Raw genomic sequence first — 144,179 nt, 5'->3', positions numbered from 1 at the left:
TTCCCTCCCCCTCCCAGCCGAAATCGATCGTTAAGACGATCGAGGACACGATTCACATCTCTAATATGTATATGAGTGACAAAAGTTTTTTGTTTCTGTGTTGTTCAGGATGTATGTGTGTGAAGAAGAAACTGTGAGATGTGTGAGTCCTCATTTGAAGAACAACTGGTTTAATGAATCTGTTCAAGAGATTGGCTGTAGTAGTAGCCATGCACTGCTGTAATGTGGACATGAACATGTTGAAAGATAATATTGATGGAAATTGCCGAAAGAGTGCATGGAAATGAGAGTTTAAGGGATAGATTTAAAAAACAAAACAAAAACAAACAACACGCACGCGTCCATGTGCTTGCGCTACCGGCACGCGCACATGGACGTGCAATTTATAACATGCGCACGCCTGTGCACCACTGTTATAAAATCGCAGGCGGCGCACAAGGGGAGGCAGACATATGTAAAAATCATGCGGCGATGCATCATCGTGCTTTCCCAGTTTCCTCCCCCTATCCTAACCTCCCTTCCCCATCCCCTGTCCTTTTTTACCCGCCCCTATTCCTACCCTAGGTACCCCTATTTATTTAAATTACCTTTTGCTCCTCCAAAGGAGCAGGAGGAAGTTTCACGTGCCAGCACTCTGTTAGAGCGTGATCCCCTGGCAAAGCAGAAAATGGTTCTGTACCGGGTGCCTCCAGCCCCGCTCTGCCCCCGGACCGCCCCTCCCCGCCCCCCGTATTGGATGAATCAGTATTATTTAGCCCAGCCATTTTATTCAGTTAGAGAGAAGTAAGGGGTATTTTTCCACACTCTGATGAGCCCTCCCAGCTTCACCCAAAGGAGTTTTTTTAGAAGTGACACCTCCCAGTGCAATCCCTGCCTGAAGGTCCTTCTCCTATTTTGCAGAGAGAGATACATTTTAAGCTTGATACCCCTTTGGGGAGAAGGGGCTCTCTACAAGGGATCAAAGACCTGTGAATCTACTCTAAACCCTAGGGAGACAAGCATCTTGATATGCCCCTGAATGCATGATTTTATCACATGTTAATACTGGTGATAATACAGTTTTTACAAACTACCGTATTTTCCGGCGTATAAGACGACTTTTTAACCCCTGAAAATCTTCTTAAAAGTCGGGGGTCGTCTTATACGCCGGGTATCGTCTTATAGGGCAGCTGTGGCATCCGCGGATGGCCTTTTCTTCTTCCTGCCCCCTGTCGCGTGCTCCCGGTTTCTCCCGCTGCTCTTCCTTTCCTGCTGCCGTTGCCGCCGGGCTATCGGCAAGTTCAAGCCCAGCGGGAACGGCAGCGGTGCAAAAAAAAAAAAAAAAAAAAGCTGTGGCGTCCGCGGCTGCCCTTTTCTTCCTCCCGCCCCCTGTCGCGTGCTCCCGGTTTCTCCCGCTGCTCTTCCTTTCCTGCTGCCGTTGCCGCCGGGCTATCAGCACGTTCAAGCCCAGTGGGAACGGCAGCGGTGCAAAAATAAAAAAAAATAAAAAAAGCTGTGGCGTCCGCGGCTGGCCTTTTCTTCTTCCCGCCCCCCGACCCGGAACAGGAAAGGATACACAGTGCGGTGCGCGGGAAGGAGAAAGCCGTGCCGCATGAAAAAATCGCAGCGGCGACAGCAGCATCGGCCCCCGAGCAATCGAAGCAGCTGATAATAGGGAAATGAGACAGCAGCGTGAGCCTCCCGCGCCGATGGGATTCTTCTTTCTTGGCCTGCGGGGGCTGGAGGAGGCGGCTGCCGCAGCTACTATTTGTTCTTGGGGGGCGGGGGAGGGGAGAGGAAGTGAGTGAGAGACAGAGAAGCAGCCAGCCAGCCTAGGTGTAAGTGAGAGAACGCATTTGATTGAGAGCATGTGTGTGAGTGAGAGAAACTGGTCAGAGAGCTCATGTGTGTGTATATGTGAGGACAATGAAAGTGACTGCTCAGAGAGATGACTGATGTGTATGTGAGTGTGAGAGAGAGAAAAAGCATGGAAGTGAGAAATCTGGGTATGTGAGAAAGCATGGGAGTAAGAGCCTGATTATGTGAGAGAGAGGATGGGGTGGGAGGCCTGTGTGTGCGCGCGCATGCATGAGAGAGAGACTGGTTGATAAGGTGACGGTGTGTGTGAGAGAAAGAGACTGGTGTGTGTGAATGTGAGAGAAAGAATGTGATTCAGGGAATGAGAAGCCTATGCACGTGGAGAGCGAGCATGGAAATGAGAGAGAGACTGGTGTGTGTGAGACAGAGAAAGTGATTATGAGAGTGAGAAGCCCGTATATGTATGGTAAGCAGAACACGGGAGTGGGAAGCCTGTGTGTGTGTATGACATGAGACAAACTGTTCAGGAAGGTGTCTGGTGTGTGTGTCAAAGACTGTTTGGGAGATGATTGTGTGTGAGAGACAGAAACTGGTCATGGGGGCATGACTGGTATGGTGTGTGGTGTGAGAGAGACATGGGCCCTAAGGAAGAGGACCATGAGTATAGAGCTTAACCACTACTGCTGCTTCTGATGTGTGCTACGGAGCTGCTGGAGGGCGTAAGTAAAGGTGGCTTTTTAAGTATATTTCTTGATTGACTGCCATTTTAATTATTTAATATTATGTGATGTGTCTGCTTTTTTGAAATATTTTATTGGTGTTTGGAGAATGTTTAATAGTTTTTATGAGTTTTTAATTGTTGGATGTTATTCTGTTCATAGCTGTTTTGAAACATTTATTCTGCTTATTAGTATAGTTTTACAATTATTTCTGTGTGGGGATCTATAGCTGCTTGCTAGTTCTGTTTTCCTAATAAGAGGTGTATTGGTTTTTAGGGCCTGATATACGGTATTTGTAGTGTTGCCTTTTCATAGATAGGGTTGCTCCTGTTTGAATGTAAAATTATTTTTTTTCTTAAAAATATGTATAAAAAAGGGGGGGTCGTCTTATACGCCCAGTCGTCTTATGTGCCGGAAAATACGGTAATTATAGCATACTATGTTAATTAATGCACATATTAATGCACATATTAATGCACATATTATACTATGTTAATTAATGCACATATTAATGTAAAAATGTAACTACACCCTCTTGAAGTGCAGTTGAATTTTTGGCATTAATGCATCAGTGTTAACATTTGCACTCATTATGTATTACCACAGGTAAATCAGACGTATCAAATAGTGCAAATGTTTTGAATTTTATCATTATGTATTACCACAGGTAAATCAGATGTGTATTGTTGCACTGCAGATGGAAGGGAACGCCGGGGACGTGCCCCATTGCGGGACAAGAGATGTGTGCCCTTGCGGTGAGATGTCCTTGACCCTCGACCGAACCTGCATGGTTCCTTGAGACCCCCTATGCAATGGTGGTCTCTGAATGGTCCTCCGACCATTCCAAGCCCTTTCGGGCTGCCGCTAGGGAGCGGCGAGAAGCAGCAGGTCGGACAGAGGACAACTGGAACAGGACAAGACTCAGACATACATAGACGAAGACATCAGGCATGACAAGGCAGACAAAGACATCAGGACATTGCAGGGCAGACGAAGACTCAAGGCTTGGCAAGGTAAGAACATAAGAACATGCCATACTGGGTCAGACCAAGGATCCATCAAGCCCAGCATCCTGTTTCCAACAGTGACCAATCCAGGCCATAAGAACCTGGCAAGTGCCCCAAAACTAAGTCTATTCCATGTTACCGTTGCTAGTAATAGCAGTGGCTATTTTCTAAGTCGACTCAATTAATAGCAGGTAAAGGACTTCTCCTCAAAGAACCTATCCACGCTTGAGCAGGTTGGGCCGTGCAGACCCCGATGTGAGAGGCGGAGCAGGTGGCTTTCCCTGCCACTGCGGAGCGGGCCAGGCAAGACCGGGGATGCAGGCCCTCTCCTGCAGAGGGACTGCAGGTAAGGTTGGCAACCTTCGGGTCGCATGAGAGCACTGTCGGTGGCCTCTTGGCTGCAGGGGATATGGAAACGCGGGCCTCCTGGCTGCATAGCAATGCTGTAGTGGCTCCTGCCACGAAAGGAAGGTTTCGGCGGCCTCCGGCCACTTGGTAGGTGGCAGCTGGCTTCAGCCAGGCGGGTGAGCTGACGGCGACCTCAGGACCACGCCGTGTGCAGGAGAAATAGAAGCGCGGCTCCTGCCATGAGGGAAACATGTTGGCGGCCTCACAGAGGAAAGAACCAGGAGAAAGGTGAAGAGGCAGTCTGTGGCTCCTGCCACAGGCCGAATCGTAACATGTATCAAATAGTGCAAATGTAACACTGATGCATTAATGCCAAAAACTGAACTGCACCTCAAGAGGTTGTAGTTACATTTTTACATTAATATGTGCATTAATTAGCATATTCCAGCAGGTTTTGCCAGGGGCAGAGTGTACGAAAATATCAGCCTGGGGATTTTTTTTTTAAACAAGCCCATATTATTCAATGAACTTCCAAAAGCACACAAAGCTGACCCTAGAGAGGGACATTATGTGACCTAGATCACTTATGCCTCCACTGTCAGACTTCAGTCAAAAAATCTCCAACACCAGGGCTGCTCTCCCCTTCCCCAATTTCACACTTACCTTCACCCAATCCTCAAATTCCTGCTTTAATCCCCCAATCCCCACCCCATTTTTTTTTTTTTTGGCAGTAACCTTAATTTACCCACAGGCTACAACTGGTGCATTCAGCTGCTGGGTTCTGCAGCACTTTGTTGTCCCGGTGATAGTGGGAGAGCTGCAATGTGATGGTCCCAGCCAGTCCCTCTCTCCTTCACAGCTTTTTTTTTTCTTTTTAAGCTTTACTGGCCTCGCTGAGGCCAAAAAAAAACTCAGTTTCTTGTCCCAGGGCCGTGCTGTTTTCAGTCACAGTGATGCCTAACAGTGCTTGCACAACCCTCATTTTCCCTTATTCCATCTCTGAGGCTACAGGCAGGCAGTTTCAACTGGATGGAAACAGCTCTGTTATTGTGGGACCGGCAATAGACTGCTTTTCTTTTTCTCCCTAGGAAGAGCCCTGGGACTGATGCTCATCCAGTTAGTTAAAAAAAAAAAAAAAAAGGTGGGAAAGACAGGAAGACGGGATGGGGTCAAGACACTGCAGCTCTGATTGGAGCATCAGAGAGAGGCAGGCCAAGGCACGCAGTGCTCTGACTGGAAAACAAAGCATTGCCATGGAACCAGCAACAGAGCAGTTTTCGGGTTTTTTTTTTTCAAATATATGCAGCAGGCAGGGGTCATCAAGGTGCTGGCTTACCTACAACAACTACCAGCCTGCCTTTGTTCCCTCCGAAATTGAAGCCCAGCATTTGTGCACACAAAGAAAAGGAGCTAACTGCTAGTTCAGTTGAGTGACAAGGAGAACAGAGGAGTCTGAGAGGAAATGACATGTGCCCAATCTGACCGGCCCTCAGGGCATGCCCAATCCCCCCAATAGCCAATCTGCCCCTTGGTTTTACTATAATTAGTTTGTGAAAACTGTATTATCACCAGTATAAACATCTGTTAAAATCATCCATTCAGGGGCATACCAAGATGGCAGATGTGCTGCTAAAGTGAGCTCCTAGAAAACTACTGGATTTGATTCAGTTCTTGCAGTTTTATAACCTGGTTAATGGTGACGAGGAAGGGTAGAGACCAGAATATTTTCTATTGACCCTGATTTAGCTCTGTTTTCTGGCCCAATAACCAGTTTGTGCACCAGGGAACAGTGGCACTTCAAGTCTTGAGTGAAAAGCCTTTGGGATTTGAAGCAAGGGAAGGAGAGTTGTAAATCTTGAGCTCTGAGTATAGGAGAATGTTGATGTGTCCAGTTGCAGAGGACTCAGGCTGAGTTTCCCAGGAATGGTGACTTACTGATGATATCAGAATCTCAGCAGGCACAAAGCAATGGTAGCTAGTTCTGGCAGGCTGTAGAGGCTAGCCGTCTCCTTGGTGAAGTCAGTGATCTATGCAAATAGGTTCTGAATTGGCTGGGATTAGAAGGCCTGGTGATGGATGAGCCAGTCCAGGATGTTTTCTTTAGCAAAAGCAAAGGTATTTACTTTAGAATCTACATGGAGAGCTAGGCAAGCCTCTCAATGGGCAATATGCTCAGTTTTCAACTCAACTATTATTTCTTATTTCTATAGTTGGGCAGCTATACTGTAAACAAAAGGCTGGACACTGTAGAAACTAAAGGGTGAAAAACTCAGCAGGATGATGTTTTTTGGTCAAGGATAATATTTGTCCTTACAATGAAAAGGGAAATGGAAAATGAAACAAAAACTGAATCAAAAAAAGTTTTTTCTATGCAGATACATATATAACACATGTATATAATTTTTTTTTTTTTGTGGTTTTAAAACATTGCGCAAAGGATAAATTTCTCAAAAAAATGATGAAAGGCTATTCTATAAGTAATTCCAAACTTGGTTAGAACAAATTTAATCTAGTAAAGTATCCTGTCTCTGACAGTAACTCACAACAGGTACCTAGAGGAATTATATAAGAAAGAGGGCATGTGCTGAATAGTTCATCTGCTATCATACCCATCTACTTTCAAGCAGTCATGGTTTACACAGTACCTCTCTAGAGAGTTAGAGCCTGTTGGTTCCAATTCAACTACCCAGTGATAGTGTTTTCACTAGGCTATGCTTCCTTTATCTGCCCTTTATTTTTCCTTTATCACCTTGCTGGCATTGGCCCAGTTGATTTCTGGGAAGACATGGATTTACACAGAGACCTAGCAAGCCTATACCTATTGGGTCTAAATTTTGGAGGCAGTAAAGTACCTGGATGCCTTCTTCTTTTCTACCCCTCTGTGAACCAGTATGGCATTTCTTATGTTCTTATACGGCTGAGGGGAATATGATAGAGATGTTTAAAATCATGAGAGGTCTAGAACGGGTGGATGTGAATCGGTTATTTACTCTTTCGTATAGTAGAAAGACTAGGGGGCATTCCATGAAGTTAGCATGGGGGCACATTTAAAACTAATCGGAGAAAGTTATTTTTTACTCAACGCACAATTAAATTCTGGAATTTGTTGCCAGAGGATGTGGTTAGTGCAGTTAGTATAGCTGTGTTTAAAAAAGGATTGGATAGGTTCTTGGAGGAGAAGTCTATTACCTGCTATTAAGTTCACTTAGGGGTAGATTTTAAATACTTGCGCGATCGTGTACTTTTGTTCACGCTGCGCGAACAAACGTATGCTGGATTTTATAAGATACGCGAGTAAGCCGCACGTATCTTATAAAATCCGGGGTCGGCGCGCGCAAGGGGGTGCACATTTGTGCAACCTGCGCGCGCCGAGCCCAGCGCGCGCTGCCTGTTCCCTCCGAGGCCGCTCCGATTTCGGAGCGGCCTCGGAGGGAACTTTCCTTCGCCCTCCCTTCCCCTACCTAACCCACCCCCCGGCCCTATCTAAACCCCCCCCTACATTTGTCGGCAAAGTTACGCCTGCTGAAAGCAGGCGTAACTTTGTGCGCGTCCGCCGGCAGCCCCGCTCCGTCCTCCGGTCCAGGGGGCTGGTCCGGAGGCCTCGACCATGCCCCCGGGCCGGCGCCACGCCCCCGGGCCCGCTCCCAAAATGCCGCGGCATGCCCCCGAAACACCGCGTCGTTTCGGGAATGCCCCCGGACACGCCCCCTCCCGCCCCTTTTCGAAAGTCCCGGGACTTACGCGCATCCCGGAGCTTTACGCGCGCCGGCGGCCTATGCAAAATAGGCGCGCCGGCGCACGAGGGCCCTGCGCGCGTAAATCCGGAAGGATTTACACGCGCAGGCCTTTTAAAATCCGCCCCTTAGAGAATAGCCACTGCCATTAGCAATGGTAACATGGAGTTGACTTAGTTTTTTGGTACTTGCCAGGTTCTTATGGCCTGGATTGGCCACTGTTGGAAACAGGATGCTGGACTTGATGGACCCTTGGTCTGACTCAGTATGGCATTTTCTTATGTTCTTAACCTCCAATCCCACTCATGCCCTGTCTTCTGAACTCTTCTCTCTCTTTAGGGATGCAATGAACATGGGGTGACATTTCTGACCATTATATTTAATAACATCATCATTGATTTATCTTCCATAAATGAGATTTCTCTGTATAGCTGGTAAACCCTATCCATTTGTTACTCTATGCTAAATATTTGTTTCATACTTAAACAACTGTTTTGAACAAGACTTAATTCACCACTCAACTGTCTTTTTTTTATAGTATCAGAGTAATAATTATATATTGAAAATGACATGTAGTGACAGCCTGTTTGGAAACAGTATCATTTCTAGGTTTTCATATTTAGTGATGGGAATATAATTGAATAAATACATTTCAGCAGCTATGCATGTAAGTCCATGATGGTCTAAAAATGAAGGGAGATGGCCTATTGATCTTGTTATGTACCACCTCTAAAATGCAGGTGGTATTACACCAGTTTACAATTTCAATGTCATGCAGAAGCTTAGGAATAGAAATCATTATCTAGAAACCTCTGAAACCAACAGAATTGTAATCAATTTTTTATCTGTGGTTAGACACTGGCAGTCAGTGGTGGATTTTCTGTTCTTGTTCTCTAGTTCTCTTGTTAAAATATTTAGGGAGTTTCCATAGGGAATTCTGTACTATGCCTTGGCTAAACCTGTTTACATTAGGAAGTGAAAATCTGCTTTTTGCATCCTGTTAGCCACAAACATATCCTAGTTTCATATTGCTACATCCCCGGGAGGCTTATTGGATGTCACTCTACTGCAATTCTTGAACATACAATACACAGTTACATTGAATGGCTACAGGGACTGCTTGTTTCACTGTTTTTCATCCTTGATTAAAGTTAGAATGCAGCAAACATTTTATATGGTATAACTTCTATTCAAGTGGGGAATTTAGAATTCAACAGCATGATACATTGATATTTCCAAGACCAAAGAAAATTAAAATAACCTTGGACTTGGAGCTTTAAACACAGTGGGATCTGGGAATACATCTTCTCTAACATGAACTTATATCTCAAAATTATTTGTGTATCATATATTTTAATACCTGTAACATATTAATTAAATTATATAGCTGCAGAATACCATTATGAATTAATACCTACAAATGTCAAAGAGCATTAATATGTGAAATAAATAAACATAATCATGCAAGCATATATAATGCTTTCATCAAAATAGGATCAGAATGCATGTGATCAACATGAATGCTTCAAGTGCTGACACTTTGTAAGTAGGCTCTAATGAATAGTTTTTCTTTTCACACAACATCAGGAACTTGGGTAAGAACATGTAAGTGGTGTGAGTCAGGGTTTAAGGTAAAACTCTGTCTTTCATATTACTGCAGGCCATAGGGGGAGAGTAAAAGAGGTAGGCATTCTGAAAGGACTGGGACATTTATGGAGACAGTCTGCATTTAATCTGAGTTAGGCTCATGTAGAACTGAAGCTCGAATTGACAAAGAAAACCTGATATACAGAAACTACTTGATTGAATAATTGTTGTTTCTATGGCCCATAATACTGAATATATATGGAGATAGAAGCACTTATAACTTCCCATTAAAGAGAAGTCCCTCCAGACCTCTCAGAGTTGAGGTTCATTAGCAAAGCAGTGTGTGTGTGTGTGTGTGTGTAGGGGGGGGGGGGGGGTCGGGGGGAATGTTGCTGCCATATTCATAGTCCTTAGATAGATAAACAGAGAAATCAATTCTTCAGTGACCCCTCTTTCTCTCTTAACTATCCAAAGAGTTCAGTTCATCCCAAAAACAAAAACAACAACAAAAAACCCAACAATAACAAATCCAGTGTGGCTAAGTTTACAAATTTTAGAGTAAAAAGTTTGAATGACAAACGGATTTGTCAAGCAAAGTGTAAGAGTAGTTCATAAGGCTATAAAGCAAAAATAAGTTCTGTATCTGCTTTTTTCTCCCACAGGATAACAAAAGTATCAAAACTTTGGGGACAAAAGGGAATTTATGGCATAATACAAACTTCTAAACCAGTTATCATCTATAGCACTCACTAAATTACTATAATATGGGTACAATTAAGGAGAGCACACCAAGATATAAGACATGTTAACTGCATCTAAAAGCATTCATTTACCTATAAGTCTTGCCACAGACTACAGTAGTTATGAACATCTAGTACTTGTCCTCTTCAGAGCATTCTAAATTCTAAATAATAGACATTCTACCTAAAATATTTTAGTCCAAGTGCATAGTCAGAACAGAAGCCTCCATAGGAAATATTATCCCAGCTATAGAAGCGGAAGCATGGACAGATCCATACTCACCCTCAAACCTACCTGTCAAAATCCTGCAAGAACTGTAGTTGAAAAGGAGCTAGAAAAAGGCCATCAAAACCCATTTGAGTTCGTATTCCTTTCAATACTTAGAACTAGCTTTTGTCATGCATCCCCAAACATTCACCACTATGTTGTGATGGAAAAGATGAGCAATTTCTCAAACTAACAAGGTGATCCTGCAACCGAGGAAGGAAAGCTAAAGGTATTGGATGTGATGGGTGAAAAACTCTAGAGCCACGAAAGTGGAAGATGGTGAGAGCAGCTGATGACTAGCCTAAATAGATTCCTATGTCACTGGTCTTCTCTTGAAATGACCTCCAGCACCATGACCACTGTCTCAACCACAAGTGGCAAGAAAACTTTTTGTTGCATTTGGCTGATTTTGAATTCCCGTTATAGGCTGAGAATTGTTGCATCCCAAATACAGAATATAATCAATAATTTAACCTAAGCTTAATTTTTATTCTCGTGATTGGAGAAATGGTGCCAATCTACCATTTTTAATCACAATTAAATTAGAACTTTAAAACTTAAAAAAAAGGCCAACCAGTATATTGTGTCTATTTTGTTTCTCTTTCATTCCTATAAATGGAGATATTGAAAGGTTTTAAAAATACCTTCTACATAACCATTGCAACTATTATCAACTGTTCTTTATTAGCTAGAACCTCAGTTATATTGTTATATCAGCCTCTACACAATAAAATTCCTAAACCGTCTAAATATCTGGAGTTATTCCATCTGCAACCTTAGTTCATATGAGGTAGATAATATATTTGGATTACCTGGATAATATTTGTTTTTGTGCCCAGAAAGATTTAGTCATGAACACAATTTTTTTCATACACATCTCAGAATTTTGAACATTAGAGACTATAGAGGATAAAGACCTGAGAGATTTCCATTCAAAAAGTCTCAAAGAACATAGGCACAGGAGGATAGACAGAAATATCATGAAAACCACAGTATTCAGAGAAAGCGGTTAGACAAATAAGACTGAAACAGAGTCTATCCGGGTCATTCATCAAACCACAATGTGCTGGTATCACAATGGTACTATGCAAATTAGGGGAAGGGGAGGAGTATGGGCAGGGTTTGGGTGGAGATATGTCCCGGCATTGTGGCGGGTGACAATGTTTTTTACTTTATCGCTGGCAGCACCATGGGAAATAACTACACCTTTTCCCGTGGCACTATGGGCGTGAAACTGTGAGACCTGGATGCAACTACGACAGGCAAAAACACCCCACCATGATGCGGTGGATGCACAATTTCGCCCCACCCCTTTTTTTTGTGCGGTTTATCATTCTGTTATAAATATAGCAGAATGAAGAATCTAGGCCTATAAAAGCAAATAACATTTTCTTTAGATATATATGTATACATATAGAAGAAATTAAAAATCAAAAAGGAAGAAGTATTTCTAAAGAGGAGAAACAGCAGATAGCAGAAATATTAAATATTAAATAAGTGGATAGTGATAAATTGCAGAAGGACCTTGCGAGACTACAAGATTGGGCATCCAAATGCTGATGAAATTTAATATGGATAAGTGCAAGGTGATGCATATAGGGAAATTTAGTCCATGCTGTATTTATTTATACATTGTTAGGTTTCATGCCAGGAGTTACCACCCAGGAAAAAGATCTAGACAATACATTTGAATCTTCAGCTCAGTGTGCTGTGGCATTCAAAAAAGGAAATAGAATGTTAAGGATTATTAGGAAGGGAATGGTGAATAAAACGGGGAATGTCATAATGTCTCTGTATCACTCCATGGTGAGATTGCATCTTGAATACTGCGTTCTATTCTGGTCACCGCATCTGAAAAAAGATATGCATGTACTAAAGAAGATACAAAGAAGGGAGAACAAAATGGTAAAGGGGATGGAATTGATCCCCTGAAAGGAATGGCAAAAGAGGTTAGTGTTGTTCAGCTTGGAGACAAGATGGCTGAGGGGGGATATGATGGAGGACTACAAAATCATGAGAGGATTAGAATGGGTGATGTGAATCAGTTGTTTACTCTTTCAGATAACAGAAGGACTAAGGGACACTCCATGAAGTTAATAATTAGGGCATTTAAAACAAATCAGAGAAAATTCTTTTTCACTCAATCACAATTAAGCTCTGGAATTCAGGGCCAGAGGATGTGGTTAAGTCAGTTAGCTTATATTTGGACAAGTTCCTGGAGGAGAAGTGCATAAACTACTATTAGTCAAGTTAACTTAGGGAATAGACAATAGTTATTACTGGCATTAGTAGCATGGGATCTATTTAAAGTTTGGGTACTTGCCAGGTATTTTTTTTCTGGATTGGCCACTGTTGGAAATAGGATGCTGGGATGACCCAGAACGGCAATTTCTTATGTTCTTTTGCTCAGAAATTACATACCAAGAAAGCAGTAACAGGATGCTGGGCTTGATGGACCCTTGGTCTGACCCAGTATGGCATTTTCTTATGTTCTTATGACCTATGGTAGGAAATTGCATTAATAAATGTGAAATGATTTGAAAACCTTCTACAGAGGAGAAGGTACTTGAAATATTTACACAAATAATAGTGGATAAGGCCATGAAATCTTGTGGGAGTTACCATGGGATACTAAAAGAAGTCATTCATTTGATTTGTAACATCCTGAAGGAGCTATACAATAAAGGGGGTGAAGTTCTTTTGTGCATGAAACAAGACCAGGATCTGGGGGTCATTGTATTTGATTTTAAGGTGGCAAACAAGTAGACAAGATGATGGCAAAATGAAGAAGGATGCTTGAATGTGTAGGGAAACACTAGCCAGCACAAAAAATGAAGCATGCCTCTGTATGTCTCTGGTGAGACCTCATTTGGAGTACTGTGTAATAATTCTAGAGTCTGCACCATCAAAAGGATAGAAACCGAATAGTCAGTCCAAAGGGCACTTACCAAAATGGTCAATGGTTTTCCTTATAAAGCACATGGGGAAAGACTTAAAGATCAAAACATATATCCTGAAGGAAAGAAGGGAAGGAGGAGAAGATACAGAGAAGGGTGGTCAAAATGATAAAGGGGATGTAACAGCTCCCCTATGAGGAAAAACTAAAGAGATTAGGACTGTTCAGCTTGGAGAAGAGATGACTGAGGGGGGATGTGATAGAGGTGTTTAAAATCTTGAGAGGTTTAGAATGGGTGAATGTGAATCGGTTATTTGCTCTTTTGGATAATAGAAGGACTAGGGGGCACTCCATGAAGTTAGCATGTAGCAAATTTAAAACTAATCAGAGAAAGTTCTTTTTCACTCAATGTACAATTAAACTCTGGAATTTGTTGCCAGAGGATGTGGTTAGTGCAGTTAGTGTAGCTGGTTTTAAAAAAGGTTTGGATAAGTTCTTGGAGGAGAAGTCTATTACCTGCTATTAATCAAGTTGACTTAGAAAATAGCCACTGCTATTACTAGCATTAGTAGCATGGGATAGACTTAGTTTTTGGGTATTTGCCAGGTTCTTATAGCCTGGATTGGCCACTGTTGGAAACAGGATGCTGGGCTTGATGGACCCCAGTATGGCATGTTCATATGTTCTTAAGTAACTATAAGAAATAAATGCACATGCGACAGGCCTCTTTCAATGGAGAGGAGGCAGTAGTAAGGGGGATCATAGGATTAGGGTGAAAGGGGGGAGGGGGAGAAACAGGAGTAATATAAGAACATATTTTCTCTTTGAAAGGGTGATGGATGTATGGAATAGCTCCATGATGGAGATGCTAGAGGAAAGGATAGTACTGTATCAGAACTCAAGAAACCATGAGACAAGGATAGAGAATCTCTGAGGAAGAGGAAGGACCATAAAGCTGAAGGGGAGATGTGGCTTGACAGACTGGATGGACTGGATGGTCCTTATTTGCAGTCACATTCTATGTTTCTATCTTCAGTAAAGCTTTTGACACTGGTCCACCCAGAAAAATTGTAAATAAGTTGGCCAGGCTTTTTGAAATAACTTCTCCAGGTCTGACCAACTGTAAGGTTCATCTTTGGTAATCCTGCCTATCCTCTATTATATTATTGCTCTTTTAGTAAATGGTCAGCTCTGTTTTTGGAATAGGGAAACAGCATATACAAATGCTATCCCTCATGGAAATATCTCGCCCATTAGCAGTACTGGAAATCACCAGCAGCCAGCCATCTCTTCCCAGTAAATGTCCTGGGTCTCTCTTTCTCTCTCTGTCTGTGTCCAGTTATGCTTTTGATACAGCCTGATGCTGCAGAACCTGCATGTCTGCTGCTGTTGTTACTGCCACAGGTGCTGGGAAGCTATTATTGCAGCTACTGTCTCTTAGCTGTTCATAGTGCTTCTAGCACAATCTAAGACAGTCTTGCCATGACATCACAGATGGCACTGTCCATGCGAAATACTGGAACTTTCCAATTCTGCAATGTTTACTTGCTATTGATCAGCTGGACCCTATTTCTTGACCCTATTAATTTACTAAATACTTAGTTCAGCACCTGCTTTGAAAGACCAACAGTTTTTGCAGTTTCTCATGTCTGTCCAGACTCTATCTTTGATTGACTATTTACCATTGATGTATTCATCTGTCATTTCCATGACCTCAAGCTAATTGCCTGGTTCAGCCTGCAGTTGCTTTATCACCTCCATCTGCCTCTGAACTTCTCTTCCCATCTCCCCCTGTATCACACAGAGCAAGTAACACAAACAACAAAGAGCACAAGAATACATTAAACTTCTAACTGTGGAAGAAGCCTTGGTTTTTGCTTAGAGACAGCAAAATTCAAAAATAAAAATGTTATCTAACCTACTTTTTAAAATTGATTATTAGCTTCAACAATAAATAAAGGAATGTTGGCCAATAAAAACAAAAGTTTTGCCCAAGAAATATACAGGTCCTTAACCCTACTAACTTACACCTTTATTGCTATAAGGTGAAGTGATCATGCATTAGTTCCCAATCAATTTAAAAGGGTATAAACTAGAAACTATTAAACAAGAAAGAGATCTAGTATTCTTCTCAGATTACCTGAAGGTAGTCAGTCAGTATTAGAAAGTAATTGCAAAGCTAACAGTGTGCTCAGTTGCATAAGTGGAGTATAATGAGGTCACCTTAAGTGAGCGTACATCTCTGGAGGCCATACCTTTTGTAAGGACATCGAAAAGGTAGAAGGAATTCATATAATGACTTAAATGATTCTGGACCTGCAATACAAACACTAAAAAGAAAGCTTTAGGGCACTCAAAATGTATTCAGTGGAGTAAAGAAGAGGAATAGAGGGTGGATGTGAAATTTTTGTTGTAAAGAAATTTCAGTGACAAGGCATCATGAGAAAGGTTCAGAAGAAATATGATAAAATATATTTTTACTAGTTTTATGCATAGATAATATTTCATTTTGTTTTAGTTACTAGTTCTATGTATAGATAATATTTCATTTTTCATTTTGATTTTATTTTAGTTACTTTAATTTTGTTATCTTTTTCTGATTTAGTGCATACTAGCTTTTGTGTGCACTAAACAGATTTAGTGTACACTATTACAATGAGCTTACACAGAATTGTTTTAAAGACACTAAATCCAATAAGTGTATGCTAATATAGAAAAAGAAAACCAAAATAAAATTTTACTTTTTTATTTCATCTCAATTTTAAAATTACATGAGATGAAACAACAAATGTCATTGATATTTTCATGTCTACTGAGTGGATGGTAGATGCCTGGAATAAACTATCTGGAGAGTGGTAGAAATCAGTACTGTGACAGAATCCAAGAATAGCTGGAACAGAAGTAGAGGGCCGTAGGAATATGATTGGGAGTTTGCCATATTGCAAGCAATCTACCATTTATTCCTTTCAGAGCATAGGTAAGGAGTGAGATAATAAAGCAAAGATTAGATAATAGAAACATAGTGACAACTCAACTCAGGGGCAACTGGATTAGAACCAGGATACAACTCCAAAGTTACCAACTTGGTTGATGCTGACAATTTGGTGGTGGCCAGGTACTATCAGGGGTGGTTCTATAATGAGGCAGGGTGAGGCAGCCGCTGCAGGTGGCAGAATGTTCATACGGCAAAAAATGCCCCTCTCAGAATGCCGCTGTGATGTCTGCCTCACAGTGGGGTACATTTAAAAAAAAAGCACGTTCGCGTACTTTTGTTTGCGCACCAGGCGCAAACAAAAGTACGCTGGATTTTATAAGATACACGCGTAGCCGTGCGTATCTTATAAAATCCTGGATCAGCGCGCGCAAGGCTGCCGATTTTGGGCAGCCGGTGCGTGCCGAGTCGCGCAGCCTGTCTCCGTTCCCTCCGAGGCCGCTCCGAAATCGGAGGGAACTCTCTTTCGCCATCCCCTCCCCTTCCCCTCCCTTCCTCTACCTAACCCACCCCCCCGGCCCTATCTAAACCCCCCTTACCTTTGTCCGTAGATTTACACCTGCGAGAAGCAGATGTAAATCTACGCACGCCAGCGGACTGCTGGCGCGCTGTGCTCCGACCCGGGGGCTGGTCCGAAAGCCTGGACCACGCCCCCAGTCCCGCCCCGAAATGCCACGCCCCGCCCCCGACACGCCACATCATCGGGTCACGCCCCCGACACGCCCCCTTCCGAAAACCCCGGGACCTACACGCGTCCCGGGGTTCTGCGTGCGCCGGCGGCCTATGGAAAATAGGCGTGCCGGCATGTAAGGCCCTGCTCGCGTAAATCCGGGCGGATTTACGCAAGCAGGGCTTTGAAAATCCGCCTGACTGCCTGCCCCTGCCGCATCTACCTCACACTCATAGCTGGGAACTCTGCAGATTTGGCCCAGAGACTCTTGAATTCTCACCGAATCGCTGGATCTCCAGGCCAACACCCGAAATCTCTGGGTGCCCTGCTGCAGAAGACCGGAAGAGAAATGCCCTGGAGCAGCAGGCGCTTGAAGAATGAGGAGCATCAGCACCCATGCCCCGGAAGAAAAAGTGAAGCCCAGAGCTGCGCGGCAAGAAAGACAAACAGGAAAACAGGAATTTCACTCTTCTCCATGGGAAACAAGAAATTGAAGACGCAGGAGGAGCAGCAACAGTGTCGGGCCACACTCAGAAAATAAAACAAGGGCAGAGCAGGCCAATGCTACTGGAGGAAGAGGAGGAGGAAGTGGAGCGCATGTCCCATGGGCCTCGGGGAGAGAGGAGGCTCATGTGGCTAATGCTACAGAAGCATTTAGGTACCTATAGTACATGAATGTAATCTGCTTTGATGTACACTTGTAAGTGCCGAAAGGCAGAATATAAAAATCTAAAGAAAAAAAAAAGAAAATCGAGGTGAGAAGAGACAATGAGCGTGCATGTGGGTATGGCAGAAGAAGAGAAGTGAATGAGTGTATATGTGTGTATACACGTACAGGTGTGTGTGGAAAACGGAGAAGGGGAGAGGAAGGCAGACGGGCGGGGTGGGGGTGGGGGGTGCCTTCTCATCCCTTGCCTCAGGCAGCAGATTGCCTTGAGCCGCCCTGGGTACTATCCAGTAATGCCATGAGAACAGAAGAGCAACAATCTTACTAGTATTAGGACAACAGCCTTATAAACATTTGTAGCTGTGCAAACTATTCCTAAGATTGTTGGTAAGGTACTGGGGGATGTGAGGTGTTGGATTAAGTATGGAATCTTGCATGCTCATCTACCAAGGAAGGTAGAGAGCCAAAGACAATACTAACTGATCTGGATAAAGCACAATATCTTAAAAAAAAAGTTCATGCTTCAAAGACTGGCAATTGGAATTTATTTTTAGGAGCATAGATTGGAACAACTGGGTGGGTCAATTGATCTTAATCTGTCAGTAACTGTGATGTTACTATCTTACTATAGATAAAAATTAACACAGCTTAAGATGACAGAAACTGAAAGTTTTGGGAAAATAAGTGCAGCTGGTTAAATATGTTCTGTAAACAGTTGCTCCTGAATATGAGTATACTATGACTTCTTGTAGTTTCTGTTTATTTCGTGTCTCTGTAAAACAGCTGATAATTTCTGATTCAGCCTAATGAAGGCCATCTTGTTAGAACTGGTAACCCTGTATAGAAACGAAAACAACATGCATTAAAGCTCCATGCATTAACCTTTGGAGGGGGCATTCTAAGCCAAGGTTTTCATTTCTCTCTCTGAGAGTCTAAACCATTTCTGATGATTGCAGCAACATACCAAGGCAACGGCCATTACATAAGACTCAGATGCCAAAATATATTTCAAAACAAAGCTAGAATATGGATCTAGGTTAAGGGAAAGGTTTGACAAAGAGGAAAGCAAACATATGAAAATATTGGGGCAATATTCAGCCGCGGAGTGGCTAATGGCGTTGGTAACTTTTAAACAGCTGCATGGGTGCACATGTTCGGGCGTATGCCGGCTCATTCTAATGGACGCATATATGCATGCATGATATAAAATAGTCTGTACGCGTGTTCATGTGTGTAATTTTAAATGGACGTGCGCATGTGAGCACAAACGCCACCTTTATCATGTAAGTGGGTGGATTTTGGTGGATATACACGCCTTTGGATTTTTGAATTCTCAGTTTCTCCAGTCCGTTCCCAGTGTGCCCAGTTAAAGGATAGGACTTCCTACCACCCCCCCCCCCCCCCCGCTTAATAAGCCTCCATTTTATCCTTTTAGTGTCAACGCTTAAAATCTTGATAACTAGCCTTGTTTTTTTATTTTATTAGTTACGCGGATAGGGATCCCAGTACATGTAAATTCTTATGTGCTGGTTTCATTCATATTCCCTTGCCAAGTCCAAGCCTCGCCCAGACCATGCCCAGAGAATGCCCATTTTTTGTAAAATAATTTTGTGCTGGTCCCAGGAGATACACACGTACTCGTGCACTTTTTAAAATCCATGCAATGCGCGCCAGCCCAACTTCTGCGTGTATCTCCTGGCTACAGCACGCAAAGGACTTTTAAAGTTAAGATAAGTATATCTGGCTAACTTTAGGACAACCTTATAGTGTGACCAGAGTTAGCCGCATAAGTTAAACAGCTAACTTCACTCCACCCAGAAATGCCTCCCGCCTGCCTCTGGCCCACTGCCAATTTATGTGGCTATATTCTAACTGCATAATAGGGATGTGAATCGTTTTTGAACGATTAAAATTATCGTCAGATAATTTTAAAATCGTCCAAAATCGTTAGAGTGCACGATACAATACAAATGCCCCCGATTTATCGTCAGGGGCATTTGTATTGTATCGTTAAATAGGGCGCAGGAAAACCGGCACACCAAAAAAACCCTAAAACCCACCCCGAACCTTTAAAACAAATCCCCCACCCTCCCGAACCCCCCCAAAATGTTTTAAATTACCTGAGGTCCAGTGGGGGGGTCCCGGCGCGATCTCCAGCTCTCTGGCCATGGCTGCGTTGAGAAATGGCGCCGGTGGCCCTTTGCCCTTATCATGTGACGGGGCAAAGGTAGCGCCGGCGCCATTTTGGTTCCTGGCTCCCGACGTCACGCGTGCAGGAGATCGCTCCCGGACCCCCGCTGGACCCCCAGGGACTTTTGGCCAGCTTGGGGGGGCCTCCTGACCCCCAAAAGACTTGCCAAAAGTCCAGCGGGGGTCCGGGAGCGACCTCCTGCACGCGGGCCGTATTGCCAATATTCAAAATGGCGCCGGCGCTACCTTTGCCCTCACAAAAGTCCCTGGGGGTCCAGCGGGGGTCCGGGAGCGATCTCCTGCACGCGTGACGTCGGGAGCCAGGAACCAAAATGGCGCCGGCGCTACCTTTGCCCCGTCACATGATAAGGGCAAAGGGCCACCGGCGCCATTTCTCAACGCAGCCATGGCCAGAGAGCTGGAGATCGCGCCGGGACCCCCCCACTGGACCCCAGGTAATTTAAAACATTTTGGGGGGGTTCGGGAGGGTGGGGGATTTGTTTTAAAGGTTCGGGGTGGGTTTTAATGTTGTTTTGGTGTGCTGGTTTTCCTGCCCTCCCCCGATTTACGATTTTTAACGATTTAAAAAAAAAAAAAAACACGACGATCAGATTTCCCTCCCCCCCCCAGCCAAAATCAATCGTTAAGACGATCGATCACATGATTCACACCCCTACTGCATAATGAGTTATATGGCTAGAGTGTAGCTGCATATGGCAATGAATATTGCCATTTTGCCATGGCTTTTGAATATTGACTTCAATATTTCTATTATAGATCTTGCAGATATTTTGAGATTTGTTTATTGCTTTTCTTTATGTTCTGTTTGATTTTTCTGCAAACATTCTTGTACAATGACAAAATGACCAATTTTATCTATAGGGGCATTCTCCCATGCAAACAAGTGTGCAGTGTGCACAGCTTATTAAGAGTTCAACTGCTTGGTCCTGCAGCTAGAAAACAAAACTCCAAATATCGCTATGGTGGACAGAGGGTAAGCGTGGGTTATTTCTGCTTTACATTGATCCCTAATGAGGTGCCACATATATTTAGTTTGGATACCGTTTATAGATTCTTATTTGAAAAAAAAGGGAAATATAATGGGACTAGCTTGACAGCAAGTGTGCTAAGTGTGAGACCTGATTTCAATGTATGCACCCTGCAGGGAAAAGGAATACCAAGGAAGTTTGTATTATTCTTTATTTTTCCTGGGAATTTATCAGGGTTTATTTAGATAAGAACAAAAAACAGGAGAAAATCAATTGATAAAAATGACTAATTTTTCCAAGTAATTATCGGAGTTTATTTTGATGGACAGAAGCCAGGATAATAAAAGATTATTGGATTCTCCCACCCACTCAGTCAGGAGCAATCCCATCTCTAGACCAACCCCTGCCTAACATGCTCTTCTCTCTCTCTTCCTAACCTCCTGAAAATCTCCCTTCCCCCCATTTTCTCCTTGCACACACTACAGCTTTATTCATCCTTACCAGTGATGGCTCCAGGCTTCTTCTTCTTCTTCTCTCTCTCGCTCTCTCTCAGTAGCATGCTTACTGAGGATCCCTCTCTCTGCAAGACTGGACTTCTGCTTTTATGCAGGGCCAAGGAGCCTGCTGGTAAAATGCTTCCGGTGGACAGGCCCTGCTTGAAATCATGGTACCAGAGAGCAGGCACTTTGGCTGCATAGAAAGGGAGAGTTTGGAACTTGAAAAATTGTATGGGTGGCACTGGAGGGTGAGCGCTTTCACTGGTGGAGGGTGGGACTTGAAACAAAGCATGCACTTTGACCCACACTGGCTTCCAGAAATGGCTGGAGGCCTTGAAACGCTGTATTTGCAGCTCTGGAGCAAATTTTCAATCAGCCTAAAATTAGGATGAATATTGGTTTAAACCGAATATCACCTTTGGAAAAATTTAGGAATTAATTTGTGAAAATCGGTTTAAACTGAAAATGAAGAACCCTACAGATATGACACAACACTGTCACCTACAAGGGGAGTGCTCATGTATCAGGTTCTAAATGAACTGTGATTTGCAGACTCCTAGTGAGGATTGTCTATGATGCATGGGTTATAAAGGGAGGGAGATCCTGAAATCCATAAATGAAAGATCACGGCATCTTAGATTTGAATCCTATACCTTCTGTCATAAACTGCAACTAGTGGAATTTAGTCAAGTTCAAAATGGTTGAAGAGGTTGACAAACCAGTTCAAAAACACAAATATTCTGTAAGTCTAAAAAATGTACATGGCCTTCAAAGCTCATATACAACATCTTTTGATGATTCTGATTTTTAATTTAAAAATGGCAGCCTACATAAAAGTTGTCCTTAAAAATAAAAACAACTTAAATTTCCCTGATGCCTGCAGGCAAACTGTTTTTGGTGCATCATTTGTCGATTGTCCTTAAAAGGCCTCTGTACACACTAGAAGAAAAAAAGCTGACTTTCTTGAAATAATTATGATGCAGATTGTTGTAAGAGAACTCTGGCATGGAACTGTTCATGGGTGACAATTTCTGAACTCCTCCACCCACACACAATTTCATGCTGTACATAATTGCCTGTTGCCTTTTGTACTATGTAATTATGCTCAATCTCAATGTGAATTGGGCCCTATGTGTACAATATTGTTATTCTGATTAGTGAGTGTCCTTTATAGTATTAGCAACAAGTGAGGATTCTGACTCAGAGAGAGACTCAGCTTCACATGCTCATCCAACAAATTCCAAAATCTTCACAAGTACCACTTTGACATTAAAGGGGTGACTAACCACCTAATGATAGGAATAAAACCCTCAAAGGTATTATTAGACAAAATATATATGCCCTATACCCATGCTGCCTTGTGCAATATTACTTTCTGTATATATAAAACAAATAGTAGTAAGCTAGGGGCACCTTCCTGATATTGTAGGAAATTTGCAGCACTATTAAACAAAGACAGTGGTACACAAAATTGCCCTAAATAGCACTTACCTTATATGAATACTTAATTAAAAGGATGTATACAGACATTTTATACCCAAACCCATTACTGCACATGCTGAATATCCCATCTAAGGGCTAGATTCATCAAACTATCGCATGTAAAAGGAAGACTGTATTTAAAGTTTAATTGGAAATATTGTTTATTACGTTACGCTCTGCTCTATTCACTTTGTTAACTGTAAACCAGGTTGATGTGATGCCAATCATGAAACTCGGTATAACAAAAATAATAAATAAATAAATAAATAAATAAATAAGACGGGCATGTTTTATGATAAAAGCCTATTTATTGCAATGTGCACTATCTCAGCACTTTGCATAGGTATTACTGGAGAGTGTGATAACTTTTTTGCACTTTGTGGTAATGCCACAATTATTGCAGTTCCTACCTGCAACCACAGGGGGGAAAGAGAGAGAGAGAGAGAGAGAGACAGACTATCTATAAGGCCCTTCTAGTAGTTAGCTATTTATATCTCTATAGGAGGCCCACCTAGTAACTTGAGATGAGGTTTAGGTAGTAGTGTAGGAGTTAGAGGCTACTTTGACAAAACAGTGAGGAAACTCACACAAAGATGAGATTTGTGCAAAGTTCTCTCAACCCAGCTTGATGGACTCTCTACCTGGGTAACATCAGGCTAGCCACAGTGATAAATCAATTCAGTATGAAAGAAGCATGCAGGACAATGCACTCAAGAAGCAAGTTGCACAGCTGGTAAAGGAGGTGGCGAGGTTTAGAAGCATCTGTGACAATGAAGTGTACATTAATGAAATACTTCTTGAAACATTTAAGATGGAAAATTCCAATGGAAGGGAAAGAGAAACTAAACCACAAGAGGATAGCTGGACACAGATTACCAAAGCCAGATGTATCCTCACCCTGAACACTTTCCCTTGGTATACAGCCCTGGAAATGGACTTAGAGAAACCATCCTTGGATGAGGAGGAACCAAAGCTCATGAAGTTGCAAGAAGTGAAAGGCAGTGGTGATTGGGCACTCTCTTCTTTGGAGCATGGAGGCATTCATTTGCCAACTAGACATGCTGGCCTGTGAGTTGTGCTGTATGCCAAGTTCCAAGATCCAATATATCATATCATGGAAAGATTTCTTAGAACCATCAAGCTTACTGTTATCTGATCCTGCTCATCCATGGTGGCAGAAATTAAACTGCAGGGGCAGAGAAAGGCAGACTCAGTAAAGGATGTCAGCAGCAGCAATGGGGGTGCATTAGGAGGGCATCAGTGAAAACCAGCACAACACTGCCTATTCTCTTCTTACCAGCATCTGCATCAGGTCTCTATAGACCCTACCAATTCAGATGAATCATGTGTGGGATTTGAAGAATTTGAAGAAGGAGATATTGACAGTCAAGTAGTTGAGGAAGGTTTCAAGAACTTAGTTACTAGCATGATATCCAGTGAGTAGCAATAGGGGTGGGAAGGGGAAAATTTTTGTTTCATTTTCTGTTTTATTTTTGGGGGAATTTTCCCCATGAATTTCATTTCATGTAATGTTTATTTCATTTCTTTAGTTTTTAAAAAAATGAAAACAACATTGAACCCCCCCCCCCAAAAAAAAAAAATGAAAAGAAAAAAGAAACAGGGCCTCCAAGGGCCTCCTGTGCCACCCATGAAGAGCAATTCTGGGGCTGGAATACTCCTCGATGCCCACTTACCTAGTCCAGGGGGGGGGGGATCTGCAGATGAGGCCTATGCCCTGGCCCAAACAGGGGCCTTGAGTGGGACCTTGATCAAGGTTGTGGTGACTTACCATAGCCTAACCCTATGCAAAGCTGAAGTTTCAGCCTAGGCCAAGGTGTTGGGGCCAGCTGGTAATGAAGCCTCAACCTTGATTAGGTCTGGACTAAACACCTGGGCCACAGTCTAAGCTAGGGCCTGGGCAGAGGCCCATGCTTGACACTGCATTCTGGTCCATAGGATGGGTCCTATTGCCTGGGCCTCAGCCTAGGCCAGGGCCCAGATCCAGGCACAATGCCATGGCCCAGCCTGGGGACTGGATTCTGAAAACAGATCCTCAGCCTGGACCTAGGATCCTGACGCCTGAGCCTCGGATCGAACCCATGCCTGCCATATATCAAATTGGTGTCCTCTGCTGGGGAGACTTCACCAGAGTTAATTAACTCCTGCACAAAGACCCCAGCAGACGGCATCAGTCAATGAAGAAGAGCCAAAGAAAGAAGGCAATGAAGATGAGTTCTTAGGCCTGGATTCTGAGTCTGGGCCTTACCCTGGGTTGAGGTCCTGGAACTGGAAACCAACCTCTGGGCCAGGTCCTAGCATCAGGCCTGGGTCTGGGCTGAGGCCCTGGTTTCAGGATCCAATCTTCAGGCTGGGCTTCAGTGTTGGGCCTAAGCTTGGGCCCTGGCCTAAGCCAAGGCCTCGGCATTGAGTCCTGGCCTCCAAGTCTGGTATGGTGACAGGCCTGGGTCTGGGTCAAGGCCCCAGTGTTAGGACAAGGCTAGGACAAGGTGAGAAATTTGGTTAGTATGAGGGGGTGTCATCTGGAAATTCCCTGGGCCTGGGCCTATGCTCAGGTTTTGGCCTAGGCCTAGGCATCAGGCCAGGGCCTAGTCTGAGACCCTGACATCATGCTTGATTGTAGGCTGCGGCCTCTTCTTTGGGTCACCATCTATGTCTAGGTGAGGCCAAGGCTTTGGGAGTAGGCCAAGGCGCTAGAGTTGACTCAAGCTGGGACCTCTGCTTTGTGTCTCAGCCTACTCCCTAGGTGAGGCCCCATCTTTGAGTATAGGCCTAGGCTTAAGCAATGACTTTTTTTTTTAATAGGTTTTTTAAATGAATTGAGATTCCGACAACATTTTGCAAGAGTTTAACTCATTCTATTTTGAAAATGACCTGAAACAAAATAAGAAATTTTATCTCATTTTCTATTTCATTTCTCTCAAATGCTTATCCCTAGATAGCATAGCTGTAGAGGCAGTAAATGATCCTGCTAGGGCCAAAATTACCTCCCCAGGAACAGCAGGCAGTTAAAAGCCTGAGAGATATCCCCGGCCATTTACCTCTTATTATACCTTAAACCCTTGTCCCAGCAGCAGCAGCAGCAGCATCCAAGAATTCAGAGAGAAGATCCCATAAGAGATCAGAGTGTGAATGCATTTTGTGATTGCATTCACTGTTTAAAAGCGTTAGTAGTTGTAAGATACTGGCAATCTTTTAAACAGCAGTGTACTCCATAATTTGCTAAAATACTAGAGTCCAGATTCTGACAGTCATATTCAAGGGGTACTGAGATATGAATTATTGACTTCTTGGCCATTTTGTAGGACAAATTTGACTACAATACTTTGGTGTGGTGACTCGGACTTGAAGAATTTCTCAGCTGCGTGGACACAATACCTCTGTCTGTTTTCTTACCACCTAGACATCCTACATTCTTTTCAGTGCATCCTGAAAGAGGGTAGATGCAGGTTTTTCTAGCATTAATGTACTTTTCAAAGTTCAAGGCTAGTAAACATGTTTAAACCCTTTTAAAACTTTTATTGTGCACATTTATTAGCATACTCATTGTACATATGCCTCATGGAGATGAAAATAAATGAGTTAATCAATGAAATAATTTGTATCTTCACAGTACAAATATATGGACAAAATTCAGCCAAGTAATCTGCAGCAATGGTCATGTTGAAGGAAAATAACATGGGCTGGTTCCGTGGCATGAAGAAGAAAATTAAAAACAAAATTAAAGCTGCCAAAAAAAAATCTGACTAAGCATGATATAGAGGGAGGAAATATTTTTAAAATCTCTTTCAAAGAGCCTGAAGAAAAAGCAACTTTCTGAGCTCTGTGAGGTCGCAGAAGGAACAACATGTCTTGTCATGGCAGATGAATATGATCTGAGAGGAGTATGGCAGCACAGAAACTACCACATGGGCAGCAAAAGACTTTTATGGTTTCCAGAATGCTCTGGAAAAATCAATCTATATGATATTGAGTATAGTTATGTGATCCATGTGCATGACTCATTGAGCTGCTTGTCTTGTATGAAAATAATGTAACTCTATAGAAGCAACAAAAAACCCCCACAAATCTAATATTTCTAGGAACACTGTTAAGAGTAGATCCAATACTTCATAACTTAGTCAAAAATGTTCTTATAAGTATTAGCAGTGATTCTCAACTGGTGTGTCGCGGCACACCAATGTGTCATAAAGTACTGGCAGGTGTGTTGCGTGCAACCCACAGCCAGTGAGGCTGAAGACCCAAAGACTGGAGCAGCTAGCCACTGCCAGAGACCAGGCTGGTGGGGCCGAAGACCTGAAGACTGGAGCTGCTGGTTGCTGCTGGAGACCAGGCCATTGGGGCCGAAGAAATGAAGACCGGTGCTGCTGGCCACCACCGGAGATCAGGTCGGCAGGGCCGAAGACCTGAAGATTGGAGCCGCTGGCCGTGGCTGCCCAAGACTAGGCCAGTGGGGCCAAAGATGAGCTGTTCAGCTGGGGGCCGGTGTGTATGAGTGTGTGTGGTTTGTTTGTGAGACAGGGAGGGTGCTTCTGTGTGTATGGTATGTATGTGAGAAAGGGAGGGTGCTTCTGTGTGTGTATGGTGTGTATGTGAGTCAGGGAGGGTGCTTCTGTGTGTGGTTGTATGTGAGACAAAGAGGGTGCTTCTTTGTGTATGTGGCGTGTATGTGAAATAGTGAGGGTGCTTCTGTGTGTGGGGGTGTGATTGTGAGACAGGGAGAGTGCTTGTGTGTGTGTGTGTGTGTGTGTGTGTGTGTGAGACAGGGAGGATGCTTTTGTCTGTGTGGTGTTATGTCAGAGAGGGAGGGTGCTTCTGTGTGTGTGTGGGGTGTATGTGAGAGGGAGAGTGCTTTTGTTTGTGTCATTGTGAGTGAGGGAGGGTGCTTCTGTGTGTGTGTGAGAGAGAGAGATGGAGCATGTTTCTGGCTGGCTATGGCAATGAGACAGAGAGGGGACATGTGTGTGATTGAGCCTATCTGTAAGTGAGATAGAGAGAACATGTAAGTGATTGAAAGCTTGTGTGTAAGTGAAATAAAGAGAGCATGTATGTGATTGAAAGCCTGTGTGTAAGTAAGAGAGAGAGTGAGAGCATTGTGTGATTGAGAGAGACTGGTCAGAGAGGTGATGTGTGTATGTGTGAGAAAGACTGATCAGGGAGATGACTGGTATATGTGTGTGTGTGAGTGTGTGTGTATGAGAGAGAGAGAGAGAGAGAAACTGGTCGGGGAGATGATTGGTGTTTGAGAGACAGAAACTGGTCCTGAGGGTGTGACTGGTGTGTGTATGAGAGAGAGAGAGAAGAGACTGGTTGTGGTCCCTAAGGAAGAGGACCGTGAGGACAGCTTCAGCAACTACTGCTGCTTCTGGTGTGGCCTCCAAGAGAAAGGAGTAGGAGAACTGCTGGAGAGAATAAGTAAAGTTGGCTTTTTAAGTTCAGTTTTCTTGATTTACTGCCATTCTAATTATTGAATATTATGTGATGTGTCTGCTTTTTTGAAATATTTTATTGGTATTTGAAGAATTTTTAATAATTTTTAATAATTTTTAATTGTTAGATGTTATTCTGTTCATCAGCTGTTTTGAAACATTTATTCATATAGTTTTACAATTATTTCTGTGTGGGGCTGTATAGCAGCTTGGCTTATTCTGTTATCCTAATAGGAAGTGTATTAGTGTTTAGGGCCTGGTTTAATATTTGTAGTGTTGTCTTTTCATAGATAGGGTTATTACTGTTTGAGTGTGTTCCATAATACAGGTGTAACTTTGTGTGGATTAGTTTGTGTGCATTATTGCAGATCCTGGTACTATGTTAGTTGCTAGATTTCTGTTTCCATTTCTCTAGTTTTGTACTGCTTGCAGAGTGGCTTTTTTGATTTTCCATGCAACACGTGGATTAGTGCCTCCACAACCTGCATCCAAGGTGTGGAGAAACTAATAGCGCTCATCACATGCAAATGCATGCTGATGAGGCTATTAGAGAATCACCCACAATGAAACATTTTTAAACTAAAAAATTAACGCTGCCTAGAGCTGGCGTTAATTGCTGAACACTCCCAAACATTGTACAGAAAAGCAGAAAATGCTGGTTTTCTGTACAACCTCCTACTTAATATCACAGCAATATTAAGTAGGAGGAAAAAAAACTTTAAAAAAGTAAAAAAAAAAAATGTTCTGGCGGTCAGGTTCGGGAAATGGATGCTCAGTTAACAAGCGCCCATTTCCCAAACCTCTGGCTGTGCACCGATTAGAAAAACAGTCAGCGTCCAATTTCTAAACTGACGGACAGCCGACCGCTCTCAGGGTCCTCCTTGACACTGCGACCCCTAATTTAAATATTGTATGCTGCCCCCAGGAGGGGTGCCTGGGGGCGCGTTAAGAAAGCAGCACTAAACAGTCAGTGCCCGCTTTCAGCACATTTGAATTGCATTGGCCCCCATATAGGCTAGTAAAATACCTCATCGTATTTGTTGTGTTTTCTCAATAGGACATGCATTGGTGGTGAACTGCTGTCTTTTTGTAAGTAGGGCTACTGCGCCTGCTAGTAGAGGGAGTTTGTGTTGCTGTTATTGAGATAACACCAGAATATATTTTTTGTATGGTGACTTGTATGGGGAATGTTCCAGTTCTGCTTTATACCCATTACTGAGGGTCGGGGGTGGAGGTGGGTTTAGCTTTGTGACTATCATGTGTTCAATGTTTCACACATGTGGGAACTATCTATCAGGGGTGTCCTGACAGAAAAAAGGTTGAGAATCACTGAGCTATAGGATCATTAAAAACAGAAATATGAAAAGGCATTTTTCAAGAAGCTAAATCAAAGTGGCATTTGCATTTTGTTTCACCAAGTGAAAAATGATATTAAAACATCATTGTCTTCTTTGTATGAATGACAAAGATAGTTTTTTCAAGCCTTGAGTAGTTTCCAAGATGAAAATGTGAAACTATGGATCATCAGAGCTTGCAAGTAAGGGTAGGAGTTCTTTTCTGGACTTGAATAGTGTGGTCTTTTCTTTAGCGCTGCTGAATCTAAAAATATTAAGTATTTTGTTGTCTGTACTCTATGAGCCAATTACCCTACTGTGCTTTGAAAACCAAAGTAAAAGAGTTATATTTAGATCCGCTTTACAGAATAAGAAATTTTGAAAGACAATGGGTCTGGCTTACTAGCTTGAATCTCCTGATGCTTTTAGGCAAGCATGTGGCGCATTGTAAGAAAAGACCCTAAAATCAGAGTGGCATGGTTGTTTATTAAATCGTGGTATTTAGCTGTTGGCTCTAACAATTTTTAGTGTCACCCACAGGGCTGGTGATGGCAGCCATCATTATTAGAATGTGGACTCTAAGCACCAGGTGAACATTTTGCCTCAACAGAGAAAAAAAGGTTAAAGGAAACAATTACCATACCCTTTCACTATTGAGCCAATGGAAGCAGCTGGATCCCTGACCAGCTTTGAGTGAGGGTGGGAGATGGGGGGCATTCTTACCACAGACATACTTTCCTCAAGCAGTAGCTGATAATGGAAAGACTATTATGAAGCTTCATATAAATGGTAAGAAGGGCTGAAGAAAAAAGTGCTTATTAAGAATTAGAAGAAAGGATTCCAGGCATTTCCACAAATGAAGAACAATTTTTGCTTGTACATGTTTGTGAGCATATGTTATTAAATCTATCACTCTAAATTAGCACCCAAAAATGACTAAGATGCAGTGTTTACTGACGTGGAAAATCTCTGTAATCTTAACAGATATGACCTTGAAAAGGATTTGCTGAACTTTTGGATGACTGGCTTTTTTCCAACCCTACTAGACTCTTGATTTTAAAATCTGTCTTACAAAAAGCTCTGCCAGCAAAGCTGTTATTGCAAAGATGTTTCTCAATAGGGAGAAGTAAGCTAATTACAAGCTTTCCAGTAAAATAAAAGAAGGTTTTGCAAACAATTACAAAATTGACAAAATCTGCTATGTGGGTTCTTTTAGTGGGAAAGCACAGAGGAAAAATAATAGGGATGTCAATGGTTTCTGGTCTAAATAAATGCTATAGTGAATAAAGGTCAAGTTCAAATATTTCATGTAAACTCACTCTTCATATGATCTTGCTTTTATTCATATATATTGTAATATATTAAATGGCTGGTCAAAAATTAGGGGGTGGTGTACATATTTCTAACAATGAAAAAGAAATAAGGAGGCCGATATTCAGCACCACTTAGCCAGATAACGGCCTGACTTTAACAGGGCCACGCATGTAAAAACCAGGGGTTTCGGTCGTCCCGACACGGACTGTGTTTCGACATATGGGCTGCGACGGGAGGGACAGAGGCCCAGAAAAATTGGAGCAGACTGGGAGGGAACTGGGGGAGGCCCGATTGCGTTGCCATGCGTATTTTTCTAAAATCACCCCCAGCGTGGAGAGCAGGCCACCCACCTGCACATGCATGTGCGGACATGAAAATCCGGAAGCACAAATGCGCGCGGGACCAGTATTTTATAACATACATGGGCCGACGTTTGCATGTTATAAAACAGCCGCGTCCATGTGCGCACGCCGGGAACCACGCATGTGCGTATTTTTTTAAACATACCTTTTGGTTCAAAATTATAAGGCTAAGTGGTACATTTTAAATATTCAGCCACATGGCTTGGATCGGATCCCCAGACCTTACCCCATCACATGAAAGGGGCAAAGTCTAGTTGGCACCATTTTGAAAAATAGTGTCGACTGGACATGGGGTGAAGGGGCACCCTGAGCCCTCCACTGAGGACAGATTTCTTTTCGAGGTACTTGAGGTTAGGTGTTAGGGGTGGGTTTACCTGTTCCCCACTAGACCACAAGGGTCAATTTTTGTTATGGGGCTGGGGGGCTACCCTAGATACCAGGGATTTACATATATTTGGAAGGGAGGGTTGGGATAGGCCAGGGAAAGTGCTATGATACAGGGGCCCATTTTTTGAGTTTTGGAGGAGGGGCGGGGAAGGGAGTGGGTTGTCGCCAAGCATGTGGCATTGATTTTTTTTTATTAATTTGAAGAGCCAGTCCTTCCTCATAGGTGGTTGGAGGGAGATAGGGGGGGGGGGGGGGGTCAAGCGGAGGTCACCATTGACTGCCAGGGTATTTTTCCTTTCTTGGGGGAAGGTCATTTTTTGGGCCACTGGCCCTTTTATTTTCATGCATAAACATTGGGGACTTGCATTCACATGCTAATGCTCCCTCAGAAAAATAACTACAGCTCTCTCAAACACAATAAGATAATGTGGTAGACTTTTTTAAAAGTCAGCCATATTATTTTATTACCATGGGATTGCCTTTTTTTTGCATGCAATAGACAATTCTTTGCATGCAAATGATTTGAAAGCAGATTATTTCCATAAGGGGAGGAAATATTTTGTTCTACTGCGCAGTATCTCTTGATAGTGCTGCAATATGGTGATATCATGTGATAAACAGCATTTAAAGTGCATTAAATACTGTTTAACTAATGATATTGCCTTATTGCAGCTTAGTGAATCTAGGCCTAAGTTAGCCCAATCTGTTTATCGGGCTACCTTGCCAAGCCTCACAGTGGCTGAATACGGAACTTCAAGATGTGTTTGTGTCCTACTGAAATATATGGGGTCCATATTCAGCCACTGAATGGCTAGATGTTAGCCAGATACACCAGCTAACTTTAGACCTGCTTGCAGCACGGCCAGAGTTGTCCAGTTAGGTTAACCAGCTAAATCCAAATACTAAATTTAGCTGATAATTCTAATCAGCTAAATCCATTCCTCCCTGGAACACCTACTACCCACCCTAGGAATGCCTCTGACATATCCAGTAAAATTCTACCTGGATAAAGAGTGATCTGGCTAAAATGTAGCCAGACAAATCACCAAATATTGCAGCTAAGCCAAGTTATCCATCTAAATGGCTTTTCAATATCTACAGCCAATAGGGAGTGGAGATGATGCGTGGTATACACTAGTGGTGAATAACCATATATGGAGAAGGTATAGCACTAGAAAGTTCACGGATCCTTGTAGTAAATTAATGAAGAAAAATAAATGAAGCCTTGAATCAAGCGTTTTCACATTTTATTCATAGATTCTTAATCAGCGGTTTCAGTCCCCCGACATGGACCATGTTTCGACACATGGGCTGCGTCAGGAGGGACAGAAGCCCAGAAAAACTGCTGTAAGTGTCAAAGGTGGTTAACTCATAAATCTATGATCATATCCAGGTATTCTATCAAGGGAAAATGCCAGAGTTGGAAAGGGACCTCGTGGAGAGTTGTCCAAAAGGTAAAAGCTTTCAGGTGCAAAAATTAGTACTCGCACAAGTTCCCAAAGCGGTTACTAAGACAAAATGGCTTACTGACCACAATTATTCATTGAAAGAAACTCCAAAATGTGAAAACAACTGAAATGGTGGAACAATGGCATCTCCACAGGGCCGTCAATATCTACCCCATAGCAATGAATGAAGCTTTAGGAGATAGACTTAAGAAAATGATAACACAAAATATAAGGATGTTCATGACTATCACATAAAGCTTTCTTATTGAATTTTCAATAGGATATTTTGTATGAGAAGATGTCACAATTCAACATGTCAGAAGGGAAGGAGTCATTTGGACCATTAGATGATCAAGAGGTAAAAAGGGCATTTATGGATGGCAAAACCATAGCAGAGAGACTAAATGAATTATTTGGTTCAGTCTTCACCGAAGAAGAGGTAAGAAAGGCACTCATGCCAGGAATAATATTCAAAGATGATGATTCAGCAGAACTGAATCAAATCAGTATACCTGGAGGATGTACTAGGGCAAATTGACAAACTAATGAGTGGCAAATCACCTGGACCAGATGCTACACATCCCAGAGTGCTGTAAGAACTGAAAAATGAAATTGAAGACCTGCTATTAGTAATTACTGATTTATAGACTATCATTAAAATTGTTTATGGTACTTGAAGGCTGGAAGGTTGCCAATTTAATGCCAATTTTTAAAAAGGGATCCATGGGTGATCCAGGAAATTACAGATCAGTGAGTCTGGCATCTGTCCCAAGCAAAATGGTAGAAAATATCTAAAAGAACAGAATTTCTGAACATATAGCTAAGCATAGTTTAATGAAGCAAAGCTAACATGGATTTAGTCAAGGGAAGTCTTGGCTTACCAATTTGCTACATTTTTTGATAGCATAAATAAAAATGTGGATAAAGGTGATCCAGTTGAAATAGTGTATCTGAATTTCTAGAAACCATTTCACAAAGTCCCTCATGAGAGACTTCTTAGGAAATTAAAAAAGTCATGGTATGGGAGCAGTGCCCTATTGTGACTGAGAATTGGTTAAATGATAGAAAACAAAGAATAGGGCTAAATGGTAAATTTTTCCAATGGAGAAAGTTGAAGACTTGAGTGCTCTAGGGATCTGTTCTAGGACCACTGCTTTTTAATATATTTATAATTGAACAGGAAATGGGATCAACAGGTGAGGTGATCAAATTTGTCAATGACACAAAATTATTCATAATTGTTAAATTATGTGAAGATTATGAGATATTGTAAGAAGACTGTGCAAAACCAGAAGACGGGGCATGCAAATGGAAAATTAAATTTAATGTGGACATGTGCAAAGTGATGGCCTTTGGGAAGAGTAACCCAAATTATAACTACACATTGCAAGGTTCCATATTTGATGTCACCAATCAGGAAATCTGTCTAGGTGTAATCGTCCATAATACATTGAAATCTTCTGCTCAGTGTACAGCAGCAGCAGCAGCAGCTAAGAAAGCAAATAGAATGCTTAGAATTATTAGGAAACGAATGGAGAATTAAACAGAGAATATCATAATGCCTCTGTAATGGTCCATGATGTGACCTCATCTTCAATATTGTGTGAATTTCTGGTCGCCACATCTCAAAAAAGATATAGCAGAATTAGAAAAGGTACAGAGAAGGGCAACCAAAATGATAAAGGGGATGGAATGAGTCCCATATGAAAAAATGCCAAAGAGGTTTGATAGGGATGCCATACGCTGCATTCGGGATTCATATTCGTCGGGGGGGGGGGGGACGACGACACAGATAAGTTGCATTCGGCAAGGGGGCCCCCCCAATACATTTATACGTCAATTCTTATTCATTTCTCAGCTAAAATTAAATTAACTACAACCCCCCACCCTCCTGACCCCCCCCCCCCCAAGACTTACCAAAACTCCCTAGTGGTCCAGCGGGGGGGTCTGGGAGCCATCTCCTACACTCAAGCCTTGGCTGCCGGTATTCAAAATGGCGCCAATAGCCTTTGACCTACTATGTCACAGGGGCTACCGGTGCCATTGGTCAGCCCCTGTCAGATGGTAGGAGCAATGGATGGCCGGCCAGTGCCATCCAATGGCACCGGTAGCCCCTGTGACATAGAAGGTCAAAGGCTATTGGTGCCATCTCCTGCACTCATCCGAGGGTTGAGTGCAGGAGATGGCTTCCGGACCCCCCGCTGGATCACCAGAGAGTTTTGGTAAGTCTTGGGGGGGTCAGGAGGGTGAGGGGTGGGGGGGTTGTTTAAATTCGCTCCTTTAGGCGGCCGAATAATTCGGTGAAGATTCATTGTATTCGTGGGGAATAGCGATATGTTTTGCTTCCCCACCAATACAACGAATATGGCCTATACTTTGTGGATTACCAATTCATAGGGAACGAATGCACACCCGTAAGGTTTGAACTCTTCAGTTTGGAGAAGAGACATCGAAGGAAAGATGTGATAGAGGTCTATAAAATAATGAGTGAACTGGAATGAGTAAATGTTAATTGGTTGCGTACTCTTTCAAAAACTATGAAGACTAGGGGGACACAAAATGAAGTTACTAGGTGATATATTTTTTTATTCAATGTATAATTAAGCTCTGGAATTCATTGCCAGAGGATGTGGTGAAAGCTATTAGTGTAGCTGTGTTTAAAAAAGGTTTCAACAAGTTCTTGGAGGAAAAGGCCATAAAACATTATTAAGGTGGAGTTGCAGAAATCTACTTTTTATTCCTGGGATAAGCAGCATGGTATCTATCTATCCCTTGGGATCCTGCCAGGTACTTGTGACTTGGATTGGCCATTATTGGATACAGGATACTGGGCTTGATGGACCTTTGGTCTGACCCAGTATCGAAAGTCTTATGTTCTTATGTCCTAAGTATAAAACTAGAAAATTGATTGACAGAAGCATAGGGATAAGTGAAATCTCACAAGCAACCATGGATAAAGCCCTGTTTTCTCCATGTTAGAGGCTACAATTTGCATATTTTCAGTAGTGTTAGGGAAAGAAAAAGGCTGCGGAGAAAACTATTTCTGATAACTAATCTACAAATAAAAATTACACAAAAATACCCATTTATTAGCTAATCTAATGTTATTCCATGCAGAAAAATATCCAAACTTTTCATATTTTTCTGAAAGTTCAATTTGCTCTTCCCTCTTGTTTCTCCTACTAAAATAAGATTGTTCTTTGATTTCAAATTATAAAATTATCTAGAGACATTAATTGCAATGTATATATTTTCATAACATTTCTAGCCATATAGAACTTGATTTATCCAGACCAAAATGTATAGCAAAAAATCTATATTCAATTAGAAAATGAAAAATGTATCATTCTATGTTATTATAACTCAGCTTGTGCATGATGGTTCAAGAAACAGCCTAAATATGTAGAGCAGTATTCCATCAGAAGAACAAATGAAGCTGCCAAGGAGAAATTACTCCTTAAGAGAATGGATGCTGGGAATGATAGTTCCAGGAAATTAGGATCTAAGAGAGTCAGAAGGTAATACAGCTTTTCAAAAAAGTCTTCTAGGAGGTGAAGTCCTAGGAGGCTTGAATGCTAGGACCAAGTGAAGTTAATTAGGATATGGTTAAAACAGAATGAAAAACTTTTTGGAATACAGTCAGGGAGAAGTTGGCAGAGGGTCAGGAGACTGTCAAGAAAGCAGGTGCCCGTAGGCTTTCCAGAGGCCAGCACAGGAGCAGAGAATGGTAGGAGCAGGACCTTGGTCATTGGAAGATGCCACTCTAGTTGGGAAGAAGCCCTGAAAATAAATTGGAGAGCTTGCTGCTAGAGACCTAGCAGAGTGACAGAATTCAGTCTGGAGTTGTTGCATGAAGTTATATGCCAGTCTGTAGGTAAAACATCTGGGGTATTTGACTGAGAAAGGATAGTATCTCAAGAAAAGGCTATGTTTAAACAGTGAAGTAAAATATCCTGTAAGAGAATAAAGACTGAACACACAATTTACTCTAAGGTTGCCTGGCCACGTCATGCTTTTGGAGTTGTCTGGAAATAGTCCAGAGGAGGTCACATGCAGTGCTCCATTACACTGTGTATCTATGAAAAATCACACAAGTCAGTCAAACTCCCACACACACACCTTTTTTTCTCAATGCGTGTGTTTCTCATTTTTATATTCTAATTCCTTTCCTTTTTTATTTTTTAGACAAAAAAGAACTAGAGTTAAGTAGTACTTTATCTTATAGCTGAGACAGAGAAAACTGGACGTGACTTATTACACCCACCAAATAATATTTATTATGTAACTGTTACAGTATTTTGATGGCACCTGTTTAATTGTTAGAATTCTAGACACTTTATACAACATATAGTTATGTACCCTATTGTGAACCATTGTGATGGCACCCACTCAACGACAGTATAGAAAAGATTTTAAATAAATCTATATAAATTAAATGTAAATGTTTGTTTGTTCAAAATCTTAAATCTCCAAAAGTTCTTCACCGATTGCTTTGAAATTTTGATACGTTGCATTTGAATACGCATGTGTTTTTATATACCTATATTATATAGATGTCACACTTGTGACAGTTAAAAACATGCTTTTTTGAAAACACAGCGCCATCTGTTGGACACAAAAGCAACACACGCTATCTACAATATAAATGGGCTCTGACCGACGGACCACAAATGCGCAGTAGAGAGCTGCTCTACCGCGCATGTGCGGACCATAGAGCTCTACGCTACGTGCTGGGTGTCACAGAGGGGAGGAGGAAAGGGCAGATGAGTCACCGCTCCAAGAAACGGCTCAGCCCGTTCCTCCGCCGCTGGGGAAGGGGGAGGGAGTAGGGATTGCCGGACACTTATACACAGGAGGAAGAAAGGGTAGAAGAGTCACCGAGCCAGTCCCTCCACTGCAGGGGAAGGGGGGGAGGGAGTTGGGACAGCCGGAGCAGAGCAAATGCAGTAGAAAGTGACTGAGAAGAGATCACAAGCAGCTGTAGCCTGCAGCAGCCAAAGCACAAAGAGCTGAACAGAGAACACCTCGCCCTCCTCCCCCACCCCCTGAGTCCCACAGATAAGAAGAAGCCAAGTAAATATCCCGCAACTGCAGGGGGGTGGAGGGGGAAGGCAGTGCTGTCAAGCCGCCCGTGGGTCTCAGCCACCATGGGAAGAGTTTACATGGGCATCGCTTCACCTCTACTCCCTGCAAAGCTAGAGTTGGCAAACCACACAATCTCTTTATTGGCACAGACAATGGAACAACAAAAAATATTGTATACCCACAAGGATTGTGAAATTAAACATTTTACAAACGTGCACTTTCTCTTTTCTTTCTTTTCCATTTAACCAGATTGAGCCACAGCAACGCATGGCCGGGTACAGCTAGTAAGAACATAAGAACATAAGAAAATGCCATACTGGGTCAGACCAAGGGTCCATCAAGCCCAGCATCCTGTTTCCAACAGTGGCCAATCCAGGCCATAAGAACCTGGCAAGTACCCAAAAACTAAGTCTATTCCATGTAACCATTGCTAATGGCAGTGGCTATTAGGGATGTGAATCGTTTTTTGACGATTTAAAATATCGTCCGATATATTTTAAATCGTCAAAAATCGTTAGGGCCACGATACAATACCAATTCCCCCCGATTTATCGTCAAAAAATCATAAATCGGGGGAAGGGGGAGGGCAGGAAAACTGGCACACTAAAACCCCCTAAAACCCACCCCCGACCCTTTAAATTAAATCCCCCACCCTCCCGAACCCCCCCAAATGCCTTAAATTACCCTGGGGTCCAGCAGCGGTCCATAGCTAAATCGGGGGAAGGGGGAGGGCAGGAAAACCGGCACACTAAATCCCCCTAAAACCCACCCCCGACTCTTTAAATGAAATCGGGGGAAGGGGGAGGGCAGGAAAACTGGCACACTAAATCCCCCTAAAACCCACCCCCGACCCTTTAAATTAAATCCCCCCAAATGCCTTAAAGTACCCTGGGGTCCAGCGGCGGTCCGAATCGGGCTCCTGCTGTTGAAGCGTGTTGTCTTCAGCTGGCGCCATTTTGCAAAATGGCCACCGCAAAATGGCGGCGGCCATAGACCAACACGAACGCTGAACGACCTCCTGCAGTCGATCTCCTGCCGGCACCATTTTCCGTACGAAAACGATTCGCGGCGGGAAATCGCTCCCTGACCCCCGCTGGACCTCCAGGAACTTTTGGCCAGCTTGGGGGGCCTCCTGACCCCCACAAGACTTGCCAAAAGTCCAGCGGGGGCCCGGAAGCGACCTCCTGCGGTCGAATCATGTTGGTCTATGGCCGCCGCCATTTTGAGGCGGCCATTTTGCAAAATGGTGCCGGCTGAAGACAACACGCTTCAACAGCAGGAGCCCGTTTCGGACCGCCGCTGGACCCCAGGGTACTTTAAGGCATTTGGGGGGGGGGGGGTTTGGTAGGGGGGGATTTAATTTAAAGGGTCGGGGGTGGGTTTTAGGGGGATTTAGTGTGCCGGTTTTCCTGCCCTCCCCCTTCCCCCGATTTAGCTATGGACCGCCGCTGGATCCCAGGGTAATTTAAGGCATTTGGGGGTGGGGGATTTAATTTAAAGGGTCGGGGGTGGGTTTTAGGGGGTTTTAGTGTGCCGGTTCACGATTTTAACGATTTTCACGATATTCTAAACACCCAAACGGCAACGATACGATTCCCTCCCCCTCCCAGCCGAAATCGATCGTGAAGACGATCGAGGACACGATTCACATCTCTAGTGGCTATTCTCTAAGTGAACTTAATAGCAGGTAATGGACTTCTCCTCCAACAACTTATCCAATCCTTTTTTAAACACAGCTATACTACCTGCACGAACCACATTCTCTGGCAACAAATTCCAGAGTTTAATTGTGCGTTGAGTAAAAAAGAACTTTCTCCAATTAGTTTTAAATGTGCCCCATGCTAACTTCATGGAGTGTCCCCTAGTCTTTCTACTATCCGAAAGAGTAAATAACCGATTCACATCTACCCGTTCTAGTGCTTTGAAGCTGTCCCAGCTCCAGATAGAACAGTATATAAACAACATTTCCTTTAAGAAGTACAAATGTTTACAAATGTACTGGCTGAAAAAGAAAGAGTGGATAAGGCAGAAATATTCAAATATTTGATAGGCTTCATTAAATCACAGGAAGGGGAAATTTTCCATAAGACAGGAATTTCAAGGACAAAGGGTTATGATAAGATGATGGAGGGAGAAAGGTTCAGAAGAAATGTGAGAAACATTACTTTATTCAGAGGGTGGAAAACATCTGAAGATCATAGAAACCAGCACTGCAACAAAATTCAAGTACATTTGAGATAGATACAAAAGACAGTGGAAGGCACATAGGAGGTTGCAGTAGTTTAAACAACTCATTCTTCAGCAGAGGAAAGGGGAGGTGATAAGGCAAAAACAAAGGGTGGAGAAAGGAAGCATGACCTAACAATGCTGCAGATCATGATTGCAGAACAGATTACAAAGAGCAAGCTCCAAATGCTCAGAAACCAACCAGGTCAAGGCTGGCATGTTGGCAATTGACAGCTGTAGTCCTGCAAGGTCATAGGGACGTAAGAAGCTAGACTTTTGGGCAAGAGTTATACTAGTTTTTGTAGCTGTTTAGATCAGTGTTTCTTAACCCAGTCCTTGGGATTTGGTTTAATTTTAAGACATCGCTAATTTGTACATGGGGAAGTTCGAGACATTTGTTCTTGAACAGTCACCGCTTAGACAACAGATAAGATACTGTTGTGGAGATGTTATATAGATGACATCTTGTTGTGGGCTGGCTCCCGAGATTCCCTTGAAGGTTTTTTGAGTTGGTTAAACAAGCAAAATCCTCTTTTGCAGTTTTCCTCGGAAGTGAGTGCTTCTAAAGTACATTTTTTGGATATCGCGATCTCCCACGACACGGAGGGTTTTCAGTTTTCCATATATAGGAAACAAATGGACCATAACACTCTGTTACATTTTCAGAGTTGTCATCTGTTGAAATTAAAACAGTATATCCCTGTTGGACAGTTTCTGCGATTGAAAAAATTGTGTTCTAATATTGAAGAGTATAGAGAGAGGTCACAGGAGATGATAAAGAGAGGGGTTATCCAGGGAGGGTGATGAAGCAGTCATGGAAGAGGGGTCATTGGGCAAACCAGGTGTTGCATCCATCGGTCACAGACGGCTGCGACTACTCTGTCTCACCTCTCTTTTACCTTTCTCCTCCTCCTTTGGGAAGATGGCTGCCTCCGCTGCTGTTTGCCGAACCCCTCGGCGTCTCCGAGCCAGCATGTGCATCCCCGTCTGCCATGCCTCTTCCTGAGGCCTGCTAGGGCACACGCGCGTGCACGCTGCCCACGTTCTTAAACACGTCATGGCGGGAACTTCGGGGATGGCCCCACCGCATGATGCCACTACCTCAGGGTATTTTAACCTCTGCTCCAATACAATGAGTTAGCAAGGACTTCGGTTTTGCTACTCTAACCACTTCTGAGCTGCTCGCTTCGATTCTTCACTACCCTCTGGGGTATTTCACTACCTATTGAAGCTCTGGGTACCTGTTCCTCGGGGGCCCCCTCGCTTCTACTCACCCTCCGAGGTTATTCAGCCTAACCTTCAGGACACCCATCCCTCGGGGGTCTTGTCTGCTTTATTCCAGGTACCCTCGGCAATCCTAGGTACTCACTTCTTGAGGGCCTATCCTGCTCTGGGTATCCTGCACCTTGGACCACGGGTCCTTCTCTTCACTAGACTACCAAAGGAAGCTATCATCACTGCTACCCTGTGAGTACTATTATGCTCCAAGCTCTCCTCATCCCATCCTTCAGGTTCACGGCCTATCCCGCGCTGCAGAACACTACCGGACCTTTGCTACATCTGGGTGAGATCATCAACTACAGTACTACTGAGACTATCTGGTTCCTTACTGTGATATTGCAGGATTACAGCACTATCCATCTTGGAGGAGTATCATCTTCATCACAGCAGTATAATAAAGCTTCCTTTCCTCTGTGTCCGCTTGCTATTGAGTCTAGCCTATCGTTATGGTTTCCCATGGAGCCCCTCCCCATGGGAGGAGTCATTGCCACTTCGACCAAGAGCCAAATATAACAGTCAAAGTTGGTCGAGACTTGGCTTGTGAGGAGGAGTATTTTAAAACATTGGGGTGTTCTTCAGTTACATCCCCTCTTCCATCTCAATCCTTTGTTTGCATTTTCCCGGGTACCGAATCTTAGGGATAAGTTGGTGCATGTGGTGATGGGTGGTAATGAAGGTGTAACAAGACAAGGGGGTCATTTTCCCCATGGAAAGTGTAATGTCTGTCCGTTCTCCTTTGAAGGCAATAGGTTGTGTTTACCCAACAGGCGACTGTTTAGGTTATTTTCCAACACTACCTGTGAATCAAGTGAAGTGATATATCTAGTGTGGTGCCTGTGTGGTTTAGGGTAGGGATGTGAATCGTTTTTTGATGATTTAAAATATTGTCCGATATTTTTTAAATCGTCATTAATCATTAAAGAGTGCGATACAATAGAAATTCCACCGATTTATCATGAAAAAAATTGTTAATCGGGTTAGTGCACACTAATGGGAGTTAGGACACAACCTAAAAACCCACCCGACCCTTTAAAACTGCTCCCTTAGCCGCCACCACCCTCCCGACCCCCCAAAAAAACGTTTTAAAATTACCTGGTGGTCTAGCGGGGGTCCCGGGAGCGTTCTCTCGCGCTCAGGCTGTCGGCCGATAAACAAAAAACCCATCCCGACCCGCCAGTGCCATTTTAAAGATGGATGGCCCGCGCCATTTTTAAAGATGGCGCCGGCCATCCAGTGCTCCTACCATGTGACAGGGGCCAGTCAATGGCATGGTTATCCTTTCACATGGTAAGGGCAAAGGGCCATCTGCGCCATTTTAATTAGTGGCAGCTGAAGGCCCGAGAGCGGGAGATCGCTCCTGGAGCCCACTGGACCACCAGGTAATTTTAAAATGTTTTGGGGGGGGGGTTGGGAGGGTGGTGGAGGCTAAGGGAGCGGTTTTAAAGGGTCGGGGTGGGTTTTTTGTTTATTGGATTGGGCGCAGCCGATAAAAAAAAACCAATCGGGCCGGACGAAAAAAAATGAACAATTTGAATTGGAACCAGAACCGAACTGAATCCAGTTCCAATTCACATCTCTAGTTTAGGGTATATAGGCAAAACATCAAATAAATTGAAAACGCTGATTCAAGAACATATTAGTTGCAGTAGGTGCAGTAGTCAGGAGGCCCCATTGGTCGCACATTGAGAAATGAAAGGTCATCTGATTACAGATTTAACCTTCGCAGCTTTAGAGCAGGTAATCCCATGGAGAAGAGGGGGGGACTTTGATAGACTTTTGATTTTTAAAGAACAACGATCCATCTATCAATGGAAGACAGTGGGACCATTGGGGCTGAATAAAGAGATAGAGTGGAAAGCTCTTTTGTAAAGACAGAGGGTGGGTGATTGGTCTTGGAGGGTAGCTAATAAAGTGGGAGTGTAAAACAGGGAGTGTTGAAGCACAAAGACATTGGTCCATATGCCGGAGAAGAAAGAGAACCCTTGGAATCTGATATTTTGGAAAGAGTGTTGAAACCAGATAAAACCCCAAGAGGGGTTGCCCTGGGTAGTTTAGTGTTAGATAGGGCTGTTTGGGTAGGAAGGAATTGGAACAAGCATGGGCTTTATTGATCCTCACTGGGAGAGAGCTAATATTTTTGAGTGAAGTGGGAGCCTTTAGCACTGTGTTGTGCATCTGTAATCAAGTGGGGGGAGGGGGGAGTGGTGATGTAGGAACCTGGGTGGAGAGGAGGTAGGATGTATGGTTGGGGAGGCGGGATTTGTGTCTTTTGTAGTGAGCATGTGCAGCTGTGCACTTTTGAACAGAAGTAGGCAATGACACAGGTTAGAGCAGCTGCAAATGGAGGTAAGAGTGCAGGATTAAAGACAATTTTTATTCAGATAGTTTGAATGGATGGGATGTGAGGGTTATTTCTGTGTTATGTTTATATTTAAAACAGTTTTAGTGATCCCCTGATGCAGGCAGCTGTGGGCTGCCGAAACGCTGCAGCGTCGGGTTAGTAGGAGCAGTTTCAACAATGCAGAAGAACACAGGCAAACACAAGCATTGGGTTATTAAGAGCGGTCTCAACAAAGTAGAAAAATACAAGCGAACACAAGTATTGCATTTGGGCCCATACTGAGGTACTTTAAGAGGATACGGTGTGTCAGGGAGTTTGAATTGCAGTCTCGTTGATTTGTGCAGCAGTAAAAAGTCGGAGCAGTGAAGGGATTGAAAGATCAAAATGGCGGTCAACAATGAATGTGTTTGAGAATGAGCAAACATTCATATAATAAAGAAAATCAAGTTTGAGCTGTGTCAATGTGGAATTGGAACAGTGCAAGTGATCGTATACGGGACAGAGAACAAGAAAGGTGGCTCAGCATTAAAAATTCTCCTTGGGCTGAGAAAGAACATAAATTGTGCAATTGACAACGAACAGGATATTGAAAGAGATAACATTAGCAGAACAAGGAAAACAAGTTTTGAGCCGCATGGATAAAGATTTTGAATAGTGGGAACTTTGTTCAATTTTGTGGGTGTCAACAGCTTTACTTCTAATACTGCTTGGGTTTCTACAGGAGGGGTGAGAGAGGGTATGATAATATCTGCATGGTTAATACTGTTATATACATTGCATATTGCCTTTGTGGTTTGGTGTAAGCATTGAGAGCGTGTCTGGCAGTTATTAGTGTGAGATGAGTATGAAAGGGGAGGTGAGTGGTTTTTAAGTAGAATGCATGAAAAATATTGGGAGAGTGTGAGTGAATATTTAAGGTTGGGTTTGGGTGTATAACAAGTGGGGAATAAGGTTCTATAAAAGGAAAATGTTTCAGTGATAATGTGAAGTAAAAATTGTGAAATGGAATAAGCAATGTAGAAATAGTGAAGTGTAACAAAGACAAAATTTAAACAAGAAGGTTAATGTTTTGGGTACATTTATAGTGACTGTGTTCCTAAAAGGAAATTAGGTGTCTCTTGAATTTTAAGAATAACTACAATACATATGAATGAGATAGATTTGCAAATGCTCCCTCCATGGTGTGCCAATCTATGCTGGGCATACTAATTTTGGATATTCTGAAAGGTATGTGCATTATATCAGTGAAAGGAACTGAAAGGCGGAACATTTCTATATTTATTTGCAGCGACAGAGAGCCTCAGAAGCCTGTAACTGAACTGAAGTAGCATGACTGAAATTGCTCTAGCAAAGTGAAAAAGAAAAGTTTGTGTACTTGCAGAAACTATTATAAATGCCTGCAGTCAAGCTTTACATTCATGGGCTAGACAGCTGTCAATCAGTAAAGGAGAACAAAGATTACTTAAGGAGGGTTTTTACACATTTTGACACATGGTGACCTTGCATGCCAGATGTTGTTAATGCTTTGTAGCACGATATGGGTAAAGTAGCATGGTGTCCATTTTAGTCTATCTGAACGTATGAAAAGAAAGGTTAATAAACAAAAGCAAAAACATATAAAACAATTAAAAAAAACATATATTCAGTTCCACTTAGTTGGATTTATCCAGCTAAGTGGTGACATCTGAATTGCCAGCTTCATTCAGAGGTCATCATTTAGCTACATAACTACTTATCCAGCTAAATAGTTAGCTGACAAACAGGCCAATGCAAAAAACAGCGCGGAAAGTGGGCGCTGAAAAGTCAGCACCTGCTTTCTTAATGTGTGCATGGTGCCCGCAAGGGGGGTGCCATGCTATAAGCAAATTAGGGGATCGTGCTAGCGACCCCGCTGCGGCTATTGATGACAAAAACCGACGCCGGTAAATTCGGCATCGGTTTTCATATCTAGCCGTCTGCCAGTAATGAAATCAGACGCAGAGTTTACCGGCGTCAGTCTTCATAACTGGCGGTCTGCCGAGGTATTTTTTTTTTTAAGTAAAAAAAAAAAAGTACAGAAAAGCAGTTTTTTTCTGCTTTTCTGTACTTCTTTTACATGCACTCAGCTATTAACGCCTGCTCCAGGCAAGCGTTAATATCTGAGAGCTAAATGTGCTTCTTTTTTGGAATGCGGAGTGAATGAGTAATAGCCTCATTCACATGCATTTGCATGTGATGTGTGCTATCGCATTCACTCTGCGTCAGACATGCATTAAATAGGCGCTAATCCCCCTATTGCATTAGGGGTGGATTAGCATCTATTTAGTCCGAGTGCGGGTTATACAGTGCGCTCGGCTGAGCGCACTGTATTGCATTAGCCCCTAAGTGGTGGGCAGGACAGGGAGTAGCAGAGAGGAACTACTTAGCTGGCTAACTTAGCTGGATAAGTGGCAATATTCACACTTATCTGGCTGAGTTAGCTGGATAAATTAGACCTTCTATTAGGCAGGTCTAAAGTTAGCTAGATATACTTATACATTTAGGGGTCGATTTTAAAAAACGTGTGCGGGGGGCCATGTGTGCGCGGTTCCTGGCGAGCGCACATAGACATGGCTATTTTATAATATACTATTTTATATCCAGAGCCCAACCCCCTGGCCTGCCTCTTTCATTGAGCCTGGCACTTCTGTATGTGGTCGGGCCCTTTTTAAAATGCACGCACATATCCCCCAATTCTTGTGTGTGTGGGATTTTTAAAAATTAGGGCTTTATTTGCTTACTTAGCAAGCCTTTAAATATCAACCCCATAATGTGATACCTTTTTATTAGACTACCAATACATTTCTTGACTAAAACAAGTATCCCTTGTAATAACACACAACCTAGAACTGGGAAAAAAAGAAAAAAAAATCATAAAAGGCCTACAGTTATGACTCCTGGAGAATGAATTACTGAAAGAATTTTCCCTGCTCCGCTGGTATTGGCCTTCTGGCAACCACTTAATCTGAAGCAAAACTTAGTAATAGACAAGCTTCCAACAGAAGCTCAGAGAGATGAGAATGGCACAAATCCCTGCAATATATCTTGCTGCTAACTGTAGCACATATCACAGGAGTCTACAGTTACCCATATGGGAAAGACATTTAACACAAGGTGATCCTATTCTTGTTCCTGTTCTAATGTAGTATAAAATATTCAGTGCAGAAAATGTGGAGAGGGAAATAGGGAAAAAAAAAAACCTTACACAGACACAATATCAAACATCCCCGAGAAGACCAAAGCAACACCTCTTTTGGCCCCTGACCCCCCCAAGCTGGCCAAAAGTTCCGGTTGTGTCCGGTTGTGTCCCGGAGCAAATGCGCGGGGAATCACGTGACGTCCGCGTCACTCCGACGTCACGCCGATGTCACGTGCTCCTCGCAAAGGAATATAGAAATGGCGTCCTGACTCTCCGCTGGACCACCAGGGAGTTTTGGTAAGTCTTGGGGGGGGATTAAGGAGGGTGAGGGGTTTACATTTTTATTTAGGGAATTTAAATTAATAACTATTAATTTAAATTTGATCATGTTATGATCACTATTGCCAAGTGGCCCCACCACTGTTACCTCTCTCACCAAATCCTGCGTTCCACTAAGAATTAAATCTAAAATAGCTCCCTCTCTTCTTGGTTCCTGAACTAATTGCTCCATGAAGCAGGCATTTATTACATCCAGGAACTTTATGTCTCTAGCATGTCCTGATGTTACATTTACCCAGTCAATATTGGGGTAATTGAAATCTCTAATAAATACGTTGTAGGCAAAAGATTTCTTTAAACTTCTATGTGCAGAATCACTTTAAATTTGAGAATAGGACCATCATAACACCCACGGTATACAAGCAAGTTAGCCTGAATTTTAACTGCTATGGGTCATATATAATCATTGGTCCAAATTTGTCCAATTTCTCTTTTTATTAAAGAAAATATTTTTTATTTTTTATAAAAGATGTGGAACTGTACTTCCCTTATTCGTTGATGGCGCTATCATGCCTCAGAGATCCAGTCACTTTAACAAAAGCAAGTCCTTCATTGGTGGCGCTACTGCTCTTAGGTGATCCGATTGTCAATGCCAGTCCAGTCCGATGTATGTTTCACAGGGCTGCTGCTTCTGGGACTGTTATCGACTTGGTTCTCCTGTGATACCTTCTGAGAAGTCTAAATGATTATGTCCACATAATATTCAATCCTTAGATTTCACTCTGGTCCTTAAATCTTACTCTAAAAATGAAGTCAAAACTTTTTATCGCACATATGCCTTTACAAAAAATACTGCACATCCCAAGGGTATATTTAAACAAGCGACTCACCACTCCATGCCGCCTTTTCCTCTTGTCGGCATCTTAGTGGAAGAACTGCGAGATCAGTGTAATTATATGTGAATTTACCATGATGCACCTGTATGTCAGGCTCATCTGACGAGATGGAACTCACATGAAGTGAATCCACTCTATCTCCCTATTGAGCCCATGCGGAGTTACTGTTTGTAATTGATGTATCCATCGTTGTTCACATTGGCAGAGAGGTTTAACCCTATCTCCTCGTCTCCAATGTGGCGGAACAATTTCTAATATTGTCCATTGGATGTCCAAAAATGTATGATTTTGTTCCTTAAAATGAGCCACCAGAGGTTCTTCCATTCTACCTGTTTTTATACAGCATTTATGTTCTGTTAATCTAGTGCGTATGGGACATTTTGTCATGCCCACATATGTTAGTGGACATGGGCAGAATATTGCATAGACCACATGGAAGGTCTTACAGGTAACACGTGGCAACGATATATTTTGGCCTGTTGGTAAATGAATGGAGGTTTGTGGTGATTTTAACGCACAGTGAGAGCAATTAGTACAGCTGTTCATATCTTCTATAGTACCTGGTGGATTGTATGTACTAGCATGGACTACATGATCTCTAATATTTCTGCCTCTTGAGTAACTTGCTAACTTGCTTGTATACCGTGGGTGTTATGATGGTCCTATTCTCAAATTTAAAGTGATTCTGCACATAGAACTTAAAAGAACTGTGGCTCATTGTATAGAACTGTGGCTCATTGTATATTGATACTAACTGTTATTATTTTGTGGTAATTGAAATCTCCCATTATTATTGCACTGCCAAATTGGTTAGCTTCACTGATTTCTCTTAGCATTTCATCTTTTGTCTGACCGTTTTGTCCAGGTGGATGGTAGTATACTCCTATCACTATACTCTTACCCAACACACTTGGGATTTCTACCCTTATAGATTCTACTGAGCATTTAGGCTCTTTTATGATCTTTTCCTGTTGGACTCTATACCCTCCTGTACATAAAGTGCCACACCCCCACCAAGTTGATCCTCCCTATCATTGCGATATAATTTGTACCCTGATATAGCACTGTCTCATTGGTTATCTTCCTTCCATCAAGTGTATGTGATGCAAATTATTAGAGATGTGCAGCAGTGACGGATTCATCCCATTCAGTATTCGTATTTGTCGGGACCCAAATCCGTTGCATCCGTTCTCGGGGAACCCCAATCAGTTCATTAGTTACATATGTATTTGTTTCCCAAAAAAACCCCCATTCCATCCCTTTAAATTTAATTTATTACAACTCCCCACCCTCCTGACCCCCCCCCCTCCCCCCAAGACTTGCCAAAAGTCCCTGGTGGTCCAGCAGGGTTCCTGGAGTGATCTCCTGCAATCGGGCCATCGGCTGCCGGTATTCAAAATGGTGCCGATAGCCTTTGCCCTTACTATGTCACAGGGGTTATCGATGCTATTTTGAATACCGGCAACCGACAGCCTGAGTGCAGGAGATCACTTGAGGACCCCCCGCTGGACCACCAGAGACTTTTGGCAAGTCTTGGGGAGGTCAGGAGGTTGGGATTTATTCGTTAGTGATACATTGTATTTGTGGGGGTTCGCCATATGTTTCGTGATCCCCATGAATACAACGAATATGGCATATATGTTGTGGATTGCCAATACATTACAAATGAATGCACAACCCTACCAATTATGTCAATCTCATCATTTACTGCTATACACGCTAACTCTCCCATCTTACTTCTTAGACTTCTGGCATTGGCACATAGACATTTCAAAGTGTGTTTTTGTTTGTATTAACAACCTGCTTTTCAGTTGTTAGGGATAATTTGGAAATCATTAGCTTCAGTGATTTTTTACATATGGACACATGGACTATGTTTGCTTTTATTGAAACCTCTCTGTTGGGATGCCCTAACTCTCCTGTTTCATTAGTATCCTTAAAGAATACATTTCTTTGAACCATGCACTGTTGAATGACTTTTGGCTTTCCCCCTTGTTCTAGTTTAAAAGCTGAAAGTTAGTGCCAGCAGCTTGGTTCTACTCTGGTTAAGGTGGAGCCCATCCTTTCAGAAAAGCCTCCACCCTTGCCCAAAGGTTTCCCCAGTTCCTTATATTGAATCAAGAGAAGATTGAAGTTTTGAACATTGTTAAAGGTATGAAGGTAACTAACTGTAAGCTATATTTTTGTGATACAGTAGTTATAAAAGTTATGGTACAGGAAATAGTAGGCCAATTGGCTCACATATTGAATGTTTCTCTAATTGAAGGCTATTTACCATCTGCTGTGAGAATGAGGAGTACGTTATCTATAGCGATTACAGCTTAAATGTGATTTATCTTTGATGTTCTTAAGTACTAAAGCCCATGTATTAGCTAAAATAAAGAAGTTTGTATGATCCATTTGCAAAAGTTTTTTGAGTATGCTGGGTGTTGGGGGTATACTTTTTTTGTGTGACTGTGTGTGTGTGTGTATATATATATATATAAATCAAAAATAAAGGCAATGTATATGTATTTCACTTGTGCTTTATCGTATTGCACACAAAATAATCCCCCAAAAACAAATTATTGGACAAAAAAGAAAAAAAGCACTTTGGCTTTCAAACAAACCATACCATAAATCTAATTTTGCATTTTAACTAAAATCAATTTATTTATTGCAAATACATTAAAACAATTAATTTTTTCAATATTTTTTACATAAAACCAATCATATTTGTTAATCCCTTGTGATGATATATTGCTTGTTATTTCATACAAACACCTTAACAACTTTCCAAAAACCATATCAACCTTAACCCAACTATTAATAGCCCTCAGCACTATTCTACTCCTAACCTCGATCTGTCCCTGAAATACTTTGCATTTCCGATCATCTGATTTTAATTGTTGTTGGTCTTTTATATCAGAAAACACTACACTGTATTAAATAACTTATATATGTATCCACATGATAGTACTGTGTAACCCTTAAACCATACTATAGCTTGATGTATAAGTCACTATTTATAATCAACACTGCCACATGTAGATATCCAAAATACATTTGTTAATCCCTCATCTGTGGTGTTCCCCGCTTATATTATTTTCTTATAAGCGGGGAACACACACACACATCAACCCAATCTGTAATTTGCTTTCTAGACTAGCTGCCTATTAAGGATATATGATGATGATATTCAGTTTTTCTTCCAAAGTGCTTCTGATATAAAAACCACTATCGGGTTACTGACAGTCTGTGAAGAAATTATGAATGAATATTGGAAAAACAGAGATTATCAGAATAGGACATAAAGTTGTGCTATTGTTTCCTTTGAGTTTTCAATTTAATGGACACGATATTCCAATTTCCATAAAGGGTAAAAATTTGTGGATAATCTTTGAAACAAGCTTGTTTTTATGTCCCTAGGTGAAATCTGTGGTACAAGACAATTTTAAATTCTGTATTCTCTGTAAGATGAAACCCTGTTTAGAACCAGATGATTTTCGTGTTATTGACCATTGATTACCTGGGTTTGCATGCACGAACACTCAAAACTCTACAGGCTATACAAAATTCTGCTGCGCAGATAATCACTGGGACCACACGTTTTGAGCATAACTCCAGTTTTATTTGCCCTTTACTGGCGCTCGGTTGAGTGGTGCTAGTTCACAAGCTGTTGAATAGTGAGCTACCACTTTGTATCAGTTCTATGCTAAAGATTTACAAACTTGAGAGGAGATTGAGATCATCGGGTCAATGTCTGCTCTATGTTCCTGCTCCACAAACTGTTAGATTAGCTGAATCCAGACTGTGTTATGAATGGTCGTGTTACGGTCGTGTTATGGTCGTGTTAGCTGAATCCAGACTGTGTTATGAATGGTCGTGTTATGGTCGTGTTATGAATGGTCGTGTTATGAATGGTCAAAGGACCATTCATAACACGATTTAAAATATATCGGACGATATTTTAAATCGTCAAAAAACGATTCACATCCCTAGGAAAGAGCAATGTATAAAACAAATCAAGAAAGGCCGTAAAACACACATCTTTATGCTGCATTCAGTGGATTATAGTTTTTATTATCAGAAATAAATGTTATCTATTTTGAGTGCAAATAGGTATAACAGGTTTATTCTATAGGCAGTGTATTGGAAAAATTGTTTTTGTATATTTTGACATGTGTGTGTGTGTGTGTGTGGGGGGGGTGTCTCTGGAGACTCCTGGGGTTTTGATTACTTTTTTTTTTTGGGGGGGGGGGGGTACTTACTCAGGCTAAGTCAGAGTCGGGAGCATCAAGTCATGCATTAATATTCCGATGCTCACAGATAAAATTAACTACAACGCTTTAGTTTTAGCTAACTTCAAATCAAATAACATGACTTGCAATTTTATTGGCAAAGCCACATTATTTGAGTTGCATCTTCAGAGTATTTATAAACTGATTAGTATGCATTTACCTGCTAATAAGTCCATTTAAATCATTGAAGTACTAGGGCAAGATTAACACAAGGTATTTGAAATACATTGCATTATTCTCTCATTAGGCCATTTATTTGCACAAAAAATAGTATTTATCCCACAGTAAATAGCCTAATGCAATTTTAGTGAATAAGCCCCTAAATTTGTACATGAGGCAATTGAGAGTGAAGTGATTTTCCTAAAATCACAAGGATCTTTTCACAGATGTTGCTCTAATTTTTTAAGGGAGGGTGTGATTAAATTTGCTCATTGGAGAGCCCTCACATAAGCCTAGCATGCCTGGTACCTCCTTCACTTAGGAGAAAACAAGCATTTTTGTGCAGCTCCAGTCATATAGAATTCAATGTCTTTTTCTTTGCCTTCAGCAAACTTAACCAGAAAGAAGAATTCAGAGTCATTGTCTTCTTTTTAGTACACATGCCTTCAGTAATTGAAGAAGACAGTGATAAAAAGACAGCAATAGTTTCTTCATGAGTAGAAGCAATCCTTGGTCTGAGTCCGAGTCTTGCTGCACCATTTTATATGAACGAAATTACGTGGATCACAGAGTGATCCCTGGGAAGCTCTTTGTAAGCAATTTCACTCTTTACGCAGCTGTATATCTCCTACCGCACCCAGTCTTCACACCTCCATTCCATGACAGCCATTCCTGGTAATGGTACATATGGGTAGGAGTAGTTCCACATCTCTTAGATGATCTATTGAACAAAATGCTCTGTGTGGTAACTTTTTTCCCCTGGGACATCCAAGTTCCACCCAGGGTGCTTTGCTCAACTCAGGAGGTGTAAGGACTTGGAAAAGGTCCATGATATCTATTTCTGATCTAGGCTGGGAACCCCCCAGGGCAGCTGCAACATTTTGTGGCACCATGAAGTGGTGCTACTGGTGGTAGACAGCATTTCCAGGGCTTGAAATGGTCCACCCTGAAGAAATTCCAGATGAGGAGGATTCCTCTGTTATGGATCCCATAGCTAGAATCTCAAAGTCCAAAAGAGTCTCCAGTTTGGGCAGACAATTGGGAGTCTGCATTTTTAAGATCCAGATAGAACTGCTGGTGATGGAGACCTGCTCAGTGCCTCGCAGGTCTCACCTGTCCACCTGGTCCACTCAGGAACTAGAAGTCACTTTGCTCGCTCTTAATGATGATGAGAACAGAGGTCATTTTCCCAGCTCCTGGCCCCAGCTCATCCTTCTTCCAATGGTGTGTGTGTGTGTGTGTGGGGGGGGTGTTTCAAGGGGTAACAGGGGTTTCATAACAGGCCTCAAGGTCTCCTCAGGAAGTTCATGGATGTGCCCACAGCCTCGTCCTCTAGCAGGAATCAAAAAGGTTGGCTGTTCAACCATGGCCTCCGCCTCCCCTGAGGCTCCCCCTGATCAATCTTCCCTTCTGGGAGTTCATCTGGCTCACTCCCTTCAATTGGGGTTTCTCTGAGGGACTCCGGCAATAGGTGAGATGAGGCTTGAGAACTCACCATCAGTGCTGGGGTCTCGCTGCTGCTGGTACTGGTTCCCATGAGCTGCACCAAGGCTTGCCTGATACCTCTGCGGCTGCAGTCTGAGGAGGATGGTGATTTAGGGGATCCAGCACTTCTTTCACCATCTGGGGATTGTCCTGCTTCTTCTGAAATGAAAACAGCATGGCACACTTGTAATGGGCAGCTTTTTTGCACCCTTTAAGTTCAGCCCACTGAGACCAATGATTAAAATTTGACTGAATGCTATTAAAAGCTTACATTAGCTTAGCCTGCAGGCATTTAAATATGAGGTCTCCTTGAGCTTATCCACTCATCAGATTGTTTCAGGATCTTTATTTATGTAGTTACACTTGTAATGTGGCCATTTCAGCCAACCTGGCTGCTGCACACCAAACCCAAATTGGGAGCAGCTCCTGGAGTTCGTGGCAGGACTGGGATTATGCGCATTCCACCGTATCTCCTTTTTCAATATTTAGCCAGACCTGTCATGGCAGATGGGTAAGCCATATCTTTAGATGGTAAAAAAAGGCCTCCGACTAGCTTGCAAGGATGAGTGCACAGCCACATTGCAGCTTTCTGTAGCTTTGTGCCGTCTCCTGCAAATGGCCCCTGTGTGCCGCACAGATTTGCTCCATGCGTGTGCGGCTCATGGCCACCTCTGCTGTGATTGGTTTCATTGGGTCACCAGGTCAGTGATGTCATCTCTTTCTCTCGTGCTTCGCTGCCCTGCCATGGACGTGCACACTTTCCTTCCTCGTGCCTTTTCCTGGACGTCAGCAAGTGGCGCAGCTATCTTTGATGTTCTCAGGAAACTAGTAAAAAGCCTTTTTTAGCTGTTTCTGCATCAATTTTGCTGCGGTTTGAGGCAAAAAGTGTTAAATCTGTTGGAGCACAAGTGTCCTCATCCATCCACTCTTGCTCCATGTTGGGCACATTTCTGTAAACCCCTGTACGCTGGGGGTTACCTTCCCAGCCTTGGGAAGCATTGCAGTTATCATCTATGTGCATATTTTCATTTTGAAAACTGCTCGAGTAAAAGGTACTCGTAGTAATTTGCATTAGCTTTTTCTGCATATACTTTTTCTGACACACATTCTTTACTCACAGACAGGGTGGGCAGTTTTTAGACGGGCAATTTTACATGAGTAAAATTCTTTTTACCCAAGGAAATGCCTTTGAAAATTGCCCTCTAAACCATCTGAATCATGGGTTAGTGTTGGATGAATTTATAGTTATTAGATTCTTGAAGGAGTGGGATCAATTAAATCCCTGGATATATGAGATAGGGAACTGGGGCCAAAGACCTTGGATGGAGATTGAAATAGGATTTTTCAAAAACATTTCATTTTATTTATTATTTATATACTGCCCCTTCAGACACAAGTCTGTCCAAGGCGCTGCATAACAGTATCATAGCGCCCTGAAACTAGGATTATATAAACAGTAGCAAGCCATTCAATTTCAAATCAGTTAACATTACCAAGCTTAAAAGGTACAGTTTGCAACCCCACAAAGTCTGCCAATGTATTATCACGTAGTAAACTGCTGAGTTTCACCCATCATCTTGAAACAATAACCCCAATGAGTTAAAATAATCAAGTCCTAAGGGCATGTCTAAGACCATTAAAAAATCTGCCATGTTTGGGAACATAATACATGGGGAAGGGGTGTAGAATCACAGCTTGGCAGCAAAAGTGGAGGAGTAGCTGAAAGGTTAGCACAGCAAGCTGTGAACCAGGGAAATTGGGCTCACATCTTGCAGCCGCTCCTTGTTCCCTTGGGCACATCACTTTATCCTCCATTGCCTCAGGCACAAACTTAGGGCTTCATTTAATGAGCATTTTTCCCATAGGCACAAAATGGGAGAAAAGCCTTAGTAAATCAGGCCCTTAGATTAGAAAACCTCTAGGGACAGGAAAATACTGAAAATATCTGATTGTATTTTGCTTTGAAGTGCCTGAAAGCTGGAATATAAATACATTTAGGTTTTGCATGGTGCAAGGCCTTAAGGGCCAAGGACAAAGCTTTAAATAAAATCTTTGACTCAAATGGAAGCCAATGTAGCTCAGCCAAAACTGGGGTACTGTGTTCTTTTTAGCTGCGGCTTCCCCATTTTGGAAAACCTGCAACCTTTTCAGAGACTTCTTTGGCAAGCCAAATACAAAAGATTGCACTAATCAAGGCAACCGCAAAATTCAGCTCATCAAACCAAGCAGCCTAAATTGTCTCAGATGGAAATGGCAGTTTCTAAGCATTGCAAAAACCTGAGCTTCCATAGTAAATTTGCTGTCAAACTCAATCCTTAGACTTCTTACTTGGTCTTTCAAATCTAGCAAATGATCTCTCATATATACTGAGAGTGTTGAGAATTTCATATTCCTCCTATGAATGGGGTTTTATTATGAACTGTGTCTAATATGCATTGCTATCAGCCAGTTTTGTAAACACACAATTCCCCCCTTCCCCTCCCAGCTCATTTCCTACTCAAAAGGACCTACATCTTGATTCTTAAGGTGATTTATTCTTTATTATAGGACTTGTGTTGGATATTGTCCCATTTTCTTAAAAAATGCAGAATGATCCAGCAATCAGATCAAAGTTAGAATTATCCAGGAATCCAATAATCAGTTTAGAATGATCACTGGATTGATTTTCCCAGCAGATCCTAGCATTTAAATTCTTGGTCTGATTCTGCAGGAGAAAGACTGGCATATTGATACTGCATTACTTTGGAATTACATTTGCTGCAAGGAGGTCTATGTTAGCAAAATGGAAGAACCATCTTCTTCCATCTCTGGAGAACTGGGCATGTAAGGTATGATTGACAATGGAAATGAACATGATTTCTGCTCATTTAAATGTTTTTTTTTATTCATTTAATAAATGTATATGATACAAAACCAATGAAACTATAAAAGCAATTTACAATTAAAAAAAATGCATACAAATTTAAAACAATCACAAACAGACACAACCTAGTCAATGTCCTGCTGCTACCTAACTGCAGTACCACAGATGACCAGTCAAACTTACCTACCCAGTCCCCAAATACCTTCTCTGGTAATAATGTAACAGTACAGACAGGAACCAAGCACTCCAGTTTAAAAGTTCATACATTTTATCTCCCAGATATGGCAGAAAGGGCTTAGCGGTTAAAAGAGCTGAAAGGGTTAATGGTAAAAATGCAGGTTTCGTCTTTGTGGGAGCCTTGAGGGGTTGAAAGCAGTGAGTAAACATCTGCAGGAAGTACACAGGAAATGCATGGAACAAAATGTTAAACTGGAACCAGCATAGGAATATTCCGGAGCCCTGGGTCAGCAATGTGTCAGAAAGTGTAACCTACCTTCTTGACAGACAAGAGGGGTGCATCCCTTTGGGGTTTGGTGAAGAGCAGAGGTAATAAAAAAAAACAAAAAAACTCTGACTCTCCTGAGTTAGGGGCTGTTCCAGATTGCAAGGAGAGAGAGTGGAATGGATCTGTGATCCTAACCCAGAATCTCAGAAGGAAGCAGCAGAGGTGCTGGGATTTTCCTCCAAAAATCCCCAGAGATTTGAGAGCAGAGGAGGAGAAGTAAAGTGTGCAATACCGCCAGGAAGTTAAAAAAAAGTAAAAGGTGAAAGCTGTACTTATCTAAAGCAGGAACTCATCTGAGCCAGTTAATCAAACTGTGCCAGAGGGAACTTGTTTTGGGGCTCGGAGGCTGTACCAGAGGGATTTTTCCTTGAGCTGAGCAGGACATTTTGTGAGTAACTATTTTGCCAACTAAAGAGACTAAAGAGCGTTCCAGGCTAGCTTGTAGATGTGCAAAGACAAAGGAGAAAAGAAACAAAGTAACCAGAACAACTGTGTTGCTTTAAGAAGAAACTGTTACTTAAGGAGAGGAGTTGCGATTTTTGGAACTGTGATTCTGCTTGATTTCTGGATCTACCTGAACTGTCACTGTCATTATGTTAGATCCTGAAGATTTTTCAGTAAACTATTTAATTTTTGCAGCACAACTTGAGCCTGGAGAGTGGTTTGTTTATGTGGAGTGTTCTCAGCCTGGTACTGGCCCTGCAGGGCTATCCTGCCCCCTGCTCACGGTCCCAGAGATCTACTTCCCCACCTCGAGAACTGTAACTATAATGCTCCCTGAGGCTGGGAAGGTGACCCCTCCCGTAGTGGGGGGTTACACAGAGAACAGATGAGATTTAACTAATTTACAGAACTTCACATAATTAAGTTCTGTTTTCACATGGGTAGACAAATCATTCCACAATTTTGGTTCAGCTGACACAAACGCCCGCCTTGCAGAATGTACCAGACGAAACTTCCGATCCCCAATTCCCGCCAACTGGGCTGCTGGCAATATAAACTGTATACGGGAATTACGGGCACCTATTAAACATCTAAAATCCGTGAAGAGAGCGCAGATGGCTGCAGTGTGGAATATATTGTTTTTTAACTCTACTAACAAGGTGGGAGGGATGGAGAGGGAGTGCTAGCAATCAGATTTGTTTGAACACGGTGCGAAAGGAAAGGTTTACAACTCATGTAGGAAGCTTGAAGTAGCAGATTTTGATCTGAATTGCAGTTTTGTAATTTGCTAACTTTTCATATAATATAACTGCTATTTTTTTTTATAATTTTCTAAATTGAATGAAATCAAAAATCAATTTCTTGAGTAAAAACATTAAATACTGATTTTGCTAATCACTGTTGGTGCTGAAGGTTAATAAGTAATTCATGTTAAAAGGACATTCTGCGCTTAGCCCACTGTACAGAAAAATATGGGGAGGAAATGAATAACGGAGATGAGGAAAACAAAAGCAGGCGTCCAGGCAGCATTTCCCCCTTCGCCGAACCTTTTATGTTCTCATATTATTCTTATGTTCTAATTGCCCATCCCATCATGGCTACATTTAAGACCCATAAATATTTTATTTTCAAGTACTGTATCACATCACAATAAATCATTGGATACCGTTTGTGGATTTTGTTCAAGTGTAGCTAATATGGTAAGCAAATTGTGCTTATGTTGGATTTTTCATCACTTTAATTTATACGTTGGAAAGTGCATGAAATGTCAAGCAGTGTATCCTAACTCTGGAAGCCAAGAGAATTCAATGTGGACCAGAATAAACTGTAGTTAAGAATATTATCTGCTGCAAGTGAATGTATATTAGGCAGGTATTGATCAAAAAAGCTACAGAGAGGCTGATTTATATACATGGGTGGCTATATATCCACTGCTCATCTCAACAATATTCTCCAAAAATAGCCGAACTGGCCAGATTAGAAAATTCATCAATTTCCAGAGATTATCATGTATGAAGCCACCCTGCAGTTAATTTGATTGAAGCCTAATGTCAGTTTATCAACCTTCTTTAAGTTACTCAAAGGTGAACAATTACTAGTTTGTGGTGATCTGGATTAAAAAAATAACTTCAACCAATTATTGTTCACAGGTAAAAAGCCCCTAAACACATCAAGGCTGTGAATAGAGAGTATCTGTAGGAGCTTATCTCAATAATAAAAAAAAATTGCTGATGTGGCTAGAACAGTCTTATTTGGAAATATATTCCATAGATAAACTAATCCCATTAAAAATAATCTTTTTCCTTGAATCATCCTAAACTTTCTCTCTCTATATATTACTTGAAGGAGACTTTTTCAAACAGCCCATGTAATTGCGAACTGAGGAGCTGATATTCAAAGAAAGCCTACATTAAGGCCTGGAGTCACTGTTCTCGCAGAGAATAGTGAATCCAGGAGCTAACGGGGGGGAGGAGCAAAGTGGGGGGCGGGCCTGCGAAAGCCGGCAGCGATTGCACCTCCGTGGTGCAATCGCTGCCGGCTTTCACACCCAATAGCTCCATCGTAAAAGGTGGTGCTATTGGGCACGCTACTGGCAGCAAAAAGGGTTCTTACCTTTTCGCAGCCAGCGATCTTTCCACCGCATCCGCCCCGACGCCGCCCCGACTCTGCCCCAAGCTAGCTATCGCACGTGAAAATGGCCCCCATAGGTTGTTAAGCTAGATTCCTAACTCTGCCACCTATTGTCAGCTGAACAGAGTCATAAGTTTTAAAATGAAAATTCACATAAATTTAGGAGCCTAAAACATATGTCCATAAATTTCAGATTGCTATCATTTGCCTAGATTTAGTCTCCTAAAGCTTAGGTGTTAAATCTAAAAATCAAGGCTAAGCTCTGAACTTTCCCCACCCTAACTTCACCCTTATAGACACCCACTTTTTAGGAACTATGGGGCTTAAATTCAGTGACTGAGCCTTAAAGATTTTCAGAAGGACCAATTTAATATCCTAATTCCAAAATTTAGTAGCCTAAATCCTTTGAAAGCTAGCCTCTAACTTACAAGCCAATCCTCAGTACAGCATTTATTCATGGAGATTAATGCTAGCATTTTATACGCTGTGCAGCAGGGGATGTGTAGTTTATAAAATACTGTACTTTTCTTTTTGAAAAGTGTGCACATATTTTTCACTGTGCGCAAATATTTCCCATGCAAAAAAAAAAATAATAATAATAATTTCTCTACCCATTTTGTAAATATGCATGGATATATTTACATAGGAAATAATTGTGACACTGAATGAATAAATACCCAGAATTAAATGCAGAAGCAAGTATTTTATAAAGTATACACATATACTGTTTTGTTTTGTTTTTTAATCTCTTTATAGGTGTTATGCCCGCTGGCCACAGCCACCTGCAGCCGGCTCAACTCACTTCACTTCATGTCATGCTTGGCCTTCTACTCCCGGTACACTCGTGGCCGTAGCCAGTCTGCTCCCACGTTCCTCCTGGCTCTCTGTGCTCCACATGGTGGCTGGGACGCCGCCGACCAGCATTCCAACCCTGGGCCTCCCTAGGCATGTGCGTGCCATCTGTCTTCTCTTTAAAGTGCCAATAGCGGGATCTTCAGGGTTGTCCCCAGCTGATGACATCACGGGCCCGGGATACTTAAGGACTACCTCCATCCACCACTAACCGACTTGGCAACAAGTTCCCTGGTTTCTAGCTGGTGTTTGCTCCAGTACTCCGGACCTGTTGTTCTTGCTCTACGGATCCCTGCTCTGTTTTCTGGTAACCTGTCTTGGTGCTTCCCGCTCCTCGGGGCCTGGCTCAGTGCTTCTACATCTGGGACCCTGTCTCGGCACTTCCCGCTCCTTGGGGCCTGGCTCAGTGCTTCTACATATGGGACTCTGTCTCTGTGCTCCCGCTCCTCGGGACCAATCTCAGCACTTCTACATCCACTTTGCGGGACCTGGCTCAGCGCTACTACATCATGAGACCCTGACTTGACGCTTCCGCCCCTCGGGGCCAGGGTCAGAGCTTCTGCGTCACAGGACGCAGTCTCTATGCTTCTGCTCTGAACCTGTCTCAGTGCTTCTACATTACAGGACTGTGTCTCGGTGTCCCCGCTCCCTGGCACACCTCTCAGCGCTCCTACATCACAGGTCCCTGTTACTGCACTGCCGTCCTTCAGGCAGTCCCTCTGCGCTTCTTCTCTACTCAAACCTGCTACAGCGGATTCCCCGCTCTAGCCCTGCTTCAGCATACCACTATACAAGCCTCTGCTCCTGCACTTCCTCTCCTCGGAACCAGTCCCACGTGGTCCTGCTCCACTGCCTTCGGAACTACTGTAGCACCTCACCCCTTGATGCCTTTCTCTCTCTCTCTCTCTCCGAGAGTACCTCTGTGACACTCTCTGCTTCCAGCTGCCTGCTCCCTCCGGGACCAGCCACACAGAGGTGCACCTAAGACCAGCTGACCCCAGCACCTAAGGGCTCAACCTGCAAGGAACGAGGGCCAGTACTGGCAAAGTTCCTGTCTGCCTCTGTTCCCGGCCAGCCTCACCTCCCGACAGTGGGGACCTGTGGGGTTCAACCCCGCAGGTGTAGCGCCAACCCCACCTCAGAGCAAGGGTCCACAATTCCTAACAATTAGATTTCTTACTTTACATTTCAAGATACCTTGACATAAGTCATACAGGTACAATAAAGAAAATTTAGAAATAATATATATAGGAAATATGCACCAAACATAGACCATCAACAGGGTAACTTAAAAGGTACATAATAAGGAAATAATGAAGAATTTATAATCTACATCTGACTGATGACTCTCTTGTAAATATTTTGTACATTATTATTATTAATTTGTTCAATTTTGTTCAATTTTCCCTCGTAATACCTGTTTAATTTTTAATTTTCAGTTTTTGTATTAGTTTTGAGTTAACTGTACACCGATACGATGTGCAAACAGCTGTCGGTATATAAAATATGTTAAATAAATAAATAAAATAAATAAAGCAAAAAAAAAAAAAAAGCCAACTCTCTGAATGGTTCAACTAATAGAACTACTATTCTGCAGGAATCCTGCTAACTGTTCAGCCTAAAAAAAAATGTAATTAGATCCTCCCAATTTAATTAGGCATCTGCATGGATATTTAAAAAAAAAAAAAAAAAGTTGCACCAAAGGCACTCTTTGTTTCTTTCATTATCTATACTGTTTTGAAAATGCATGCAGTCTTGGAATCACTGGTTCACTGATACGTCCACCAGTTCACCTAGCCCTTCTCAGTTCAACTAGACTCTCTAGCACAGGGATTTCCCAACTGTGGGTTGGGACCCCAAATGGGGTCACAAAACCTTAAGCTAGGGTCACAGGTACCTCAACTGGCAGCCGCAGAATCAGCATTAAGAGTGTGGTGCCCTCTTGGGCACCACACTAGAACCCTTACATGGGCCTTACATCTATGAGCCTTACATCTATGAGCCTTCCATCCCCCTTTGCCCCTCTCAACCTGGAGGGCTTGGATTGGATGCCTCATTCTATTTAGTTCACATTTTAGTATCCTGTGTGGTAGGTTTTATGTAGCCTCTTTTCAGTGAGGATGTTTTTTTCAACTCTCTGGTGAAGCCTCCCAGCCTTATCATGCGCCTTATGTTTAAAGAGATCCTTCATCTTGCACTCCCTGCCAGAGGTCCCTCTTCTATTAGTTACAGAGAGATATATTTTGGGCCGGAATTCCCTTTGAGGCTCTCATTTCAGAGGATGGAAGACTAGTGAGCTTCACTTTACTCCTTAGGTGAGCAAGACTGGTAACAGCTCCTTTTGAGAGAGATTTTGATGGCTGAAGATGTATCCAGTTTTGCATTGAGAAAGTATTTTGAACAATTGCTTTGTGGGGAGGTGAATTTCTGACTCACTCCTCTTCACAGGGATCCAGAGCTGGGACAGTCCAATCCCCTCTTTCTAAAGACTTTTCCTGCAATAGAAGTCCCCCCACAGCAAAACTAAGCAGAATGATCAAGACCAGGAAACCCAAATTGGATCTCTGTTTTTAGGACCAGGACAGGCTGGGTGTCCAAGAATGAGATGGATTCAGGAGGGACTGTTTTTTTTTTTTCTATGTTCAAGGGGACCCCTATAATAGGATTCCTGTTTAGCCACTGGGAGAACTTTGCGCATTTATCATCACCAAGGGAAGATTCACCCAAATGCCTGAAATGAAGGACACATACCTAATGAGAAACTCACATCTGTACCATCAGTCAGCTTTAACTTCATTATTATGGATGACTTGGATTTTATTGCAAAATCAGTAAACTTTATTTTAACAACCAGAGCTTGGTCCCACCTGGTTTGTTCCAGCATCTCACCCCTTGGGATACAGCTACTAACAACACAAACGGGAAATAACACACTACTGTCTGGGCCATAAGAGAGAGCTTTCCACTATGGAAAGAATCCACCCTGGTATAGAGAGTTAAGCATAGGAGTAAGTGCTAGCCAGATGTAAGGAAGAGAACAAATACATTTGTGTGCCCTTGGGACCTAAACTTCCCCAGTAAGGATTACAGTGGTATGTTAGTACAGGGTCTGTGAGCCATAATGTGTTCACATGAATTTATGTGGTAACAGGAAGCTATGCATGAGGAGGGTTCAAGAACCACTGCAGGGTCTTTGAGCTTGTACTGGCTCACAAGCCCTGTGCAGACTTTCATTACTAATGCTGCTGCCACTTGCAGATCACTGTTGGGCTTAGGTCCAGTCATAAGGGGAGACTGAGCGTGCACAAGCCAGTGGATATTACCACTGTTCTTCTCTCCTCATCCACCACTGAACGTACCCAAGAGAAAACTGTTGCCTCTGTCATCAGCCTTCCCTTTTTTCCCACCAATCATCATCCATCTTTGGTCTGAGTCTCAAAGGATAATATTGTCTCTGACCCTGACCACGGACAGAGGGAGTGGGGGGGGGGCTGCCTGGAGGGGGAGTTTTTGAAGGGAAAGTTCAGAAGCAGGAGGGAATTTGAGGTTTGCAATAGCTGGAGAGGGATTGGCTAGGCAGAGTTAAAGAGGAGGATTGAGAAGATCAACTGGGATATGTAAGAGGAACAGGGGTGAGAGGATGAGGGATGTGTGAGAGAGACTGGAAAGGAGGAGATGAGGATCGAGGTGAGAGAGCTAGGATGCGGCTTGAAAGTAAGACATTGATGGGGTCAGAGAGAGAGAGAGAGAATGATAATAAGGATCAGTTTGCTGTTATAAAAAGACATTGGGGTGAGAAGATTAACTGGGGCAAAGTGAAAAGGGCTGAAGGGGGTAGAGGGGTGATGGGCTTGGTAGGTGAGAGGAACTGGGAGATGTAAAAGGAGACAACTGGAGGGCAGAGGTGGAGAGAGAGGGCCTAATGGAGGGATGTTAAGAAAGGAGGTCATTTGGAGGGGTGGAGGTTGAGCAAGAAGATTGACAAGAGAAGGTGGTGGTTGATAGAAGTGATCAGCTGGAGTGAAATGATGATGAGAGTGAAGTTACTGTTGGAGGGAGACTTTTCCCACCACTTCGGTGGTGGGAAAAGTAATGGAGTTGCTGTTGAAAGAGAGAATAGTGAAATATCTACAGTCGGGACAATTGCTGGACCACAGGCAGTATGGATTCACCAGGGGAAGGTCCTGTCAGACAAATCTGATTGACTTTTTTGACTGGGTAACCAAGGAATTGGATCGAGGAAGAGCGCTCGATATCATATACTTGGATTTCAGCAAAGCTTTTGACACGGTTCCGCACAGGAGACTGGTGAATAAAACGAGAAGCTTGGGAGTGAGTGCCGAGGTGGTGACCTGGATTGCAAATTGGTTGACGGACAGAAGACAATGTGTAATGGTAAATGGATCCTTCTCTGAAGAGAGAGCGGTTTTAAGTGGTGTACCGCAGGGATCGGTGTTGGGACCGGTCCTGTTCAATATCTTTGTGAGCGACATTGCAGACGGGATAGAAGGCAAGGTTTGTCTTTTCGCGGATGACACTAAGATCTGCAACAGAGTGGACACGCCGGAAGGAGTGGAGAGAATGAGACGGGATCTAAGGAAACTGGAAGAGTGGTCGAAGATATGGCAGCTGAGATTCAATGCCAAGAAGTGCAAAGTCATGCATATGGGGAGTGGAAACCCGAATGAACTGTATTCGATGGGGGGGGAAAGGCTGATGTGCACGGAGCAGGAGAGGGACCTTGGGGTGATAGTGTCTAATGATATGAAGTCTGCGAAACAATGCGACAAGGCGATAGCAAAAGCCAGAAGAATGCTGGGCTGCATAGAGAGAGGAATATCGAGTAAGAAAAGGGAAGTGATTATTCCCTTGTACAGGTCCTTGGTGAGGCCTCACCTGGAATACTGTGTTCAGTTCTGGAGACCGTATCTACAAAAAGACAAGGACAAGATGGAAGCGGTACAGAGAAGGGCGACCAGGAAGGTGGAGGATCTTCATCGGATGACGTACGAGGAGAGATTGAAGAATCTAAATATGTACACCCTGGAGGAAAGGAGGAGCAGAGGTGATATGATACAGACCTTCAGATACTTGAAAGGTTTTAATGATCCAAAGACAACGACAAACCTTTTCCGTAGGAAAAAAAATCAGCAGAACCAGGGGTCACGATTTGAAGCTCCAGGGAGAAAGATTCAGAACCAATGTTAGGAAGTATTTCTTCACGGAGAGGGTGGTGGATGCCTGGAATGCCCTTCCGGAGGATGTGGTGAAGACCAGAACTGTGAAGGACTTCAAAGGGGCGTGGGATAAACACTGTGGATCCATAAAGTCAAGAGGCCACCAATGAAGAGTGGGTGACTCGCCAGAATGTCAAGAGGCCGCCAATGAAGAGTGGGTGACTCGCCAGAATGATGGCTACTGCCTGGAGACAATACCCTTATTCAATAAACGTACACATGCTTACTGTGACTCCAACATCATTCTAGCTTCAACAGCAAGAGGAAATGTGGAATAAAGGATCTGCACTCACAAAGGGGGAGTAGCTGGCTTGTTACGGCGGTTACTACCCCAAACCAAATAAGCCTGTTACTTCAATTTCTATGCAAATACAGCAGAACTCTCTGCTTCAACGGCAGGGGAGAAGAAAAAAGGGTTCACACTCACAAAGCGGGGAGTAGCTGGCTTGTTACGGCAGTTACTACCCCAAACCAAATGTGCCTGATACTTCACTTTCGATGCATATCCAGCATAGCTCCCTGCTTCAACGGCAGGGGAGAAGAAAAACAACCAATAAGGGCTGTATAACATAGTCTGAGTAAAACAAATAAGCATGGGTGTAGCTTGCTTATTGCGGCGGTTACTACCCCTACTACCCCTAACTTATCAGCTAGATATTCACTTGGATGCAGCTCCATCACTGCTTTCTACATTAATGGTGGGGGTGGAAGGGAAATAGAACCAAGAGCTAAGAGAAACAGATAAGTATGAGAGAAAAAATGTGTGAAGCTTGCTGGGCAGACTGGATGGGCCATTTGGTCTTCTTCTGCAGTCATTTCTATGTTTCTATGTTTCTATGTAAATGGTTTTAGTCATCTGGGGTCATATGAATTTTCAAGTGCTAAAATGGGGGTCATATTGGCTAATAGTTTGAGAAGTCCTACTCTAGCACTTCACCGTGTACCCCAACAGTTCATCCAGACCTCCCACAGACAAACCCAATTTCACTTGCATGAGTCAATAAGCAGATGTAAACATGTATAAATAAATTTGATAATGTACATGCATATATCTCTTGCAAAATAGCAACTACCGTGTGCACTTCTGAATCACGCCTTGGAATGCCCCTTTTTTCTCTGGTAAATTGTGTATATGAAATTGAATATATACCTGCATTCTCAAGGGTGATAAAATAGCATTTATACATGTACATACTATTAATGTGCATATTAATACTATTTTTTACACACTGAAATCTGCACATAGATTTAGCTTTAAAAGGACACCTGATTCTTTTTCAGTCAACTTTGCTTTGCAATGCTGAATTAATATTTTGCATTGATAAGAAAGACAAAGAGAAAATTTGAAAATAAGCTTGTTGTAGACACAAAAACTCATAATGGAAACTTTTCCAGGTGCATTTGAAGTAAAAAGCTGCAAGGGAGTCAGTTCCACCATTAGACGATCAAGCAATAAAAGGACACTTAGGAATGACAAAGCCATAGCAGAGAGACTTAATGCATTCTTTGCTATGGTTTTCACTAAGGGCCAGATTTTCAAAGGGGTACACGCGTAAGATACGCTTGTACCCCCCAAAAACCTGGCCGAAATACCCCCTGCGCATGCCGAGCCTATGTTGGTTAGGCTTGGCGGTGCGTACAAGCCCCGGGACGTGAATAAGTCCCAGGGCTTTCCTGGGGGGGCATGTCGGGGGTGTGTCGCAGCGGTGCATCATTTGGGTTTGGGGCTGCGGGCATGGTTCCAGCCCTGGGACATTTTGGGGGCATGGCTGAGGCCTCCGAAATGGCTCCCAGGCCTGGGAATCACACGCCAGCAGCTGGCCCGGCACGTGCAAGTTACGCCTTCTTCAGGGAGGCGTAACTTGTACAACAAGAGGTAGGGGGGGTTTAGGTAGGGTTGGGGGGGGGGGGGGGTTAGGTAGGGGAAAGGACGGGAAGGTGGGGAGAGGCGGAAGGAACAGAGACAGGCTGTGCGGCTCGGCGCCTGGTGTGCAAACAAAAGTACGCGAACAAAAGTACGCGCGGGCACAGATTTATAAAATCGACCCTTAGTAAGGAAGATGTCAGAAATGATATTCAAATATCATGAATCAGCTGAACTGAAACAAATCTCAGTGCACCTGGAAGATGTAATAGGGCAAATTGACAAAGAGTAGCAAATCATCTGGCCCATTATAGTATCTGAAGACTGGAGGTTGCCAATGTAATGTCAATATTTAAAAAGGGATCAAGGGATAATCCAGGAAACAGTGCTTATGCTGGCTCCTGTTTTCTTCATTCAAATCCTTTGTCCATGTCTTAAAAGATTTTCTTTTAGCTAGTAGAACCTTTCTCACCTCACCTTTTAACCATGCTAGTTAGTAGTCGTTTAGCTTCCCTTGCATATTTTCTAATGAGTGGAATACATCTGGTCTGGGCTTCCAAGATAGAATTTTCAAACTATGTCCATGCCTGATATAAACTCTTAACTTTTGTAGATGCTCCTATGTTTCCTAACCATTTTCCTCATTTTATCATAGGCACCCTGCTGAAAGTTAAATACTGTAGCAGTACATTTCTTTTGTGTCCTCCCTTCAATTATTAAATCTGATTATGTTGTGATCATTATTGCCAAGTGCCTCCAACACTATCTCCCACACAAAATTCTGTGTTCCATTGAGGACTAGGTCTAAAATAGTTTCATTAGAACATGTATTTAACTGTGGCTGATCCAAGTCACATGTACCTGGCAAGTACCCAAACATTAGATAGATCACAAGCTACTATTGCTTATTAATTACCATAATAGCAGTTTATGGATTTAACCTCTAAGAACTTATTCAAACCTTTTTTAAACCCAGTAACACTAAGTGCTGAAACCACATCCCCTGGCAATGAATTCCAGAGTTTAACTATGCACTGAGTGAAAAAGAATGTTCTTTGATTTGCTTTAAATGACCAACTTACTAACTTCATGGAGTGCCCCTGGTCCTTCTATTATCTGAGAGAGTACATAACTAATTTACATGATCTTGTTCAAGTCCTTTTATGATTTTATAGACCTCTATCATATCCCCCCTCAGTTGTCTCTTCTCCAAACTGAACAGCCCTAACTTCTTTAGCCTTTTCTCATAGGGTAGCCGTTCTATGCCCCTTATCATTTTGGTTCCCCTGCTCTACATTTTCTCCAGTGCAGCTATATTTTTTTTGAGATGCGGTGACCAGAACTGCACACAGTATTCAAGGTACGGTCTTACCATGGAGCAATACAAAAGCATTATGACAACCTCCATTTTATTTTCCATTCCCTTCCTAATAATTCCTAACATTCTGTTTGCTTTTCTGATTGCCACAGCACACTGGATTGACAATTTCAATATATTATCCACTATGAAACCTAGATCTCTTTCCTGGGTAATAACTTCTAAGATAGAACCTAACTTTGTGTAACTACAGCAAGGGTTATTTTTCCTTATATGCATCACTTTGCACTTGTCCACATTAAACTTCATCTGCCATTTGAAAGCCCAATCTTCCAGTCTCATAAGGTCCTCCTGCAATTCATCGCAATCCACTTGAGATTTAACTATTCTGCATAATTTGTGTTATCCACAAATTTGATCACTTTACTCATTATACCCCTTTCCAGATCATTTATAAATATATTAAAAAGCACTGGTCCAAGTACAGGTCCTTGAGGCACTCCACTGATTACCTTTTTCCACTGTAAAAACTGACCATTTAATCCTACTTTCTGTTTTTTGTCTTTTAACCAACTTGCAATCCACAAAGGACATCGCCTCCTACCCCATGACTTTTTAGTTTTCTTTAAAGCTTCTCATGCAGGACTTTGTGAAATGCCTTCTGGAAGTCCAAATACACCACATCTACTGGGTCATCTTTGTCCACATGTTTATTCACCCCTTCAAAAAAATGTAGATTTGTGAGGCAAGACTTCACTTGGATAAATCCATGTTGGCTGTGTCCCATCAAACCAAGTCTATCTAAATATTTTGTGATTTTATTCTTTATAACAGTTTCCATGATTTTTCCTGGTACTTAAGTCAGACTCACTGGTCTATAGTTTCCCAGATCACCCCTGAATCCCTTTTTAAATATAGGGGTTACATTAGCCATCTTCCTATCTTCAGGTTCATCAGATGATTTTAATGTTAGTTTACACATTTTTACTAACAGTTCTGAAATGTCATTTTTTTAGTTCTTACAGAACCCTGGGGTTTATTCCATTGGGTCCAGGTGATTTACTACTCTTCAGATTGTCAGTCAGGCCTACCTCATCTTCCAGGTTCACCGTGATTTGGTTCAGTTGATCAGAAACATTACCCATGAAAACCTTCTCTGGAATGGGTATCTCTCCAACATCTTCTTCAGTAAGAAGCGGATTTTAAGAGCCCTGCTCGCGTAAATCTGCCCGGATTTACGCGAGCAGGGCCTTGCGCGCCGGTGCACCTCTTTTACATAGGCCTGCTGGCGCGCGCAGAGCCCCGGGACTCGCGTAAGTCCCGGGGTTTTCCGAGGGGGCGTGTCGGGGGCGGGGCCGAGTGGCGCGCCGTTTTCGGGGCGGAACGTGGTGTTTCGGGGGAGGGCCCGGGGGCGTGGTTTCAGCCCAGGGCGGTCCAGGGGCATGGCCGCGCCCTCCAGAACCGCCCCTGGGTTGCGTCTAGGTGCGCCAGCGGCCCGCTGGCGCGCGGGGATTTACTTCTCCCTCCGGGAGGCGTAAATCCCCCAACAAAGGTAGGGGGGGGTTTAGACAGGGCCGGGGGGGTGGGTTAGGTAGAGGAAGGGAGGGGAAGGTGAGGGGAGGGCGTTAGCGAATTCCCTCCGAGGCCGCTCCGATTTCGGAGCGGCCTCGGAGGGAACGGAGGTAGGCTGCGCGGCTCGGCGCGCGCCGGCTACACAAAATTGGTAGCCTTGCGCGTGCCGATCCAGGATTTTAGCAGATACGCGCGGCTACGCGCGTATCTACTAAAATCCAGCGGACTTTTGTTTGCGCCTGATGCGCCTACAAAAGTACGCGAGGGCGCCCTTTTTGAAAATCTACCCCTAAATACTGAAGCAGAGAAATCATTTAATCTTTCCATGACAGCCTTATCTTCTCTATGTGCCCTTTTAACCCCTTGATCATCCAACTTTCCAACCAACTCCCTTGCAGGCTTTCTGCTTCAGATATATTTTTAAAAGTTTTTATTGTGAGTTTTTGCCTCTATGGCCAACTTTCGTTTCAAATTTTTTCTTAGCCTGTTTTATCAATGTCTTACATGTAACTTGCCAATGCTTATGCTTTATCCTATTTTCTTCTGAAGGAAGAAAATAGGATAATAATGATCTTTTGGCTAAAATAGCCTCTTTCACCTCACCTTTTAACCATGCCAGTATTCATTTTGCCTTCCTTCCACCTTTCTTAATGCATGGAATACATCCGGTCTGTGCTTCTAGGATAGTATTTTTTAACAATGTCCATGCCTGTTGCACACTTTGGGGCGGATTTTAAAAGGCGCGCAAATAGCCTACTTTTGTTTGCGCTCCAGGCGCAAACAAAAGTACGCTGGATTTTAGTAGATACGCGCGGAGCCGCGTGTATCTGCTAAAAACCTGGATCGGCGCGCGCAAGGCTATGGATTTTGTATAGCCGGCGCGCGCCGAGCCGCGCAGCCTACCCCCATTCCCTCCAAGGCCGCTCCGAAATCGGAGCGGCCTCGGAGGGAACTTTCCTTTGCCCTTCCCTCACCTTCCCCTCCCTTCCCCTACCTAACCCACCCGCCCGGCCCTGTCTAAACCCCCCCCTTACCTTTGTCGGGGGATTTACGCCTCCCTCCGGGAGGCGTAAATCCCCGCGCGCCAGCGGGCCTCCTGCGCGCCGGGCCGCGACCTGGGGGCGGGTACGGAGGGCGCGGCCACGCCCCGGACCGCCCCAGGCCGTAGCCATGCCCCCGTACCCGCCCCCAAAATGCTGCCGACACGCCCCCGAAACGCCGCGACGACCGGGCCCGCCCACCGACACGCCCCCGACACGCCCCCCCTTGGAGAACCCCGGGACTTACGCGAGTCCCGGGGCTCTGCGCGCGCCGGGAGGCCTATGTAAAATAGGCTTCCCGGCGTGCAGGGCCCTGCTCGCGTAAATCCACCCGGTTTTGGGCGGATTTACGCGAGCAGGGCTCTGAAAATCCGCCCCTTTATACCTTTGTAGCTGCACCTTTCAGTTTTATTCTAACTATTTTTCTCATTTTATCAAAGCTTCCCTTTTGAAAGTTTAGTGCTAGAGCCATAGATTTACATACTATCCCTATTCCAGTCATTAATTCAAATTTGATCATATTATGATCACTATTGCCAAGCAACCCCATCACCATTACCTCTCTCACCAAATCCTGCTATGCACTGAGAATAAGATCTAAAATTGCTCCCTCTCTCATCGGTTCCTGAACTGATTGCTCCATAAAACTATCTTTTATTCCATCCAGGAACTTTATCTCTCTAGCATACCCTGATGTTTCACTTACGCAGTCAATATTGGGGTAATTAAATCTCCCATTATTATTGCATTACCAGTTTAGTTGGCTTCCCTAATTTCTCTTAGTATTTCACTGTCTGTCTCACCATTTTGGCCAAGTGGACGGTAGTATACTCTTATCGCTATTCTCTTCCCCTACACACAAGGGATTTCTACCCGTAAAGATTTGATTGTACATTTAGACTCATGCAGGATCTTTATCCTGTTGGACTCTATGCCATCCCAGATATAAAGTGCCACCCCGCCACCAAGATGCTCCCCTCTGTCATTGAGGTATATTTTGTACCCCAGAATAGCACTGTCCCATTGGTTATCCTCTTTCCACCATGGCTCTGAGATGCCAATTAAGACTATGTCATCATTCACTGCTATATACTCTAATTCTCCCATCTTACTTCTTAGACTTCTGGCATTAGCATACAGACATTTCAAAGTTTGTTTTTTGTTTGTATTAACATTCTGTTTTTCAGTTGACAGAGATAAATTGGAATCTTTTAACTCAGGTGAGTTTTTAATTACATGCACTTTGACTACTTTTGTTATTAGTGGAACCTCTCTGTTGGGCTCCCCTAACTCTAATGCTTCATAGAGATGTGCTTTGTTTAAAGATATCAGTTTGGGCTTTGGATTGGGCGCTCCACGGAAAATTTCGTTTTCCTACGGTTTTGGTTTTTTTTTTCAGCAATTTTTGATGGGAGTTACTGCGCACTAACAACTAGTTAGTGCACACTATCTCAGCATTAGTGCGCAGTACACCGAATGAGATAGTGTGCACTAGCTAGATGTTAAGTTACTGCACCCTAATAGAACTTACAGCTCACTAAGTATGTAGTAGTGCGCTGTAACTAATGTTAGTGCACACTAAAAAAAAATGCAACTTAAAAATTAAAAAGTATCAATTCAGAGGAGTTCGTTAACTAGAATAACAGTGCACACTAATTAGTATTACTGCACACTAAGAGATATGCAGTGTGCAGTAACTCCATTAGTGCGCACTAACATGAAATACAAATTTTGCCGAAATTTCAGCAAAAATTGCTTTGTATATCAGCACTACTGAATCATGATGAATTAGACAATATCGTTGACATTGACTAATTCGTGAAAAACGAATGCACATCCCTATTCATTAGTATCCTCTGAAGATACTTCCCTCCGAACCATGCGCTGCTGAGTGACTGTCGGCTTTCCCCTTTGTTCTAGTTTAAAAGCTGCTCTATCTCCTTTTTAAAGGTTAGTGCCAGCAGCCTTGTTCCACCCTGGTTAAGGTGGATACCCATCCCTTTGGGAAACACTCCCCCTTCCCCAAAAGGTTCCCCAATTCCTTACAAAACTGAATCCCTCTCCCTTACACCATCGCCTCATCCTCGCATTGAGACTCTGGATCTCTGCCTACCTCTGCAAACTTGCTCATGGAACAGGGAGCATTTCAGAGAATGCTACCCTGGAGGTTCTAGATTTTGGCTTTCTACCTAAGAGCCTAAATTTGGCTTCCAGAACCTCCCTCCCACATTTTCCTATGTTGGTGCCCACATGTACCACGACAGCTGGCTCCTCCCAGCACTGTCTAAAGTCCTATCTTGGTGACCCATAAATTTGCCATCTACACACCAAGTAGGCATGTTACCAGGCGATCTTCATGCCCACCAGCCAACTGGCTGTCCACATTTCTAAAAATCGAATCACCAACTATACGGGCCGATACAGTAAAAGTTGCAGGAGAGCGGGTGAGCGCCCTCTCTCCCGGCATGCACACAGGCCACTCTCCTGTGCGCGTGATTCAGGGAAGAAGAATATGCTAATGAAGGCCCACAGTAAAACAAGGCACTAGGGACACTAACGCATCCCTAGTGCCTCTTTTTTGACAGGAGCGGTGGCTGTCAGCAAGTTTGACAGCCGACGCTCAATTTTGCCGGCGTCGATTCTCAAACTGCTGACAGCCACGGGTTTGGAATATGGACGCCGGCATAATTGAGTGTCCATCTTCTGAACCATGGGCCGCAGGCCGATTTTAATTTATTTTTTATTTTTTAATTTTTTTTTATTTTTGGGGACTCCAACTTAATATCGCTATGATATTAAGTCAGAGGGTGTACAGAAAAGCAGTTCTGGATCGCGTGGGGAATAACTAATAGGGCCATCAACATGTATTTGCATGTTGTAGGCGCTATTAGTTTCGGGGGGGAAGGGGGGGTTGGACGCACGTTTTCGATGTGCTATTACCCCTTACTGTATAAGGTATTACTAATTGGTATTACTGCGCACTAAGAGATATGCAGTGTGCAGTAACTCCGTTAGTGCGCACTAACATGAAATATGAATTTTGCCAAAATTTAGGCAAACATTGCTTTGTATATCAGTGCTACCGATGGCCCAAGTGCAGGAGATCGCTCCTGGACCCTCGCTGGACCACCAGGGAGTTTTGGTAAGTCTTGGGGGTTCAGGAGGGTGGGGGGTTGTACTTAATTCAATTTTATCCAGGAAACGAATAAGAATTAACGCATGTAGTTATCTTGCCAAATGCAACGTATCTGCCCCCCGACGAATACGAATCCCGAATGCAACGTATGGTGTCCCTCTGCACATCCCTGGTCTGCTTTAGCATTTTTTGCACCCTCTCTACTGGGATGCCCTAATTTCCCTTAGTATCCTTCAAAGATACATCATTCCGAAACATGCACATCTGAATGACTATCAGTTTTCCCCTATCATCTAGTTTAAAAGCTGCTCTATCTCCTTTTTTAAAGTTAGTGACAGCAGTCTATTTCCATTCTGGTTAAGGTGGAACCTATCCTTTCAAAAAAGTCCCCCTTCACAAAAATGATGCCCAGTAGGGCATCATTTCAGAATTAAAAAAAAAGATAGGAAAAATCCATAAAATTTTGGGTTGTTTTTCTTATCATTTTTTTTGAACTGGCCAAAAAAGCAACATGAAAAAAACCCCAAACCCACCCCAACCCTTCTCTTTTACACTCCCATCAGCTGAAAATCCTCACCCACCCTAGCTCTCCCCAAGACTCACCAATACTGCCCTAGTGGTCTAGACCTTGGTCCCAGGAGTAACCAGTCAGCCAGCCCTTTGCCCCTATAATATGACACTGGTTGCCCATTCAAAATGGCTGGTAGCCCTTTCAAAATGTCACAAAATAGGGGCAATGGGTGGCTGGTGCCATTTTGAATAATGACAGCTGCCAGCCTTGGAGTGGGAGGACACACCTGGGCCTCCTGCTAAACTACCAGGGCAGTATTGGTGAGTCTTAGGGGGTTGGGGAGGATGGGCCAGGGTTTGCAGCTGGTGAGGAGGGCTCAATATTGTACTTAAAGGGGAGGGTTAGGGAGGGTTTGGAGTTTTTTTTTTTTTTTTTGGGGGGGGGGGGGGGAATGAGCTGGAGTGAAACTGACATGGCCTACCCCTGTAACAAAAATAAAAACACAACAAAAGTTTTTGGGGCTACCACCCCCTAATGCTCAGTTCCTAACAAATCTAAAACCCTCTTCCCTGCATCATCATCTCATTCATGCATTGAGACTCCAGAGCTCTGCCTGCCTCTGTGGTCAGCATGTAGAAAAGGGAGCATTTCTGAAAATGTTACCCTGGAGGTTTTGGATTTCAACCTCAAGGAAGTTCAGGTAGCTGGGCTGGAAGAGTGGGTCTTCTGGAAAGGCATGAGTGAAAAGATGTGCATTACATTTTTTTTCCTGAATTTAAAGTACCATGGATTGAGGAACAGGATTAGTGGTGATTTGTTCCAAATATTTGATATGCAGCAACTGGGAATGATCAGCGGAGGGGAGACAGTCCAGATGACCGGAGTTCCCTTGAGAGTATTTAAGGGAAAAGAAGTTGGGAGAGGTGTTAGGGTCCTGTTTATTCACTCTGTTGAAGACATATTACAGTTTTAAATTTTTTTCTGCTCTCTACTGGGAGCCAGTGAAGTGGCTGTAGAATAGGCTTCAAATGACCTGTTACTTTTGCACCTACCAAAATTCTTGTGACAGCACTTTGTAGGAACTGGAGGCACTTTGCACTGTATTCTGAGGAAATTGCAGTAATCATTTCTGCTGGTGATTCACAAATGGATTACAATAGCAAAATTATGTTTATCAAGAAAATTGCAGAGTTGGCAGATCTGATGCAGATGCATACCACTTTAGAGATTAGAGGTTCTATTGTGAGGTTTTGGTCAAGTTCAACCCCTATGTTATGTACCGACTCATTAGGATGTAAGGTGGTATTTGCTACTAAGGGAAGGGATTGCAGGGTGTAGCCTTGGCAGCTGAGCCAGAGGAGTTCAGGATGTGTTTAGTCTGAGCTTGTATTAAATAAACCATTTGGCTACTGCTGTAAGGCAGTTATTGCAAATGGTAACAGATGAAGTTGAATCAGATCCCATTTTGATGCAGAGTTCTAGCTTAATTACTAGTTAAGTAGGAAGTGGAACCAAAAAATAATAAGGATGGGGAAGGGCATTTAGATGTAAAAGTCCTTGTCTTTTTAGTCCAGTGCCCAGTACTTCTTTTCTACCAACCAACTTTTTCAGTGGTTACTAATTTGCATATTATTACAAAATTAGTTTAACACACCGTGAGGTAGATCTTAAAACAATACGCGATCGCGTACTTTGGTTGGCGCACCAGGCACAAACAAAAGTACGCTGGATTTTATAAGATACGCGCGGCTACGCGTGTATCTTATAAAATTCGGGATCGGCGCGCACAAGGCTGCTGATTTTGGGCAGCCTGCGCGTGCTGAGCCGTGCAGCCTGCCTCCGTTCCCTCCGAGGCCGCTCCGAAATCGGAGCGGCCTCGGAGGGCACTTTCTTTTGCCCTCCCCCTCACCTTCCCCTCCCTTCCCCTACCTAACCCACCCCCCCGGCCCTATCTAACCCCCCCCCTACCTTTATCCATGGATTTACATGTTCTTTCTCCCCAGGCCCATCTCACCAATCTGTGCTCCATAGTTTTAGGTGGAGACAGGGAAGGAGAGAGGCAAAAGGTAAGGAAGGTAAAAGGTAGGCAAAGGTAGGAAGACAAAAGGTAAGGAAGGTAGGGGGGCAAAAGGTAAGGAAGGCATATTGGTTATGGGAGAAGAGAGGTCCCAATTCAGGGCTAGCACCTGGAGCATTTACGGGGGGGGGGGGCACTGCCTCCCATGCCCTCTACTAAACTATGCCAAAGCTTTGCTCCTTCCTTTCCTTTCAGCTCCACAACATTTCTAAAATCCATTAAGTCTTTGGAGTTGATGTACATCACCTTTACCACGTTATTTTGTTTTGATATCTCCAACAGTCTCTTTGCCACTTTAATGCCACGTTGATGCCATTTTTCACCTCCTGTAGCTGCCTTTAAATACTTCTGCTTACCTTTTTTTTCCACCTTCCTTGCCAGTCTCGAGTTGCTTTACTACTTTATGCATTGCTCTCTAGTCATTGGTAATGTGTCCTGCAAAATTCAAGCTTACACTGACAAATGCATCCATGGTGTGGCACCCATCTCGCTCATTTAATCAGTCAGTCTGTCAGTCCTCCCTGTGTTCAATATTTTACAATCTCCACAGTCCCCACTTGCCAAGTTTTTGATCACTTTCATTCTTTCTCTTTTTGCTTCTTTCCTAAGGAAAAAAAAATCCGATCTAACAACTAAGAAACTCTCACACTAGCTATATTGAGAAGAAAGTTAAAAACACATTGATTCACTTTGGTTTGTTCTAGTTCGTTCATAGTTCCTTTTTTTTTTTTAACTCTACTTCTCCATAACTCAGTGAAGTATACACTGTTATTCACATTCAGTGCTTTTAAATATTTTAGGGAGATTGCTATATAATTCAGCAAATAAATAAATGCATGTCCTATAGCCTTACATGGAAGGGAATATTGAATTGCTATAATTATGTATGCAAGAAGAACACATCTTTAAGTCGTCAACAATAAAATAAGATCAGAAAGATGTATATGTAAGCAGAGGGACATTTTCAAACTGTCTGCAGATATGCAAAGTTTAAAGGGCATTTTTTAGCCACAGACATTGTATCAATTTTCAAAGGGAAAACTTTCCTTTTGAAAATTGCCTAAGAAAAAGTGCCCACACAAATCTAAACCTCCTTCTTTTTATTCCACTGAAAGATACATTGGTACTTTTTAAAACTAAAAAATAGGCACATATTTGCAAACATCTCTCCAACCCTGCTTCCAGGAATGCCTCCTTTCACTGCTGGGACAATTGTCGGGTAGATTTTTAAAAAATGCTGCGCGGGTAAAAAATGGGGGTTACGCTCCATGTGCATTTTCAAAGGGGCACGGCTACGCTCGTAACTCCCGTTATGTGCAGAAGTGCTGGGTGCAAGGAAAGGGGCGGTCCAGGGGGTGGGGAGGGGGCGGGGGAGTTGGAGGCTGCCGGTACAGCGGCCATTTGCCACTGTGCCGGGGAAGCGCACGCCAGCAGTCGGCCGGTGCGCGCAAGTTGCTTCTGCTCCAATGTAATAAAAGCACTGCTTAAAAAGTAAGCTGGAAATGAGTGCACATTTTTAACTACGTCATTAAAAAATTAGCTTTACTACAAATGTGGCACGCTACTGCATGCGTAGTGCAAGTAAATTAAAAAATGTGTTCTAAAAACTGTCCATGACTTTGTTGTCCCAGGTCCAAATGTCACCAGGACTGAAGCTCAAGTATGGGGGTAATGTTGGCATTTTGGTATGAGTGAGTAGATGTACTGTCAGCATTTACCATGTTTTAGTGGTTGTTTAAGCACAATTTTGCTATGGGATGCTAATGAACTCCAAACTCATTAGCATCCATAGCAAAATTTCATGAGACCTTTTTCATGGATTGCCACAGCCAGGAAGTTTATGCGTTCCTGGCAGTGGCAAGGCCCAAACATGGCCCAGGCAGTGATGGTGTGTGTGAATCACCACAGAGATTTAAAGGTGCATCACAGCTCAGGTGAGATACTCGCCCTCCCCTGCCATTCCCCAAAGTGTAAATAAAATTCTCTGTGGCTATAGTAGTCCCCCTACCCTGACCCCCTTGTAAATCCTAAATATAAAAACCAAACTCCCCACAATAAGCCTCACCCTTCCCATAGAATCCCTTACCTTCCCAAACAAAACAAAACAAAACCAAAAAAAGGAATGAGGCAAGGTTCAGGGGGTGGGGAGGAGAGGGGAAGAGGGAGGGAGTATGGGTAGGGGGGTTGGGAAGCTCCCTCCTAATTGGAGCGGACTGGGAGTGGCCTGATCTCGTCCACGCATACTTTTCTAAAATTAAGCCCCCCCCCCTTGCGTGTGCTGCCCACACATGCAAGTTCACCCACATAACAGTTAGGCAGATTGGTAAAAAGCCTTATCTGCACATAAAACATTGCTTTACTAGAAGAAATCCTTTTGAAAATTACCCTTCCTGTGTGCCAGAAAAATAAAATTTCCCAAGCAAGAAAGGGTAAATGGATTCTTGAATAAGGTTTTTCAGCTTAGATATTTGCATAATGACTTTGCTAAGCAAAAATACTCCATACATTCTTCTATATAAAAGAGATCTTTAGAAACTCAAAATAAACTATAGTTCTAGAATATTGCATGACCCAGGCAAAGAAGGAATGAAGCTAAAAGTAGTGAAAGAGAACACAGTATTCTTATAAAGCACAGGGTAAAAATGTAAAAAAAAAAAAAAAAATACAAAACCACTACATACAAAATAAAGAAATATCTAGTGTCATGGTTGCAAAAGATTTGTACGTATTGTGCTTCCAGGGAAAAACTCTTTTGTTTTGTTTTTTTTTAAACAAAGCCTATAGCCTTCAGTCTTTTAAAGCAATAAGTCCATTCATACAGATAATTGCTACATGCTAAAAGCCCTATCTTGCCCTGGTAGTGTGATGTCAAATCACCAACAATACATTATAACCCTTTGCCTTGTAGCACTCTCTAATTGCACTTAAATAGTACAATGATTAACCTTGTGTCACTGAAGAGAAGGTAAGATGGGCTTTATTTATTTTGCAATAATTTACCATGATTCCTGCACTGGAGTTAAATCATGAAGAGTCCATTTGTCAATGCAATTGAGAATCATCATAAAGTAATTAATGTAATGAATGGGTTCAATGACTTATTTTATTTAAACATGGACACAGACAGGGACATTGGTCTTTTTTTTAAAGAATTGGAAACAGATGAGTTTTGTTTTCCATTATGCCTTTAGAAAGTTTCCTTTAAACAAAGTACTTGATGTAATTTTTAGTTCATTTAGCATATGCATGAGTATGCAATATTGGCCTAATTTTAAAAGGTCGGCATGCACCAATACTGGGAAATGCGCATGTGGCCGGACTGTGTGGGTGTCTGCACATTTTCAAAGCGCCACAGCCACATGCGTATCTTCTGGTATGCGTGGAAGAGCCAGCTTTGAAAAAAGGGGTGGGCGGGGGCAGGGCCAGGGCAGGGTCTAGGTGGGGCATGGGTAGGGCATGAGCGGATTGGAAAAGCGCCATTAGGAGCTGTCCCACTGAAGCTTGCGCCAGCAGCTGGCTGGCCTGCACAAATCGCTGCTGCTCTGGAGAGCAGGTAAGTTGAAAAACAAAACCAAAAGGGTAGTTAGGGGGGTTTTAGGGGACAGGGAGGATGGGGAAAAGGCAGGCAGGGTAGGTAGGGGGTTTAGGGAGTTCCTTGGAGCGGACTGGGAGGGAACTGGGGAAAGGCCCTATTGTGTCGCCGCTCGCTTCATAGAAAATTCCCCCTCTTGCGAGTGCACGAGTCGTCACTCGTGCACACATGTGCGCACGAGTCGTCACTCGTGCGCACATGTGTGCGCACCAATATAAAATCCAGTACACATGTGCGCATGGGTAGCGGATTTTATAACATGTGCACGACAGTGCACGCATGTTATAAAATCGGAGCATTCGTGTCTGTGCGCCGGGAACTGCGCACACATGGATGCCCGCATGTCGGTTTAAAAATTTGCCTTTATGGCAATAATTCCCCTCTAAATGTCAAATACTTAATATTGAAAATGAAGATAACTATTAAAAGCATAAAAATCTAAAATAATATTAATATAAATCTGTACCACAGACTTTGTAGACTTTCCAGTTTTCCTTGCTTAGAATATAGACATATCTGCAGATTATGAGGTCTCATTTCTTACCATTGTTTTAGCATTGCAGACATCATGGGAGTAATTTTCAAAGTCTTTAACATACACAAAACCCAGTTTTATGCATGTGAACAGCTATTCTGACCTGGGCTCAGTCATGTATAAATAGGCGTGCAGCCTGATTTTGCTCTTAATTTTATACGCACTGAGCAAAGGCATTCTGGGGGAATGGAATTGGGGTAGAGTTATGCTTTCTGATTTTAAATAAATATGTGCTTAAACGTGCTTTCGGAAGTTACACCATCCGAAGATGACATGCAACTTCCTGTGAGTAAATGTATGCACATGAAAATGCTCCATAAAGTCTGCCTGTACAATGTAGACTCAGACTTTATCACTATCAGGTCGATCCAGTAAAGTGTGCTCCGTCGGAGCGCACTGTCACCCTGCTCTGGACGCGTGTTTTCCCTTACCCCTTATTCAGTAAGGGGAGGAAAACACGCGGCCCACCCGCGGCACCTAATAGCGCCCTCAACATGCAAATGCATGTTGATGGCCCTATTAGGTATTCCTGAGCGATCCAGTAAGTAAAATGTGCAGCCAAGCCGCACATTTTACTCTAAGAAATTAGCGCCGCCCAAAGGTCGGCGCTAATTTCTTCCGGCGCCAGGGAAGTGCACAGAAAAGCAGTAAAAACTGCTTTTCTGTGCACCCTCCGACTTAATATCATAGCGATATTAAGTTGGAGGTCCCCAAAAGTAAAAAAAAGTAAAAAAAAAAATAAAAAAATTTTGAATTCGGCCCGCGGCTGTCGGGCCGAAAACCGGACGCTCAATTTTGCCGGCGTCCGGTTTCCGAGCCCGTGGCTGTCAGCGGGCTCGAGAACCGACGCCGGCAAAATTGAGCGTCGGCTGTCAAACCCGCTGACAGCCGCCGCTCCAGGCCAAAAGGAGGCGCTAGGGACGCGCTAGTGTCCCTAGCGCCTCTTTTTCCTCGTTTGCACCGCGTCGCCTAATTTAAATACTGGATCGCGCGCACCGGCGAGGGGCCGGTGCGCGCGCCGGGAGAGCGGGCGTTAGTCCGCTCTCCCACGGACTTTACTGGATCGAGCTGTATGAAGGCTGTGAAAATGACCCTCAATATTTGAATTTTGGACTCTTTATAGTGCTAAATATTTGAGTAGAACTCTTTCTTCTTGGGGATTCTGGAAGCATGTTAACTTGATTTAAGATATGTTGCACAGCCCAGATTCTGGTAGTTAGGCTGAATTGTGTATGCATGGATGAATGTGAGAGTTGCCCTGTTTTATTAGCTGCTATGATGTTAATATTTATTCTTGTTTCAAGAAAATATAATGCAATGCATATTCAGTAATGACTGATTGTTTTATATGGACCTGCTTTCATGTTATACTGTTAGTTTTGGGTTTGTTTTATATGCATCACATTACTTATAAATACATACTTAAAAATAGGGCTAATGATTCTTGGTTTGATAGATAAACTTGAAGATAAAATATAGTATGCATTCATTTTCTCTGCATAATTCACACAGTCACAAAAATATAAAAACATAGAAGGCAATTTCCACTCTGTGAAGTTTAAAACCTATTCATGTATAGCTCAGTGCTTTTGCTTTGAAATCTGCAATGGGTTCCAAACTACCCATGGACACTTGCATTTGCTTTTCCTGTACATGCTTTTATTTATTGATAGATAACACATGCAAAGCAGAAAATATAATCTACATGCTTTAGATCCCTCTCTGAATAAAACATGCCTCTGAGAACACCTCCCCTTAATGCAGCTAAAAGTACGTGCGTTGTTCCACAATCTGTGCACTTTGAACTGCATTGAGGGAGGGTGGTTTCAGTCAGCTGATTTATGCAGACAAATCATTTTAACAGGTAAATGGCTTTGAAAATTGTCCCAATAAGGCCTAATATATGACACTTTTGTGGTCACAGAAACCTTCTGTATATATGTACCCCTGAATTAACACCAGCTTAAATAGCAATGGCAGTACATTATTTTCTTGAAATGTGAACATCTTGGGTAGATTTACTAAAGTACAATAATTTTGTTAACATACCACAGGCAACTCACCAAATTTTTGGTATAAAAAAAAGTCCAATATTATACTATGTATGAAGGTTATGATACAGTTGTACTGTGTGGTGACAAGTTATTGCATGATAACTATATTTCAGAAAAATGTTAAATTGTATAGAATTTGACCAAATAAGACCCACAAAATATCAAAAGAAACACAGCCCTGTCTAGTCTAAAAGTCAGTCCTTCACAACCATTTGCTGTCATGCTTCAACGAAGTGGTAGAGAGCTACTGAACCCAAGTATAGAGGATAGATTTGTGCTTAGAGATAGAGGGAGAGGAGGTATTGAATCTGAGTCTACTATCTATTGTTTGTCTTTACTGTTTTCCTTCTTTTTGGCTTACCTTTTTTTCTGCTGCAGTATTTGAGTGTGTCTACATTTTTGTTTGTTTCTTTTTATCTGTCTGGTTGTTCTTTTCTGTCTTGATGTTATTACACACCCTAGGCAGACCAATGTAACACTACCCCCCCCCCCCCCAAAGGAAAAAAACAACCCTATCCTGAGTAGAAAGTGCCCCTCTTACAGTGGGCGATATATAGTGTGTCAGATTGACTCTCTCTCTCTTTCTCTCATGTTCAGGACCCTTCTGGCTCAAAATTTCCAGACTTGCCAGTAGTAAAGTTACCCAGGTAACATGGCAGGTGTTGCCATCTTCAGCCTTGCAAAATTCAGGGGTTACATACTTAAGTCCTGGCCCCATTCCCCGCCCCTTTTCTGCCTCCTTATTCTTGACACGAACACAAGTATGTATGTGCATATTTCCCAGTTTCTTAAATTTTGCATTGCTCATGTGCGGCCCACATATTTGTGTATGGGGCTGTTTTTGCACGAGCAAGGCTTTTAAAATCTACCTGTTAGAGTGGAGTGTGTGTGTGTGTGTTGTGAGGATAATATGTAAAAGTGACTGAGTGCAAGAAAAAGGGTCTTTGAAAGGCATATCAGTAGATAGTTGGAAGAAGCAGGATAGGAGAACGAGAGTATTAGGAGGAGGTAGAGGAGAGTAGGAGAGTAGGCGAGAAGAGAGAAGGGATGGGTTAGTGAAGAGAGGAACAAGGAGAGGGACAAAAAAAGAAAGAAATGAAATAACATTTTTATAAACCTTTATTACTGAATGTGGAAGTGGTTTCACAGGTAGCAAGGAGCTCAGGGACACTCCAACCACAAGCTCTAAGAACATAAGACATTTCATTGCCATGCTGGGTCAGACCAAGGGTCCATCAAGCCCAGCATCCTGTTTCCAACAGAGGCCAAACCGGACCACAAGAACCTGGCAATTACCCAAACACCAAGAAGATCCCTTGTGCAGCACCATTTTCCTTCCATTGCTGCTTGGAATTTTATCCATCTGTGGATCTGGGATATAATTTAGATATTCTCGCAATATAATAGGATGGGAGCCCAATGATTTTATTTTGGTAACCAAAGTGACAAACAAACATGATCATAAGGATTAGGGGAGTACACAGATGCAATGATGGTCATATTCTCTTGCAGCTCCCCCAATAATAAGACATACCTGCCATTTGGGTCCATTATACTGTTAGAAAACTTAAATGACAAATTCCTATACATAAGAATGACCTCTACTCTACTTTTGGTGCTTCCTGTTGCTGAGAAAACTTGTCCTACCCAGTTTTTCCTCAATTTTTGGTGTTTACTCTGAGATATTTTACATATTACATTTCAATCTTCTCACATTTAATTGGCATCCCTAAGCCTGCCACTTTCCAGGATATTATATTTATATTCATCATTGTCGAGGCATTGATTGAGAGATATTGACTGCAATTTCCTTAGGTATATGGAGAACTGCTTGCCCCATGTCAAGCAGTGTTCCTCTCACCTTCCATCCTAGAATGCATACAATTTCTTCATACCAATCTTTTTGCTGTTCTCCTTCATGTCCATATCCAATACCTTTAAAAACAATTATATTCCCTTTTATCTTCTCCTGTCCTGAATCCTTTCCCTTCCCTCCCTCTCTTTACCTCCCTTTATCCCCCCATATCCCCGCCTTGATGTGTTTTCACTGGCAACAAGGAAGGGAGTGAAGGGCTTCCAAAACTGTTTCTCCTTTTTGACTGGGATCGCCAGCTGATCCAGTTCTGGTTCTGCCCCACTGCATCGATGGCCTTTCCTAAAGAAATTGAATCCAATAATTCCATATATGCAATGAAGCAAAACCTGACTTGAATTAATTTGTCAAGGCTGACCTGGGTCAGGTGACAACTCTACTGTTCACATGAGAGATTATGATACTATTGATTAGACCAACATGAAAATTATGCATACATAGCTCTACCTTTCCCCCAAATCCTGGAACTCATCTTCAACCTCTGTTCCAAGATCCTTCCTCCTCTGATCTCTTTCTCCCCTATCTCTTTCATCCCCCACCCAACTTAAATTCCTGTTTCTTAAGCATCACTGTGTAAGAAGAGCAGGAGGTCATAGTTGATGCATTCAGGAGCCCCTCTCAAAAAAAAACAATTTGTCATACACACTGCAGAAAACAATATGGGGCAGATTTTAAAAACTTGTGTGAGCGCGTACTTTTGTTCGCACAGCAGGCGCGAACAAAAGTACGCTGGATTTTATAAGATATGCGCGTAGCCGCTCGTATCTTATAAAATCCGGGGTCGGCGCGCGCAAGGGGGTGCACATTTGTGCAACCTGCGCGCGCCGAGCCCAGCGCTCGCTGCCTGTTCCCTCCGAGGTCGCTCCGATTTCGGAGCGGCCTCAGAGGGAACTTTCTTTCACCCTCCCCCCACCTTCCCCTCCTTTCCCCTACCTAACCCACCCCCCTGGCCCTATCTAAACCCCCCCCCTTACCTTTGTCAGCAAAGTTACGCCTGCTTTAAGCAGGCGTAACTTTGTGCGCATCGGCCGGCTGCCCCGCTCCGTGGTCCGGTCCCGGGGGCTGTTCCGGAGGCCGCGGCCATGCCCCCAGAACGCCCCCGGGCCGAAACCATGCCCACGTCGCCGCCCCCGAAACACCGCGCCCCGCCCCCTAAACGCCGCGTCATTCCCGACACGCCCACCGACACCCCCCCGACAGGAAGCCCCGGGACTTACGCGTGTCCCGGGGCTTTACGCGCGCCGGCGGCCTATGCAAAATAGGCGCGCCGGCGCGCGAGGGCCCTGCGTGCGTAAATCCGGAAGGATTTACGCGCGCGGGCCTTTGAAAATCCGCCCCTAAATGTTTTGCATCGAAACAATACTTATTGACTTGTTTCTCATATCGGATTATACATGTTGACTCTCAATGTAAAAATAAACTCATGTATTTTTCATTTCTCATTCTTGCCTTTAATAATTTCCCTGGCAGCTGAAATAATTATAAAATACAAAACAGTCATTTTGCCCTGATTTGACATCTCATCGAGGTATAATCATAATAAAGAACTGGATATCATAAAGCCACAAACTTAGAGTCAATGCTATTATGGAGCACTGGTCTTCAGAATTTTGGTTAATGCGCACCACTTGCTGCATTTAGATCAGATTTGTTCAAGGTTGGTCAAATAGTTATTAAATAATAAGGTCAATTGTAATACCTCAACACTCACAATTGACAATTTAGAAAATTGCTCATGAAGGAATAACATCAGAATTCTAGGAATAAGTGAGAGCGTGGCTAATTTGAATGTATCTAAAATGATAGAAACTTGGCTGCCACATGACCTGCATGCTGCTGAATTGATGGGGACACTAACAGTGGAGCACTCTCACCGGCTAGGGAACAAACAAAATGAAGCAGTTAAGCTCCGAATAATCATAGCTAGAATTCTTAACTTTTTCGACAAAGTGTGATTGTTACAGGCATACATATCACAAGTACAGAGAGTTATTACATCAAGGGTAGAAATTCCAAATATTTTTAGAATTTTTTGCAACAGGAGTTGCAAAAAGAAGAGATTTTATCAATGTATGTGCTACTTTGGTTATATTCATTTCTACGTGCAATACTCTGTGCATTTAAAGATTTGATACAGAGAAAATACTAAGGTCTTCAAAGTGCTGATGGAGGCAAAAAACTTTGTGCATTCTTTACCAGAAACCGAATCAGGATCTGAGTGAGATATGTTGGTGTAGCCCAGTTGATAAATTTCCTGAAAGTGTGGCATTAATACCCAATTTTTGTCGGCATGTTAGTTTTTATATCTGCAGATTCCTTTGATAGTTTTTCCAGCATTATTACCTTTGTTGGCAGTGCTGGTACGTCATCTTCAATAAATGATTTGTGTCCCTCTGCCTTTGTTATGTGTGTGCCTATTTCCATCAGGTAGAATTTTAAATCTCCAATATTTTCCTTGATCTGCACTTCATCACTCTATGGCACAACAACTACACCTGTAGTTATTTCCCCAATCACTTTTTCCTGCACAACTTGACTTAACCCATCTGCGACATTGGCCATCTTTCCTTCCAGTGCTTTACGTCTCTCTTTATCCTATTTTCAACTTTAGAAGTCATAGCTGGGGAACACGAATTATGTATTTGTCCATAAAATCTTCAAGACCTATAATCCAGCAGATATGTAGTAGAAAATATTTTTAAGGAAAAATTTACATGTTCAGTAGGGGCTATCTGGAGCTCTCCCTCCTGACATCTGAGCGTACTCACTGCATTATTTGACCTCCATGGAAATTTTAATTGATGGAATTGTTGTACATAGGGCCTCATTTTCTAAATTATTGCAGGCCTGCAATACTTTAGGGAATGAGGGGCAGGGGGCCAAAATGAGGTGGCGGGCCTGTGCTAGCCGGCAGCGATCGCACCGTTGCGGTGCGATCGCTGCCGGTTTTGCACCCAATAGCGCCACCATGGAAGGTGTAGCTATTGGGCGCGAACTTGGACACGAAAAGGGCTTTACCTTTTCGTCATCCGCGGCATCTTCACGGAGTCGGCCCCGGTGACGCCCGACTCCTCCTTTTCCAGGGCCAACTCCGCCCCCATTTTGGTATCGCATGTGATAAGGGACTTTTCGCGTGTGAAACATCCCTTATCACGTGCGATCCGGATGGAAAATGAGGCCCATAGTTTACCATTTTTAGAATTAATTGTTTTGGGTGATTTAAACATTTAACTGGGTAAATCCAGTTTGGGTAACACACAATATGTTATATCAGCTGCATCAATTGTAGAATTTGTGCAGTTAATTTCCAACTCACAAGACTGGTTACATTCGGTATCATATTTATGACTCTTCATCTTTTAAAAACAGGCAAAAAAGAACATTTCTAATAGATTGTTGCCATGGAAAGATCATTTTAGGCCAAATTTTAAAAGTCCTATGCATGGCAAATCTACGAGATATGCGCGTGACTGGGACGTGCATGGGACATGTAGATTTTACGAAGGCTGCAGCCACATGCGTATCTCCGGGTACATGGATAAAAAAGGTTTGGAGAAAAAGGTATGGGGCATGGGCGGGCTGAAACTGCACCCATGAAATCAGTTACACGCACTAATGCGTGCCGGGTCCCCACAACTGCATAACTTTCATCTGCTATGGACAGCATGTAAGTAGTTAAATAAAAAAAAGAAAGTAGTCAGTGGGGTTTTAGGGGTCAGGGTTAGTAGGGTAAAGGGAGGCAAGTTAGGTAGAGGGTTTCAGTAGGGGATTTAGGATGCCTTTACTAGGGCGGACTGGGAAATAGGCCTATTGGGTTGCCAAGCATACCTACTAAAATTCCCCCTTATGCGCTCGAGACGGGATTCGCACGCACATGCGTGTGTCGATATAAAACCATGCACACATGTGTGTGTGCGGATAGTTGATTGTATAACATGTGCACATAAACGCACACATGTTATAAAATCGGCTCATCTATATGCGCATGCATGAGAGATTGAAAAGTATAACTCGAGGCGTAGATTTGTATAACACAAATCTACTCTATGCAGGCGTGCTCTCTCTCTCTTTCTGTGATGTATTAATCCGTGTGCAAAGTGAGAAATAGCACAGGTGTGATAAACTGCAGGAGCAGGGTAATTATTCTAACCATGCCCTTTTTTTTTCTATCACAGGCGCTATTTTTGCTATATTTATAGCATTTTGATAAATTTAGGGGTAATTATGTCAAATATCAAATAATGGGTTGAAATATTCTTTAGAATATATTTATTTATTATTTACATTTACTAATCACTTAAAGTAAAGATGAAAGCAACATACATCACAATTCTAGATAAATCAAAACGTCATAAATAATAGCTTTTTATAAATTGAAAATCATTAAGGTTTATGTTACCAAGAGATATATTCAGAACTGTATTTCAATCTTTGGTTTTGGGTCATTTGGATTATTGCAGCTGTTATGAATCTGAACGTGGACCCCTGTTCCGAGGTAGGGTCAGTGCTACCAAAAAGGAAGTCAACCCTCTTCGGTCTCTACCGTCGGATGGCAAGACCTGTTGAAGATGTACTGATGAAGGCTTCACCCTGGAAGCGCGTGATCCCCCTGGGAGGAGCCCGTAGAGACATGGCCGCTGGGACTTAGGAGACTCCCTGAAGAGTGACGATGGTCTGGATGTAGGCGCCTCCTGAGGTCGTGGATTCTAGATGGCTGGCGCATCCAGCAAGAAGTTAGTCCCTGAGTCTACGTCGAAGGATAGTCCCAATCCATTCCAAGGGTTGAAGTCCAGCGAGTGATCGAGAGCCGGGCCAGGAGGAGACGGGAGAATGATCCGAAGCCAATCCGGGAGCAAAGAAGGAGAAGGATCCAGAGCCAGTCCAAGTCAACAACCAGAACAACACCACCACCGGTCCAAGGGTCAGGAGCCAAAGAGTCAGTCCAATGAGGAGAAGAGCACAAGCGGGATGGAGAGCGAATCCGGAACACAGCCACAGCAACCAAGCACAGAGCCTCAATACCAAGGCAAGGTCTAAGTGTTTAGACCTTGCCTTAAATACAGGAACCAGGAGGTGGAGTCCCAGGAGGAGCCATGACAATTTCCTGTCATGGCTCCTTTAAATATTTTCTTCAGCCGCGCGCGCGGCTCTTAGCAAGGACAGAGGGGGAGGAGCCAGCCCGGTCGAGAGGAACCATGTGGCCGGGCTTGGCAGCGGCCGCAGCCCCGAGGAAGCAGAAGAAGGCTGCCTGCCACCACAGGAGCCTTCTATAAGCCCGATGCTTCAGGTGAGCAGTTACTGCCGCGGCCGTCGGCCTGACCCAAGTTGCGACCCGTTGCAGCAGGCGGCCATGACTCCCGGCCATGGGGTGCTGCGGCCGGCGTTTCTAACAGCAGCAGCAGTCTCTTCACAGGAGTACCAAATAAACTACTACAATGTGCTTCAGCTGTACAGCATGCTACTTTGCATCTTCTCATGGGACCAGGAAAAAGGGATCATATACAGCTTGCCTTGAAGGAATTGCATTGGCTTCCAGTTAAATATAGGGCCAAGTTTAAAATGATTACTATAATACACAAGATTAATTGGTATATACCTACTCGCTCTTTAAATTCAGCAGGTCAAAAACAACTTCAGATTCCTGCTACATGAGAATATCAGTATCAAAAAATGAGAAAGGACCTTTTTTATATGTATTTCCCCAGTTTGATGAAATTCCGTATCGGCATATCTCAGGTTAGGAAAAGATGTTAAAGTGTTTAGGAAGCAAGATAGGGCTATTCTTTTCAAAGAAGCATTTGGATAATGACTACTTGTCAATTTATTTTGTTTTTTGTAAGTGTCTTAGATGTATATTTTGTGTTACTATGTTTTGACATTTTTATGAATGAACACTGTTTGAATGGAAATTGCTGAATATAAGCTTTTTAACAAATAAAATAAATAATAAAAGAGAAGCCCATGTCTCCTAAAATAACCTATGAAGCAAAAGAAAAAAAAGACAAATAGATTAAACATTAAATAGCACATAGTTAGACCATTTAGAACCATCCCGTAGATCACTGAGAAAATAAAAAAGCAAAAAAAACTGTGGCCAGGGATTTAAGGAAAACTAATGGAAAACCATAGAAAAACAGTCTTAGATGAATATAAACAACAATAGACTCAGAATGGAGAAATAGCATTAGTAAATGACCCCCTAAGCTACATGTCAAAAAAATATAAGTAGGCTGCTCATGAAATTAAAAAGAGTCATGACTCTTCTAAAATTAGGGGAATTATAGAAGAGTCTACTTAAAGACTTGTATAATGCCACTGAAATTAGAAACAGCAGTTGTACACCCCATTATAAAGAAATCTGAAAAGTATTGCCCTATTTCTAACCTATTGTTACTTGGTAAATCAATAGAAAGAACAGTGTTATCTCAACGTACCAATTCTTTTTTTTTTTTTTCTAAAACACAGTTAGCCAGGACCTATTCCAGTCCAGCTTTAGCACAGGATTCAGCACTGATTTTCTGTTAGTGAATCTAACTTATGACATGATAGAACAGGGTAAGTCTTGTTTGCTGATTTTTCTAGACCTATTATCAACTTTTAATACTCAATCATTTCATTCTCCTGAAGAGATTTATAGAAGTAGGTGTTGAAGTAAAAGTGAGTAAATATAGAAACATAGAAACATAGAAATGACGGCAGAAGAAGACCAAATGGCCCATCCAGTCTGCCCAGCAAGCTTCACACATTTTTTCTCTCATACTTATCTGTTTCTCTTAGCTCTTGGTTCTATTTCCCTTCCAGCCCCACCTTTAATGTAGAGAGCAGTGATGGAGCTGCATCCAAGTGAAATATCTAGCTTGATTAGTTAGGGGTAGTAGCCGCCGCAATAAGCAAGCTACACCCATGCTTATTTGTTTTACCCAGACTATGTTATACAGCCCTTATCGGTTGTTTTTCTTCTCCCCTGCCGTTGAAGCAGGGAGCTATGCTGGATATGCGTGATATTAGAAATTTTTGATTAATGATTCATATTCTAAGGGATACATTTTCAAAACATATTTTTCTGTAGAATTAGCATATACAAGCATAAGTAGTTATGCTCACGCACATGCAATTTTATACAAATCAAAAGTATGTACGTATTTTTTAACTCATATGCAAATTTATGTGCATAAAAATGAATGATCTAGTGGCTTTCTGGGGTGGAGCCAAGAGGTAGGTGTATGAGTTGCTACTTTAGAAGATACTTACATTTGGCAACTTACTCGTGTAATTGTACACCTGCTGATTAACTTGTGCAATTGATATCAGTCTTGTCTATTGCCTACTTTTGATTGGGTGGGAGATCTCGGTGAACTACATAGTGTTCAAAATGAAAAACTAGAAGAGTTTTGATGACCTGGAAAAAGAGTACGTGAACTGGTGGAGGTTTCAGCGAATAGGTGATTTCAATTACGTGTGCATGTTTTAAAATATACTGACTTCCATGGGTAAAACAGGGTTTTATGCAAGCAAGTGCATGCATTGGAGCATCCCTGGATATGGATAGGAGCATCCCATGTACAGAATCTACAAGAAGTAGAGAGATAGTGGATGCTTTTCAAGGGGCTCTGTTCAAACAAATGGTAATGGAACCCATGAGGGAGGTTGTGATACTTGACCTGGTGCTCTCAAATAGTGATAAAATCTCAAATGTCCAAGTAGGTGCCAACCTGAGCACCAGTGACCATCAGATGGTATATCATGAACAGGATACAGAGAAAACACACAAAGACATGAGTTTTGAATTTCACAAATACAGACTTTGTCAAAATGGGAATGTTCCTAGAGAAAGAACTGGGAGAAAATGGGAGAGGTGGAACAACAGTAGGCCAAACTGAAAAAAGCTATTACAAAGGAAACAAATATATATGTTAAAATAGTAAACAAAAGTAAGTGGAAAAAGAAAACGATCTGGTTCTCAAAGGCAGTGGCTGAAAAAATAAAGGTAAAGGGCCGGGATTTAAAAGGGTTGCACATATAAATCTGGAGGATTTACGCACTTAACCGGCCTTACGCGTGTCAGGCCTATTTTAAAAAGGCCTGGCGATGTGCGTAAAGCCCCAGGACGAATGTAAGTCCCAGGGCTTTACAAAAGGGGCAGGGCATGGGCAAGGTGGGGGCAGAGTGGGGATGGGGTCAGGCTCCCGGCACAGCGGCCATATTTGCCGCTGTGCCGGGGATCGCGCGCTGGCAGTTGGCTGGCAGGCGCAAAAGGTAGAATAAAGGTCAGATGGTGGGGTTAGAGTAGGGCTGGGGGGGGAAAGGTTAGGGGAAGGGGTGGGAAGGTCAGGCTAGGGGGAAGGGAGCAGGGGAAGGCAGCACAGCTCGGCACGCGCAAGGTGCACAATTGTGCACCCCCTTGCATGTGCCAACCCCGGATTTTATAACATGCGCGCACCTGTGCACACATGTTATAAAATTGGGCTTACATGTGCGCACCCTGGGTAGTGTGCGCACATGTAGGCCATGCGCGCTTCTTTTAAAATCTACCCCAAAAAGAACAGGGTATAAGAAGTATAAAGAATCCATAAAAGAAGAACACAGGGAAGAATACCTGGTAAAACTAAGGATGTGAAGAAAGAAATCAGGAAAGCAAAAGGTCAAGTGGAAGAAAGGATTGCCAGAAAGATAAAGCGAGGTGACAAAACATTCAGATATATCAGAGAAAGAAGGAAGATCTGCAGTGGTATAGTGAAATTGAAAGGTAACAAGAAACAATGTGTGGAGAGAGGTGAAGAAATGGCAGGAATATTAAACAAATACTTCTGTTTGGTATTCACTAAAGAAGATCCTGGAAAAGTACTGTCACTCATAGACAAGATCATAAATGGGAATGGGTAGACAAAATTCTATTTATGGAACAGAATATGTCGGAAGAGCTATGCAAACTGAAAATGAACAAAGCCATGGGGCCGGATGAGATACAACCCAGGATCAGCAATACAACCCCGGATCAGAGCTGTGCTGGTGGGTCCACTGAAGGACATTTTCAATAAATCCCTGGAAATGGGAATGGTGCCGTGGTATTGGAGAAGAGCAGTAGTGGTCCCGCTTAACAAGAGTGGTAGCAGATGAGAGATTGAAAACTGTAGGTCAGTTATCCACATTGGTGGTAGAAAAATTAATGGAGATGGTGCTGAAGGAAAGGATAATGAACTATCTACAATCTGGTGGGTTGCTGGACCCAAGGCAGCATGGATTCACCAGGGGAATATTATGTCAGACAAATCTTATTGATTGGGTGACTAAAGAACTGTATCGAGGAAGAGCACTCAATATTATCTACTTGGTTTCAGCAAAGCTTTTGATACTGTTCCACAAAGGAGGCTTGTGAATAAAATTAAAAGCTTGGGAGTGAGCTCCAAGGTGGTGGCATGGATTACAAACTAGTTGACCGATAGGAAACAGCTTGTAATAGTAAATGGAACCTACTGTGAAAAGAGAACTGTGTTAAACGGAGTGCCACAGAGATTGGTGTTGGGACCGGTTCTGTTCAATATCTTTGTGAGTGACATTGCAGAAGGGATAGAAGGTAATGTATGTCTATTTACGGATGATACTAAGATATGCAACAGAGTGGACACACCTGAAGGAGTAGAGATAATGTAATGTGATTTAAGAAAGCTGGAAGAGTGATCAAAGATTTGGCAGCTGGAATTCAATGCCAAAAAGTGCAGAATCATGCATCTGGAATGCGGAAATCCAAAAGAGCTGTATGTGATAGGGGGTGAAAGACTGATGTGCACAGACCAAGAGAGGGCACTTGGGGTGACAGTGTCTGGGGATCTGAATATGGCAAAGTAATGTGACAAGGTGATAGCTAAAACCAGAAGAATGCTGGGCTGCATAAAGAGAGGAATAACCAGTAAGTAAAAGGAGGTGATGATACCCTTGTACAGATTCTTGGTGAGGTCACACCTGGAGTATTATGTTCAGTTCTGGAGCCCGTATCTCAAAAAGGATAGAGAGATGATGGAGGTGGTCCAAAGACGGGCGACAAAAATGGTGTGGGGTTTGTATCAGAAGACCTATGAGGAAAGAATAAAAGATCTGAATATGATTACCCTGGAAGAGAGAAGATGCAGGGGAGATATGATACAAACCTTCAGATACCTGAAAGGTTTCAATGATGAACCTTTTCCATTGGAAAGAAAACAATAAAACTAGGGGTCACAAAATGAAACTCCAGGGGGAAGATGACTCAGAACCAACATCAGGAAATATTTCTTCACGGAGAGGGTGGTGGAGGCCTGGAATGCCCTTCCATAGGAGATAGTGAAGAAGAAAACAGTCAAAGAATTAAAAGGGGCATGGGATAAACACTGGGGTGGGTTTTGGGGGGTTTTGGTGTGCCGGTTTTCCTGCCGTTGGTTTGGGGCAAGTAAGTACTTCCCTCCCAAAGTTGATGAAGTATTAAGGCATTTGGGGTGGGGGATTTAATTTAAAGGGTCGGGGGTGGGTTTTAGGGGGTTTTAGTGTGCCGGCTCACAATTTTAACGATTTTCACAATATTTTAAACACCCAAACGGCAACAATACGATTCCCTCCCCCTCCCAGCCGAAATCGATCGTTAAGACGATCGAGGACACGATTCACATCTCTAATAGCCACTGACATTAGCAATGGTTACATGGAATAGACTTAGTTTTTGGGTACTTGCCAGGTTCTTATGGCCTGGATTGGCCACTGTTGGAAACAGGATGCTGGGCATGATGGACCCTTGGTCTGACCCAGTATGGCATTTTCTTATGTTCTTATGTTCTTATGATCTCTAAAGGCTAGAAAACAGAAATGAGATAAGCATACAGGGGGATAACATGTTGGTATGGTGGTTACTACACTTAGAAGAAGGCATGGAGATTACTACCCTTAACCATTATGCTTTGATGCTTTTAATTGAAATGCTCTACGCAGTACTATATTCTACAAATAAATCTTTTTTATTAAACACATTCAATATAAATCATCCTCCTCTAATACAGGGTTTAATTGCAGGGTTTAGGTTATTTGACAAAACCACTGGCGTTCAGACTAGTGAGGGTGATTGGAATGCGTTTGTGAAATCTAAACGCAAACTCATACGCATGGAATTACATGCAGCAACGTTGGGAGAATATGTACACTGTAATCGAATACCAAGGGGTCTTCGAATGAACAAGGAACCCCACCTTTTTCCAAATGATGAGACTTTTGTAGAACGATGGAATTCTATATTAAATAAATGTAGCCACGATTTAATGATTTTAATTGTAGCTAATGTTAAATCTCAATTAGAGGCCATACACAAAGAAATAGAATCAGAAGCCTCTAAGCTACAAACTACTGTCTCTATAGAAATGTTTAGTTCTCAGTTAGAAGAACACCAGAAACAGTTAGAAGAATATCGAAATGAGATTAAACAGATGAAGCTCTCTAAGTTTGAAAGAGATGAGAAAGACTACACTACTGGATACGTGTACCTGTGGATGCAAATCCGTAAAGCATATAGATATAAACATAAGGGTAACTTTTCCTCATCTTCGGAGGATTCTTCCGAAGGAGATGAGAATGCACAGGAAAAAGACAGTGCTAGGCAGGTGAGGTTTAAAACTCCAGTAGTTCATCATGAAGAGAATCGAGGCAATACAGATAATACAGTAGTGAGAGGTAGAGGTTCTCGAGGGGATCATAATTACAAGTCTAGAAAAACCTATGGTCACAGGGAACCATATAATTTTCGTCGTTAAGGATCAGATTAAACAACAAAATGACACAGATCAGAAGAATAATGTAGTTAATTTGTCTTCAAAAAATTTTGGGGAGTCCATATTGAATTTGTTAGGTAAGGGGATGTCTTTTATCCCAGTTAACAGATATAATAGTTTTTCTACACAGATTGAGATACACAAATTTTTTAGACGTTTGAGACTAAGAGATTTTTTCGGACCATCTTCGATGGACGCCAGGGATAAATTGTATAAACCTTCTAAGTGGGTTCCGACAGAGCCACCACATCCCCTCCTTGTGGCATTCGAGACTATGGTAATTCGTGATATAGTCTGTATTGAGGAACAGAAAGAATGGCTAAACTTTAATATATCTCGACAGGATATGGATACTATCCATCGATTACGGGAGGATACTGACATCATTATACAAGGGGCTGATAAGGGGGGTGCGTTAGTCATAATGGACACCCTTGATTATGAAGCTGAAGCCTGGTCACAGTTGAATAATACTGATTTTTACAGTAAGATAATAGGGGATCCAGGGCATGATATCATGACTAATATCAATCAGATTGTTACCAGAGCAAAGGAACAGAGTGTTATTTCACATAAGGAGGCAAACTATTTATACATCAAGTCTTTTACTACTCCATATATATATTTTGTCCCAAAGATACACAAATCTTTAGTGAAACCCCCTGGACGGCCTATCGTTTCGGGGAGAGGATCCGTGTTTGAGAATGCAGCAAAATTTATTGACCAAATATTACAACCTTTGGTTAAAGATATCAAGTCTTATGTCAGAGATACTACAGATTTTATAAGTAGTTCAGGACATGTAAGCAAGATCAAATGTGGGTCTAAGCTGGTGACGGCAGATATCACGGCACTTTATACAAACATACCCCAACAGGAAGCTCTATCTATAATCAACATTTCTCTAAGTAAAACAGGTATAAGAGCATCTAGAAAAGCAGTAATTAGTCAACTAGCAGAGATTATCATTACTCAATTTTATTTTCAATTCAAGGAGCACATGTTTACTCAAATCAAAGGGATTCCGATGGGTTCTCCTCTAGCCCCCTCAGTAGCATGCCTCTATGTAGGGATTTTTGAAGATAAATGTATCTATACATCTCAATATTTTACACATATTTCATTTTTCAAAAGATATATCGATGACGTGTTTCTTATTTGGGAAGGTGATGAAGAAGGACTTGTTCAATTCATCCAATATGTAAATTTGTGTGATCCACATTTACAGTTTACCTTTCAATCAAGTGTAGTCCAGTTACCTTTTTTGGATATGATGATTACTGTAAAGGATGGTATATTGGTTTTTTCTGTGTATACTAAACCCACGGATTGCAATACTACATTGCATTTCCAGAGCTTTCATCCCAAGAAACTAAAGGAAAGTATACCGATTAGTCAGTTTCTCAGGTACAGACGGATTTGCTCGTCTGTACAGGAATACAAAGTTATGGCTAAAAGGTTAATGAAGAAATTTGAAGAAAGAGGTTACCCACATAAATGTATTAGAGGGGCTTACAAACGAGCATTATATGCCAACCGTGATAATTTATTACAGCTTAGCCCCCGTAGTACAGTGATGAGACCAATCTGCACGTTACCTTTTTCCACTAAGGTACATCAAATTAAGAAATGCATATTGAAGCATTGGCAGTTGGTGAGAGCACTACCGGGGTTTGAAGAGCCACCGATTTTTGCTATGAAACGCGGAACCAATATCAGATCGTTGTTATCCAGAACGGATTCAGGTTGCGCCTGTAGCACAATGGGGACAACACAAATGTACAGGATGTTCAGTGTGCGAAAATGTTTTGGAAATCTAAACATTTAAGCCAGCTCAATGGAAACAACCCTTTGTATTGAGAGGGAATTTTTCTTGCGACTCAGCTATGGTAATCTATGGGATAGTGTGCCCATGTGGACTCTTATATATTGGTTATACTACACGAAAAATCAGGTTGAGAATCACAGAACATAAAAGTAGACTAAGAACCGTAAAAGAAGGTGCTCCTTTGGTGGCACACTGGATTGAGGCAGGGCACACTGTAGATCAGGTACGTTTTTTTGTGATACAACAATGCAAAATTAAGACTCAGGGAGAAGTGACACACATTATGCATAAAATTGAACAAAAATACATTTTTCAGTGGAATACTGTACGTCCAAGGGGGTTAAATGATTCATTGGAATGGGAGGCATTTTATTAATATACTATGTGGAGGTGGTCCTTCAATTTAACTAAATATTTTAGGTAAGCATTGGAGAAATACACTGGTTTTCGATGACAGATTATACCTAGAGAATAGATACTTGAGGATATTCTTTGATACGTGATATCTGGAGAATAGGATATTTTCTGAATCATTTATTGTATTGTTTTGAAAGTCCTAGTTTGATAGATGCAGAATTGGTGTAGATATTGTTAATTCCTGCTATACTATAGAGAGATGTTTCACGGATGTTGGGAGTGGATGTAATGTCTATATTTTTGAATAAAGTTTTAGACATTCAATATGCATTCGTGGTGCACGGCTTTGATTAGTAGAGAGATACTTTAAAAGGACGCGGCTACTTCCTGGTAGCAGAACGTTTAAGCATAGCGTGCTGATACGGAAGAAGACAACACGTTGGTTTTAAGAGGCATATAAGAAGAAGGTTTGCTTGTTGGTTTAAGTAAAAGGTATGTGAGCTTAAAGGCTGTAGGTACGTGTTTCAAGAGTCGGCTTTTGATAAAGGAGTATAGTGGTATTTTAATAAGATTGCCACGGTAGAGGGATATATATAATATATATTATGGTACTATATGATTTCAGGAGATGAAGGGAAGACACATGCGAAGAAGACTGGTAGTACCGTGAATACCAACAGCTTTAACAGAACATAAGGAGACAGAAGTGAAAGGAGTGTATTTGGCTACTTCGCTATTAGATGTGGTCAGCTAATGTTTTGGTATGGAGGGGGATTCAACTGACTCAAGAAAGTTAAGGTTACAAAATGTGAACTTGTTTGAATTGACAAAACTGTTTCACTTGTGTACTGTTTTAGGAGTTCCTGCTAGGCGTGGGAAGGCACTTTAAGGAGTAGGGTTACAAGAAGAACTAGGGTGATTATTATAAGTATGGTGATCGGGAGGTGCAATAATCAACTTCAACGTGATTAACTAATGCGTTCATGAATACATCCCTGAGGAAGTCTGCTACGGCGGACGAAACGAGATCGTCGTCGGGTGATTGAACATATAAATAGACATTTAATATTCCATGCGTTATATACTGAGAGGGAGTGCGCTGTATATTACGTGAAATGTTCATAAGATATTTGTCGACACATTAATCATGTTGGGGTATTTTATAAGTTAGAGAATGGTATGTGTGTGGAAAGTATGATTGGGGGTAATGAATGAGTGAGCGGTTTTTATTAATTATTGTCTAGCTAGGAGTTCCTATGTATTAGAGGAGGATGATTTATATTGAATGTGTTTAATAAAAAAGATTTATTTGTAGAATATAGTACTGCGTAGAGGACCTCTGATTGTATACTTTATCTTCGATATAGACGGAGGCACTGCACTATTTTAGTGTACCTGTTTAATTGAAATGCAACATTGTTCCATGCTTAAACCACAGGGGGATAAGAAGAACTTGATTCAGATGACAACCAAGGGCCCTGATTTGTATAGTCTGGGATACTGTTATGTGGACATAAGGAAAAAAGAACAGGACTGCTTCTATGACCAAGACCTAAAGGAAACGATGAAAGCATGATTGGGGGTAACTTGCTGGTGCGGCAGTTACTACTCTTAACCAAATAAATCTTGATACTTTTGATGCAACTCCAATATTGCTCTCTGCTTCAACGGCATGGGAAAAGGGGAATTGGATTTAGACAGCAACCATCGAGGGCCCCGACTTCTATGGTCTGCGAAACTGATGAGCATGGCGGTAACCAGTACAGTGCAGCAGTTACTACCCTTAATAGAAGCATGGGATTACTACCCTTAAACAAAAAGCCTTGATGCTTTTGATGCAACTGCAACATCAATCTCTGCTTCAAAGGAGGGGGTGGGGGCTGAAAGGAAAGAGAAATTTCAATTCATGGTCAACCAACACGTGCCATGACTTTTTTACAGTCTGGGGTACTGAAGCACATACATTAAGGAAAAAGCACAGGACTGCTTCTACGGCCAAGTCCATAAAAAAAGCATGTCAAGCAAAACTGACTGATACATGGGGTTAATCTGCATGGCATGCCAGATACTACCATGGGAAGCTTGTTGGGCAGACTGGATGGACCATCGGTCATTTTCTGCTGTCATTTTTATGTTTCTATGTTTTAAGTCACACATTTTTTTGTGCGTAAAATATACACACATATATTTTTAAAATAGGAAAATTATGCATTTTCAATACATTGCAGGGCCAATAAGGAAATATAAACACATGTGTTAGGGAGTGCATATATATGTATTTTATAATCTGCGCATATCTGATACACACAGGTTATAAAATACTTTAGCAGTTCTCTACATGGCCATATGCATGCATATACTCTCTATGGCTGCACCGAGTTGTTTGAAAATAACCATCCCTGTAAGTAAGTCATACATTCTAAGTTGAGGAATGTCTCTCTCCTTAACTTTTTAATATATATTTAAAAGTATTTGAGAAGCTATGAGAACATTATGGAATAAGTTACTATCTTTATGATGATGACATTCATGTAAGGCTGCCCTTAAGAAAAGAGCTGACAGAAGCTATTATTAGTTTGAAACAAATTATACACCCTTCTTAATAGGAGGAATTGCTATAACCGCCATTTTGAGAATATCAACCATGTATTTTTTAAACAGGTCCAATGGTAACATGGTTGACATTTTTATCAACCTCAAATTGAGATGTCTAGTAAAGTTTTCTAAATTAACCAATTTCCTATTTGTGGCTATCTTGTCCTGGACCAGTGATATCTGAACAGCAGATATTTGATTAACTTTCAAAGAAAGCCACTCAATTTCTTGAGCTTGAATAGCACCCTTGTACACTTGAGCCTAACTCTTGAGACCAAATTGTGATATAACAGGAACAACTTAAAAAAATGGCCTGGTGAAGAGAAGCTATCACAGTCCATTCAGTCCAGTGTAACAATCTCAGGTTTAAGCAAGCTAGGGTTACAGATGGGAGGCCTCCAGTTGGAGGGGCTGAGAGATCAAACTCACTCACCCCAAGCTCTCCAGCCTCACATAGAGGTCTTACTCTGCCAGCTAGCTCCTCTCACTGTTCTCCTGCATTTCCCCGAGAATACTGCTTCTGTGTTTTCTGTATTCTCGCGGTGTCTGAGATTTCCATCCCCCCAGAAGTCATGATGCTTTGTGCAAAAATGGCACTCAATGACTCCAGACTCTCTGAACCACCTCCTAGGGATGACTGCAGGGGAGTGAACCTGAGGCCTGGGCTAAGGGAAGTTTCTCCTCCTGAGCTAGAAGACAAACCCTCTCACCAATACTCCCATTGGCCTCATCTCAGCAGAAGGTAGCATGTAGCCAAAGATGGAATTCTGATGAGCAGTCAGTAAGTTTGGAGTTTGCAGTTCAGCAGGAAATTGAATAGGAAAAACAAAAAGCCAGTAAGCCACAGAGAGTGGCTGCAGTGTGACCGACTAATCCACCACAATGAATCCCAAGAACACTTTTTTGAACTACAGCCAGCAAATATTTTTGCCACTGCAAATTTTAAAGGCTTGCATAATCCGTGTACATGATCTCAGTGGGTTGAAATTTTGTGACTTTTCATCATTTATGATGAACTTAGATTTCTGAAAATGTAATTCTCCCCCCCATCACTTTCAGTTTTTGCTCCACATTGGTTACATCCTAGAACCATCAAGTGGCAAATTTTTTTGCCATGCATTTTCTCTCTTCCCACTCATCCTGATTCATCTTTTAAGGTGCTTTGACTTCTATCTGCACTCTGACAGTTGTGTCTAACAGAGCATCAATTCATTCAGCCCACATTTTTTTTCTTTCACTGATAGAGCCAAAGGTTTATGGTTAAAAGTGGCAAAAAACATGCAGAAGGTGGTTCTAGGGTGTACCTTCTCTGAACATTGTTTAGATTTTACTGCGCATACATAATACTTGTTTTAACTTTTGGTTTTTAAAATTTTGTTGGTTATTTCATCTAATTTACTATCTACAAACCAAAGAGCTGCAATAATTTCCTTTATTATAAGTCATATGATACTAATAGTCCAGAAACATCTGTTGTCATAGACTGTTCCACCAAAACTTTGAAATAAATAGACAAACTTCAGAAGTATTTTCTGTACTTATTACAGAGCATCAATTTCTTCCACCAAAAACATTTGCTTTCTTTCGAAATGGAGCCTAAAATATAGTGCAAGAAAATTTGCTGGTGGCAGTTCTAACTTTGGCTTGCTTGCTAAAGATGTTGGGCCATGGCTTCTTTGGCCCACCCCATTCTGATGCCTGTGCTACCAGAGATTGATAGAGTTAATCTCTAGATGCAGGATCAAGGCTATATTTTTTACTTTTTACTTGATTTGGCTCTAACTTTTGAATTGTAAATACTTGCAACTTCCAGGGCAACTTTTGCAAAAGGTCATTGGGTTTGTCAGTTAAAACCATATTTGGATCTCCATGATCTGAACATGGCAATGCAGGTGTAAGTTTTAAGTAATTTGTACTAATGTAACTTGCTTTATGTGGTGTTATAAACCACAAATTTGCGCTGTAGGTTAGAAAATGCCACTGAATGGATTTTATTATTATTAGTCACAATCCTAAATAGAAAGCATAGGAGTAACAAGTAACCTTTATGGAGTGGCATTTACAACTCTACACATCTTGCTAGGCAGACTGGTCTTTATCTGCCATCATTATCTATTTTATTAGGGAAAAATATCAGAGGATCTTCATTCATTGCCTGGCATCCATTGTACTAAATTTAAAACCCTAATTGTGACCTTTAAAGCTTTAAGGGAAACTGGGCCACAGTATTTGAAGGATTGTTTAACAAGGTACTTGCCTTACCTGCTTTTAAGATCATCACAGGATACTCAGCTACTCCTTCTTGGTCAAGTATGAGATTAGCCAGAATTGGATAATATTCAGATGTCATGAGAAAACTTATTTTTTTTTCAACTAATTATATAGTTTTATCTACATGACAGCTTTTAATAATTTTGATTGGCATTATTCCCTGGCCTACCAGATCCCAATTTATGTGGTTAATAATGTTGAATGAATCTTAATCTTAAAATGCTGTCTGATGAATGATTTAAAATTTGATGATGTACTATGACTACAATTATATTTATTGATTATATATTCAAAATGGTTTGCATTACTTGATGTTTGATTTAATACACTGAATAACGTTTTTAATTCATTATTTCATCATTTGTTTTACATAATAGATATGTAAATTTGATTTCCCTATATTGAATATTTGCTTTTATTATGCATTTAGTATGTAATTATTTATTATAACTTTGTTGCTTAATTTGAATTATAATAATATAATATGATTTTAATTTGTTGTATATCACTATGTTCAAAATGTTATATAGAATGGCAGGTTATAAGATAGCAAATCAAATAAAATGCAGGCATTCTCCTTTGAGAAATAGTACTAGGATGCCCATAGGCTTGGAGGCAGTACCAGTGTATATTTGCAATGAGACTAGTAGTGGGTTTTTTTTCTCTGTGTTTCAGTAAAGATTATTTCCTTAGACCCAGAATGGGGAAAAGTTCTGTTTCAATAAGTCACTGAGTGCTAGCAAGTACAAAGGAATGCAGACATCAATTCTCCTGGGATATATTATTTACAGCACTGCAATACTTAGCAACTTTTCTTAAAATGAGTAGCAATGGCAGCAAACAGAAAATTCTTCTTTTGGGAAATGTTCAGAGGATGAAGAAAGATTAAGTAGTAAAGGAGGTGGAGTATCCACATCTGTTAGTGTGGCAGCAAATGATTCCCCACACAACTTCCCATTCCCAACACCATCATCATCACCATCACACCAAGAAGTAGAATTGCAGTCTGGAGCAGGCAGACTAACTATTCCTCCTGCCAAGACAAAAACACACCATAAGCGATAGGAAGAAAAGGAGCCACACTGGCATAACTAAAATAAAAAAAAAGATGTTAGGGTTCTGTGGCCTGGTCCCAAAGTGGGAAGGAAAAGAAAAGAATATCCATTTCTTTTTTAAGTTACATTAGAAGAATTCATATTACTCCCTGCATCAGAAAGTGGATCTTCCTCTCTCTTCTGCAATTATTCTCCCATAGAGTCTGGGGGAGGATGGGCTCATTATTATCTCTGGCAGTCATATCACAAAGTTGAAATTATTCTCTGAGCCTGCTGGCACAAAGGAGCAGCAAAATCTGGTTGTGAAAGGCATAGCAGGTACAGCGAGGGAAAGCCACATCATAATGTAAGCGAAAAGATGGAAGAAAGGAGAAATGACAGATCTGGCTTTTCTTGAACTAGTCTTTGTTTTGATATCAAGAATACTGATGATCATGTTACTCCTGCTGCTGCTACTGAATCTAATCCATCTGACATGAAATAGCATAGCAAGTTGATGGGTAATAATAATACTCATCAATTGTGCTGTATAATGGTGATAAATGTGCATGTTCAATAAGCTCCTGCTCCATAGAACTTAGAGTCTAAGAGGTAGATTTTAAGAGCTGCACGACAATTTTATAACATGTGTGCATCACCACGTGCATGTATAAGGTATGATACGTGCACATGTGCACATGTGCACCTGATTTTATATCGGTGTGAGCATGTGCGGGCAGGTCGCAACTCGCGTGCGCAAGAGGGGGTGATGTAAAAAAAGTGCTGCGATGTGAACAGTCTTTCCCCAGTTCTGGAGGGAACTTCCAAACCCCTTACCTACTCTGCCTCCCTTTTCCCCTCTCCTCCCCGACCCCCAAAATCCCTCTTCCTTCCTTTTTTTAAAATTTGTAACTGTCCTGCTGCATCCCGCCCAGACCCCGCCCCAGCCGTCACTTTTACTGAGCTTGGCACTTTCACGCAGATCGTAAGATACACATGTGGTTGGGCTGTTTTTAAAATGTGCAAGGCATGCGCACGGCCCAGCCACATGTATATCCCCCAGTTTTTGCGCACGCCAGGCTTTTAAAATTTGGCTTTAAGTGGATTCCCAAGGCAATAATAGATAAATAAATTAGCCAAAGTGAGGCAGTAGGAGAAACAGGATCCGAGTCCTGGTTTTCTTGGTTCCCAACTTATTGCTCTAATCACTAGTCCACTAGTCATTCCACCTATCCTATTCAGTTTTGCTATTTTACTTTTGTGACTCTTTTTCAGTTGTACTAGAGAGAATGTGGTAAATCAGATCCACTGTGTGACAGAACTAAGGGGGTCATTTATCAGAGTGCTATAAGGCGTTTTCGCATGCAAAAAGCACCTTTAACACATGTGGAAACACCATAATGCATGGTGCGATACAAATTAGGAAAAGGGGAGGTGTTCTGGCCAACTTTACAAATTGTGAAGCCATAGCACACAGAGCTTTAACTACACCTTTTTCATTTGTGTTAAGCCATGTGATATGGCTTTATTGCACTTTGCAAATTGTAGATGGAGTAAAAGAGAGAGAGAGAGAAAGAGAGAGAGAGAGAGAGACTAGCTATAAGACCCTTATACTAGGTAGGTATTTATACCTCTATAGGAGGCCCACCTAGCTACTTGAAGTGAAGTTTAGATATTAGTGTAGGGGGTTAGGGGCCACTTTGACATGCACAGTGCGACGTACGAACAGAACAGTGCACGCTTGTGAAGATTTGATGACCTTCAGAGTGAGGAAACTCACCCAAAGATGAGATTTCTGCAATATTGTCTCAACTTAGCTTGATGGACTCTCTACCTGGGTAACATCAAGCTAGGTTGAGAGAACATTGTACAAATCTCATCTTTGGGTGAGTTTCCTCACTCCGAAGGTCATCAAATCTTCACAAGAGTGCACTGTTCTGTTCATACATCGCACTTTGCATGTCAAAGTGGCCCCTAACCCCTACACTAATACCTAAACCTCACCTCGAGTAGCTAGGTGGGCCTCCTATAGAGGTATAAATACCTACCTAGTATGAGGGCCTTAAAACTAGTCTCTCTCTCTCTCTCTCTCTCTCTCTGGAATTGCAACAGTTGTGGTACTTAGTGTGAAAAAGTTATCACAGTCTGTGGTAACACCTATGCAAAACACTAAGATAGTACAGTTTGTGATAAACAGCCTATTACCATAAAACGTGTCCCTTTTCCTATCACATGCGATATTTAGTGCATTTTGATAAATCCAGGCCTAAATTTGAAGAGAAGATCAAGTAAAGCAGGAAAACAATCATAAGCCTCAAAATTTAGGTGGGTATGTGAGACAGAGAAGGGAGAGAAGAAGAGGTCTTTCTCAAATGCAAATTGAGATCTTCTATCTGATAATTAGGTTGCAGGTTATGATTTGGATTTAAAGCATGAAAATGAATCCCAGATGACTAAGCTTCCAAATCATGCATCTCATATTACAATTCCCCAAAAGAATGAATCATCAAATTTCTAACAACAGTTAATAATAGAGGAAACATAACATGCATGCCTGCAATATGCATTTCTGAGCATAGTTACTGCTTTATCAGAAGATGGAAGAAAGAAAGAAAACATGTTTGTATAATAACCATACCAAATGTTGTATGTATTCAGAAGCTTTCACACACAAAATTGCACTTACATAAAGAGACCCTCTATGTCCTTAAACTAACAACAGTATTGAAAATGTATATATTAAAATAAATAAGAAGCAATCTAACATTAAAAGAGGTTTCTATGGAAAACAGATATGACGCAATAGAATGGTTACTGATTATAGATGCAGAACTATAATGTAAATAATTGAGAAAATGTCTTGATTTTATGAAGTTTAAAACAAATATCATGATTTAGCCCTAAGGGTTTCAAAAGTCTTTTGCTCCTGCATCTTGAGACTGCCACACTGAAATAACTTTTTGATTTTACGCCTTTGCCAAACTCTCCACAGGCCTGCAAGGCATAATGGTGATGGTGAGTTATAAACCTCAAATTTACAAATGGCAAACATATGGAAATACAGGATCATGGTCTGGCATCATCTCTTCCACATGAAAAATGCTTTCATTATGCTTCTCATTCTTTGGTTTATATTCAAACAACTCATATGAGCATTGTGGGTTATTCTTCTTATCCTGGCTCTGCCATTAACTCTTTGCTTTAACTTTGGGCAACTCATTTCATTTCCCTATATAGTAGGTAGGACTTTAGATCATATTTCAGGGTCTTTGAGCACAGGAGTAGATCCAGCTTTCTGCTTCATCTACTGATTAACCTCTTTCATGATACTTTTGTGTAAGCTTTCATGTCCTATCCTTTATTATGGTGTGGGTTGCTGGTTTATGAGTAATTGCCTTCCCAGTCCTGGTAGGTAAGAATTCTTGGATTTTTTGTTTTAAACTATATTGGTTTATTTTAAATTTGCTCTTTGTCTATAATAAATCAACTTTGAATTATTAATTGTTTTATGTTTAATTTCTACTTCTTGTATTTTCACATAAAAAGATCATCTAAACTGAAGTGACTGGCTATTGAATTCAAACTGCATAAGGGTTAATTTTTGCAATTAACCAGTGTGTATTTACTTCCTTTATAATAGAAGATAAATTTTGACACCCCTTAACCTTGGTATCCACATTTTTTTTTTTAAGTATGCTTGAATATTTTAAAATCTGCTCTTGGCTATTTTAATTGGCTTTGAATTTTTATAAGGGTCTATATTCAGATGGAGAGCAGCTAGTTAATCCCTAGATTCATCATTCTGCTATATTTATAGCAGAATGATGAGTCATAAAAAAAAAAAGGAGCAGGGGGCAATAGTGGGCAGCCAGCCACATCCTGGCGGTACGGTTTCACCCGCTGCACACTATCGCCCCATAGCACCACAGGAAAAGGTGATGTTATTTCCACAGTGGTGCCAACTAGGGATATGAATTGGGTGCCCGATTGTTCCTGCTTTCAGGTTCGTCTGGCCATGGGAAAATCTTGTTTTCCCGCGGATTGACTTTTTTTTTTTGTGAAAAATTGGTTTTTGGCTTAGTGCGCGCTAACTCATGTTAGTGCACGCTAACAAAAAACAGCAAAACGTAACAAAAAATAACAAAAATAAACATTTTTTGTTAGCGCGCACTAACCCAAAAAAACAATTTTCATGAAAATCCGTGGAAAAAGTGTTCATTTCTAGTTTTTAACTAATATATAATGAATGAAGAAATATCGTACGATATTTCAATTCATTATAAAAAAGATTCACATCCCTAGTGCCGATGATAATGTGGAAACAATTATCACCAGCAGTGCTGTTGGACCGTAACCCTCACCCAAATCCCACCCACACTCCTCCTCTTCCCCTAATTAGCATGGCATTGCCACGATGTGGCCAATTTCGCATGCACAATAATGGCCTATCGTAGAATAAAGAACAACCCTGTAAGTTAGCCGGATATACCTATTCGCCTAACTTGCAAGGTCATTCGTCAAAGGACGTTATGGTGTTAATGCCTGCAATAATACCATAATGAATGTGATAGTTATCGCAGCTCATGCTGCAGATGCAAATTTGTCAAATTTATTTAAAGAGAGGGATTGAGGAGGGGTTTGAAGGGATTAATGAAAATGAGGGACATTATCGCACCATGCGATATTGTGTGTTACACTATTGCATGCTTTTAACACCGGAAATAACTACACCATTTTTCCTGGCATTAAGCTGTACATTAAGCTCAAAAGGATAATAACACAAGTTGCGAAAAATATTGCAAATCCCGTTTTGGGCATTTTTGGGCATGGAGAAGGGAGAGGAGGGAGTGGAGTGGAGTGGTGTAGAGAGCCTCAAGGGTGGCACACTTAGTAGTCAACTATTTATACTGCTATAGGTGGGCTAGCTAGTAACTGGAAGTGATATTTTGGGGCAGGTTTCACATGCAGAGTGAGATGTAAGAACAGCACAGTAGACCTCAATGAAGATTTGATGTCATTTGGAGTGAGGAAAGTCACACAAAGATGAGATTTCTACAATGTTCTCTTGCCCTAGCTTGATGGACTCTTTACCAGGTACCATTTTGCCATTTAGATGGATAACTTTTCAGTTACCTGTCTACATGGCTTCTGAATATCAGACTCATAGTTTTCTAACCCCACCCATCTCACTTCCAAATCTTATTATATTCACTTCCCAGATTATTAATAGTAACATAGTAATGGTAGCAGATAAAGACCAAATGGTCCATCTAGTCTGCCCAAAAAGCTGCTTATGGTTATAAATGCGCTCCATGCAGGTTACTCCCATGCCTTCTATTAAGGGTTAAGGCAGGAAGAATTTCCTTTCTTACAGAGCGTTCTCATTTGCATAAAGTGGTACCTGTATTTAGTTAGTTATGTCTTGCTTTCTAAGAGTAGGTTGGAACCTCTAACTTTGCTGAGTTTTGAAGAGAAATCCACTAGTAAGAGAATTCCACTTAGCTAGCTAGATAGAAGCCTCTGAAAACTGACCTGGCTTGGCAGCTAAATCTTGCCCCATAGGTTTCGCTAGGTGGCTAAATTTAGCTGGCCAAATTCTGGGCGGGCCCCGGAGTGAGGTTAAATTGGGGAAGAGAGAAGCTAGTACTGATTTACAATGCTAGTTTCAGAACTTGGCTGGCCAAATCTAGGTGCTGTATTAACAGGGGTAAATCTGGATGGCCACCCTCCCTCCTTCTCAGCTGTAATTTAAAAAATGTCCCCACAACTCTCCATCCCCTTTCCCTTTCCCTCCAATCCGGCTGTAATTTATTTGAAAAAGTACCCGCTTGACTGTAATTTATTTTAATGTCCTATCTGTCCCTCCAACCCTCACCTGATTGCAATTTCTTAAAATAAAATCCCCGCACATGATTTCCTATCACTCCTCATCTCCTTGCACACAAAAGAAAAGAAACAGCACCTGCCAGATATCCCTCCCTCCTTGCTGTCCAAAATAAGGATAAAATGGGCTATGAATCCTTCTCTTCTCCCTCCTTGGGTAGGAGAGTCTGGCCATGGGGACTGTTTTATATCGATTAGAGTTGGGAGGGAGGAAAGGCAGTGTGAACATTTTTTCTATACATTATCATTGGGAATGAGGGAGGGGAAGTCAGGCAGTGGAGAATTAAAAAAACAATAATAAATTAGACAGGTAGGACCTTAAGCAGGGGGACTTTATTTTATATAAATTACAGTTGGGTGGAAAGAAGGGAGGGAATAACTGGCAGTGGATACTCTTTAGTTTTTAAACTCAGGAGTGGGGGGAAGGATCACTGGTTCGGAGGTGGGGAAGGTGGGAGGGAAGCTTGAAAGATTTAACCATTTAGTGCTGATTTTCAAGGCTAACAGGATAACTTGGACTAGATACAATGGCGATTTTCTGCCAGATCACTGACAATGGAACCTTTTACCCGATTCTAAAAAGTGGGAGGTGGAGGCTCCTGCTGACCTTAATCTACTACCTTTTTTTTTTTTTTAATAAAATAATCATTGACTAGGTAGATTTAGCTAAATTGTAGCTGAAAAATAGCCATTTGGTTCAGCTGAAAATTTTCCTAATGATAATTGGTTAAAATTAACCTCTTTTCTCAGCTGTTCAGCAGCTGCTTAGAAATTGGCCTATGTTACTATGCAATTTATTTTCTACCACAGAAATATTCACTTTGTTTTTCTCCCCTTTTCCCTGGTCCTTCCTGCCCCTCCTTGTTAACTACCATTAATGCTTCTTCTTAAAGCTTAAAAAGATCATCATTTTGTAGTGTATAATTTTTAATCTGCTATCCATTACTATGACACAGTAATTAGACAAGAATGTTAATAACAGAAAGATGCACATTTGTGTACAATTTATCATAAAATGATCATGGAACTAAAAGATGTTTGAGTGATTGACTTGAAGAACCAACTGGTTGTGTTTTGGAGACATGCTGAGCGGTTAGAAGCTGCTGTCATTAATGTTATTTGAGATGCCTCCAGGCAGTTGCACAGGGTATCTTACAGTAAGACTGATTGTGGCAGCAGGAATGAAATGGAAATTACAGACACCAAAGACCTTAACAGCTCAAATTTGCATGTTTGAAGCAGAATATAAAAAGATATTGTTTAAAAGGTGAGTTTCACAAACTGTTGTAACTCAAGTGTTTCCCAGTTCTGTACTGAAGACATATCAAGCCAGTTGGGTTTTCAGGATTTCTACAATGAATTTACATGAGATAGATTTACATACATTAATGTATGCAAATCTATCCGTATCATGTTCATTGCACCTCAGCCAAGGGTCAGGTCCAGAGCCTCGGAGGTCTTCTGATCCATCTTCTTTCTTCATCTGCAAAATGATGCTATTCGCTTGTCAGGTGCCAGTGTTAGTTATTCCCAGTGCTTCCTCCCGAGTGGAGGGCACCATTTTAATGTATGGCCACACAATTAGCTGCTGTATATTGAAATGGCACTCTCCATTGGGGAGAATGAGCCAGAGTTAATTAACTCAGGCACCTCCCAATTGGATGGCATCATTTTGACTAAGAAGAAAAAAGAAAGAGGATAGGACAGAAGATCCTCAAGAACTGGGTGCTGGGCCTAGCCCTGACCCTAGGCTGAAGCCATGGTTCGGGGACCCATTGTCCAGACTGGCCACAGTGTCGGGTCTGGGCCCGGGGTCTGGCCTAGACCAAGGCTCAGGCGTCGGCACCCAGCCTCCAGGTCAGGCCCCAATGATAGGCCTGAATTCAGGCTGAGGCCTCATCTTCAGGCTATGGCTCAGGCCCCAGCCACAGCTTCATGCTTGAGGGTATGCCGAGGACTTTGCTTTGGCCCTCGGCCTATTCCCTAGGCGAGGTCCTGGCTTCAGGCCTGGGCCTAGGCCCAATGGATCAATTTTATTGTTTTCAAAACAATACTAAATTGTTTTCAAAACCAACTAAATTTGGTTGGATTTCCAATTGTTCACTTTGAGAACAAAAAGAAACAAAGCAGGAAATTTCATCTAATTTCCTGTTTTGTTTCTCCCAAATGCCCATTCCTAAAGGATAAGGCCTATGCAAGAAAGTTTAATATGTGCTATAAGAGCATTTTTTGCATGCTACGAATGGCATCCTATGCTACAAGAGCTTAACATACACATCTAGATGATCCTCTATCACATTAGAAATATAACAATAAGGCAGTATATAAATATTAATAAAGGTAAAGAAAGATAAAGATACATACGTGCTGAGATTAATTATTTGAGGCAAAGGGGCAGAGATACATGTTTGGTCCCATTGGCTCACATCCCATCCAGTCCATCGCTGCTTCTGCCTGCCTGATTCCTGCCTGGCTCTTCTCTCCTTCCACAGAGCAGGTAAGTGAGGCCATCAAGCAGTCAGCTCAGATCTGATGCTGGCCTAGTCTTGCTGCTAGCCCCAGAACTGTGGCACTCAAGGCAGTCTTCTTCTGTCTAGTGCTTTCACTTGCCCTGGCTAGAGGGCATGGTGGTTTGGAGAAGCTTCTGCGGCAGCAGGTGCTGTTACTTTGGTAAGGGATTTTGCTGTTACTTGGTGGGGAATAGAAGATATAGTATGTTGTCAATGTGGAGTATTGTGCTGTCACTCTGTGTGGGTGTATGGGGGGGGGGAGTGTTTGAAATCCCCCTGTTCACCATACCTTTCACATGGTGTCAGTTAGCTTAGGGTTTTCCTGAGGTGAGAATGTTCACTCTATACTTTTTTTGGAACAATATGCATTCTTATATGATGAACATGGTGTTACTGCATATTAAATTTCCAGCAAGCCTCTTACAAAAACATTTTTTAGTGTGAGTTTTGTTGTATAAGCCCCCGAGAAGACAGATGTGGGAGTAAAGACAATGAGAGGAACGAAATAATGATGCAAGGTATGGGAAGATACATGGGAAGGATTAGGTAGGAGAAAAGGAATGGTGATGGAGGAGGGATAAGCATCAGAAGGGCAAAGAGAAATAGGGAGGGTAATTTTAGAACACCTTGCATAGCAGTAAAGTCCGTGTGTACCTGCTATGCACAGACTTTACCGCAGATTTTCAAAGCAATTTTATGCACATAAAATGTTGGGTTGAAGTCCCCTAGTACATGAATAAACTACAAGCAAAATGTTACACCTGATCCTAGTAGTGCATAACTTCTGATGTAATGTTACATGCAGACTTGAAAATACAAAACCCTGTGCAAAAGTCTTATCCCTGCCCCAAAGCTGCTCCACCAGAATGCCTACTTCCAGTATGCATAATTGCCTTATGCACATACTTTTATACTCATACCCGCTAGAGCTTTTTTCAAAAAATAGCTCTAGCGGCTTTAAAATTTACTCCTATGATGTATAAAAAGATACATGAATTAAAAGGAAACACATGAATAGTGAGAAGAGACACAGTAAGGTGCACAGAAAGTGAGACAGGAGACCTAAAAAATCATGAGGAATGAAAGGAGAGACATAGGAAAAATGGAAGATTTGTGTTTAATTCCATTGCACAATGCAGTAAAGCATGGGACTGCACAACAAATTATACAATATAGGCCTGCTTTTCAAGAGCATTTACATGCTTAAAAATGGGTTTTACACATATAAATGTACTTTACCCATGTAAGTGGGCTTTTGAAAATGGTTACAATATGTGCTATTTAATCGTCCATATACTCACAAAAGTGCACTTTATGGCTTTTGAAATTTGCTACGATAGTATGTTACATTTGTATGAGTAACTCCTGAAAATTCACTTGTTAATAGTGAAAATGAGGTTTTGCCCCGAATAGCTTTACAGTCTAAGTAGATACTTGAAGGAATTGGCGATATAGAGGTCTATACTCAAACAGTGGGGAGTGTGTGAGTGTGGGGCTATAAGAGTGTATGAGTTGTGGTTATGTGCAGGGGCGTGAGGATGTAGGAATGTATTTGGGGAGGTGGACATGGGATTTTTTATGGTGGGATCTACTTAGGATAGGTGGAGGGCTATAAGGCCTATATGATATTTGTAAACTGGGTGGGAGATATGTGAGATGTATGTTTGTGTGCATGGGTGTGTGATTGTGTAAGTGAAGAAGTGCGTGGATTGTGGATTTGTATAGTGGGGTGTGAGTATCTGTGTAGGTGTGTGTTAATAGTTTCTGTGTGTTTGTGTTTGTGTGGTGAGTATGAGGAATGTGCGGAGAGTGTGAGTGTATTAACGATCAGTAAAAGCCAGTCTTAGATATTTTAGCCATTTTTTATATAGAATTTAAAACACAAAATACAGTTTTTTTTCTCAGTTTTTCCCTAGCTAGCAGCTTTTTCCTACCTTAGCAGAAGTTACAAGCCACAGAAATACCCAGTGGGAGAGGGGAAATGAGTGATTAAGATAGGCTTGGAGTCAGTTGCTTTGAAATGTCATGAAAAAAATATATATTAAAGTAGGATCTGAGTCACCAGCATGAGGTGATCACAAGCTGGACCTTAAGTGCACAGAACTCACCACATTGCAGGAATATGTCTGGATGGCTAACCACAGATACAGACTTTTCTGTACCAAATAAGTTGTAACACTAAACTGTCTCCTTGGACTGAATATCCATGCCAACCAATCAGATTCAAAATGAAGACTAGCCAATTGGCAATGGACTTTGGCAACCCTCCTATTAAGAGCTTTGACCTATCTGATGTCTATGAAATTGCTAACAAAAAAGAGATGCCTAGCATCAGGAAGCAGCCAGATGCCTAGAATGACAGGCTAAGCTCCTCTCATGCTGATATTCAGCCGCTGTGTGGCTCAGCTAGTTAGATGGATAAAAATATTCAGCAAAATTAGCTGGTGGTGCAAACAGGTTGCTGTGCATATCCAGCTATCCTAAAGTTAGCCTGATAAGTCTATCTGGATAACTTTAGGACAGGTCTGTGGAACAGCCAGACTTAACTGGATAAGTTATAAGGCTAAATCTGAATATCAGAGTTATCTAAATAATTTATCCAGCTAACTCTGCTTCACCTAGTTATGTCCCTAGAAAACCCTTAGCTTATCTGGCCAAAATCCAGATAAAAAGTTATCCAGCTACAATTTAGCTCTACAGCTGATATACAGCTGATCTTTTGTAAACCTCTCTACCTCCCAGGCTCTGTAACCAAGTACAAACTAATTGTAATCTCTGTGGTTCCACAGACCAGGGGACTAAACAGGAGTTTAACAAAAATGTATTAACAAAGTTCACTAACTTAACTCCTACTCTGTGAAGCTGGTTATCTATCCCACGACAGAAAACTTAATCCCCATCCTATGTTTAAAACATCTGAAGTTCAGCTGCTCAGAAATAATTGGTCAAACTGAAGTCTTTAGCAGAATGTGCCTAAACAAGGCCAGCACCCTATGTGATTTAAGTTACAATTTTCCTGGTTTGAGCTCATGTGATCAAAGAGGTCCATATTCAGAAGCATTTAACCAGATAACTCAGAAGTTATCCATCTAAATGAATATTTGGGCATTATCCAGCTAGCTGAACTTCAGGTGTTTTAAACATAAGATGGGGATCACATTTCTGTCGTGGGATAGATAACCAGCTTCACAGAGTAGCAGTTAAGTTAGTGAACTTTGTTAATACATTTTTGTTAAACTCCTGTTTAGGCCCCTGGTCTGTGGAACCACAGAGATTACAGTTAGTTTGTACTTGGTTACAGAGCTTGTGAGATAGAGAGGTCCACAAAAGATCAGCTGTATATCAATTGGGAGCCCGGTGGTGGAGGGATCCACAAGTTGTCAGCCCGTTCACATAGACAACCAGCCAGGAGACCAATTCAAGGCAATGCAAATCTGATTTTGAGATTAGGCTCCCGATTTGAGTTTCTTGCTTCGTGATAAGGGTGATTAAGGCCCTGTGCAAAGAGGATTATTCACCTTAAGTTTAGGATGGTAGATGTTGGAGTGTTGTCTAGGAAAGAAGGTAAAAGTAATGGGCAACAGAAGGAGAGATTAATGATAAAGAGCCTCTTTCAAGTTGTGAAAGATATAAAAATGTTCACAACCATGAAGTAATGAAACAAATACATAAATTATTACAGAATAATGTTTATGTTATGTTTTCTTTTCTCAGTGAAAATGAAGAAATGGAGCTTGCAGTGTATTTAGTGAGATTGATAGGTGTATTTCCTTGGACCCAAATGATTAAACTAGAGAATGGTTGAAAAGCAATGTTCTATTTTAACAATAAAAGAGGAAAATGTGATAAACTAAAAATCTATTTCTGATCAATAAGTAAATGATTTTTTTTGTTTGGTTTAGTTTCTTTTAGCTAATTGTAATTTGTAGTCTCTGTGTGTATATGACAAGTTTTATATTAGGATTCAAACAGTTGCAGCTGTGCTCTAAAACAGCAGCACATATAGGCAGCAGAGGCTGAGGTCACTAAGAACTGCCATTAGGAAAACAGTGTGTGCTATTATGAAATATATTCTGTTTGTTGTCACAAAGTTTCTGCTAAATAAAAGAAGCCATTCACTAAGTCATGGTATTTTTCTCCTGAATGAAAAATAACATGGGAATCACAAAGCCAATGGTAAATGACCCTGGAGCTTTATGAAGCCCTGAGGCGTTGTGAATCCTGTGGTATTTTCCCCCTATAAAATGCACAACGGTAACCCTGAAACTGTGGTACAAGCATCGCTTGAAAGGGCTGCTCAGATTCGAGAATTCCTTCCCCCATGAGTTGTGAATCCCTGCGGGCCTGCTTAGAATCCCCCCTTTCCCACTCCCCGCTGCCTTGCAGATGTCAGTAATTGTTGAAAAGCATTTTGCATGAAGGCGAAAGGCTGGCCCCCACCCTAACCCTGCTCCTTTATTGAAAAAGCTGGCCCCAGAGGTTGGAATGCTGGGAACTCCTGCCCCCATCCTAGCCAGATTCCTCCTTTTTTGGAAAAAAACATGGCCCTGGTGGTTCAGTGGGTCAATTGGCTGCTGCCTGGGCCCAGAGCTTTGAGGCACTCTGGGCACCTGCTCTATCACTGATGATCATTTTTCAAGTAAGGGGGTGTCTGGGAGCCACTATACCACCAGGTGTTGCGATCCCGGGTCGGCCCCGGGATCGCCGCCTACCCGCTCGCGCTTCCGGCACCTGCCCGCGCTCCTCCGGCTCCCACGGACCTCTGCCACCGCATCCCCGACGTCGGCCGACCGCACCCGGGCCTGCAGGCCCCGCTACCACCGCGTCTCCCTCGCGCCGGAGCAGCCGGCGTTCCGCAGCGGCTGGCTCCACCCCCTAGACGTGCGCGTCTCTGCCCTGGAATTAAAGGGGCCAGCGCGGGAAACCCGGGGACGGCCTCCAAGTGACGTCAGACGCTGCAGGGCTATTTAAGCCCTGCAGTTGCTCCTCTTCTTTGCCTTGCAACGAGGTTCCCAGGTATTCCTGTCTCCAGTTGCTGCGTTCCTGTATCGTTGTCTTCTGCTTGGCTTCTGACCCCGGACTGGCTTACGGTGACCCTCTGGCTTCTGACCCCGGACTGGCTTACGGTGACCCTCTGGCTTCGGACCTCGGACCTGCTTACGTTGATTCTCTGGCTTCTGACCCCAGACCGGCTAACGTTGATTCTCTGGCTTCTGACCCCGGACCGGCTTACGTTGTTTCTCTGGCTTCTGACTCTGGACTGGCTTACGGTGATCCATTGGTTCCCGACTCTGGACTGGCGAGCAACGACCTCCCGGCACTCAACCTTGGACTCCATCGGACTCGGCCCCCGCGGGCCCTCCTAAGTCCCAGCGGCCGGGTTCCTACAGGCTCCTCCTGGGGGGAATCCGGCTTCCAGGGTGAATCTCCTAAGTCCCAGCGGCCGAACTCCTACGAGCTCCTCTCGGGGGAGGATCGGCTTCCAGGGCGAAAACCTTCCCACCACAGTGCCGGCTTCATCTTCTCCGTCCTCCTCGCCAAAGCCCTTGGTCGCATAGGGCTTCCAGAGTTCCTTCTTCGGCCAGCCACGAGTCTGTCCTTGCCGCCTCCCGGTCGGGGCCACTGCTGCAACCATCTTCAGCAAATCATCCTCTGGTTCCGATCGGCCCAAGGGTCCACGAATCCAACACCAGGGAGGTGTGTTTGTATAAGGGGAGGTCTGAGAGGGGGGGTTTGGGCAGTCCAGTGGAATATCAGGACCATGTTTTTTTTTTCAAATTAAGAAGGGGGGTCCGGGGGACGATGGTGGAGGGGATCCTGGCCTCCTGGTGCCGAATTTCTCAGTGAAGGGATGGTCTTGGGAGGGTGGTGGCTGCCTCGAGTACAAAATGTTTTTTTTTACTTTTTTAACAACTATGGGCTGCCTACAAGGCTAATTGAGAGGTGGGACAAGCAAACCCCTGTGAGCATTTACAATTTGCAGGGGGGATGTTCTTGGGGCCAAGTGGCCCTTTTGAGGCATTGAGATGTGCATTAATATCCTGGTGCACTTACAGGAAATTAGCTTCCACCACCCCTGAGTTGTAGCTAATTTCTATTTAAATAACACAATTTGTGAATTTTTTGGCAAGCCACATTATTTGATTAGCCTAGTTAAGTGTAATAATGAGCTTATTAGCACATATTTGCATACTAATGAGCTCATTTATATATGCAAGGTGCAGCAGCTCAGATAATGCTATTTTATTTGAAATAGCTTGCCTTATCCCAACAGTAGACCATTTACTGTAAAAAAACAGCATTTTTGCCCTAGATTCATCAAATTGCTATAAATATAGCAGAAAAAGTGCACACGATAAAAAATGGGCAAGGTTAGGATAATTTTCTATCTACTGCATACATAGGCAAATAACACAAAGAATGTTGCATTATCATGTTGCGTATTGTGTTAGCATGTGCTGTGTTGCATCAGCATGTCGCACATCATTTTACATGGTGGGTGTTGATTAGTGCATGGCACATTATTTTTCCAGTTTATATATCCTAGGGATGTGCAGAGGGATGCCATACGTTGCATTCGTGATTCAGATTTGTCGGGGAGCAGATACGTTGCATTCGTCCGTATGGCACCCAGATGCGTTAATACAGCGATTTCTATTCTTGTCCCAGCTAAAATTAAAATTAACTACAACCCCCCACCCTCCTGACCCCCCCAAGACTTACCAAAACTCCCTGGTGGTCCAGCAGGGGGTCCGGGAGCCATCCCCTGCACTCACACCCTCGGTTCCGGTTTCATCATGGCGCCGATTGCCTTTGTCACAGGGGCTACCGGTGCCATTGGTCAGCCCCTGTCACATGGCCATCGGCGCCATCTTGTGCTCCTACCATGTGACAGAGGCTGACCAATGGAACCGGTAGCCCCTATGACATAATATGGGCAAAGTCTATCGGCGCCATTTTGAGTACTGGCATCAGACGGCTGGAGTGCAGGAGGTCGCTCCGGGACCCCCGTTGGACCCCCAGGGACTTTTGGCCAGCTTGGGGGGGGCCTCCTGACCTCCACAAGACTTGCCAAAAGTCCAGCGTGGGTCCGGGAGTGACCTCCTGCACGCCGGCCGTCTGATGCCAGTACTCAAAATGGTGCCGATCGCCATTGCTCTCACTATGTCACAGGTACCGACGGTCGGCCCCTGTGACATAGTGAGAGAGGAGGAGTGGTGGTTGTGGTGAGGAGTGGTGGTTGTGGTGAGGAGGAGTGAGGCAGAGTGAGGCGGATGAAGAGTGAGAGGTGTGGGGAGAGAGGAGAGGAAAGGCATGAGGAGAGGAGGGGGAGGAGGGAGGTAAGGTGGTGGGAGGATGAGGGCCAGAGTTTTAGGAGGAGGTGTAGGAGTAGGGACAGGGACAGAAATAGAGATAGGCGGGAGGGAAGGGATAAGAGGAGGTGGGAGGGGGAAAGGGGATAGGCAGGTGAGGTTGGAGGGAAGAAGATGGCAGGCTAGGAATAGAGAGGGAAGGGGAGTTTGGAGGGCAGGTGAAGGAGGGGGAAGAAGAGACAGATAAGAAAAGGGGGAGGGAGCGTGAGGAAAGGGAGGATACCTTTCCACAAGTGGACTCTCAAAGATGATGATTGCAGGGGTCCTGGAGCATTATGCCATGCTCTTTGGAAACCATGCATCCAAGACCTCAAAGGCAGCCATGGACCAGATCTAGTGCACCATAGCCCAGGCAATCTCCAGGCAAAGTGATGTCCAACATAGTGGGGAGCAGGTGGCCCACAGATACCAGGACATCAAGGTGCAGTTGAAGACAAAGGTGGCAAGCCAAAATAAATGCATATGCCAGACCAAAGGAAGAGCCCATTGTCCCATCATCCTCACACCCATGGAAGAGTGCCTAATGCAACGGCTGGGACCGGATGTGTTTGAGGGCATGACTGAGAGGCTGGACACCACGCGAGCCTTAGACTGTAAGTTCACCTCACCTGTAAATGGCCAGGCTGCTACGGTTGTACACATCATTTGGCATAAGATGCTCACAATGCTCACAGTGCACCTCTGGAGGCTATGCAGATCCTTAAACCCCTGGGCTAAGCCAGCTCACTGAATGTGTCCTTGAACATTTCTGGCTTCTTGGAAGAATCCAGCCTGGACTGGGAGCCAGTTAATGCAGGACAACCTCAAAACAGCACACTACAGCACCAGCCTGAAGCACTAGACCCTCAGCAAGTGTAGCCCAGCAGCCCCCTCATGTCACATTTAGAGGCCCAAATTTCATCACTCCACACCACCAGCAGAGCACTGCCAGCAGCACCGGCACCAGCACCGACACCAGCACCAAGAACATCCCTGCCACCAATAGAGGATTCAATGCACGAGCAGCTAGACCAGCTGGAAAGGAGGCATGGGGTACATCACTGCCGGATGTGGACCGAGCTAGTGTGCCTCAGGAGGGCTGTAAACAGGCAGAATCAGGCCCTGTGGAATCAGACTGCCACACACACACAGGGTGTAATGATGCTGGCCACATCAATCAACACATTTATGACCTTTTTACTATCTTGTCCTTGCAGAATATGATTACCAAAGCCATTGACATTATTTGAAACAGTTGGTCACTGGTTTGAAAATACACTTTCTAGTTGGGTCATTTCATTGTGTGGTTTTGGTCTTAATTGTTTATTAGGTACAAGTTTTGCCCTTGGCATGACCTTGCATGCTAGAGCACCCTTGCATATTCCAACTAAATACTTATCTAGCAGGCAAAACCATATGGGCTTGGCCACACAACTGAATGCTCAGTATAAGCTCCTAAGGAAGACAGCAAGAGGTAAAGAAGTCTATTACTGGGGACCTTCAGTATTGCTTTTTGTTGCCTTCTTCATTCTGCATACTCTTAGCTAACTCCTGTTTACATGGGCCTGTATGTGAGATAGACACTAGCTATTTAGTGTTCAGCTACATATGCTGTCCGATACAATAGGTGTGGAAATGCTTGGTTCTAGGTGCAATAGCTATATCTTCACTCTGTGGGAACCCAATGGGTTGTACAGCTATGCGCAAGTCATAGTGGTGCTATACCTCATTATCCTCTTCCATGGTGAAGATATATCACCTCTGACCATACAATGGCCCTTCTCTCTGCCTATGGCACCAAATGCTCTCATTACATCACTCTTTTGTCAGAGGGCTACTTGAAAAGTGACTTATGGCCAAGGTGTGGTTCATCTGTAGGGAGCTGAAATTTGCAGCTGCAGGTGCCAAGCCCATAGCTGTACATGTAGAACTTGGTGGTGTTAAGGGAAAGTTACAGTCATCATCACATAAGACTTTACCTTGGGCCCCCTTACTTGTGTCATGACTCCACTTCAAAGACTATTTGCAGCCAAAACTTTTTAGGTTTCATACTAAACAAAATAAATCGTTTACTTGCAGGCTGCATCTGACTGCATAAAACACATCTGTCAGAGGCATATATAAAACATTCTTTGTCTGAGGTACTGACATGGGCCCCTCAAGGTCTCAGGTGGCACTAAATGTGTGTCTTGCAAGAGACCAACACAGAAAGGGCATAAGCTATCATGCCAACCACTTGAGACCTCTGGGAGCAGTAGGCCAATCTGCAAGCTGTCTGCCCCAGGAGTGTTTAGCCTATGTGCTTTAAGGGTGGCCACAGATAGCATTAGGAATGTAACTGATACTAGCTATTGCTACAAGCATACTACTCTGCATATATTCTTGGTACATACATATATACACACAGCAGCACCACAAGACTATCTGTGAACTACAATGGCCAAGGGCCTTGCAGCACCCTGACATCTCCATCTCTAAGGCTACCTGTGATGGGTCAGTTGATGCAAAGAGCTTCTAACACACCTTAGAGTTGGGCTCTATGACGTGAACCTTTTTTTAGGAGAGATGTGGGTGCTTTTAGAGTCATTACAAACTATACAGTGACGGTGACATTTCAGAGGTGATAGAAAATACAAGTGAAGGCAGGACACCATCTGATTCCCAATCTTGCCTTCAAGGGTCGGAACTGCATCCTTAAATATCCTCCCAGAGAAGCAAACCAGACCAAAATGACATCCCAAAAGCCAAGGACCTTACTTTCTGCACGTGATAATTGACAAATAATCTAGGTAGTTGGAGCAGGGTCCATCTGTGTATGGGTGCATGCAACCACAAAGAGGTATGCTAGCTTAGAAGGACCTGTGAGCATTGTGGGAATGGCACCATGTAGTACAGGCACTTTACCCAAGGCTGTAAGTGAAGGCCTTCTAGGTGAGCACTCTGATTTCAGCAGTGGGGTTGCCAACCACCTCCTGATTTTCAGAACAGGTTGATCAAGTCCTGGTTTTAACCCTTTACAAGCTGAGACTTGTTCTGATTTCCCTATTGCATTTCCTAGGAAATGCAAGACTATAAATATCCTCTGGCAGGTGAGTAAGACCAGAACTTTATCAACATGTACTGTAAATCTGGAGCCAATTGGTAACCCTAGTCAGCAGTGGCTCTGAAACTGCTGAGGCAGTACTGTCAGCTGTGTCTTGGCATGCCAATGTGGCACCAAGCCTCCCCAGAACAGGTGTATAATTTCACAGGCACAAGTTTCTCAGCTATGGGATGAGGCTGTAGAAAGGTAACTCTTGTCATTGATACCTTTAACTGTCTACCTGTACCTTTAAGCTGTGCCTTTAAGCTTCAGAGCTAATTGTGATTTACAGAATTTCTAGAGCAGTTGCTCTCCATAATCAAGACCCATCTGGAGTCCATCACACCTATGGAACTATCTCCTCCACATGTGAGGGCTAGGACAGAGTCTGATGTGGAGGCCAATCAAGTCAAACGCTGCTAGCTGGCCAAACTATGTACACTATGTTGGCAGTCATACACAAACTCTCTTGTGACACATGCCTCTTTTAGTCACACTATCAGGCAGAAAATATAATGCCAGCCACATGTATTTGATGTTATCTTTACTTTGACTACTGTTTTTCAAGTACAGTCTACTGCTCCATTGACTCAGACAGAAAAGCAGTGAGTGAAAAAATTATTATAGAGTGGAAAGCAGCAGCACTCTACTGGCCTTGCTTATCTGGAAGGGGATGGGGTAGATGAAGCCTAACATGCAAAGTAGCATTGTATAAGGTTTTGCCAAATCTGGCTACCACTCAGCGTGGTGTCCTCAGCTTGTGCGGGTACACATGGGTGATCCGGGGGTGGATCTGGAAGAATCTCCATTGGTAATCTATGGCATAGTGCGAGATTATTGAAGACACAACAGAGCAGCACTATATCTTGTACTTTGGGTGGGGCATACATTAAAGCTCCACCCATTTTGTACAAATAGAGAAATCTACATTTGAGAAATCCAAAGGTGCATTGGATGACACAGCGGATAGAACATAAGGCCTCTTTGTACCTCGTCTCCATCAGCATGTTGGGAATGGCAACGGTGGTGAGAAGCCAGGACCTGTAACCAAACCCAGAATATCATGCGGCAAAGACAGATTTAGGGCACAGTCACTTGCAGATCTGGCTGGTACACCACAGCATGCTATAAGACAGTAGAAGCTAGCCTGTAGCTTAGCCTGAACCTTAAAAGCCTATTTCCCTACCCTAAGTGCATGTCCAGGATAGCAGTAGCTGAATCTAGCTCAGATCTTATGGACAACTAAATCTCCTCTGGGGGTTCCAACAAATGCTTGTTAGGCACTCACAACCAAGCTAAGGCTACTCATTTGCAGCAGTCAGCCAACCTTGAAGCAATATATAAGAGAGCTGCCACACCTCTCCTAGCAGAAAAAACACTACCTCATGGTATGATTGAGCAAGTCTCTGCCTGCTCTGCAGTATGTCCTCCAGAGATACCAATTTGTGAGCCCAGACAGAGGGAATATGCCTGGCCCCCAAAATGCATAGGTCACTGCTTCTAGTTTAGCTGTGTGATTATCATGACAAACTGTGCCCAACAACCTGGCTGACCTATCACTAACAGGCCACATGTGATCTGGCAGTACCAGTAGTGTGGACATTTCAAGCATGTGATTAACCAGTTAGATAACTACTCCAAATGGGAGGATAGGGCCACTTCTGCAAGTGAACACGTAGAAATTGTATAGTGCCTGCTTACACACCAAGCTTTATGGTGAATGCATTGTTTACCCTCAGAAGATTAGCAGGCATCTGTAGCATGGGGAGAAAAAGGCAGGCCCTGGGGCAATGGCCTGCAGACATAAGTGTACAAGCCACTTGACATGTCAGCGATGCTGTTACATCCTCCCCCCCCCCCCCATGTCCATGCTGTTTGCCACAAACATATAACTGGAGATGGAAAAGAGAAAGAAGCATGACTCTTACCTATGAGCCAACGTCACTGTAGAGGTCGTCCTCAAAATTTTCAGACATCCCCAACTGCATAAGTAAATAGGAGTTTTCATGGCTCCCAGGTACCTGGCTACCACGTCAAGCAAGGGCGGTTCTATAATGAGGCAGCCACTTTAGGCGGCAGTATTTTAAGGCAGCAAAAAATGCTCCCCAAAAATACCCCTGCAGCATCTGCCTCAGTAGCTCACATGAACCAATTTCCAGAGTGCAAACCAAAACATTTAAAAAATGAGAGGTTAGCATTCCACATTAAAACCACAGCACGCAGCCTCACCAGTTTGTTGGATTGCAAACTGGTTAAAAGACAGGAAACAGAGAGTAGGATTAAATGGTCAGTTTTCACAGTGGAAAAGGTAAACAGTGGAGTGCCTCAGGGATCTGTACTTGGACCGGTGCTTCTTAATATATTTATAAATGATCTGGAAAGGGGTATGATAAGTGAGGTAATCAAATTTGCAGATGACACAAAATTATGCAAAGTAAGTAAATCTCAAGCAGATTGTGATAAATTGCAGGAGGACCTAAGCCAGATGAAATTTAATGTGGACAAGTGCAAGGTGATGCATATAGAAAAATAACCCTTGCTGTAATTACACGATGTTAGGTTCCACAATAGCAGTTACCACCCAGGAAAGAGATATAAGAATCATTATGGATAGCGCATTGAAATCACTGGCTCAGAGTATAGTGGCGGTCAAAAAAGCAAACAGAATGTTAGGAATTATTAGGAAGGGAATAGCGAATAAAATGGTGGATGTCATAATGCCTCTGTATCGCTCCATGGTGAGGCCACATCTTGAATAGTGTGTGCAGTTCTTGTCAGCGCATCTCAAAAAAGATATAGTTGCACTGGAGAAAGTGCAGAGAAGGGCAACCAAAATGATAAGTGGCATGGAACAGCTTCCCTATGAGGTAAGGCTAAGGAAGTTAGGGCTGTTCTATTTGGAGAAGAGATGACTGAGGGGGGATATGATAGAGGTCTACAAAATCATGAAATGTCTTGAAAAAATTATTGTAAATCAGTTATTTACTCTCTCAGAAAATTAAAGGACTAGAAAGCACTCCATGAAGTTAGCAAGTAACTAATTTAAAATGAATCAAAGACAATTATTTTTCACTCAGCGCATAGTTAAGTTTTGGAATTCATTGCCAGAGGATATGGTTACAGCAGTTAGTGTAATTGGGTTTAAAAAAAGGTTTGGATAAGTTCCTAGAGGAAAAATCCATAAACTGCTATTAATTAATAAGCAATAGTAATTTAAGATTTATATTAATGTTTGGGTACTTGCCAGGTACTTGTGGCTTGGATTGTCCACTGTTGGAAACAGGATGCTGGGCTTCATGGACCCTTGGTCTGACCCAGTATGGCAATTCTTATGTTCTTATATTCTCAGTGAAGCACTGCAGCACAAGGGCTGAAAGCAGCGAAGGCACGTCTGCACCACTCCCCTTACTGAAGTCAAGTGCACTGCCTGAGTGCTGTCCCCACAGGATGAAAAGCTAAGGAAGCCATTATTAATTTTAAAAAGTTGGTGGGCGGCTCAGCTTTGGTTCCAAAATTGCTGCTGTTGTTCAGTGGGGGCCTGAGAGAAAGGAAGAGAGGTAGAGCACAGATTGCCAATGGGATGTGACCGGACAGGAGAGTCGAGCAGAGACAGCGTCTAGCTGCATTGTAGGCAGCACACAGGGACCGGGAGTTGGGGCAGGGTAGAGCAGCGACCAATAGGAAGCAGAGCAGGAGACTTGCAAGGCAGTGAGCCAGTGACAAACTCCCACTGGAGCCTTTTGAATTTGGTCAAACAGCAATCCAGCCCCTCCTCACTCCTGGAGAACAGAGAGAGAGAGAGGGATGGGGTGGAGGGACAATGACTGAAAGAGAAACTGGTCTGGGGAAAGTGGGTGACAGGGACAGGGGAGAGAGGAGACATTGGTCTAGAGGAGAGTATGACTGTGTCCGGTCTGGGGGGCAGGGAATGATAGTGAGAGGCTGGTCTGGGGGGAAGGGGTGACAGAGACAGAGAGAGAGAGACTGATCTACGGGGAAGGAGGTGACAGTGACTGATAAGAGGAAGAGAGAGACTGGAATGGGGAGGAATGACAGTGACCGGTGAGAAAGAGACTGGTTTTGGGGAAAGGGTGACAGTGACAGAGCAAGAGAGAGGAGAGGATCTAGAAAGGAGGGGTGACAGTGACTGTGAGAGCGAGAGACTGTCTGGGAGGAGGGTTACAGTGACTGAGAGTAAGAGAAAGAGAGAGGCTGATCTGGGGGGAGGGGTGATAGCGACTGGTGAGAGAGAGACTAGTTTATTTCTATTTATCTATTTATTTAAACACTTTTCTATACTGTCATTCAGTAATTAACCATCACAACGGTTCACATAGAGGCACATATAGTAATAGAAATTAATTTTGATAGCTAAAACATTATAAATGTGCCAAAAATATGCGGTAACAGGATTCTTTCAGTATAAAACTGTTTGTTAATTATTGATTTTGTTAGGCTGAAGTTACAATTGCAGTTCATTTATAAAGAAAATAATCTTAAGTGTGTTTAAAGGTGGGAAAGAAAAGGAAGTTAAAAACTACGTATTCGGTGCCGGGTTTTACTCTCATTTTCTCTCTTCATTCTCTTTGTAAAAAGCCTGTTTAAAGAGCCAGGTTTTAAGGCTTACTCTGAAGAGTTTGAAGTTTTTCTGCAGTCTTATATCCAGAGGCACTGAATTCCATAATGTGGGTCCTGCCAAAGTTAGTGCTCGCTCCCTTACTTGTGTGAGTCTAGCAGACTTAACCGAGGGGATAGTTAGTAGTGCTTTATTAGCTGATCTTAGATTTCTGTGTGGAACATGTACACGTAATGCTGTGTTCAGCCATTCAGCATTTTCATCATGAATTAATTTGTGTATATTGGGGGGGGGGGGGAGGAGTGGGTGACAGGTGCGTGAGCAGTATTGGTTTTTGGGTAGAACTCGCTAAGCAGTTGTCCTGGGCACTACCAGCATCCCCTATCCCTCTGTGGCCTGAAGAAAAGCCCAGCAAGACTGTAGCAGACCCCATCCCATTATGGCCCTAAGGTATGTGGAGGTCCTGAGAGCGAAAACTTGTGTGTGTGTGTGTGTGCAAGCATGTGAGAGAGCAAGAACCTGTGAGCATATGTATGTGCAAGAGAGTGTGAACTGTGTATGAGTGAAAAAATGAACATGTACAAGTTCATGTGTGTATGTAAGAACCTGTGTCACATATATGATATATCACATAAGAATATATGTGTGAGAGAGTGAGACAGAGCCTGTGTATTTGAGAAAGAGATAGTGTGTGTGAATATGGGTGTATGTATGAGAAGGAGTGTGTGAGAGAAAGAACATATCTAAGTGTGTATCAGAGAGGGGATAAAGTTTGTATGCCCCCACCCCACCCCTCCCGCAACCCACAACAAGCTGAGGGTGATTGGAAATGAAAACATCTCAGGTATGGAGAGATTTTTGTAACCCTTATTAACTTTAATTACTGGGTGTTTGATGTTTCTGCAGTTTTGAAATAGTTTATTGGTGTTTTGGAAAATGTATAACATTTTTAAATTATTGGATATGCTATTCATCAGATGTTTTGAAATATGTATTCTTTTTACTGGCCTGGTTTTACTGTTATGATTCATGATTCATATTTCTTGATTATATTATTTGATGTTGTATGAGGAATAGTAATGTTGCACTAGAAACAGAATCTAGCTTCTTGCAGTTTCCAGTTCTGTTTTTGTCTGCACGTTTCGATTTATATTTTATGGTCTCTTTCTTCTGCATTTGTTTCCAAACCTGTGGGAATATTTTGTGTAATCTGTGAGGTGTGAAAAATCATCTGAATAAGATTTTATATATCATTTTCTAAATGTGTTGATGAAGTGCAGTCAAACAATTTAAAAAATAGTTGTGCTGTGTGGCTAGAACTGGCCAGGGCTTTACTGCATATAAGGCCCGTAAAAGTTTTTCTTGTAATGTCTTATAACCAACTTGCCAGTTACAGTTAATGTCAGGCTAAGGTATGCATAGCCTAGAGGTATTCTCTATTTCTTGGTTAGTTAGACAAAATTTGAAATTTGTGTTGGAGGTTTCTTGGTTCACTTCTGCTGGCGAGGTGTGATCCAGGGCTAAATAAATGATAGAAAATGAAAAAAAAGTCTTTATTCTGTAGATGCAGCATTTCTATATCTAGAAAATGTGTGTTTCTGTATTTATAAGGCCAGCACTGGAGAGGTGGAGAGGGGAATGGAGAGACTGCTGAGGTCGGGGGGAGTGTGCCCATCATTGCTAATTCATGTCAATCTGATGGGGGGAGAGGATTTGCCTTTTGGGTGTTGTTGGAGGGGGGAGTGCCATCTTGTTCCTTGCCTCAAGCAGCATATTGCCTTGAGCCGCCCCTGACATTGAGGATGTGCATTCGATGATCACAGACCACTTGCACATTGATGGAGTGGAAAAGCTTTCTAATGCGAAAAATCTTCTCCCTGTCACGGGGTGGGATGATGGCCATGTGAGTGCAGTCGATAGCTCTCAGAACATTGGGAAAATTTGTGAAGGCATAAAAGCCTCTCTTCAAGTCCTGAGGAAATGCTATGTAGCGATTACTGTGGTCAGAGACAGCTGTTATGACCTGGTCCAGACAGCGGGGAAAAAGTGGTTTGGGATAGTCCCCCCACGAACCCTACTGTTATGTGGAAGGAGCCAGTTGCCATGAAATGCAGGGTTGCCAATAGCAGGGTTGCCAATAGCGTGGGACCTTTCCATGTCTGGATCCAGATCCCCTCAGATTTCTTCAAATAATTCCAGGATAGCCCAAGAGGCGATACCTGCTAACCAAATAATCCTCTGGCATGTCCAGAAATGAGGATTGGGGAGGAAAGAGGCTCTCACTGTATGTCTTCCGCCTTGGCTGCCTGCGTGCCAGAACTGCCATGGGCCCCAAACCTCTCCTTGTGGGGCCACTGGCTTGACCTCTGGTGCAGGGATTTTCCCTAGGAGGGGTTGGAACTGCCCTTGCCTGTTCTTGTGGTTATTGTTGTTATTGTCTGTGGCGAGCCTCTCAAAGCATCCAGTATCCCCCAACAAGTAAACTTGCCACAAACATTATGGAGCGGATTTTAAAAGGCCTGCGCGCGTAAATCCTTCCGGATTTACATGCGCAGGGCCCTCGCGCGCCTATTTTGCATAGGCCGCCGGCGCGCGTAAAGCCCCGGGATGCGTGTAAATCCCGGGGCTTTCGAAAAGGGGCAGGAGGGGGCGTGTCCGGGGGCATTCCCGAAACGACACAGCGTTTCAGGGGCGGGCCGGGGGCATGGTCGAGGCCTCCGGACCAGCCCCCGGGACCGGAGGACGGAGTGGAGCTGCCGGCCGGCACGCGCAAAGTTACGCCTGCTTTCAGCAGGCGTAACTTTGCCGACAAAGGTAGGGGGGGGTTAGATAGGGCCGGGGGGGGGTGTGGGTTAGGTAGGGGAAGGGAGGGGAAGGTGGGTGGAGGGAGAAGGAAAGTTCCCTCCGAGGCCGCTCCGAAATCGGAGCTGCCTCGGAGGGAACAGGCAGCATGCGCTGGGCTCGGCGCGCACAGGTTGCACAAATGTGCACCCCCTTGCGCGCGCCGACCCCGGATTTTATAAAATACGCGTGGCTACACGCGTATCTTATAAAATCCAGCGTACTTTTGTTCGCGCCTGGTGGGCGAACAAAAGTACGCGTATTTTTTAAAGATCTACCTCTATGGGTTTAGGAAGATAGGCCAGGTAAGAACAGGTGTTTTTCTTGGGGCAGGAGGGCCTGGTAGGTGTGTCTGATATAATACCTCTTTTTATTGCATGCGATAATAGCCGTGATCGGCAATAACGGCCGCGGGGGTATGATAAAAAGTATTTTTCACCATACTGCAAAAAAATCAAATGTAGTTATTTCTGATGTTAAATCCCACATTACTGTGCGTTAGTCTTCCGCATTCCACTGTAGCAGATCCTCATTTCCATTAACTCCTCACCCCTAATGTGCGTTATGATATTTATTGCACACTTTAGGGCCTTATTGCATGCGTTAGGGCCCTAATGCATTTTGATAAATGACCCAGTTTGTTTGGTAAATGGCCTAATGTGGCTTAGAGCTGGATTTTAAGAACCTTGCACATGCAAAAATGGCCACATATGTGCGTAAATGGTGCCGCTCGGGAGCTACGTGAATTTTAGATAGCCTGGAAGGGCGCATGTCATCGATGTATACACACCCAGAAAAAGGGTGTTCCAGAGGCGGGGCCAGCACTGATGATGTAACCCCTAATTTTCCTCAGCTAGCACATGTTACACACTTAACTTTGCTACAGGTCCTCGGGGAGGCGGGGGGGGGAGAGAGAGAGAGAGAAGACTGACTCTATATAAGGCTCAGCCTGACACTCAATATATGCACCACTGTAAGGGGGTACTTGCTTCGGGGTGAGTTTTTGGGAGGTGGGTTGGGGTTAGGGGGGAGTTTTACAGACACATTCAGAGGTATTCGTTGTAAAATTGACATCATTAAAGAATTTTAGACCTTATGAGCGATGAAAAAGAGTTGATTTATATAATGCAGCTAGGGGTGTTTGTGAGGGAAGGGAAGTGGCATATGTGGGAGAGGAATGGTTGGGAGGAGGCTTTTGAAATGGAGTAATGACCAAGACTGTACAGATTGTTTCACATAGGCAGCAATAGGGATTTTTTTTTTGAGGTGAGGCTCAGTTCTTTCCAAAAAAAATAAAAGAGCCAATGTTTTTTTGGATTTTGAACTTGTTTGAGATAGTCACATTTTCTTCTTAGATGCCAAATTTGGAAAATTTGGGTCTGTCAACCAAGAGATGGAAATAGGAATAGACACACATCTATTCCTTTTTATATAATTCTTTCCAATATTTTGTAAATTGGCAAGAAGATTGTGCTGCAGCTGAATATCGATGAGAATCTTCTCCTATTGTAGACTTATTCAAAATATATCAATATATTTATTGACAGATTTATCCGTAATTGCTCTACTTGCCTAAGACTGAATACATTTTTTTATTCTATGAATTAGTGCTGTCTGTTTTACTCTTGATTGGCGGAAACACAAATGACTAACAAAGATTACATCTCTACTCTTCCCACCTTATTTTTGCATTCTGTTTATGCCTCATCATTTTTTATTTTTAAGTAAATCAATGTCATATCTTGCTTGAGATGTGAGGTGAATTTATGCTATGGCTCAAATATACTAAAGAGACTATTCCATATTTTGTGCCTCGGGGAAAAATGCTTAGTACATGTAGGCCTATGACTGTTCAGCTACAGGTTTCTAATGATACATATAATCAGAGCATATTGATAACTAACACAATTGGGTGTTATTATCACTAACTTGAAGCTGTAGGTTTTTTTGTTTGGCAAATGCAAAAATGATGTAATGAATAGTTACTGAGATCCCTATTTTCCCAGGGATTTTATAGCATTCTGTATCTAGGGAAAAAATTGAAAAGGTGACCCTCAGTATTTTATAACTTTTCCTTAGTATAACTGTAGTAGCTATTGTATATTGTTCCCTGGGAAAACTATAGTCTTTATAATTTGTGATATCTTTTAAAGGAGTAACAAAAAGATGCAGTAATACTTGAACTTTAGAGACTACTAAGTTGTCTTCTTCAGATGTCCTCAAAAGTATCACAGTGTATAAAACCTCTGCTTAGCCTTTCCCTCCAACATTTTTTCTGCAACACTAGCTTGATAGTACCCTGTTATAGAGTCCATCAAGCTAGAGTGGAGAACACTGTGTACTGTGCTGTTCATACGTCTCACTCTGCATGTCAAACTGGCCCCAAAACCCTAAACCACCACCAAACCCTCACCTCGAGTTATTAGCTAGCCATCCTATAAGGACCAATGCATAACTGGCTGTCAGATGCGGGTTGAATAGGCATTAAAGAATCTCCTAATGCAATAAGGAGATTAGTGCCTATTCAATGCACGGCCAAAATGGAGTGACTCTAATAGCGCTAATCACATGCATGTAAAAAAAAAAAATGTGGGTCTAGGATACACATTTAGGGGTAGATTTGCAGAGGGTTACACGCGTACATTATGCACGTAACCCCCGAAAACCTACCCCAAACCCCACTGCGCGTGCCAAGCCTATCTTGCATAGGCTTCTGGTGCGCGCAAAGGCCCGGGACATGTGTAAGTCCCGGGGCTTTCCTGGGGGGGTGAGTCGGGAGCGTGTCATGACCGGCGCGTCATCGGGGGGCGTGTCGGGGGGCAAGATGCGGCCGGCGCGTCATCCGGGGGCGTTCCTGGGGCATGGCTGCGGCCTCCGGACTAGCCCCTAGACTGGAACATGGCGCACAGCAGCCGGCCCGGGGCGCGCAAAGTTACGCCTGCCTCGAGCAGGCTTAACTTGTTCAACAAAGGTAGGGGGGTGTAGATAGGGCTGGGGGGGTGGGTTAGGGAGGGGAAGGGAGGGGAAGGTGGGGGGAGGCCAAAGGAAAATTCCCTCCGAGGCCGCTCCGATTTCGGAGCGGCCTCGGAAGGAACGGAGACAGGCTGCGCGGCTTTGCGCGATTTTGGGCAGCCTTGTGTGCACGACCCCAGATTTTAATGGATATGCACGGCTACGCGGATATCTATTGAAATCTCGCGTACATTTATAAAATCTATCCCTTAGCGCTCAGCAATTAATGCCTTCCTGGAGCAGGTGTTAATTGCTGAGCGCTCCTTAAACGAGTACAGAAAAGCAGAAAAAACTGCTTTTCTGTACTGCCACCTACTTAATATCGTTGTGATATTAAGTAGGAGGAAAAACAAACTTAAATAAAGTTAAAAAATAGAAAAAAAACCCACTGGCAGTCGGGTGCAGGAAACAGATTCTCGAATGGCAAGCATCTGTTTCCGAACCCCCTGGCTGTGTGGCTGTGTGGCGTTTAGGATAACCGACACCGATAAACTTGGCATCAGTTTTCCTAACCAGCAGACTGCTGACGCCAATCGGGTTTGCATTAGCAAGGAGGCACTAAGGGCACACAAGCAACCCTATTACCTCCTTACTAACGCGAACCCCTAATTTAAATATTGCATGGTGCCCCCCTTGGGGAGTCTGACGCACATTAAGAAAGCAGGCACTGACTGTTCAGCGCCTGCTTTCCTCGCAAATTTATTGTATCGGCCCCATAGTGATTTAACTAGTTGACTACTATGAAAGTCACATAAAGAGTCTCTCTCTCTAATATATACTATAATATGCAAAGCACTAACATGCTAAAATCATCATAAACATGTCTCTTTTTCTTATCACAGTTCTTATCCATGCAAAATTATAGCATTTTGATGAATCTAGGGGTTTGTTTTCATAGGAAGAAAATCCACTTATAAAATGGATGCAAATTTCTGTGTGCACTTTTCCCTTGGGTAATTTTTAAAGGGAAAGTTAAAGATGAATTTTAAAAGCCCGACAGGTGCCCAAATCAGAGATACGCGAAAATGTCAAGCTGAAGCATGCCGACGGTATTTTAAAATTGCACACAAAATGTATTCCAAAAAAGGAGTGCAAAGTGGGCTTGGTCTGGATGAGACATGGGGTTTCTTGGATTTCACATTGAAATCAGTGGGGTAGATTTTTTTAAAAAGCACGTTCGCGTACTTTTGTTTGCGCACCAGGCGCAAACAAAAGTACGCTGGATTTTATAAGATACGTGCGTAGCCGCGCGTATCTTCTAAAATCCTGGATCGGCGCACGCAAGGCTGCCGATTTTAGGCAGCTGGCACGCGCCGAGCTGCGCAGCCTGTCACCGTTCCCTCCGAGGCCACTCCGAAATCGGAGCGGCCTCGGAGGGAACTTTCTTTCGCCCTCCTCTCACCTTCCCCTCCCTTCCCCTACCTAACCCACCCCCCCGGCCCTATCTAAACCCCCACATACCTTTATCCATGGATTTACGCCTCGTGAAGGGAGACGTAAATCCATGCGCGCCAGCAGGCTGCTGGCGCGCCGAGACTCGACCCGGGGGCGGTTCCGGAGGGCGTGGCCACGCCCCCTAAACGCCCGTGCCAAAACCACGCCCCCCGTCCCGCCCCCGAAACGCCGCGTCATCGGGTCCCGCCACCTCGACACGCCCCCGACATGCCCCCTTCCAAAAACCCCGGGACCTACGCGCATCCCGGGGCTCTGCGCGCGCCTGCGGCCTATGGAAAATAGGCGCGCCGGCGCGCAAGGCCCTGCTCACGTAAATCCAGGCGGATTTACGCGAGCATGGCTTTTAAAATCCACCCGTGAGTAAATACTTACGCACACAAGCACAGCTGGGGTCCCCTGCTGCGTAACCTTGCTTCTGCTAGGATGGCATGCAAGCAATAAAATAAAGTACGATCTCAATCACAAAAACACTCCCAATATACACAGCCATGTATTCCAGAAACCCTTAAGTGTCAAACACTCTATTGAAATGTAAAATCCTCATAAATGCTGACGAACTCAAATATCTGTCATAGGATGAACACTCCATTAAAGTTCATATTGCAATAGTCACGATCAATCAATAATCCAGTGGCACAATACTCATCTGAATGTATTCTAAAGCATCCCAAAAAATCCCGACATGATCGCGTTTTGGACCAACCGGTCCTGCTTCAGGGGAAACGATCTTCAAAACCTGTACTTCATTTCATAAACGACTCCAATTACTCTCGCCGTTCTATCAGCACACATTCTTTTGCGAAGCTCAATATGCACCTTCTTTCTGCGGTCTGAATTCAGACCCGCAACTTAACAAAACATGCCGGATCATTGTGGACTTTTATGCCTCAAACGGAAATTCCTACGTCACATACAGTTTTCAAACAGGTTGGTTGAGGCATAAAAGTCCAGAAGGATTGTGTCGGGATTTTTTGAGACTCTTTAGAATACATTCAGATGAGTATTGCGCCATTGGATTATTGATTGATTGTGACTATTGCAATATGAACTTTAATGGAATGCTCATCCTATGACAGATATTTGAGTTTGTCAGCATTTATGAGGATTTTACATTTTAATATATAAACAAGAAAATGCAAAAACATTTTTGAAAATAAAGTAAAGTGACCCATGACCAAATTATGAGTTTGATTGATTTACAAACTCTGTGAGTGCGGGTCCCACAAAATTACATTATTGTATAATTTAGGTGTTTGATCTTACATTGTGGCTATATTATTATAAAAAAGTAAAATAGACCAGTGAAACATATTTAGTTTTGCTAGAAATAAAATAAAAACATCTAGGGTTGGGGCTAACAGGGAGGAAAGGAAGCTTTACATTTGAGGTATTTGGAAGTCCTATCCCTTAACTGGGTGAACTGGAAACAAACAAGGAAAAAGGCGAATGGCATCGGCACGCACAGCTTTTCAAATCCCCCCACTTATCTGGTAGAAGCGTCATTTGCATGAATAGGTGTGGACCCACTTAAAATTGTGTGCACATGTACACACTTTCAGCCTATTTTATAACATGCATGTATGTTATAAAATGGCTGTGTCCCTGAGCATGGGCCAAAGAATGCATGCACACGTGCAACTGTGCACCTGTTTAAAAGTTACCTTCTTAGGAGTTGATTTTAAAACCCACACGTGCACATGGACGCAGCTATTTCATGACATGCGTGCGTCGTCATGTGCATGTTATAAAATACGATTCCTGCATGCATAAGCACGGTCAATTTTAATATCACTGCATGCATGTATGGGCGAGTGTCCTCTAATGAGCACAGTGGGGGAGACTTTTCTAAAGAAACCTGTGGCGACACAATAGGGCCTTCCCCAATTCCTTCCCAGTCCGCTTCAATTAGCGGAATGGGAGGGAACTTCTCTGTCCTCCTAACTACGCTACCTACCTTTTCCTCTCTTCTCCCCGACCCCTAACCCTTACCTAGCTATTACAATTTTTTTTGCTTTAACTTACTGCTCCTTTGGAGCAGAATTAACTTTTGCTCGCCAGTAGCCAGCTGCCGGTGTGTGCTTCCCTGGGACAGGGTCTAATGTCCACTGTCTCAGTCAGCCTCCGCCTCTCCCTGTCCAGACCCCGCCCCTCTGTCCACCCCTTTTGCATGGCATGTATCGGGAGATACGCACATGGCCTGGCCATTTTTAAAATGCACTCAGCGCATGCAAGGCCCAGCCATGGGCTTATCCCGCAGATTTTACACAAGCAAACTTTTTAAAATTCGGGCATTAATGTGCAATCACTTCAGATAAAAGAAACAGTGGTTTTTGTACCTGCCTGCACTCTTTTGAAAATGGTCACTAAGAGGGTACTTTTCAAAAGCCAGTTACTCAGGAAAATACCAGACTCTTCAGGTGAAAGGGCTGTCTATAAATTGACCACCTTTAAACCAGCTGAAAATTTGTATGGCATTCCACAAGTCTACACTTAGTCACATTAGGAGAAGGCATTCCTGGAAGCCTGTTTAAGTTGGGAAAGGAAAACAATGCATATAGATTGCATTTCCAAATCGACTTTCATTTTTTAACCAAAAGTTATAATTAGAAAAAGCAGGTGCAAATGTATGTGGATATTTTGTCCCCATAGGAATTTTCAAAATGAAAGTACATTCATACCTGTACTTTGAAAATTGAAGCAAAGACTGCAGGTAAAAAGTACTACAGCATTGCTGGCAGTTTGAAAATTGCCTTCTATAAGACATTTTTGTGAGCATGCTAGGGATATGCTTGCATTTGAAACAACACAAATAATGACATAAATAATGTCAACAACATTGTCTATATGATTTCATGTTATTTTCTAAACAAAATGACACAAAAATTTAGAAAATGTTTTTTTCATTTTTCATGCACACTAAATCAAATTAATATGCTCTAAATCTAATAGAGTGAACTAATTCAAATTGTACATGCTGTTTGAGTTCAATTTACTGTACACTATTTTGAATTGACATAGTTCACACAAATTTGAATTAGTGTGCTCTAAAAATGACACAAATTTTAAATAAAAATTCTTTAAAACAAAACCAAAACCACAAAAATAAACAAAAAACAAAACAAAAATAAACAAAATGAATGCTATGATTTTTTTGCCTACATAAGAAAGCTTTTTTAACGTAGATTTTAGTGACTAGGTCCTTCAGAGCTCACATTACTTGAGGATCTATAGTTTATTGTCATGTCCTGTCACTGAGCTGAGTTAGGAGGGGGATTTAAAAATTTAAAATGTCTCTGCCCCCCCCACCAGCTAGTTGTAATTGAAGGCTAATGGCACTGTCTTAGAAACTTATAGTTTATGAAGCAGAAACAATCGATGCATTGTAAAAACACTTGACAATAAACTTACTTTCAGTCCAACAATGGTAATCTAGCATGATATCGGATGAATAACAAAGTAATTTAGCGGAACTTTAATAGGTTAGTAGATACATTTATAACATAAACAAGAAACTAAAACGATGGATTTGGAAATGGTTGGTTGTTCAGTAATGAAATAAAATTAGCGTAAGAAAGCTGTGCATTTATCATATGAATTATTTTCCGAGGCTATTGATTTTTTCATTACAAGCATAATCCATGTTTACCGAAAAAGTTTCAGAAAGAAAGGAGGAATTCATCTATTTCAACACCACCATCATTCTTTAATCCAGTAGAATAAAATTGGACAAGGGTTTCTTAGGAGAGGGGATCTAGTGATGAGTGAAAGCCCCAAAGAGCAACAGTCTACAATTCAGGGTGGATAGTTCCTGTAATTAATTATATATCTCCCTAAAAAGATCGTATTCCAGAAGGGCTAGTTTGCTGAGCAGACCCACCACATGTATTTGAAAGTATCTTTATTCATGTAAGGTGTTTGACTCTGGCTAAATCTTATGCAGGAGGGCTGAAGTAAGATATGATTGCTAGAGAATTTTATGCTGTATCACTATGTATCCAAGCTATATAAAACCATTTTAAGTGCTTTTCCAGATTGATGATGAGTTTCTGCACAATGCCAGGGCCAAAGAAAGGATCCTATCTACATTAACATTGAAATCAGAATTAATTTATATGGAGAGCAAACAGTTGAGAAATAAGACCCCCTGTCCCTTCTCTGTGTTGATGAATGATCATTAAAGGGTAAGGGATCTGACAGACGGTTCTTTATGAGCTACAGTAAAATGATGTATCTGAAAACAATGGAAAAGAGGGATGCAGGGAGCTTTCAACTGCACACATATTTCATCTAATGAAAAAGCTTCCTCTTTGTTATAGATCTTTTTAACTACATGAATGTTATATATTGTCCATGTGTTGAAATTTCTACAGTCCAGAAAGGCAGAAACAATAAGTCACCCCCAAGCTAATTCTAAAACAGAGTGAACATCAGTAAACATTATATTTACAAAGATTACCTGTCAATTGTTGATATGTTTATTCCTACTGTGCAAAACCTGGGGGTTGTACTTGGCTCACTCAATTCCCCCTTTCATCTTTCTAAAGTCTGTTTAAGCTCAGTTAAATAGGCCCTTTTCCCTCCTTTAGAGTATTCCACTCAGTATCTTTTCCATTACTTCCCACTTTTACTACTGCCATTTGGCTTTTGCAAGCTGTACCTTTTAAAATTTACAGGATGGGCAGGTGTGTGGGGTAGGTTGGCAATTTGCCCATGGATGACAAGCACCATTATTTCTAGGGAAGGGGTGCATTTACTAACACTTGTGGCCTTTTTAACTAGAACCTCAGGAACAACAGTTGCACATGCATGCTGTAGCAACTAGGGAAAAGTTATTTGCATCACTTGAGATATAGGTAACTTTCCTGAAATAACACAGTTTGTGAAGTTTAACATAAAACACTTTACTCTATTGGCATACTAGTGAGCTGATTTGCATGCATTTTTATGCAATACAGCTCTTTACATACTTGCAATACCCTGGATTTGGGCTAGGAAATGATATACATGATGTGCATATTTTGGTATTTCCTTTTTTGCTGCACTAATGCTTTTCACTGTTGAGTAAATGCTATTTACTGCTCACAAACACCATGGTGCAGCTTCGTAAATAAGCCTCACAAGATGTGTTTTGTGTCTTTTCTATTCTGAACAGTGAAAATATTGTCTCATTTTCCTACACATGGCTTCATTATTTCATTTCAACATGAAAAGGCCAATCATGTAGTTTTGGACCTCCATTGAAAATGACAAAGAACCAACATTAAGCATACCCAGTATGGGTGGGAAGAAGACAAATTTTTGTTTCATTTTTCATTTCGTTTTCGAGGGTTTGGATTTCACGAATTTCATTTTGTCCAATGTTTATTTTGTTTATTTAGATTAAAAAAAAAGCAAATTAAACATTTAAAAAATCCCCACAAAAACAACAACAAAAAAAAAGAAACAGGGTCTCCCAAGTCCCCTCGAATCCCTCCTACCTGAAAAAATGCCAGGGCCAGGATCTTCCCTGGCCCCCACTTACCCATTCCAAGGTGGATTCGACACCAAGGCCTTGTCCATGCTGAAGCCTGGGCCTTGCATAGGGCATAGGCTAAGGTCACAGTGACCTATCATGGCCTAGGCCTTTGCAAGGCCCAGGCTTCAAGGCCTGGACCCGACACCTGGGCCAGGGACTTAGGACAGGCCTGAAGCTATGAAGTGGTCCAGAGACCATGTCCTGAAACTGAGGCCTCAGCCTGGTTTTAGGCCCACCCCCGGGGTGGAGCCTGTAGGGACCTCAGCCGCTTGGTCTTAGGTGAACCTTGCAGGGTCTCCTGGAGAGGTAGTAGAGAGGTGTACCCATGAACAGCAAGGGAGCAATGGTCAGGACACTAGGCTGTAGGTCTCGAGGAGCAAGGAAGGCCAGAACAGGGTAGGCGATGACAAGGCAAGGGACAGAGCCAGAAACAGGAAACGTGGTCAATGGCAGCCGGAGTCAGAATCCAAGGATCAGTCAGAGGAGTAGTCAACGAAGCAGGGGTCAGGTTCCAGAGGTCAGATAAGGTCACAAGGCAGGCAGAGGTCAGGATCCAGGCAGCAAAACAGAATGGTCAAAGAGCAGGCCGAGGTCAGTACCAGAGAGATAGTCTGAGGGTACTACCTGGACAGACAAGACAGACAGACGCTGAAACAGAAAGATGCTGGAAAAGTAGGATGCTGGAACAAGACTGGAACAAGACTGTGAACGCGGATTTTGGGCTAGGAACTAGTACACTACAGTGCTGACCCATTTGCCAAGGCAAGGAAGTGCAGGCAGGTACATCCTTATATCGTTCTTTCAATCAGGGCACACCGCAGAGCTAGGACCTGCCCCTGGCCCTACAAGAAGCCGAGCGGTCTGTGTGCTTGTGTAGGGGCGTGGCCAACGCCACTGGTGATGCCGAACTCCGGCATGAGGTCTGGTGCTCAGTGGAAGGCCCGGCGACCGCCGCCGAGGGATGCCGAGGCCTGGAGGAGCTTGTGGCTGCCTTTAGGGAGGCCGACCCATGACTTGCAGAGGAGCTAGCGAGGTGAGCAGGCCCATGCGCAGGCCGGGTGCAGATGGGGCGCACAACAGTACCCTCCCTTCTAGTCCTCCCTCTACGCGCCTGAGGCTTTTCAGGATAGGTCCTATGGAAAGTCGTGAGGAGCTCTTTATGTTGTGGGATGGTTCCCATGAGTTCTCCTTGGCCCCATAACCCTCCCAGGCTAAGAGGTATTCCCATCTGCCTCGATGCCGACGGACATTGAGGACCTCTCTTACCTGGAGTGACAAGTCTGGTTCGGAAGAGATCCGTGGAGTTGAAGGATCTCTACGAGAGGGCCAGGAGAGGACCAAATGCTTCAACAGAGAGACATGGAATGTGTCATGGATGCCCATGGCACAAGATAGCTGAAGTTGATAAGACCCTGCTCCCACTCTTCGAAGCACTGGGAATGGGCCGATGTACTTGGGAGCCAATGATGAGAAGGGGGTCTCAACCGTATATGTCGGGTTGTTAACCACACCTTCTGACCAGGACGGAAGAGTGGAACAGGATGTTTATGGGCATCAGAAGTGCGCTTGGAGTGCTCAGTGGGCCTGGGTAAGGCATTTCTTTGACTTGATTCCACACCTGGCGATGGTATGGGCCATGAATTGCGCAGCTGGAGAAGGAACAGTCAGAGGAACTGGAAGTGGCAGCCGAGGTTGACGTCCGAATACCACGGAGAACAGAGATACATCAGTGGCAGCAGTGACGTGGGTATTATGCGACAGTTCAGCCAAGGGTAATAGATCAGACCAGTTGTCCTGCTGGTCATTCACGTAGGAATGAAGGAATGTTTTCAAGGTCTGGTTGGTCCTTTCAGTTTGACCATTGACCTGTGGGTGATAAGCCGACGTGAAATTCAAAACAATGTTAAATTTTTTGCATAGAGAGCACCAGTACCTGGCGGCAAATTGTGGTCCTTGGTCGGATATAATTTCCTTTGGAAGTCCATGGAGACGGAAAATGTGTTTCAGGAACAACTTGGCTAGTTCTTGGGCTGATGGGAGGCCTGGCAGGGGAATGAATTGCCCCATTTTAGAAAAACGGTCGATGATTCCCAGATTACGGTATTGTTCTGGGACGGAGGCAGGTCTGTGATGAAGTCCATTGAGATGCTGGACCATGGCTCAGTAGGTACTAGAAGCAGTTGGAGTAGGCCCCAAGTCCGTCCGGTAGGTGGCTTCTGTTGGGTGCAGATGGATCATGAATCTACATAGTTACGAGAGTCTTGCATCATGTTGGGCCACCAGTAATATCTCCACAACATCTCTAGTGTCCTGGTTTGACCCGGTTGTCCTGCCAACTTGGAATCATGGGCCCATTTCAGAACTCATTCATGTAATCTACATGGATCAACGGTTTTCCCAACTGGAACTGTGGTG

Source organism: Rhinatrema bivittatum, chromosome 1, assembly GCF_901001135.1.
Source record: "Rhinatrema bivittatum chromosome 1, aRhiBiv1.1, whole genome shotgun sequence".
NCBI lineage: Eukaryota > Metazoa > Chordata > Amphibia > Gymnophiona > Rhinatrematidae > Rhinatrema > Rhinatrema bivittatum.
Note: the sequence above shows the minus strand (reverse complement) of the source record.